General features: G+C 50.9%; 1 protein-coding gene and 1 long non-coding RNA gene across 3 annotated transcripts; both read right to left on the bottom strand.

Moving 5' to 3' along the window:
- Positions 1 to 7,732: 7,732 nt before the first annotated feature.
- Positions 7,733 to 65,995, bottom strand: EFNA3 (ephrin A3). Of its 2 annotated transcripts, XM_081891863.1 has the most exons (5): positions 65,524 to 65,995; positions 14,614 to 14,903; positions 11,295 to 11,360; positions 9,621 to 9,698; positions 7,733 to 9,135 (listed from the first exon to the last, which is right to left on the bottom strand). In XM_081891863.1, exons 1-5 carry the CDS (start codon positions 65,955 to 65,957, stop codon positions 9,014 to 9,016), a joined length of 990 nt encoding a protein of 329 aa, XP_081747989.1. In that variant the 5' UTR covers positions 65,958 to 65,995; the 3' UTR covers positions 7,733 to 9,013. The 2 variants fall into 2 exon arrangements, with proteins under 2 accessions (XP_081747989.1, XP_081747990.1); XM_081891864.1 differs by lacking the exon at positions 9,621 to 9,698.
- Positions 60,819 to 64,679, bottom strand: LOC309358809. The gene is made up of 2 exons (XR_014163625.1): positions 61,754 to 64,679; positions 60,819 to 61,048 (listed from the first exon to the last, which is right to left on the bottom strand). It is a non-coding gene; the product is annotated as an uncharacterized lncRNA (long non-coding RNA).
- Positions 65,996 to 104,391: the final 38,396 nt, after the last annotated feature.

The raw sequence follows: 104,391 nt of genomic DNA, 5'->3' as shown, positions 1-104,391 counted from the left end.
TTCTGAGGGACAGTGGAAAAAGTTCGTTGACCCCTGTGCTAGCATACAGTCCCAGTTTTGAAAGCAAACAAATGTTTTCTTTTTCTGGTGCCACCTTCCTGAACCTAGGCATGTCAACGCCCCCGCCCCCACTGGACCCCGTAGCCTCCCCTCCCCTTCCCTCGAGCTGCCAAAAGGCATTCGTGCAACCTCTCTAGAGTTTTCTTCACACAGTGACCTTCTATAAAAGCAAACAGATAACAAGAGTTTATGGTCGGGGTTTTCACTCCCAAGGCTTTTTCCGCACGTCCCGCATGTAAGAAGAAGAAAACACGTAAGGCGGAAGTGGATCACTTTATTCCGGCTAAGTTCCCAGAAATTAAGAGACATAATTTCCCCCTTTGCAGGGCAGAAAGGATTTAACCAGTAGGTCATAATCTAGGGGGTAGGGCCGTGGAGGAGGGTAGCCTTGGAAACCCCCTTCTGTCTCTCCCCCCAACCCCCAGAACTGTTTTAAATCCCTACCCCAGGGATCTGCTGAACCCAGGGCTCACTTGTGTTCTCTGTCCAGGGGCAGGTGAGGGAATAATAGTGCCATGGAGCATGCACAGAATGCTCCCTTGCCAATAAAAACATAGATGTTCTGCAGGGGGAAAAACGATTTCCCCCATGTCTATGGGCAGCCAGTGTGGCTTTCTGCAGTCCCAGCACCTCTTGCTTTTATGCCCCCTCACCTGTCTGTTGCACCAGGTTCAAGGCTTCCGCACTCATAACCAAAGTTTGACATTGCTCGAGTCCTCTCTCCCCATCTTAAGGGCGTCCAATAAAAGAGATCCAAACTGAGTTTCGATTGGTTAGCTGATGAAATATACTGACTCTCCAAAAAGAAATGGGGGGGGGGATTATTTCATTTTAGATTAGACTTTGGTGTGTGGCAGCAGCTGCCATCTTGGGAGAGGCATTCCTCTTTAAAAAGGGCAGAACCAGCTGCAAAATTGGTGGTTCAAGGAACAAGGCCACTGACCTGCTGGAGCCACACGCTGGGGTGACCCACATATATCACATTGAAAGCTACCTTTTGAGTAGGTCCCAGGGACCCAGGGATCCATGACAAATAGCTAAAAGTTGCCATTGGAGCTGCTCAGTGGTCACCAAGTAATGTGCCCATTTTACACATGAGGAATGCTGAGGCTGAGAGATGCACAGCCCCCGTTTTTAACCCGTAAAAGGCAGCAGTCTTTTCTGTCTGTCTATCAGGTCTCCAACTATTTGTCTCCCAGGCCTAGAAGAGCCTCTCTTTGCTCACAGTGCTTCCACGAAGGTGCTTTCTGCAGATGAATTGGGATCTGACTGTGCCTGATCTCTCCTGCTTCCCAGCACTTGTAAACCAAGCAAGATTTAGCACTTTAAAATGCATACAGTTTTAAAGTACTTCTTCCGGTATTGGGAAAGGCAGAATAGGATTGGATCTTGTTGCTGGAGTGAGAAAAATGATTTATGGAGAGGTTTGGATCGATGGAGGGTCAGTTGATGAAAATAATCTGGGCTCCTGTAATTTTTCTCTCCTCCTGTTAACACCTGTGCTTGGCTTCTTTGCATATCACACAGCAAACCCAGCTCTCCAAATGCTAATTTGGAGAAGTGGAGGAAGGGCAATAGGGAGAGGAACCCCAGCCAGCATAGCCAGTAGTCAGGGATGATGGGAGTTGTAGTTCTGCAACATCTGGAGGGCAACAGAGTCCCCACCCATCATGTCCTAACCAATCAGGGATCACATATTAAATGCATGGAAAGCAGGCATGGGGGAGTTGGTAGCCCTTCCAGATGTTCCTGGACGTCCACCTCCCATCAGCCCCAGCCTGCATAGCCAACGGCAGCGGATGATGGGAGTTGTTGCTCAGCAATGGGCAGAGGGCTGCAAGTGTCTCACTCCTGTCCTAGACCAACCATGTCCCAACCAATCAGGGATCACATATTAAACACACCTACAGAGGTGTAAAGCAGGAATGAGGAGCACATGGCTCTCGTGATACTGCTGGGCTCCCACTTCCCACCAGCCCTACTCAGGCAGTGTGGCCAGTGATGATGGGAGTTGTAGTTCATCTGTGACTTGAAGGTCTGGGCAGGTTCCTCCATCCCTGTGCAAAGACCGCAGCAGGCCAGCACACACATACCCTAGAGAACAAGGGAGCAGTGCCAGCTTGGAGGCAGAGCAAGGGTGAGGCGAGACTTTACTCTATCGTAGCTTTGTCAACAGAGTCACCAGGGGAGGAGTGAGATTTCTGCGTACGTGCACCTGCCCAGAGCAAGTACACAAATAGCCAAGGAGTAGTAAGGAGCATGTTTGCGTTGAGCTTGTAGTTGCAAGGGCAAGGATCTCGTGATCAACTTACTTTATAGCTCACAGGGAGTGAGGGCAGTGCCCGGGTGAGTTGGCGGGCACAGGGGTTGTCTCACGCGGGCAGGTGGCTGGGCAAAGGGCACAGCAGCCCAACAAGAGCACTGGCATGAAGCCAGGGCACTTTGCAATTGGGTTCGAGTAGCTCTCAGGCTCGGAACATGGGCAAGAGCACCGCTGAGCATGTGCAGAGGGTTTCTCCCTTCTCTTGGGGAGAACACAGCCTCCCATTTCCCTAGAGACTGAGGGGAGCGCCTGAGTCCCACTGAACAAACCAGCCTGGGCTCACCTTAATGACTCCTCCCGAATCTCTCCACAATCCATTGCCTGTTCCTGGCTGGAGGTGGAAGGACCTGCCCATTTCAGATTTTCTCAGCTTCTCAGATTTTCCCATTTTAAAGTTAGCTCTGTGTATTTCTGCAGAAATTAGGGGGTTAAGAAAAAATCCTTATGAAAACTCATCAGCGTTTTAATGTGAATTCCTCCTGATAAGGTACATATGTGGTCACGGGTTTGAGTCCCACACTGGGTGGAAGATTCCTGCATTGCAAAGTTGGATTAATTACCCTCTTGGTCCCTTCCAACTTGACAAATCTAGGATTCTATTATTTCTATGCGTAGATGCTGTTTTGAATTGGGTACCCATTTTTTTTTGCAAGCGGTCTTCCGTAATATAATTCAGTCCTGATGTATTATTTTCACAAATAGATTCCTTTTATGTACAATTCTCCCTAATACGATGCATTTTTGTGGGGGGGGTGGTGGTGGGTGGGAAATGTGGGTTGGAAACCTGTGTCACAAAATCTGGAGAAGTGTGAATCCCGATGGATGCCCGAATTCCGCTTTGCATATTGTTTTGGGAGGTCTGGATTTGGTAGCATTGCCTTTCATCGAATTAGGTAATTGTAGATGTGGAAGAGACCCCCAAGGGTCATCTAGTCCAACCCCAGGCTGCGGTGCAGGAATCACAGCTTCCATCTTCCCTTAAATGCAGGCCGAACCGATTCACGCCCTGATCCCTTTCCCTGGTGACCATTCTTTTGCCCAGGATGGAGACTCTCTGGGGCAGAGACTGTTTGCATCACCTTACACCTTAATGTTCGCCCCTGCGCAAATGAAAGAACTCTTTGCGGCTGAACCCTAGAGTTAAAAGCAGGCCTTTGAGGCCTCTCACATCCACTCCTGCATGCAGCTGAAAGCAGCCGCACCCACAGACTCAGGCACAGCCAAGTTGGTGGGCACAGACTTTGCCCCATCCCAAGGCTAGGGATTTCCCCCTCTTTTCCAGGTGGGGGATTCTGGGGGAGCCAGGAGAAGATTGGGGGGCGGTCCCTTTCCTCTCTGCAAGAGGCTTTCATTCCCCCCGGCCCCTATCCCCTGCCACCAGGTCTGTGGGAAGGAAGCAGCCTCCTCACCCCGCCCCCTCTGCTGACAAGACCCGTCCAGCCAGTTTGCCAGCTTCTCCCTCCCAGGGCAGGCTCTGACTTGGCAGCGCCCTGTGCATAAACCCTGGCGAGGCAGAAAGAGATCACAATGGCGCAGCTTTGCAGCTTAAGTGCATGTGCGGGAAAGTCCCGGGTTCGAATCTCGGTGCTCCTGCAACCTCAAGGTGGGATAAAGCAATTCGTGTAGCATCCTGCAGTCACAGTGGTCAGCAGGACAAACAAGCAGGACTCGAACCAGAAACTGGCCCTCAAGAGGCATCCTGCCTTCAGCAGTGAAGGGATAACTTAGCAGCCCTGTCCTCCATGAATTTGTCTAATCCTCAGCAATGCTTCTGAATACCAGTTGCAGGAGGAGAAAGGGCTCTTGTGCTCATGTTCTGCTTGCGGGTTTCCCATAGGTATCTGGGTGGCCACTGTGAGAACAGGATGCATGACCAAATGGGCTGTTGGCCTGATCCAGCAAGCTCTGATGTTCATCCATGCTGTTGTGTGTGCAGTCAAACCAGCACCCCACACACAGGTAAAGGTAAAGGGACCCCTGACCATTAGGTCCAGTCGTGGCCGACTCTGGGGTTGCGGGGCTCATCTCGCTTTATTGGCCGAGGGAGCCGGCGTACAGCTTCCAGGTCATGTGGCCAGCAGGACTAAGCCACTTCTGGCGAACCAGAGGAGCGCACGGAAACGCCGTTTATCTTCCCGCCAGAGCGGTACCTATTTATCTACTTGCACTTGGACGTGCTTTCGAACTGCTAGGTTGGCAGGAGCAGGGACTGAGCAACGGCAGCTCACCACCGTAGCGGGGTTTCGAACCGCCGACCTTCTGATTCCACAGCGCCACCCACGCCACCCACACACAGAGGTAGGGATTTAAGGTGCCAGACATTTCCATCACAGCCAGTACTGCTTCTCTTCTACCTTGGCCAAACCCTACGCTGTCCGTCTAGCTGCCTGTTGGGGCCAAAGCTGATGCAGTTAATTTTGTAGTGAGTTAATAAATTGACTCTGGTGCCTGGAAGGGAAACATCAAAAGCAACACAGGCGGTAACACGATTATTTACGTACAGATTGTATTGTAAAGAAGCAGCAGCAGCAGCAGCAGCAATGGTAGTGAATACTGGCTTATGCAGTTTGTGCTCCTGACCTCGGACGAATGTGTGGGTCACAGCAACTTCAATTCCTGTTTCTGATGGAGCTTTCCAACACCCCTGCTTGCAAGGGACCCCAAAGGTGGCAGAAATAGGAAGTCTGTGGGGGGGGGATGGGACAAAAATTGTGTGGGATTGGGAATACACCCCAAATTTTCTATGAGGAATAAGAGTGTTCAGGAAAAAAACATGGGTGCATGTGGATAACGGTTGGAGAGGGGGAACAGAACAAAGTGTCTGGAATCCTGAACAGTGCAACATTTTCTTACAGTTCCACTTCTAAGGTTCTTTATTATACAGTGGTACCTTGGGTGGCCTGTGGGTTAAACCACAGAGCCTAGGGCTTGCCGATCATAAGGTCGGCGGTTCGAATCCCCACGACGGGGTGGGCTCCCATTGCTCGGTCCCTGCTCCTGCCAACCTAGCAGTTCAAAAGCACATCAAAGTGCAAGTAGATAAATAGGTACCGCTCTGGCGGGATGATAAACGGCGTTTCCGTGCGCTGCTCTGGTTCGCCAGAAGCAGCTTAATCATGCTGGCCACATGACCCGGAAGCTGTACGCCGGCTCCCTCGGCCAATAAAGCGAGATGAGCGCCGCAACCCCAGTCGTTCACGACTGGACCTAATGGTCAGGGGTCCCTTTACCTTTACCTGGGTTACAGACACTTCAGGTTTCAGACTCCACTAACCCAGAAATAGTACCTCTGGTTAAGAACTTTGCTTCAGGATGAGAACAGAAATTGTGCGGAGGCGGCACGGAGGCGGGAGGCCCCATTAGCTAAAGTGGTACCTCAGGTTAAGAACAGTTTCAGGTTAAGAACGGACCTCCAGAACGAATTAAGTTCTTAACCCGAGGTACCACTGTATTTGCAAACAACGAGGACAGGTCCCTGCCACAAGGAATTTACAATCTAGAAACTGCTTCAGAACATGGGAGTCAAACAGAATAGCTGGGTGTGTGTGTGAAGATCAGAGACTGCGTTTAGGGGTGATTAGCGTATACCTGCAGATGGTAATAGTTGCCATTGTTTGTGTGGGGGAGGGACTTCACCCCCTAAAGTCTGGGCAAGGATCTTGCAATTAGGTGATTCAATATGGGCACCTGAGGACTTTCTAGGTTCTCCCCGGCTGTCTGGGCAGCCAGAATCCTTCCAGACTGTGACTCATTCAAGGGGAGGCGGGCGGATGAGGTGTCACTCTGCCCTTTGTGTCTAAGCCTCGGAGGAGCACCCTGACCTCTGGCTGAGCCCCAGAAGGAAAGAACCCAGTCCCCTCGTGGGAGCAGCAGTGAGCTGTTGGAAGGACAGAGCGCTGGGGGTCCTCTGCAGCTGCCGCAGGAGGCTTAGAGCAAGGAAGGGGGGACCCCTTTTCTCTTATTCGTCTCCTTTAGGGTGAAAATCACGCAGGGTCTGCAGAAAACTGGGAAAGTGGGCAGAGCTTGTCCAATCTCTGTCCCCCTCTTCTGCAGGTGGCATGAAATCAAAGCATACGGAATTATTCCAAGCAAAAAACATTACAGCCTGATTTGGGGGGCATAATTTCTTGGGGTCAGAAGGGTAGAGCATCCTTACAAAGAAGGCTTTCTGTCGTCTTCTCTCCCGCCCCTCCCTGCCCTGCCTCCCAAACTTGGATGGCTTTAAGAGGATTATACAAATTTGTGGCAAAGGCTAACGATGGCTACTAGACACGGTGGCCAGGCTCCCCGCTCTCAGAGGCGTTGCACACCTCCGAATACCAGCTGCCGAGAATCAAAGGTGGGGCGAGTTGCTGGGGCGCTCAGGACTTGCCCAATGAGAGCCAGTAGGCTTTCTCGTTGGCCATTTCAAGAAACTGCAGTGGATCGATGGGTACTAGCTAAAATAGCTGTGCTTTACATCTGCTACTAGTGATGTATGGAAGTGAGAGCTGGACCATAAAGAAGGCTGATCGCTGAAGAATGGATGCTTTTGAATTCTGGTGCTGGAGGAGACTCTTGAGAGTCCCATGGACTGCAAGAAGATCAAACCTCTCCATTCTTAAGGAAATCAGCCCTGAGTGCTCACTGGAAGGACAGATCCTGAAGCTGAGACTCCAAGACTTTGGCCACCTCATGAGAAGAGAAGACTCCCTAGAAAAGACCCTGATGTTGGGAAAGATGGAGGGCACAAGGAGAAGGGGACGACGGAGGACGAGATGGTTGGACAGTGTTCTCGAAGCTACAAGCATGAGTTTGACCAAACTGCGGGAGGCAGTGGAAGACAGGAGTGCCTGGTGTGCTCTGGTCCAGGGGGTCACGAAGAGTCGGACACGACTAAACGACTAAACAACAACAACCTCTGCTACCGATCATCTCTCTCGCTTGCTGACAATCAAATAGAAGAGAGCCAGTGTGGTGCTCAGGTCCTGCTTTTGGGTTTTCTGGAGGTACCTGGCTGGGCACTGTGAAAACAGGATTTTGGACTAGCCAGGCTGTTCTTACAGGACCAGACAAATTCATGGAGGAGTTATGTTCTGCCTTCTTTGTCAGAGGCCGTGATGGTTCTGAATACTAGTTGCCGGAAGCCACAGGAGGGGAGAGCGCTTTTGTGTTTGAATTCTGCTTGCAGGTTCCCCACAATTGTCTAGTTGGGAGAACAAAATGCTGGATCTAGAGGGGCCACTGTGCCTGATCCAGCTGGGCTTTTCTGTTCAATGGGCCTCCTCTGAGTAGGAGCAGGAGTAACAGCCCTTGCGAAACCACCGCAAGGTGACGGCGCAGGGAAAAGACAACTATCTTTATATGTAATTTTTTTTCTCCACCTTTTATTTCATTTTTTTTAATAGACTAAGAGCAAGTATATGAAAATCACCAGCCAAAGCTCTCGTGGGGTGGGGGAGGAAGGGGGCACCCAAAAAAAAAAAAGGAGAACCCTACCCCCACCTCGCCACCCCCAAAGTTCCTTTGCTTGTTTTTTTTGTCCGTGTAGTTGGTTGGTTGGTTGTTTTTTTGCCCCCGGGAACGAAAAAAAAGTGTCCGTGCATTTTGCATAGGTTCGGTCTTCACAGAAGACAAAGGGAAGAATCGCGCCCCCACCCCACCCAAAAAAACCTAAAAAACAAAACCCCCAAAAGACTCTGGCTTAGACAGGCGGGCCGGTGCCCGCCCCGTGCCCACCCCACTACATGATCAGTTTTTTTTATATAATCTATAGACACGGATAATAGAGCCTCTCTCTCTGTACAGGACACATAAAGAGATATGTACAGGTAAACCCCCCCCCCCTTGTTGAGGGCTAGGAGATCACACCCCCACCCTACACGCACCCTTCAGCTTGAGAGTCACCAGGAAGACAGTGTATTTTGCTGCCGCCACCACCTATCTCTGGGGTGGGCATTCCTGGGGCACGGTGCCCGCACCCCCTAAGCAGGGCGCACAACTCTCCTTTGCAAAAGTTTTCTCAGGCCGTGCAAAACACTCCCCGTGTCCTGACCTGAGCCATTTTTTAAAAGTTCCTGAAGGTGGTTCTGTCTCTCCAGATGCCTTTTTTTCTTTTCTTTTTTGCAGTGGGGGCATTGGAAAAGGCGGGCAGGTTGCCTATTGCTGCGGTCCTCAAAAGAGACAGGAGGAGGGAAATGCCATATTCTGGTTTTTTCCTTCTCCGGGACACCAAAACAAAACCCTGGCCGCCCCTCCGAAAGTCCGCAGGAGAGGGTGGGCCTGCTCTGAAATACCCGCCATTCCCCTCACACACATGAGCAGCCCCAGCGAGCGGCAGACGGGGGGGGAGGGAGAGAAAAATCGGAAGCGGATAATCCCCCCCCAGCTGGTGGGGAGGAGCAGGAGCAGGAAGAAGGAGCAGCACAGCCAGAAAGGTCAGTCGTCCTCCATCTTGGGGCCTTTCCTCCTCTGCATCACCTCAAGCTGCCTCCCTTTGGAATTGTATTTCTTTTGATATATAGAATAAAAAAAGGTCTGGTGTTTTCTCTCTTTTTCTTGTCCTCAGAAACAAACCGGGGAGGGCCGCTGGCACAGGCTGGGTCGGTGAGCTTGAGTCGGGGCCCCTCTCCTGCGGCGACTCGCGGTCGGCTAGGAGGCCAGCAGGGTCATGAGGAAGAGGGCAGCAGCCACCGCCAAGGGTAAGTGTTCCCGCTTCGGACTCGTCCCGCTGATGCTTTTCTCCAGCTTAGGCATCTCGGGGTTAAAATTATCTGCAAGTGGGGAGAAAAAGAGAGAGAAAGAGAGAGAAAAGGGGAAGATTGGACTCTAGCAAGGAGTTGGGCACCCTCTCCCCTCCCCTGGCAAGTGCCTCCTGCTCAAAGCGCCTTCAAGATGGCGGGCAGCAAAGGATTCTGGGTATCAGGGAGGAAGACTGCTGCTACCCCATAGCTCAAGGGTCAGGGACCCTCTTCCTGCAGCAAGTGTCTCCTGCTCAAAGCTCCTTCAAGATGGCAGGCAGCAAAGGATTCTGGGTGTATTGGGAAAGGAGATGGCAGCTATGCCACAACTAGAGGGCTTTATTACCCAGTCCAGGACAGACAGAATTCTGGAGAAGTTCTTGCCCTCTTTCCAGCAAGTGGAGGGGGGCACTGCCAACAGGGAGGGGCTGGTGTTTTGCTGAGTCTCCGGGAGAAAAACAAGCGCCCTCTGCCGCCCCCCACCCCAGCAGAGAGAGAGCACTGTGGGCATCACTCACCCAAGTCCTCGATCTTCACCTCGGGCCCTATAGTGAACTGCGGGAGGGTCGGAACCGCTTTCTCCCCAGAATGCGACGCTGTGGGCAGGAGAGGGTGGGAAGAGGGTTATGCCCAGGGGGGAGAGAGGACGGCGACCAGGCCCCAAACCCCACCGCCCCTATGTTGTGGTTTTCACCCACCCCACCCCCATGAAGCTTGCTGCCCCCCAACCCAGGCACCCTGGAACTCCCAAACAAGCCGGGTGCCCCTTGTATGTGGTTGGGGGTGGTGAGATGTCAATTGAGGCCACTGGGTCACGTGACACACAATGTAGGTTTTTTGGGGGAGAAAATGGAGCATGCACCAGGAGCGCTGTGGGTGTGTCAGAAATGATGAACAGCACCTTATAGGGGGTGGAGTATTATGGGGTGCACGCAGAGCACAAATCTGTCACTGAGTTTCTTTTTGCTAAGCCTTAGTGTGGATTATCATTAGCGGGCTGTTAAGCCTTAGTGTCCTTTTCAAATCGACGCCATCAGAACATAGGCAGCGGCCCTATTGAGAGTCAGACCAGTTGGTCTACCTGGCTCAATACTGTCTACACTGGCTGGCAGCAGCTCTGCAGCATTTCAGATGGGACATTCCCAGCCCTTCTTGGAGATGCTGAGGACTGAGCCTCCCCCCCCCCAAAAAAAAATTATTCATGCTGTTCTGTGTCAGAAACGCTTTGGGTATTTTGATAGATAAGCCAGTGTGTAAATACAGCAACCGTAATACAGCAACCGTATCATTGCATGGAAGTATTGGGTAAATGGCATAGGCTGTGTAGAACGCGATTAATAAATTAACGGCGACGATAAATGTTATGAAATATTCAACGGATTTATGCACTTATTTAAACAGCCGGAGGTCAGTCTCACAGGCGAGGAGGGGCTGTTTGTCACTGGAAAGTAAGGAGAAACAATTGCCGCCGGGGTTTGTCTGCTCTCTCCGAACGCGCCCCGTGCGCCAAATGAGAGAAACGTAAACGTTACGAAATCCCCTTTTCATCTGGGCATGCCGGCGACCTTTCCTTCTGTTGTACCTCCATTTCACCACATGGGGGGTGCATTAGCAAGAGAGAGCACAACAATGAGGACTAGCGGCTTGCTTTTGAAGGGGGGCGGGAGCAGCAGGTAAAATTTCTAAGAAGTATCTACACAGCGCCCTGTTCAAGAGGGCTTGTAGTTCGCTTTGGAAAATAAAAACAGCGCAATGATAATGAAGATTCTCAGCATGCTTTGCTTAGCACCAGGTTCTGTGGTACAATTGCAGAAAGCATGGAAACACAAACAGAGTGAGAAAAAGTCGGCTGCTTGGGACCTCTGCAGGCTTTTGCACCCCAGATAATCCTTGCTCCCTTTGGTCAGGCACAGATATCTAGAGCAGCTCAGAAGAAGAAACATGAGGGGGTTGTATCCACCTCTCAGAGTAGACCCATTAACTTGAATGAGCGTGACCATTGTTCCTAACAGGTCTACACTGAGTCGAACTTGGCTGGATGCAAGGCAGTTGTGTGTTTGCATGGGATGAACGTGCTCAGAGCGCTTGGGACAAGGGATGTGTCTCGCGCACACCGGGGGGTGAGGGGGGTGCCCCGGGGAGGTGGGGGTGCCAGGTGGGGGTTCAAAAGAGAAAAGGAGCCGGGCACTCACGGGAGGCGCAGCAGACAAAGACCTTCATTCGGAGGCAGGCCCGGCGGTGGTTGTGCGCTGGAGTCGCTGGAAAGGAACAGAAAGCAACGTCAGAAGAGGCCGCTGGATCATGCCAAAGGCCCATCCAATCCAGGATCCTGTTCCCCCATTGGCCAGCTGGATGTCCCAATGGAAAGCCTGCAATTTACTGTTCGGTGGTAGACTGCTGTAGGACATGGAGGTTCTGCTCTGAACTGCTGTGACATCAGAAGAGCCCTGCTGGATCAGGCCCAGTGGCCCATCCAGTCCAGTATCATATTTCCCCGGTGGCCAGCCAGTCCGGGGGGGGGCATTTTTTCTACCTGCTTCATACCGGGGGGGGGGGGGAGTTCTATTAGCTAAGTCAAAAGGAACCTCCTTGGGCAAAGGCAGTCTACCTGAGCCATATGCTAAGTTCCTCCCCAGGACCTGAGATCCTCTGAGCTGCAAATGCCCTTTGCATGGGGGCCCTTTTGCAATGAAGGTGCTATGTTTCAGCAGCAGGAGACTGACCCTGCAGGCAGAAATCTCCCTGCCCCTGTCCAGGGCAGACAATACCGAGCTGGACGGGCCAACAGTCCGACTGCTTGGTTTATAAGGTAGCTTCGTCCAGAATCTTGAGGACTAGCACCTCGCTTTTATTTCAAGGGGAAGGGCACACTCAGGGACAGAGCACTTGCTTTGCATCCAGAAGGCGAAATCTCCAGTAGGGCTGGAGAGGCACTGCAAGACAACAACTGGACTTAGATGGAACAATGTTTTGACTCTGTGTCAGCCAGCAGCTCCATGCTGCCCCCACCCCTTGAGGGGGGGGCGCCTTGGCTGTTGCCCAACAGCCTGGATTTCTGGCACTGGTCCCAGAAACGCACCTTCCACCTGCTGACATTCTGCAGATGAGAATCAGGGCAGCCAGCCTTGTTTACTTGATCCGTATCTGTTTGCACCCCGGAAGGATCACGGCCTGAACTAACCAACCCCCACCATTGCCTGTTCCTCAAGGCTCCCCCCACCCCAGCTCCTCAGCCGTCTTCAGGATCCGGCCCCTTGGCAAGGGACCCCCCCGCCTTTCAACGCAAGAAGGAAGCATTAACAAATTGATCAACACGGTCCTCCGTCTCTCCTTCCCTTTAAAGAAGGCGAGGAGCGTAATCTCTAGTAAAAGGTTTAATCTCGCGCTCGGATCTGGTTGTACTCATTATAGACGTGCTCGGCAACATTTTCTGGCTGGATAGGCAGGGGGATTTTTTGAGGGGGGGGGGATGGGAGGAGAAGGGAAAGAGTCCACTGGCAAACTTGGGTCTTCTAGTTGGCCCGCTGGCTACAGCTACAAAAGCCAGTGTGTTGTAGAGGCTGAGAAAATGAGAGGGGGAAACAACCTATTTCATTATTCCATTTGCATTCCACTTTTTCTCTTATTTACACACATAAACTGGGATAGCTCTGCTGGTAGAGCACGAGACTCAATCTCACGGTTGCAGGTTCGAGCCCCACGGTGGGCAAACGATTCCTGCATTGCAGGCGGTTGGTTCCTTGTGGTCCCTCCCACCTCTACAATTCTAATGATTCTTGCCCTTTGCCATTTCATCCTCATTTCCATTTCAACTCTCTGAGGTAGGTTAGAGAGAGAGGGAGTGACTGGCCCCAAGTCGCCCAGTGGGCTTCATAGCCGAGTGGAGATTTGAACCCTGGTCTCCTAGGTCCTAGTCCAGCACTCGAACCGGTACTGTTGGCCTCCCAGCAGCCAGCCCAACCAATCATCAGGGATAATGGGAGTTATAGTCCAAGACTGGACCTGGAGGGCCACAGCGTTCCCATCTCTGTACCAGACACACATCCCAACCAATCAGGGATCACATATTTAATGAACTTAAGAGAGGTGTTAAACAGGGATACAGAACCTTTGGCCCTCCAGATGCGGCTGGTCTCCAATGCCCATCAGCCCCAGCCAATGTGGCCAATGGTCAGGGACGATGGGAACTGTAGCTCAACAATGTTCTTGGGCTCCAGCTCCCATTAGGCAGCTAACAGATCCTTCCCTCCACCCATTCACGCTGGAGTCACCCTGTCCTGTATCATGTGATTCTTCTCAAGGTGTAGATTGGGCCTGAGCAAAGCTGCGCCCAAGTTTAGCCAGGGCTGCCCCCTGGTGGACCCTAGAAATACATGCGACCACTTAGCCCTACCAGGTGACACGAGGAGTAAGAGGTGTGGAGGGCAGAGGAAATGTGTGCGCACACATCTGAAAGGAAGAATTTCCTTTCAAAAATTGGTCAGGTGGAGCAGAATCAGCTGTCTTTAACTATCTGGACCTTTCAGCAGCCTTAATGGGAGATAGAGGCCTCATCTGCCCCAGGCATTTATAGCACTATGATGCCACTTTAGATAGTCATGGCTTCCTTCAAGGATTCCTGGGAACCAAACCTTATTCAAGGTGCTAAGAGTCCTTAGGAGTGTTTTAATTTTAAGGTACAGATGTGGCCAAAGTATTTAAGATTGTTGGATTAGGACTGGGGAGACCCTGGTTTAAATCTCCACTCAGCCACTGAGCTCACTGGGTGACCAGCCACTCTCTCTCAGTCTCAACCCTAACACTCCTTGCCGGGTTGTCGTGAGGATGGGGGAAAAGCAGGGTTGGAAAACTGTGTGCATCCTCAAGCTTCTCAGAGGAATGGTGACATATAAACACAAATCAATCGACTCTACTGTCTACTCAAATCAGGAGCGGGAGATTGGACCCAGAAACCTTCTGCATACAAAGCAGGTGCTCTGCTACCAAAGTAAGATTCTAGTCCTCATTGTTCTGGATAAAAAGTTCACTTAGACAGGGACATAGGAAGCTGCCTTATCCTGAGTCGGACCACTGGTGCATCTAGCTCGGAAGATGAAGGTGATCGAACCCAAATCCTTTACCATTGAGTTTATGGGCCCTTTTCCAAAGACTTCCCTGAGTTCACAAGATGTTTCCCTCTACTGAATAAGCCCGCTGCACCATCAATCTCATCCCTGTCTAGTCTTCCTGAACCTTGGGCCCCAGGCTGATGTTTTGGACCTCAGCTGGCGCTGATGGGACTTGCAATCCAAAACCTCAGCCAGGCCCCAGTGCAAGAAGACTACTTCGGTTCTGACTAGCTGGGAGCTCTCCCAAATCCTTCAAGCCTCAGAAACAGGTCCTTCCGATCACTTGCTAACAGAGACCCTTTTCTCCCTCAATGGATGGTGTCAGGGACGGAACTCAGCCCCACCCCTGCACCCCACCCCTTGCATTTAAGGACTACGGGACGGTTGCATCTCAAAGACTCACAGATGTAGTAATACTCGTGTCCGGCGTGGAACTCGTAGCCCAGCGAGAAGGCGCTGTAGCGCTGGAACTTCTCCGAGAACTTGATGGGGCTGTGGGGAGCGTGGGGCCGGTTGCACTCCCAGCGCTTGAAGCCCTGGCTGATGTTGCACGTCCGGTAGCCCTCGTGGTTCACCATGTAGAGGATGTACTGCTCCATGCGCCCCTCGGGCACAGAGGCATTGTAGTGCGGGCAGTAGATGTCCAGGTAGTCGTTGACGTTCACCTGGACCGTGTAGCCTTCGCGGCGCAAGCTGGGAAGGAGAAGGATAAGGGGGGGGGGGAGAGTCAGGATTGGTCCCAAGCAAACAAACAAACCGCAACTCCCCAGTTTGTGGAAGGAGCATTCACACACATGTGTCATTTTCAGAACTTGCACACAGGCGGAAATATTATTATTAAAATAATAAGAATCCAAAATAGGATATCCAAAATACTCCGAGTCAGTAAAACGCAGCCAATATTATAATTATAGAATTCTAGAGTTTGGAAGGACCACAAAGATCTCGTCCAACTCCCTGCAATGCAGGAATCTTTTGCCCCGACATGGGGCTCAAACCCCAAGCCCTGAGATTAAGAGTCTCATAGCGCTACCTGCTGAGCTGTCTTGAATAGATGTGGCTAATTTAGATTCATTCATTTCGACAGGTCTGTGCTGAGTAGTTGGATACAATCCATGGTTGTTGTTATTATTGGCAATAATAATCTATGAATTATTAATAGTTAATAATGTCACTTTTCCATTGCCTCTCGAATGCCAACAACACAAACAGTGACTAATTATTTATTCAATTTATCTCCTCCTTCCACCCAAAGGAGCCCAGCCCTTGGATAGCTCAGTTGCTACAGTATGAGACTCTTAATCTCAGGGTTGCGGGTTCAAACCCCACATTGGGCGAAAGATTCCTGCATTTGCAGGGGGGTTGGACTAGTGGTCCCTTGTGGTCCCTTCCAACTCTGCAATTCTATGACACAGCAAACGACAAAGCAGCAAATAAACCCAATTTAAAATAAGCACACCTTACAAAATCATGTAAAAATGATTAGGGGTGATGAAGAACATCAGATGTGGTATGCACTTTTTGGGGGGGCCGGGGGGAGGTGGAGAGGAGAGAGAAAACACAAGGCTGCTACATGCAGGTTGTGGCTCCCTCCCGAAAGGTACCTGCTGTCTTAGATAACAAAGCACAGTCACAGCCCAAGTTTAAATTAATATAAAAACTGATCAATGTATTAAAAGTGTTAATACATTTGCACAGAGACTACAGTCTGCCTCAATACCTTTGAATGTAAAAGCAAGGAAATGGGTATAAATGCCAGTACTTGACAACTGCACCCCCAGCCCAAAGGACCCCCCCCCATCAACAGCAAGGAGTTTGGGGTTCTCCTAACGCCCAAGATTGGGATGAAGTTCCAAGAGGCGACCACTAGAGGCCGCAGAACGCAACCTAGCACCTTTTCCACCAGTTCGGGATGAGCTTGCCATTCATTTCAACGAAACACGTCCGCTGGGCCCTCCCAATACAAACAGCACCCCCAGAATCAGAACCGTGTCTGCCCCAAGTCCCTGCAGGAGCAGAGAATACAGTACTGGGGGTGCAGCACTCTAAAATCCCTCACCATGTTTGAGGTTGGAAGGGACGCCAAGCCCCATCTAGTCCAACCCTCTGCACTGCAGGAATCACAGCTAAGGAACCCCCGACACACGGCCACCAAGCTCTGCCTATGAAGGAGCACTCCAATGTTACATAGTCCCACTCAGAGCAGGGCTAGAATTTGTATCCCAGGCCCCTCTGTTTGTCCCTTGAATAATGGGGGTGGAGACGCCCCTTCAGGTATACTGGGCAGAGGCTGTTTAGGGCAGGCACAGGCAAACTCCGGCCCTCCAGATGTTTGGGACTACAATTCCCATCACCTCTAGCTACCAGGACCAGTGGTCAGGGATGATGGGAATTGTACTCCCAAACAACTGGAGAGCCGGTGTTTGCCTATGCCCGGTTTAGGGCTTTAAAGGTCAGCACCAACACTTTGAATTGTGCTCGGAAACGTACTGGGAGCCAATGTAGGTCTCTCAGGACCAGTGTTATGTGGTCTCGGCAGCCACTCCCAGTCACCAGTCTGGCTGCCGCATTCTGGGTTAGTTGTAGTTCCCGGGTCACCTTCAAAGGTAGCTCCACGTAGAGCGCATTGCAGTAGTCCAAGCAGGAGATAACCAGAGCATGCACCACTCTGGCGAGACAGTCGGCGGGCAGGGAGGGTCTCAGCCTGCGTACCAGATGGAGATGGTAGACAGCTGCCCTGGACACAGAACTGACCTCCATGGACAGCTGTGAGTCCAAAATAAACCCTAGACTGCACACTTGGGAGGTAACAACAACAACAACAAGGAACCTTTGAAGGTAAAATTGAAATCTGTTGCTCCACGCGCTTTTCCCTCTGTCTCCGCCTACCACTAGCATGTGGCCCTCAGGAAGGAAAAGGCCTCCTTTGCTTTCAGACCCTCAGGACTAAAGAGTGTGGGGACATCATCTGACGAAACAGCAGAGGCCTGATGGGTGCCTGAACAAGCTTCCTGGTGGCTGGGGTTGTGTGTGTGTGTGTGTGTGCGTGCAGGGTGGAGATTCCGTCTCCCGTACAGCTGGCAAAACCAGAATAAAAAAATAATGCAACGGCAGGAGTTATGTAAATGCGCTCTCATTTGCACGACTGATACAGGCAAAAAAATTCAGTGCTGTCCTGCTGGGGGGGGGGGCGAGGAAAGACCCGGGTTCAAATTGCCACTCAGGTGGGTTTCCCTCCAAGCAACTGCTCTCTCTCATTCGGCCTGTCCTACCTCAGAGGGTTGTTGGAAAGCCGAAAAGGGAGAAGGGTTGGGAGACAGAATCATAGAACCGTAGAGATGGAATGCACCCAGGGGTCACCCAGTCCAAGCCCCTGCAATGCAGGAATGAAGTACGTCACCCTTGCTTCTCATTTGAAACAGTTACAGTGCTAGAATAAAAATAAAACAGTGCATTGTTTTCACACCCACACCATACAACGCAAAGCATCATTTATGCACTTTTAACAGTTACAGCTCTCCTCCCCAATGAATCATGGGAACTGTAGTTTGCACCCTCACAGGGGTCCAGCGCCCTTAACAAACGACGCTTCCTACGATTCCTTGGGGAAAGCCTTGTGTGTTTTAAATGAGTGGTGAGAACATCAGAGTGGCATCAGGGATGCTTTCCGCTGTGAGTTCTGCATTTCAGGGGGTTGGACTGGATGAACCTAGGGGGGAGGTCCTTTCCAACTCTTAAAACTCTTGTAGTTGTTGTTTAGTCGTTTCCGACTCTTTGTGGCCCCCTGGACCAGAGCATGCCAGGCACTTCTGTCTTCCACTGCCTCCCGCAGTTTGGTCAAACTCAAGCTTCGAGAACACTGTCCAACCATCTCATCCTCTGTCGTCCCCTTCTCCTTGTGCCCTCCATCTTTCCCAACATCAGGGTCTTTTCCAGGGAGTCTTCTCTTCTCATGAGGTGGCCAAAGTACTGGAGCCTCAGCTTCAGGATCTGTCCTTCCAGTAAGCACTCAGGGCTGATTTCCTTCAGAATGGAGAGGTTTGATCTTCTTGCAGTCCATGGGACTCTCAAGAGTCTCCTCCAGCACCAGAATTCAAAAGCATCAATTCTTTGGCGATCAGCCTTCTTTATGGTCCAGCTCTCACTTCCATAAAGCTCAAGGATGCTACAAATGCGGCCTTAGTTGGACGCCAACTGAACTGAAAGTCTTCCAAATTTTGCTTGAGGCCAGGGGACTAGCAGTGCTGGGCGGTCATTTTGCAGGATGGCTTTGTATCCGTTTTATAATGGATATATTTTTTAATCAAGCCAGACCCTGCACCTACCATCCAACCCCCTCCCCGTCCCCCACTCGGCCTGCTCCCAGCTCTGCAGGTTGCCCGTGTATAAATGACAGGAGTCAGCCTAACGCCATCGGGCGTCTAGGGCCACGTTGATTGACACCTCGCGAGATCGGTCTGGACAGCAACAGTCATCTCGATGCGCCTGGAACGGACGCGACCTGCAGATGCCGGGCTGGGAAGACTCTGCTGCTCCTTCCTGAGCCACGAGGTCGTCCGTGTCGTCCCCCCACCCCTCTGCCTCCCCCAGACCCTTCCAATCCTCTCGCTCGAACCCGCGCAAGGCACATGTTCTCCTTTTCCAAGCTTGTGTCAAACGGAGGGCGCCGAACATCGATTGGCCACAGACACACATGCTGTGCAGATGCGCTCTGCAAATTATTTATGTATTTCTAATTTGCAAAACGCAACTTATGTTAAGACTCCTGGGCGGTGCTGGAGGTAGCAAGGGACTGAGGATGAGATCCAGTAAGCTGTTGGAATAGGACCTGGGAGAGAGCAGGGTTCGAATCCCCACGCAAAAGGGAAGCTGAGTGACATCTGCTTAGGCTGGAAGTCCAGATTTTGGGGCAGGAGTCAGTAAACTGTGAGTTGCAGCTTTCGTTTAGAAAGAAAGCAAACTTCTCATCTATATAATCGGCATGTTTGTGGCCTCGGGCCAGTCACTGTCTCTTAGCCTAGCCTACCTGTCAAGGTGGTTGTTGGGAGGAGAGAACCATTTATGCCAACTTGGGTTCCTTAGGGTGTGGTAGGGGAAAGCGGTATATAAAATGCAAGAAAAATAAAAATGGAGAGCAATGCAATTTTCTTGGCCCACCAAACATATTGGGGGAAAATTTTCCTGCAATGTAGGGGGTTGAACTAGATGACCCTTGTGGTCCCTTCCAACTCTGTGATTCGATATGTGCAAAGACGCGTGCATATAACAACAACAACATTTATACCCTGCACGTCTGGGTTTCCCCAGCCACTCTGGGAACGGCATCCAGGAAAATGCACACATTGGTGAAAATAAGATATAAAGTTTCCTTGTATTAGAGAAAGCTGCTTGCAAAATTGTATGGGCCCAAACTGCATGCATAAATGTGTTTATCAGGAGAAAGTTACGCAAAAGAAATGAATTGCCAATTGCTGTGGAAATGTGGAGAACTGCATTTAAGATTGGAAAAATTAAGAAAACAAAGCTAAACTGAAATGGACAGATTCATCCATCCAGACAGGGGAGGGACTCTCTTTATTCCTCCACCTGTAAAAATGATGCCAACATATCCACATATAATCAGTCAATATGGACCACAACTCCCATTATCCCTGCCCATTGGCCATGCATGCCGACTGAGGCTCATGGGGGTTGTAGTCTGAAAACGACGTTGTTGTTGTTGTTGTTGATTCAATTTATACACTGCCCTTTATCCAAAAATCTCAGGGCGGCGTACACAGCGTTAGAAACTCCCATTGTTCTAGGCGCATTTTGCAATAGGGAATTTCGTTAGCGTGATCTGTTTCTGAGCTCTGGGCACAGTCCTGTGCCTAAGATTTCCAAAAACTGCAGAGTGGAAGGAAAGGAGGACCTTTTTCTGCCTCCCCACTTCCAGCCACTCTCTGAAGACTGGAGAAGAGACCCTCTTAAGAACATTAGGCAGGCAGGGAAAGGACCAGACCATGTGAAAGTTAATTCATTTTCAGCTTTGTATTTTTGTTATTAAAAAAAGACATTCTGTTGTTGCACCCATCACCTGGGTTTGTGGTGCCATCTAACACTGGGTGTACACCATTAAGAACATTGCTTTTCACTGCATTGTTGAACTACAACTCCCATCATCCCTGCTTTACACCTCTGCAGGTGCATTTAATATGTGTTCCCTGATTGGTTGGGACACGTGTCAAGGACAGGGGTGAGGAACCTGCGAAACGCTGGATGTTGCTGGACTACAGCTGCCATCACCCGTGGACACAGGCCACAATGGCTGCGGCCGATGGGAGCAGGAACCCAATAACATCCTGTCTTTCAGGGTTATCACAGGCCGGTTTCTTGGGGCCACTACGCGAAGAGATCAGTCCTAAGCATGAGGAAAACAACATGTTCAGGACCACCTTTTGTGTTGTGATGGTGCACAAAACCAGACTGAAGAAGGAACCAGGCCAACCACTAAAAATCAGATCCTTCTCTGTGTCCCATCTCTCCCTCAGGAGGTGGGTGGCAATCGATTACGGGGCCTTTGGGGTGGTGACCCCCCAAAAAACCCTCTGCTGCATCCCCTCCAGAAAGAGCCACCGGTCTCCTACTCATTTTCCCCTTTCCAATCCCCATGTGTTATTTAAATGCTGCCGAGTGTTCTGTTTATAGCCCCATGTGTGATTTTAAAGATGGATTTCATTTTTAGATTTTTTTTAAATCCCGTACAGTATCTAAATTTTACCACAAATTCTATAAGTTGTGCAGCCGCCCGAAAGCCTTGCGAAAGTGGGATGTGGGGTGGTGGTTGGTGGATTCATTATTTACATAAAACGCACTGCCGACTCTTGAAGGCAATCCCAGGAATTATTTTTTCAAGGGGGGAAAAACACACCCACACACTTTCTGCCGAAAGGGAGAAAATTCCAGCAGCCAGAAGGAAGATGTGCCAAAGAGAAAGAATGTGTGTGTGTGTGGGGGGGGGGGTTATGAAGAACTTGAAAAGGGATGCTGAGGAGCGGGGAGGGGGAAAAGCCCTTTAAGCAGCTCTCCAATCTGTTGAAAGACAGGGAGGGAACAGTTGCAGTCTAAGATAGCTTCCTTGCAAGGATAATGGCCCTACCCACCCAGAGGGCTAGGCTGCTGATGCGGACAAGCTAACTGCAAGCAGCTCACTCTGTTGCAGGATGAATCCCAAGCTCAGCTGGTAACAGGGAGAAATGTAAAGTATTGCACTTGGGCAAAAAAATGAGAGGCACAAATACAAGATGGGTGACACCTGGCTTGAGAGCAGTACATGTGAAAAGGATCTAGGAGTCTTGGTTGACCACAAACTTGACATGAGCCAACAGTGTGACGCAGCAGCTAAAAAAGCCAATGCAATTCTGGGCTGCATCAATAGGAGTATAGCATCTAGATCAAGGGAAGTAATAGTGCCACTGTCTTCTGCTCTGGTCAGACCTCACCTGGAGTACTGTGTCCAGTTCTGGGCACCACAGTTCAAGAAGGACACTGACAAACTGGAACGTGTCCAGAGGAGGGCAACCAAAATGGTCAAAGGCCTGGAAACAATGCCTTATGAGGCTAAGAGAGCTGGGCATGTTTAGCCTGGAGAAGAGGAGGTTAAGGGGTGATATGATAGCCATGTTCAAATATATAAAAGGATGTCACATAGAGGAGGGAGAAAGGTTGTTTTCTGCTGCTCTAGAGAAGCAGACACGGAGCAATGGTTCCAAACTACAAGAAAGAAGATTCCACCTAAACATTAGGAAGAACTTCCTGACAGTAAGAGCTGTTCGACAGTGGAATTTGCTGCCCAGGAGTGTGGTGGAGTCTCCTTCTTTGGAGGTCTTTAAGCAGAGGCTTGACAACCATATGTCAGGAGTGCTCTGATGGTGTTTCCTGCTTGGCAGGGGGTTGGACTCGATGGCCCTTGTGGTCTCTTCCAACTCTATGATTCTATGATTCTATGAAGAGCATGAGACTCTTAATCTTAGGGCAATGGGTTTGAGCCCCACGTTGGGTAAAATATTCCTGCACTGCAGGGGGTTAGACTAGATGACCCTAGGGGTCCCTCCCAACTCTAGGATTCTGTGAAGCTTAGATCAAGCACTCTAAAATGTGGTTAAGGGCTCTTCCCAGGGAGAAGAAAGGTCATCTCTCCCAGCTCACAAGCCCCACTTAAGGTAGCCCCAGAAAGGCTGGAAGGAGAATCTTAATACAGTGGTACCTTGGGTTAAGAACTTAATTTGTTCTGGAGGTCCGATCTTAGCTTGAAACTGTTCTTAACCTGAGGTAACACTTTAGCTAATGGGGCCTCCCGCTGCCACCGTAGCGCAATTTCTGTTCTTATCCTGAAGCAAAGTTCTTAACTCGAGGTACTATTTCTGGGTTAGCGGAGTCTGTAACCTGAAGCGTCTGCAACCCGAGGTACCACTGTACGTTCGTGTGGAAAGAGGAATTATTATGCTCGAGACAATCCGTCTTCTACACAATTATTAAGCTTAATAGACAATTTTATTTATTAGATTGAGGCTTCCTCCAAAGGAAGGAAGTGTATCCATGCTAACACAATTAAAACATATCAATCCTGATTCAATTAAAATGTCCACAAGGCAGTTTAGAACAACGTTCAAAACTTCTCAGAGCAACCACCTAGGCCGCATTCGTGCCATGCATTTAAAGCGCTGCGATACCACTTTAAACAGCCATTGCTTTCCCCCAAAGAATCCTGGGAACTGTAGTTTGTGCAGAGAGTTGCTAGGAGGCCCCCTTATTCTTCTCACAGAGCTACAACCCCCAGAGTGGTTTAACAATCCATCCTTCCTCCCAGGGGGAAGCTGGGAATTATGGCACTGTTGTGCTATAGGGCCTCCTAACAACTCCATCAGCACCCATAGCAAACTACAGTTCCCAGAATTCTTTGGTAGGGGAAGCCATGGTGGTTTAAAGTGGTATCGTGGTGCTTTTGAAGTAAAATATGAATGTGGCCTCGCTCTCCAGCAAATAATTTCAGGACTGGCAGGGACAGGATGTTCAGTCATCAAAGGCCTTGGCAAACAGGAATGTTTTTACATTTCTCCTCAAAGAAAACAGCGAGGGAGACTGACGCACCTCGCCAGGGCAGGTGTTCGTTCCACAAACGGGGCACGGCAACCGAGGAGGCCCCGTCATGGGTCAACTGGGGCAAATCATTTCAATAGCAAACTCATGTGGAAAAGTGTCAATGTCCCAGGAAGCTAAAGGGGGCCGGGGGGGGGGGGGGAGGTCCCATCATGTTTAGGGGATCCTCAAGATTTGCAGAATCATAGAATTGTAGAGTTGGAAGGGACCGCGAGTGTCATCTAGACCAACCTCCTGCAATGCAGGAATAAGCAGATGTCCCATACGGGGCTCGAACCTGCAACCTCGGCGTGACCAGCACCAGGCTCTAACTCACTGAGCTATCCAGGCTGACTGTGGCGATCACACAGAGTTCCCGGACGTTTAACGGTCTATTGATCGCTGTGCCACCACTGTGATTGCTGCCACCAACCCGTTTCTCTCGGGTACACACGGAGTCCAGATAGTTGTTAACATTAAACCAAATAAACAAGTTTATTTTATAAGCATTAACAAGTTTATGGTTTCAGATAATTTTTCTTGTCAGTTTCTTAATCTTAGTTTCTTTACTGGCCTATACCTTCCTAATAACTTCTAACTGATTATCCCAACTGTCTATCTGACTCCTTTTAACAGATTCTCTCAATCTCTCACATCAAACTATCCCAACCCACAGACTTAACCTCCCTCTCCCTTCTCTAACACCCCACTGACCACACTAACTCTAACTCCTCCCCTTGGGTTCCCACTTGCCAATCACTTCACACTCATTTAACCCTTTCCTTATGATCCAACATGATGTCACCTAAGAGGGCAAACGCCACACTGACCAAGCACAATTTTTATTTTAAAAAATCCAAGGGGAAAATCCTCCCCTAAGGAAGAAAAAAACACATTGAGAACGGACAGCTGTGGGCTGTTGCAAAATTGGCCCATTTGCAAAACTGGGGTAGGGATGGAATGGAGTACCCTGGCGGAAGGGCATGGCTGGCACCCTTAGGAGGCGGGAAACAGACCCACTTAATTGCATGGGTGTGTATTTTAGTGATGCATCTGTTCTTAAAAGGAATCAGGCCTCCCCTTTGCTTGATCTCGTTTATTTTCCAGGGCAGGAGTTGCAACTCCCAGCCTGGTGCGAACCCAGCGGTTTGCTCAATTTGTAAAGCCGAAGTTGACAAGGGGAAGGCACAGGAATGCCGGCTGCGGCCCATCGTCTGTGTGCCCCCTCCCCCCCGAAATAAATAAATAAATCCCGGCAGCTTGTTTTGCCAGAGCTGGCTGGCAAGGGGGCAGCTGAGTCTCCCCAGACGAGCCTCCTCCTGCCAGCGGTCAAATCTCAGGGGGTCGTGTCGGAGAACGCTCAGCTTCACACACCCCTCCCTGTCTGTTTTGCCCCTCCAGGGTGCCAGCTCCTAACAGGGCAAGAGGGATTTCGGCCTTTGGGCAGGCGCCAGGGAGTGCCCAAGGGGGTTGTGCTGTGCCAAAGCTTTCCCATCAGGGGATGCTGCTGTTGCTGCTGCCACCCAGCAAGGGGTGAGTGTGTGAAAAGAGGGGAAAAAAGCTCACACAAGGGCCGCTGACGCTAATTGCATCCCACTGAGCAATTAAGATAACTTTGCTGACGAGCAAGGGCAGGCAGAGCAGAGGTGGCGGTGAAGGGTGGGGTCCCTGGCAAAGAGAGGAGCAGGAAAGTGCTCCTCTACCCTCTTCCTCTCGTTTTCCTCTGTTGAGGTGTGCTGAGAGAGAGAGAGAGAGAGAGAGAGAGAGAGAGAGAGAGAGAGAGAAGGAAACATACACATCTGTACAGACGTCTGGCCTGAATGGCCACGTTAACGCACACACCATATCTTGAAAGCATGTTTTCACCTCCAAAGAATCCCGGGAGCTACAATTCCCAGCGTTCCCTGTGAAGAGGGACTGACTGCTAAACCAACTCTGGAAATGGCAGCCCTGTGAGGTTCTCTACCTCCAATAGCCAAGGCATGAAACCAGAGCAATACTTCCCCCACCCTCCCACCGTTGAGATGGTATTACCCAGGGACATTTGGGACAGAGAAGGATAGAGAAGGCTATTATTTGCATGACAGCGAAAACCAAACCACTGTGTTCAGGGGCAGTCTAAGACTAAGTAACAGTGCAAGAAACTCCGATATATAAGCTGATCACCAAATGGCACCTTAAAACTCGGTTACCATGACCACCACAACAGAATGTTTTTTCTCAGTAAGTTGTATTATTATTGTTATTATTATTTGCATTTCTATACCGCTTTACATTTTAAAGAAAACATCTCAAGGCAGTTTGAAACATCAGATAAAACAATCCGGATTAAAACAAATGCAAACTTCCAGGAAAATATTTCAGATCTAAGGGACATTTTGCTTTCCCCATATTTATTTACCTCCTTAATTTATAGAGCTGCCCAATAGCAGAAGTACTCTAGGAAGGAAGTGTGGTGTAGTGGCTAGAGCGCCAAGCAGGGGGTGTGGCCGGGGGACAAGGGGCTGCCTGCAGCGAGTTCAAATCTCCTCCGGTTTTTATGCATTTGGGGAGGCACAAACTGACTCTGGCCATTGCTTTCTCTGCCTCAAGGAAGCTGCCCAAAGATGGGGGCGACTTGCAGAACGTGCGGGTGCGAGAGAGAGCCTTAGAAAAAGGGGAAAATCTTGTTTTCTGTGTGTGGAGTGCGGAGGAACGTCAGCCAACCCGCCCGTGACGCCCACACCTTCTTCCCCACTTTCTCCACCACTGCTGGCACTAATCCTGTTACCCGTTAATGCTCTAAAAGGGCGCCCCTGGGGAGCTTCCATTACGCTGATCCTGCACCGCAAGGCCCCTCTGATGTGCTCAGGGGAGGCCCCGGCACTGCCTAATCCTGCCTGATTGGGAGCCCGGGCTTTGATAATCCTGACAGGCTGACAGGCCGCACACCAGCACGCATGCACGGCTCCGCCAATTAATTAGCCACGGTCTCCGCGCAGCACTGAACCGGCGGCACGGAGGGACGTAACCCTTTGCGCCACCAACGGGGGGCGGGGAGCGAGAAGCAAGGCGCCAAAACGCCTCTAAAGACCAGGCGCTGGGGACGGATTCCAGGGGGTGGCTGGGCATGAGACACACGCACCCCAATGTGTGTGTAGGTGTGTCTCGTGCCATGGGGGAACTGGCTACGGGCTGGAATGGGGAAGCAGAACCTCCACAACCAGTGGCAGTGTATCTTTGACGGTCAGGGGAAATGCAACGTGGGAAAGGCCTTTGGATGAAAACAGAGGCTGGATTAAAAGAAGCCTGTCTGGCCAACCCAGCAGAGCAATCCTTCTAAGGAGGGCTGAGATTCTAATTCAAAAGCTGCTGAAAAGAGGTGTCTGCCATGGATGCTGAGAATGGAGCTTCCTCGTGCAATGGCAGTCTACCTCCAATGCCAGCTGCCAGGGCTTGGCTGCTGTCTGTGTGCCTGTCTTGTGAAGTTCTCAAGCGCTGGAGGCCTGGGATCCAAAAGAGAACGAGGCTGTTATATACTTCTGGCATGTCTCCTATTCCCCAGTCTCAGATCCCAAATCTGATGCTCTTCTCATGCAATGTAGTTCTGCTCTTGAGAACTGTAGCGGTGGAGACAGTAAGCGGTGAACCTGAAACTCAAGCGATCACATCTCTGCTCTGCTACTGTCTCAGGCCCCCGAGGCCAGACCTCCTTACTAGAAAACCTTGGTATTGATAGCACTCAGAAAGGAGGAAAAGCACTCATTACATGCTCAGGGGGCTCCTCCCCTTTTCTTACTGAAGTAGCCGTGTTTGTCCACTGCCCTGCACCCCAGGAACTGAAACGGATGTAGAAGGCTAATACCAACTGAGCTAACAGCGTCATCGTAAGGATTATCAAAATCAAGAACACAAAGCACAGTGGAAGCTCAAAACGACTGCAAGCTAAGTCTGGTGGGATATTCTGCACTGTTGAACTACAACTCCCAACATCCCTGAGCATTGGCCCTGCTGGCTGGGACTGATGGGATTTAGAGTCACACCTCTGAGTTCATTTAATATGTGATCCCTGATAGGTTGGGATGTGTGTCCAGTATGCAGTGGGAAGCCTTTGGCCCTCCAGGTATTGCTGGACCCCCCATCACCTCTAACCATTGACCATGCTGGCTGGGGGTTGATGGGAGTTGCAGTCCGGCAACATCTGGAGGCCCACAGGCTCCCCGTTGCTGTCCGACAACAATTGTTCCGCATGACGTTCGTACATGGACAGTTCACCACGTCCCCGTTCTGTACCCATGCTAGGAAGCCAAGGGCAGGTTCACACACAAACACCCTTCAGCAACTCCCTGCTGGCCCATTGCTTTGCCACTGTCATCTCCCCCAGATTTCCAGCCCAACGAGCAAAAGCGCCTTGTGTGCACATCTTGAAATCGGAGGCCTTGACAAGAGTGACAGGCAACCTCTCTCTCCACCTTCCTTTGATGCATGAGGAGGAACACTGTGGCTGGAGGTGCTGCCATTGTCGCCTCTCCAACAAGTCCCGTGCCAAGGGGCAGGACAGCAAAGGACCCTCTTCTGCTGTTTAGAGGAACAAGGGTTTGCAGCAGCTGCTCAAAAATGGTCCTCCACAAGCATCAAAAGCAGCATCTTTGGCCAGGGATGTGAGGTCTCTGGGGCCCTTCAGATGTGCTCAGACTCCATCTCCCATCAGCCCCCAGCCAGCATGGCCCATGGTCGGGGATGATGGGAACTGGAGTCCCAACTTCAGCAGCAGCTGGCGAGCTTTCCCTGAGCTGAGGAGCCTAAAAAGTCCCGGGTTCAAATTTTGCCTCTGTCACAACCTCTCTGGCTGAATAAGCCACTGTCCGACACACACACACTCTCACACACACTATTAACATCTGGAGAACTGCAGGTTCCTCAGCCCTGCTCGAAGAAGCAGCATGGCTCAGTGGGTAGAGCATGAGACCCTTAATCTCAGGGCCATGGGTTCGAGCAAAAGATTCCTGCATTGCAGGGGGTAGGACCAGATGCCCCATTCTGTGATTCAGTGCTGCACGGGAGAGAGATGCAATAATGCCTCTCTTTGGAAGAGGTATTCGCTCTCAAGATAGGTGGATACCTCTTAAGGGCTGAGAAGGGAGACCTGCAGCTCTCCGGACAGTGCTGGACCCAAACTTCCAGCAGGGCTAATGGTCAGGGGTGCTGGGAACTGTAGTCCAGCGACATCTGGAGGGCTGCAGGTTTCCCCACACCTGTCCTTGGCACACCTCCCAACCAGTCAGGGATCACATCTTCAGCTGCAGAAGGTGTAAAGCAACCATGTCTTAAGACTGCCAGGGGACTTGTATAGAATTCTTGTAAAAGCACACACAGGCCCCCGATTCAGGAGGCACCTAATGCTTTCGCCAGGGTACAGGAATCCGCAGCAATAATATGCATGTTCAATATGCATCTCCCCCTCTTTCCTGGTCCCCCCAGGAACCTGCAACGCAGCTTCCATGTTAAGATCCGTTTAAATAATACAGAACGGTGCCCACACAGCTCCCTCTTAAAATTTGGCAACGGGAGCTTTTTGCAATCAATGGCCTATTCTGTAGGCGTTTAAAAATCGATGAACGCTTACCCCCCAAAACCCAAGAGGTAGAAGAGGATGAAGGGGAGGCAGAAGAGGGTTTGCAGCTGGAACAAATCCAGCCTCGCAAGTCCATTTGCACAGGCTGGAGATCGGGGTACAAGTGGGGCTGCTTCGAGCGGCAGCTCTCCAACCTTTACAGATCCAGGACCTGCCTTCAGCCCAGATGTGCATAGAATCACAGAACTGTAGAGTCGGAAGGGACACCCAAGGGTCATCTATCCCAACCCCTGGCAATGCAGGAATCTCAACTAGGTCATCCCACCGTCAGTTTCAGCTCCCCACCTGCTCCTAGATTTCCCCAGCATTAACGCAGGCCTGATGGGTTGCAGAAGACCAGGCCTCATGCCATGCACAGCCCACAGCTTTCACCACCCCAGGCTCCCAGCCTAGGAGAAAGGCACTCTGCTAATGTTCAGAGGCACCATCTCTGGTTGCTAGGCCTGAGGTGGGGCAGCACAGACGCAGCTTCCTTGGTCTGCCTGCCCTTTCTCAGGGCTGTGCCAGTTAGGCCCTTTGGAAGTGCGGGCAGCGCCACAAAGCAGGCAACGCATTCTCCCTCCCCAAAACCCCACACACATCAAGGTGCAATGATCCGCCCCAGAGCGAAACGTTCAGCCTTCCATCACCACCGGCTGCCTTTGAAGTGGTGTGAAAACGGCGTCTTGTGAAAAGGGAAGAGGCCAAGGTGGGACGAGGGAGGGGTCAGCCCTCATTGCGCCAGAGGAGCAGAAAGCGGCTGGCAGAAGGCCGCAAATAAAGTCAGGCGATCCCGCCCCGGACTAGCCCCTCGCCGCCACTGCCGCACCCAGCCAAACAAAATTCCTAAGCCAGCACCTCAAAGGGCAGTGCCCGGATTTCTGCAAGAAGCCTTGGCCGGGCTTCCAGACCTGCCTGGGGCGCACGACCAGGAATAATCCCAGGCATTCAAGATCCCTGACAGGTTGGGACCTGCTTGTGTTCGTCAGAGAAGCCTACGAAGGTGCTGTCTGTTGGGTCCGGCGGCTCACCCTGTCAAGGCCAGCGTTGTCTTGTCTGGGCTGGCAGGGACTCCCCAGCTTCTCCAGCAGAGGGCAGGCTTTCCCTTTGCCTCCTACCCAAGTTCCCACATCAGGGGCAGGGACACTCTGGTCCACAGGCCTCACTCTCTTGCCCGCAGATTTTTTTCCACCAGGCCCCGCCCATCGCTGGCCAGTGCCCCGCCCCCTGCTTAGAACCATATGAAGCTGCCTTTTGCCACCAATGGTCATTGAGCCCAGTGCTGTTTGCACTGGCTGGCAGCACCCAGCGAGGCAGGTTAGGCTGAGGGGCTCAGTGAGCTTCATGGCTGAGGGGGGAATTTGCACCTGGGTCTCCTCAAAGACCCGTGTGAGTCATGGGTGGCGCTGTGGTCTAAACCACAGAGCCTAGGGCTTGCCAATCAGAAGGTTGGTTGTTCAAATCCCCACGACGGGGTGAGCTCCCATTCCTCGGTCCCTGCTCCTGCCAACCTAGCAGTTCGAAAGCACGTCAAAGTGCAAGTAGATAAATAGGTACCACTCCGGCAGGAAGGTAAACGCCGTTTCCGTGTGCTGCTCTGGTTCGCCAGAAGCGGCTTAGTCCTGCTGGCCACATGACCCGGAAGCTGTACGCCGGCTCCCTCAGCCAATAAAGCAAGATGAGCGCCGCAACCCCAGAGTCATCCATGACTGGACCGAATGGTCAGGGGTCCCTTTACCTTTTACCTTCTCAAAGTACCAGCCATATGATGCAGAAGGCCCAGCTTGGCTGCAGTCAGTGTGGGGAAAGGACCCAGGCACTACCTCAAAGCTTGAATTTGTTTTATTTTGGATTGCTTTATTTGATCTTTTTAATGTGTTATAAACTGCTTTGAGTCTTTTCCTTTAGCATATAAAGCGGTATAGAAATGAAATCAACAACAGCAGCAGATTTCATGGCGGGTGGGGAATGGCACCAAGACATTCTGTTGCAGCAAACGTAACCTAGGCTACAGGTGCCATTTGGCGATCAGCTTCTATATCTGAGTTTGTAACGCTGCTTGGGCTCCGCACCCTTTGCTGGGAATAAAGTCGCACTGAGCTCCCTTCTGGATAGGCATGCATAGGATTGCACTTTGTAGCTGATCCAAAGCTGAACGTAAGACTGTGTTTGGGGAGTGGGGACAGCGTCCCTCGTGCTCAGTGGAAATTATATAGTGATCTCAGATCACTGCTCTCTATCCTCTCGCCAGAGAAAGCTCCTTTTTGCGCAGGGAAGACGCAGGCCGTAATTCAGCTCAAACATCGCCTCCCTTTTTTGTAAGTGAAGCTGCAGGCAAAATTCAACAGGGACAGCAACCTGTCCCCTCTACCCCAAGTGACGGGAAGCATCCCCTGTTGAACCTCTGCCTGCATCCTTACCCTGGTAAGCAAGCGGGTTCCGACCCAGCCGCAAACTTCTACTTAGATGCAAAACAACAGCCAGAGTCCCAACCCTCGCCTCTCCCCATGGCTCAGGAGAGAGAGAGAGCACAGCTGAGGGTGCAAAGCACCCCCCACAGGGATTGCTTCCTGCAGTGGGACCTATTAGAACTATCAGCAGCCTGGTAAACAGTCTCAGGAATAAACTGAAGGGCTGGAGAGGAGAATAATTTTTTCTCAGGGCTAAAAATCGAAGGCTGAGAAGCGATTTGTCTAAACCAGGGGCAGAGGGGTAACCTGCGGTCCTCTGGATGTTGTTGGGACTCCAAACCCAATCATTCCTAGCCTGCATGGCTGGCGGTCAGGGGTGATGGGAGTTGTAGTCAAGCAAAAAAAACCATCAGCAGGTTCCACATCACACTTCACCCCATTTCCAGAATTTAAAGGAATCCAACTAGTGCCATTGGGTGATTTCCAATGGTTTTAGGTGAAAGCTGCAGTTCGCCTGCACTTCCTGTTGGGGCAACTGCTGAGTAGGGGAACTGAACCCTGGGCTCCAAGGTCCTCAAGTTCACTACTCTACCACACTGAATATCCGGCTGCTGCCACTCATTCTTCCCTTGCAATCTCCCTCTGGGTAGTGGTGGTCATCTGAGGCTCTGGTCCATGTGCCACCTCCAAGGGAGATCCGGAAGGTGGAGAGCACTCCCCCCCCCCAACCCTATTCAATTCTCTCCCCAGGGCATCAACTTTCTCATCACTTCTGGACCACGCAATGGCATTTTTATTTTCCCAACCATTCAGATAGCACAGATCAATTGATGTTATACAGTGGTACCTCTCTGGATGCAAACGGCATCTGTTCCGGAGCCCCGTTTGCATCCTGAAGCAAACGCGACCCGCGTTTGTGCATCTGCGCAGGCGCAGGTCGTGATTCGTCGCTTCTGCGCATGCGAGTGACATCATTTTGAGCGTTTGTGCATGCGACGAAACCCGGAGGTAATGCGCGCCGTTACTTCCAGGTCACCGCGGAGCGCAGCCTGAAAACGCTTAACCCAAAGCTACTTCAACCCAAGGTATGGACTATAGTCTTATGTTTTGGACACGCTAATGCACGCCAGGGGGAAGGGCTCAGGGGCAGGGCGCCCCAAGTTCAATCCTCCAGTATTGCCAGGGAGGGCAGCCTGAAACCCTACAGAGCTGCTGCTACCAGAGAATTGCTCAGGTCCCCTTGCAGGATGATGGAGGAGACGGGACTTTGGCCTAATCCAGCAGGCCTCTTAAGTTATTATGACTCCTCTACACACACACACACACACACACACACACTGCAGTGTGGTTCCTTGCGCTTCCGAAAGGACCTTGAGGATGCTGGAGCCACACCTCGACTTCTCCAAAAGAGAGTGCAGCTGCAAACCGCCAACAGCCACCCCAGCACCCCCCTCGGGCCAAATCCCCGCCCAGGATGACGCTCGGCTCCTGCCCAGGCGAGTACAACGTGCTGCTGTGCCCTGCCACTTGGATGCTGTGCTGAAAAGGACACCCCTTCCTGCCATAACTCACTTGGCTCTCTTCCCCGCATGGAGGGATCTTCTCCCCCCCCCCAAACCTCTCCCAACTTTGCAGCAGAGCTGGGGAAGGGAAGAGCTCTGTGGGTAGGCGAGGGAGAGGCTCAAGGCCTGGGACCTTCTCTGCACCACCCCATGGGATATGGAAAAAGTATTTTAAATAAAAGACAGAGAGAAAAGAGCTGGGGGCTGGCTGCTATGCACCACACATGCCTATCAGTTGTTGGGTGCTATATAGCAGGGTATAGAGGAGGAGCTGATGACAGGCAGAACCTCCATGTTCAGACGCAGTCTACCCCCCAAAAGCCGGTTCTGGGGCCTGCAACTCCTCTCGCCCCTGATTACTGGGTGACACTGCCCAGGTTGAGGGAGGCTGTGGGTAGCAGGAGGGCCGTTTCTTTTGTGCCCTTCCTGGGGCAGATGGTTGGCTCCTTTCGGAAAGAAAATACTAGCGACTTGGGGGGACTCCTGCAAGAGGGCGGCCCTAATAAGGCACAGAAATGCCTCTTAAGCTCAACGCAGTGACGGTCAAGCATCCATGTCCAGAGATAGTCTACCATGGAATAAAGGTAAAGGTAAAGAGACCCCTGACCATTAGGTCCAGTCATGGATGACTCTGGGCTTGCGGCGCTCATCTCGCTTTATTAGCCGAGGTACAGCTTCCGGGTCATGTGGCCAGCATGACTAAGCCACTTCTGGCAAACCAGAGCAGCGCACGGAAACACCGTTTACCTTCCCGCCGGAGTGGTACTAATTTATCTACTTGCACTTTGACGTGCTTTCAAACTGCTAGGTTGGCAGGAGCAGGGACCGAACAACGGGAGCTCACCCCGTCGCGGGGATTCGAACCACCGACCTTCTGATCGGCACGTCCTAGGCTCTGTGGTTTAACCCACAGTGCCACCCGCGTCCCTCTACCCTGGAATACCGGAGGACAAACAGCTGGGGAGGGCACAACATCTGCTTTGTACACAGAAGGTCCAAACCCCAACGGCCCCCCAGGTGGGAGAGAGACTCACTCGGGAACCCTGGAGAGTGGCTGCCAGTCAGAGCAGGCAGTACTGAGCTAGATCGACCGATGGTCTGACTTAGTATATAGCAACCACCTATGTAACTCCTGCGATTTCACGCCCTACCTGTGAGTTTCCTGGGAGAGGTCTGGAGAGCCCCACCTGGACCCAAAATGCTGGAACCAGGACCCCCCCCCCAAACTACTCAGCAGCAGTTTTCTGTTAGCTTCGGCAGCATCTGGAGGTCTCCCTGCCCCTTCTGCCGGCGCGTGGAGGGTTAAGGCACCGCGGCGGAACAGGAGCGACATCGCTTCTGCACGGCTGGGTTTTTAGAACAGGCGCTTTCAGGGCAGAGGCACCTTCCATCATCCTGTCGGAGCCGGGCAGATGGATTTCCCCTGGCAGAACCGCCAGCGACGAGCGCTGCCCGGGCACGGCGTCCGGCAGCCCAGGAACCCGCCAGTGCCCCCCCCCGAGATCGCTGGCAAGTGGCAGAGGACAGAGGGTGGGGGGTGGAAGGAGAGGTGCCAGGGGTAGCCCCATCTGCCAGGCGAAAAGAGGGGCTGGTGGGGCAGTGCAGTGGGGACGGCCTGGTGCCCGCTGCGGTGATGGCAGAGGGTGGCCACGTGGCAACCGAGAAAGGGCAGGGCTCGGGGAAGCAGTTGGTGGGCGGGAGAGAGAGGATTTTGTACCCAAAATGACACATCGAGGAGAACTGGGCTCTTGGAACAGGCCAAGAAACCTCCTTCCTCAATGCATTCCTGCTCAATGCTACAGCGGCCAATGAAAACGCCTCAGGGAGGGTTACCAGCAGGGCATGATGGGAATATCCTTCCCTCGTTATTAGGCCTCAGCATCTGGCAAGTCAGAAGCAGGACGTGGGGACTTGGGCTCTCCGGCAGCTCGTGGTTTAGTGGCAGAGCATCCACTTTGCACACAGAAGGTCACAGGTTTGATCTCAGGTGTAGGACTAGGAAAGGCTGCTGCCTGGACCCTTGGCGAGCCCCTGCCAGTCAGTGTAGGCTGCACTGGGCTAGATGAGCCCATCGTGTGACTCAGTACGAGGGTGTTTTGGGGAAAAGAACATCTGCTTCACATGCAGAAGGTGCCAAATTCAAACCCCGGAGGTATCTCTGTAGAGACCTTCTCTCTCTCTGAAACCAAGGAGAGCTGTTGCCAGTCAGTGGAGATAGTACTGGGCAAGGCAGACCAATGTTGCAAATAGATAAATAAACCCAGTGGCGGTAAGTTCCATAGGCTAAGTGTGCATGAAGAACCACCTCAGAGTTCCATTTGCCCCTTGAGTTTTGGCAGATGGCTCAAAGGCAGGTGAACGCCAAGCAGGCAAGGACAGCGCTGGCGTTTAGGCCCTTGCTTAATATTCTGCTCATCCCAGACCTTCCCCGAGGCGTGATCCAGCTATGCTGCTGTATTAAATCTGACCTACTGATTTTGTGAAGTTGTTTTGTACTGGTTTTATGAATGTAATTCTATGGTTGATTTTATGCTGTTTATCACCGTGATATATATATATATATATATATATATATATATATATATATATATATATATATATATTCTCACCAGGTCTGTGACCGCACAATAAAATTTGCTCTTGGGTCTGTGACTAGAGAATAAAATTTGTTGATGTTGCTAGATTTGTTGTTGTTGTGTGGGGTGGGTAGGTGTGTGTGTGTGCGTGCATACACACACACACACACACACACACACACACACACCCCAAAGGGGCTGTGCCCTTGCTTGCTCCACTCACCGCCCCCCTGCCATTCCACCCCCCGCTAAACCCCTATACAACCTGCCACCCTAACGTCCTGCAAATCTAGGATTGTGAGGTGCTGCTACAAATCCTCCTAAGAGGGCTGCGTGGTGACAGCCTTACATTTCTATGTATATAGGAAGATATACTTAGGTATTCTTAATGTCATTGAAAATTTTGCAGAATAAACAAGCACACCATCTGAAGCCTTTCCGAGTACAGATCCCTCCCACATCCAGCCTTCTACCTCTTTTGAAAAACTTTCAGGCCATTTGTGCCTTTTAAGCTTTGCGGGTGAGGGGACCGGACACAAACAAACACACACACCTCTGTTGGCCTTCTAGCAGCAAGACATCGCAAAGAGCCAGTGCACATGTGGTTATGCCAGAGACTGTATGACACTTGCTCAGAGGAGACCTCCACCCCATGGTGCAGGCGGCCACTCGGGCCTCCGCTCCAGCTTTGCCTTTGTGCACGGAGAGGTGGGGGGGTGGGGAGGAGGGTATTGATCGGCTAAGAGCAACACAGCTCATTGATTTTACACTTTCTTTCCCCGACAGAGTACACAGCAGCAGAGACTTTGCTGTGGGGGGAGGCGGGAGTGGGCAGGAGAGAAGAGGGGAACCTAGTTATTGGAGATGGGTGAAGGGTGGCCCACTTTCATGCCCCCCCAAAAAGCTGGGGGGGCACAGCTTGGCCTGCTGAGCTCAACTAGCCAACAGAAACACTGAACTGGAGATGAGGGACTTCAAGCCTGGAGAATAATTGTGACCCCCCCAGGCATCTCCGTCAGGCCCTTGGGACCCCCCTGTAAGGCCCCCAGAACAATAGGCTGTGCTCTGTACCTTCCTTAATGTTTTTTGCCCTGCTGGAATATGTCCATGAACTCTCATAATGTTTATTGCTTGCCTGGATGGAGGAGAAGACAGGGGGTGGGTGGGAGAGAAACTAGTCTTTTGTATAAAGGTGAAATTTACATTTGCTGCTCCACCCACCCTCTGGCCCTGCCCACCACCTGCATGTGGCCCCTGGAAGGGAATGCGGCCCTCGGGCAGGAAAAAATACCCCTACCCAAGCATTAAAACCTAGGCTACCAAAGGACATTGGGAGAGAGCCCTGCCGGATAAGGCCTCATAAACAACCCCTAGTTCTGCATGTGCAGGGGGTATTCGGGGAGGGGTGGTACTTTAGGGGACCCACACATTGTGCTCCTTCTGGGCTACTTTGTTCACCTTCGGTCCCCACCCTGAGCTCAGCTCTCACCTGTGGCTCTTAGAAGTTGGCAGCATGCGACAGAGGCCACACCTGGGGAACAGCTTTGACTGGCTGGCTAAACCAAGTCATGGGTCTCAAACCCTTGGTGAGTTAGGGACTTTGGTGCTGCTAACACAGCGGTTTGACTTCATGCCCCAGAGGCACACTCCATTGTCCAGCGTCCTGCTCTCCCAGTGGCGCACCAAGATGCCTCAATGGGAAGCCTGCAAGCCGGACCTGAGAGTACCCAGCTACCCTCCCCACTTGCGATTTCCACCCATCAGCCTTCAGAAGAACCTCTGCCAGAGAAGCCTGCCTGCCCCCCCCATCTCATTTATTGGGGAAGAGCCGATTAAAAGCTTCCTTGCCTGCCCTACCAATTTGAACAGGCGACCAAGCGCGCTATTTACTACAAGCCGAAGTCGGATTTATTGCAAATAAATTAATTGATCTGGTTGATTTCTATTTAGCGAGGAAGAAAGCAGAGGCCTGCAGGGCGCAGGGAGAGGGCCTGACTCCTCATTTGTCTGCTCAGGCCTTTGTGTCTCCCGTAGGAACGCAGGAAGGTGCCCTATACAGAGTCAGGCCGCTGGGTCCCTCTAGCTCAGTAGTGTCTACACTGGCTGGCAGCAGCCCTCCAGGGGTTCCGAAAGGGGACGTTTCCAGTCCCTCTGGAGATGTCGGGAGATTGAACCTGGGACATTCTGCGTGCAAAGGTGCTACCTTAATCTTTTGTTGGAAGCCACCTAGAGTGGCTGGGGAAACCCAGCCAGATGGACGGGGTATAAATAAATAATAATAATAATAATAATAATTACTACTACCACTGAGCTACAGCTAGATGACTCAAGTATATGACGCAGGTATGGTGTTAACACAGTAATAGTTAACACCCAGTTCTCCAGATGGACTACAATTCCTACCATTCCCAGCTTGCGTGGTCAATGGTTAGGGATGATGGGAGTTGCAGTCCAGGAGGACACCAACCCTTGGTCTAGCACAAAGGTGATGAACATCTGTGGCCCTCCAGATGTTGTCGGGATCCGATTTCCATCAGCCCCAGCCGGCAGGGCCAATCACCAGGGATGGTGGGAACTGTAGTGTGTCGCCATGTGGGGGGCGCCCTACAGGTTCTCCGTCCCTGGAGAGTGTCAAGATCAGGGGCCGGGGGAGACCCAGGCTCTGCCATACAGCCTTGGGCACTGAGTCATTCCTCCTAGGCCACCTCGCAGGCTTGTTGTGGGAAGCAAACAAATCTTTTTGGAGGAAAGATAGGAGGAAAATGTAAGAGGCAGAATGTTTGAAGAGCCAGATGTTTGCATCAGGAATGACTTCACTTCTCAAGTAAATACACCTCAAGTTTTGTGCTTTGGGGAGAGGGAAACAGAAAGCAACATCAGCCTGGCGAGAGAAGCAAACTAGAAACACTTTCTTATATTTCCTCCCTCTCGCCATCGTCAGCCCGACAACAGCCACGCGGGTAAATCCCCAGTAAATCTAGAGCCTGCCCGCTTTGGCTAACAAGATCAATGGGATTTTTAATTGAGTTTTAATTAAGCGATCAATCTGCAGCTGGCAACTCAATTAAGGGGTCCGTGTGGCACCAGGGAGAGCGCGGCCCACCCCCAGCGGCACTCAGGTTGCCTGCCACAGGTCGGGAACGCCCGTCTGGACACCCCGGCCACCTGCGCTCAGGGACCCCGACACCCCAATACTGCCCCCCCTGGTTAAGCGCTGCAGCCCCATCTCTCCCCCCGCACACATGTCTCCTTTGCAGGAACAGCCATTCGCACTCGGCAAGGCACAAGGAACCCAAGGCCACAATGCAAGCCTTTTGCACAATCGCAAACTTAAAAGCAGCCCTGTTGGATCACGCCAAAGGACCCAACTACTTCAGCAACCTCCCAGCAGCCAAGCTGGTTCTTCCCCAAGTAGGGGAACGGGAAGTTGCTTTTTACAGAGGTCAGACGACTGTGTTAGAAACGCAGATATATAAACTAGGTGCCAAATGGCTTCTTAAGCCAAGATTGCAGTCGCCAAAACGAAACATCTACAGTGGACGCTCGGGTTGCGAATGTGATCCATGCGGGAAGCACGCTCGCAACCCACAGTGTCCGCAACCCACAACTTTACGTCTGCGCACGCACAGATCGCAATTTGGTGCTTCTGCGCATGTGCAAAGTGTGATTTACATGCGCCGAAACCCAGAAGTAACCCATTTTGGTACTTCCGGGTGCGGTGCAGTACGCAACCCGAAATCACACAACCCGAAGCGTCTGTAAACCGAGGTATGACTGTAGTTGCCATTTTGGGGCAAGAAGGCTCTCAAGTCTTACTTTTCAAATGATGGACTGCGATTGATTCTTTGTTAAACATCTGGCTAGTTCAGATGACAACCTGAACATTTATCTTGGCTTGTTCTTAACTCTTTGATTGTGCGGATAAAATTAACTGATCAAACTCTACAGGATGTGGCGCTAGTATGTGAAAGCAGTCCAGATCCCATGATCCCCAGGCATGCACCTCCATCCTGGAGGTGATCTTCACTAGATCACAAGTGATCACAAGCCAGGTGCAAAAAGTGCCCGGGGCCTGGCTAATTTCAAACACTGGTCCACCTTAGTTCAGTATTGTCTACACTGACTGGCAGCTCTCTAGGATTTCAGACCAGGTTCTCTCCCAGCCCTGCCAGGAGATGTCAGGTATGGCGGAAATGTTTCTCAGCCCAAATTCTGGCACTCTTGACAGGCCCTGGGGCTCTGTCCTCGTTCACACAGGCGTAAGCACACCTCCTAACTCCCTTCGTTGACATTTTTTCCACCTTGCTCTGCAGAGACACCCAGTTACCAGCAGCCAGGTTCTGCTTGCTTGACACCCATGAGTCACGAGCTCAGTTTTGGGGAGCTGCCTTGTCCTCGGGGACCTAGTTCCACCTTCACCTGCTGAGAAAAGGAAGAAAGCACCACAAAACTGGGCGCAACAACCGGTCGACACCTTTGCTGATGAAAGGCATTTTGTTTTGAAGGACGGGGAAAACGCTGGGGAACAAACCCTGCCCAAAGTCAACACCCTCCTGTGCTTCTGAAATTCCCCTCCCTCCTCCCATGGAGAGCGGAAAGGAAAAGCATTTTGCACATGCTCAGGAAGCACATGGTTAACTGTAACCTTGTTCATTGCTCCTGCTCAGGCCGCACAGAAAAAGCATTTTGGTTCCAGAAATTCTTTCTGATGGTGCGGATAAAATATAATCGATAGAATTCTACAGGGTGGGGTCTTAGTGTGTGAAAACAGTCCCGATCCAAGGATCCTCAGATGATGGAGATGTCAGGTCTTCACTTGGTCGCAAGTGGTTGAAAGCCACGTGCAAAATGCTCCTGGCGCCTGGCTAATTTCAAACACTGGCAGTGGCTCTCCAGGGTTTCAGACAGGGGACATTCCCAACCAGTGGCGTAGCGTGGGTTGTCAGCACCCGGGGCAAGGCAAGTAATTTGTGCCCCCTAACCCGTGGGTTTTAGTAGGGGCAGAGAGCTGCGAGTGCGAGCGCCCCCCCAGATGTTGCGCCCGGTGCAGCCGGCCCCCCCTGCACCCCCCACGCTACGCCACTGTTCCCAACCATACTTGAAGATGCCAGGGACTGAACGTGGACCCTCTGTTTGCAAGGCAGATGGTTACCAACCCTTCCTTGGCTTCACCTTTCCCACAGATCCAAGCCTGGAGGCTTCCCTTTCTGCCTGCAATCCCCCTCATCCCTGGCCCTGCCTGCCTCCCCCCACCCCATAGATGGGGATTAAGGCCCCGGGCTTTTGACCTCTCTCTGCCCAGCATCAGTGGCAGCTGCGAGGCCGTGGCTCTCACCTGCCCAGAGAGCGAGCAGCCAGCCAGCCGTTCAGGGCGCACAAAGGAGGCTGAGGCAGCGGCCCCCGCAGGAGCTGAGAAGCTGCCGCTTTGAAGGGTTCTCCATCTCAACAGCTTGCGGCCTCCGAACACACGGCTGCTGTGGAGCTCGAGCAGATAAGAGGCGCCTTGAAGTGCAAACGCCGGGTGCTGCTGCAGGCGGACGGGTCTCCAGTCACCCAGCGCGGCAGCAGAAGGGACCACGGGACGGGCGCTTAAACGCTCTGGCACAGGGGCATCTCAAGAGAGAAGACGCTGGGCCGGAGGGGTGGAGGGGCAAGGTGGGAAAAGAGGTGTTTTCTCACTCTCTTTCAAAGCCATCCAAGTTGGCCACTTCTTTCCCTTGTGTGAGCAAATTCCACAGTTTAACTGTGCAAAGAAGCGCTTCCTTTCGTGGGTCCTGATCAAAACATAATAAATCCTGCTAAGTCCCCCATATAGCGATCACACGGACTGAGCACCAATAAAATCCACCCACCACAAAAAGGATTCACCTTCCCCCCCCTTTTTTTACTGGAACACAACACCAGGATGCCATCGCCCCATTCAAGATTCGTATTCTGCTGTGAGTTCTGGGGCTCCCAAAGGTAAAAGTTCCCCAAACATGAGTGGGATAAAGAAACTCAGCAACGTTAATAAGAGAAGAACCTGTTGGATCAGGCCCATCTAGTCCAGCATCCTGTTCTCAGTGTGGCCAGCCAGACACCTCTGGAAAGCCCACAATTCCAGGACCTGAGTGCAACAGCAACTCTCCTTACTGGAGACCTCGGATATTCAGAGGTCTGCTGTCTCCAAAGCTGGAGGGAAATCTGCAGCCATCATGATTAGCAGCCACTGATAGGCACTGAGTGTAGCCCTGGGGTCAGCAAGGTTTACCTCGCCTGGGCCAGTTCACTCCAGAGGAGATCCCTCTGTGGGCCAGATTGTGTGCGCGCATTAGCACATGCGCCCGTGATTTCCAGCACCTGCGTCTGTGCAGACGTGATTTTCAGCACCGCAGAAGTGAGTCCCCATGCTGCGCTGCTTTAGAGCAGTGTGCGGGGAGTCGCCGAGCGGGCAGCTCAGTTCAGGGGCTGCTCGTGGGCCGGTTAAATGGGCCTTAGGTTGCCTGCCCCTGGTCTAGCACATCAAAGGACAAACAGCTTCCGGTGACTCAAGTAAGCTAAGCTATTCACTCAAGAACAGGCCAGTGGGCAGTGTGAGAAACTCACATATATAAGCTGATCCCCAAATGGCACCTTAAACCTGGGTTGCAGTCACCACAACAGAATGTGTAGGTGCCGTCCCTATCCCCCGATGGAATTATTATTTATTATTATTATTATTATTATTATTATTATTATTATTATTATTATTTCCAATTTCTACACTGCTTTATATTTTAAATAGAAAAACTCAAAGCAGTTGACAACACCTTGAAACATCAAATAAAACAATCCAGAATAAAACAAATGCAAGCTTCAAGGAAACTATTTCAGATCCTTCGCTAAAGGACATTTGCCCTTTTCTCCATATTGATTTACCTACTTAATTTTTAGTGCTGCACCACAGCAGAAGTACTCTAGGCGGCCAGGGTGCTGTAGTGGTTAGAGTGTCAGACTAGGACCTGGGAGACCAGGGTTCACATCCCCACTCAGTCAGGAAGCCTGGCCTTCAGCTTCTTGAGTCCTTAGAGAAAAAGGTGGGGCTTAAATGCAATAAAGAGGTCTCTTCTACTCACTGGCTTAAAAAAGCTGCAGGGGACAGCCTGATGGAGATGTCAGTCACCAACCAGGCATGCAGAGATCTCCACGGGGTTGCAATTGGACCCCTGCGCCAGTCGCAAAATGAGCCTGGCACTGGGCTAATTTCTAACACTGCACAGTAGTGGCCCGTCTAGTCCTGCATCCTGTTCTCACAGTTGCCAACCAGATGCCTCATTGTGAACCCCACAAGCAGGATTTGGCCACAAGAACACTCGCCATCCCTGCAGTTTCCCATAACTGGCATTCAGAAGTATTACAGTGGTACCTCAGGTTACATATGCTTCAGGTTACAGACTCCACTAACCCAGAAGTAGTACCTCAGGTTAAGAACTTTACCTCAGGATGAGAACAGAAATCGTGTGGCAGCGGCGGGAGGCCCCATTAGCTAAAGTGGTACCTCAGGTTAAGAACAGTTTCAGGTTAAGAACGGACCTCCAGAACAAATTAAGTACTTAACCCGAGGTACCACTGTACTGTTTTCGACAGAGCCCAGCCATTGTGGCTACCAGCCCCAGGAAGCCTGGTACTCCGTGAATTCTCTTCCCAGATGCGGCCATCCCAGCTGAGCAGGAAAACCTCCCATTACCAGTCCAGCCTGTTGGTAGCCCTGGTTCTAGCGCCGCAGGTTTTACCCAGAATCCTCCTCTTCTTCCCCCCGCCAGCCTTCGCTACCACCAGAAGCTGTTCCCTCTTACTGGACGGGGACCAATTCCTCTCAAAGACGCTTCATCGGCCTGACAAGGTAGATTTGAGTGTTGCTGACATAAACGCAAAGAGGCAAGGCTCTCTCCGTGGACGAGGCTGGCGCGCTCTCTGACCGCAGTGAGCCAATGTCGTTTCGAACGCTCACGGCGGGGCTGAACTCGTTCTTAACTGGAAGGGAAAGGCTCCACCGCTCGACCCATCCCAGAAAAGAATCTCCTAAAAGACTTGCAATTTCCACCCTCCCCACAATTAACTTACTTTGGGAGGCGGGGGCGTTGGGGCTTTGGTATCTGAAGCTCACGGGGTTGTCTCTCAGCCTAGCCTACCTCCTAGGGTTGTTGTGAGGAGGATGCTGGGAGAACCACATGCAACCACCTTAAGCTCCTTGCTTGGGGTTAGGTAAGGTAAAGGTAAAGGGACCCCGGACCGTTAGGTCCAGTCGTGACCGACTCTGGGGTTGTGGCGCTCATCTCGCTTTATTGGCCGAGGGAGCTGGCGTACAGCTTCCGGGTCATGTGGCCAGCATGACTAAGCCGCTTCTGGCGAACCAGAGCAGCGCACGGAAACGCCATTTACCTTCCCGCCAGAGCGGTACCTATTTATCTACTTGCACTTTGACGTGCTTTCGAACTGCTAGGTTGGCAGGAGCTGGGACTGAGCAACGGGAGCTCACCCCGTCGCAGGGATTCGAACCGCCGACCTTCTGACTGGCAAATCCTAGGCTCTGTGGTTTATAATGCCATTAAAAAAAATATGCTAGGATTAATCTCTACTGCAACATCAGGGCTGCGGATCCTTTTTCAGACGGAGGGCTGCATTCTGTTCTGGGGGCCGCATGCTAGGGGTGGGCGGGGCTGGAGGCAAAAGTGGGCGGGGCAAAATGCAAATTAAACCTTTGTACAAGGCGGCTAGTTCTACACTTACAGACCCCTTGCTAGGAAGGGGTGTGGCCTGAGGAGACTCCCAAGGGCCAGACAGAGAAGACCAAAGGTCCGAATGTGATTCTTGAGAATCAGGTTCCCCATACCACCTCCAAGTAGTAGTAGTAGTAGTAGTTTATATTTATTATATTATCGCTTCTTTCAGGACAAAAGAATGCAAAGCGACTTACGGAAAGGGGGTGTGATTTCTGCAGAAATGGAAAATGGGGGATTTTGAAGGACGCAGCTTCTCACCTTGCTTTAGGGGCCAGTGGGAATTTGAACGCAGGGCCTGCTTGCTCTGAGACACTCTGGATGAGGGACCTCGGCCCTCCAGATGTTGTTGGATTCCAACTCCCACCAGCCCCAGCCAGCAAGGCCCATGGTCCAGGATGATGGGAGGTAGAGTCCAGCAACATCTGGAGGGCCACAGGTTGCCAACCCCTGACCTTGACACACATCCCAACCAATCAGGGATCACATATTAAATGGACCCACAGAGTATATAAAGCAGGGATGGGACTCCCATCAGCCCCAGCTAGCATGGCCAATGGGCAGGGAGTTGTAGTTCAACAATGCTGCACATATTATGTTCTTAATGTTGTACACCGCCCTGGGATCTCTGGATAAAGGGTGGTATATAAACTGAATAAACAACAACAATGTTCTTGGACTACAACTCCCATCAGCCACAGCCAATGCCCAGTGATAATGGGAGTTGTAGTCCGCATTTGGCTGTCTGTACTTTGAGCTGTCTGGGGTCAATTCACCTTGGGCCATAAGGAGCTTTCCTATCTGGAAGTACTGTGCCCAGAGCTCAAAAATCACGCTAATGAAATTCCCTGTTGCAAAATGTGCCTAGAACAATGGGAGTTTCTAATACTGTGTACACCGCCCTGAGATTTTTGGATAAAGGGCAGTGACAACAACAACAACAACAACAACAACAACGTCGTTCTCAGACTACAACTCCCATCAGCCTCAGCCAGCATGGCCAATGGGCAGGGATAATGGGAGTTGTGGTCCACATTGACTGACTATATTTGGATTATGTTGATATTATTTTTACAGGTGGAGGAATAAAGAGAGCCCCCACCCCACCCTGGGCAGACGGATGAATCTGTCCATTTCCGTTCCGCTTTGTTTTCTTAATTCTTCCAATCTTAAATGCAGTTCTCCACATTTCCGCAGCAATTTGCAATTTATTTATTTTTTAAACCTTCCCCCCATGATGTTAGGATGGCAGCTGGAGGGCCTCAGGTTACAGGACAGGGTCAAGAGACTGTGGGGACTTTTGTGGGATACAGAAGGGACTTGCTGTCAAAGGAACTGGAGATGAGCCAAACTACAGGTGGCATCGGGGTGTGTGTGGAATCACAGAACCACAGAGCTGGAAGGGACCCTGAGGATCATCTAGTCTAACCCTCCTTCAGTGCAGGAATATGCAGCTGTCCCATACGGGGGTCGAACCTGCAACCTTGCAGTTATCAGCACCACGCTCTCACCAGCTGAGCTATCCAGGCAGACCAGAACTCGGGTCTCCAGCTACTCCTCACAACTTGGTCCAAAAGAAACAACTGCTCTCAAGGCATTATATAGAAGAGCAGACAGACAGACAGCTAGAAATTAAAAAAATACAGAAATCCCAGTTCCCAGAGATTTCTCTCCAAAAAATGCTAAGTTGGTAGTCCTCACTAATCACCCCTGTCAGTAATTGCAACTCAATGGAAAACAGCCTGAAATCTTACACCAAACGCTTGTTATCACTCATTCTGGAACATAGCTATAATGGAGGAAATTGCACAGAATTTGAGATTTCAGCAAGGACTACAACCTCCAGGCACTTTTCATACGATCTGACATCCCTTTATTACATACACAGCTGAACCATCATTTTCAAGGCACCCGTCGTCACAAGCCTGGCAACTCTGGAACTAAACTTGACAATCAAATAACACTAATATTCTTTCTTTCTTTCTTTGAGGACAACTTTTGTTCTTGTTTCTTCTTTTTCCGTGACTGGGTCTTTGTGCCTCAGCCCATGTGGAACAGTACTCATTCCGCATTGAGTATTTTATGGTTCTGTTTTTCATGTTTACGTTTTCCGCCGCTGTTATAACTGTTCTACAGTGGTACCTCGGGTTAAGTACTTAATTCGTTCTGGAGATCCGTTCTTAACCTGAAACTGTTCTTAACCTGAAGCACCACTTTAGCTAATGGGGTCTCCTGCTGCTGCTGCACCGCCGGAGCACGATTTCTGTTCTCATCCTGAAGCAAAGTTCTTAACCTGAAGCACTATTTCTGAGCTAGCGGAGTCTGTAACCTGAAGCGTATGTAACCTGAAGCGTACGTAATCTGACGTACCACTGTATATTCATAATAAAATGAGGGGGGGGACCTGCCCCAGAAGGGCAGGGAGCAGTAATTGATTTAGGTCAGGGCCCCCCAGGAATTGCTAGATATCGGCTCCTGTCATCACTCCTGACAACTGGCCAGGCTGGCTAATGGAGCCTAGCCCAAACACTACTCCTCACTAGCCTAGTCCTCACTACTCAAACCTGGGCCAGAAGCACATAGAGCTGTTATTGATCTAGGCAGTCCCTGAAATTAGCCAGGCTCCAGGTGTGTTTTGTGACTGGCGCAGGTCCAATTGCGACCATGTGGAGATATCTGGATGCCAGCTTGGCAAATGACATCTCCATCAGGCTGGCCCCTCCAGATTTCTTAAGCAGGTAATCAGAACAGCCTGTTTATTGCATTTATGTTGTTGTTGCTTAGTCGTTTAGTCATGTCCGACTCTTCGTGACTGCACGGACCAGAGCACGCCAGGCACTCCTGTCTTCCACTGCTTCCCGCAGTTTGGTCAAACTCATGTTTGTAGCTTCAAGAACACTGTCCAACCATCTCATCCTCTGTCGTCCCCTTCTCCTTGCGCCCTCCATCTTTCCCAACATCAGGGTCTTTTCCAGGGAGTCTTCTCTTCTCATGAGGTGGCCAAAGTATTGGAGTCTCAGCTTCAGGATCTGTCCTTCTAGTGAGCACTCAGGGTTGATTTCCTTCAGTATGGAGAGGTTTGATCTTCTTGCAGTCCATGGGACTCTCAAGAGTCTCCTCCAGCACCAGAATTCAAAAGCATCCATTCTTCGGCGATCAGCCTTCTTCATGGTCCAGCTCTCACTTCCATACATCACTACTGGGAAAACCAGAGCTTTAACTATACGGACCTTTGTTGGCAAGGTGATGTCTCTGCTTTTTAAGATGCTGTCTAGGTTTGTCATTGCTTTTCTCCCAAGAAGCAGGCATCTTTTAATTTCGTAACTGCTGTCATCATCTGCAGTGATCACGGAGCCCAAGAAAGTAAAATCTCTCACTGCCTCCATTTCTTCCCCTTCTATTTGCCAGGAGGTGATGGGCCCAGTAGCCATGATCTTCGATTTTTTGATGTTGAGCTTCAGACCATATTTTTATTTATAGCACACCTTTTTCTCCAAGGTGTACATGGTTCCCCCCTCAGTTAATCTCCACAACAACCCTGTGAGGTAGGTTAAGAGTCTGTGACTGACTCGAAGGTCACCCAGTGAGCTTCGTGATGGAGTGGGCACCCAGCCATTGTCCTGTGGTGACCATAACCTAGGTTCAAGGTGCCATTTGGCGATCAGCTTATATAGCTGAGTTTCTGGATCTAGGTCTAGATGCAGAACCCCAATCCCTCCAATTCCAAGCCTGATGGGAGTCCAATGTGCCTCCCCTGTCCCTGATGTGAGTTAACCGATGAGGCACGTGCCAAACTGACTGCCTGAAATCAATTTGAATCACCCACGAGGGGCTGCAAGAAAGGGCGGCTGTTATTTCAAGCTCCTTTCTCGCCGATCAAACACAGGTAGCCGTGTCAAAACATTAAGGGGCATGGGGGAAAGCAGGAAAGTGTTCACAAGAGCCGAAGAAAACAGTTCCTTTGGTCACAGCCACGACATGCACTCAAAGCACTCTTACACCCCTTTAAGGGCCATGGCACATCCCCCCGGAAGACTGCTGGGAACTGTAGTCTGTTAGGGGTGCTGGGAATTGTAGCTGAGAGTGGAATCCCCCCCCCCAAAAAAAAATATTCAGCCTACAATTCCCAGGATTGGGGAGGGGAGCACTTGGGTTCCGCTTGCTGGGTTCCCACTGGGACATCTATCTGGCCAATGTGAGAACAGGATACAGGGACTGGAAGGGCCACTGGCCTGATCCAGCGGGGCTCTTATGTTCTCAACCCAGGACCTTCTGCACACAATGAGGCACCTACTCTATGCATTGAGCAGCAACCTCTTCCCTTCAACGTTAGACATGAGCAGGGATAGGTATGGAAAGGGGCAATTCCCGGAGCAATTCAGAAAGAAAATACAGTAGGTTGAAAATATCCCTTTATATTGCACCCTGTTCAGTAAAGAACATTAGTCACATCGGAAATATATCGTGGAATCCGATGACAGCCCTAACAAAAGACTTTGATTTATTGTTCCGGGGTATCTTTTTTTAAAAAACCAAACAAACCCAAAGTAATAATAATAATAATCACCAAAACAACTTCCAGGCCTTACTCCTACGTTGTAGCATCAAATTCCCAGCCAGCATGGAGGCAGTCCTATGATACTTAACAACACTGCCTCTAACACATGCCTGGGAGAAGCTTATTTATTGTCCTTCTAAGAAAACTGTACGATTCTTCTCGATCCTGGCTCAAGACTTCAGAGCCTGGCTGGGTCGGCTGCATGAAGAGAGAGAGAAAGAGAAAAAGAGGGCGCAAAAGGAGAATTTGAAAAAAGGAGGAGGAGGAGGAGGAGAGGGGCTTTGCTTAACAGGATTAAGATGACTGTAAAAAAAATACCCTTTAATCTCCACCCTGGGGTTAATCTGGATTAAGGTTCCGTGCATTCCCCCCCCCCCAACTTGCCGATCCGGATGGAGTGCTGCTCTCTTCCCTGCTCGCTGCAACTGGCAGTCGCCTGGCGTGTCAAAACCGCACCTCTCTGATCTCCCGCCAGCCACCACCATCTCCCCCCCAAAAAAAGTAATAATGATGCTGATGAGAGCCCCACCTTGGCTGCCCTCAAGTTGATTCCTCCCTGTTGTTAAAAAAGGCCCGGCTCCTTGAACTGGTATTAAAATCGGGGATTTTCTGCTTCAGATGCGTAATCCCTCTTTAAACAGGTACAAATGGGTGGGATGGTGCTGTTTACACAGCGCTGGAGCTCTCAACCTCTCCACCGTCTGTGTCCGGACGCAGGGAAGGATGCGGCTGCTGACTCGGAGAGAGAAAAGACCTGTAGCTTGGCGGGAGCACCTGCTTTGTATGCAGAAGGGCCCCGGCTCAATCCCTGGCATCTCCAGGTAGGGCTGGGAATGAAGTGATAAATCAGCTCCCAATTAAAACCAGCCCATTCATCAGAAACAGGAGGACCAGAACCTGAACTTTATTCCATGGCGACGCATCTGCCTTGAATGCCGAAAGTTCCAGGTTCAGACCCTGGTGGCATCTCCAGGTAGGGAAACCATGGAGAGCTGCTGCCGGTCGGTTTGTAGGTGACACCGATAGACCAGTTGGACTGACTCTGTATAAGGCAACTTTCTTCCTGCTGTCTGGAAGGGTCATAGATCATCAGTGGAGCTAATTGGATTTAGCAATGCGACGTCAGCAAACATTGGAGGGGAAGGGCTGCAGCTCAGCGGAAAAGAGTGCAGGTGACACCAGGTAAGGCTGGGGGTGCCCCCTGGCCTGAAATCCTGGTGGGTTAGATTCTGGCTCATTATAATCCTGGTTCCCATGTTCCCCTGGCTTCTCACAAGGATGGGGCAGCCCTTCCTCCAAATTTAACTCGGAAGCATTTGGATATACAGTGGTACCTCTGGTTGCAAACAGGATCCGTTCCGGAGCCCCATTCGCAACTTGAAAGGAATGCAACCCGTGTCTGCGCATGCACGGGTCGCAATTCGCCACTTCTGCACATGCGCATGGTGTCATTTTGCGCTTCTGAGCATGCAGTGAAACCTGGAAGTAACCCTTTCCAGTACTTCCGGGTTGCCATGGGATGCAACCTGAAGCAAATGTAACATGAGGTATGACTGTATAAACAGCCTGGCTGTTGGATCAGGCCAGGGCATCATCCTGCTCACACAGTGGCCAACAGTGGGTGCCCCAATGGGAAGCCCGCAAGTAGGACCTGAGTTCAAAAGCAACTCTTCTCACTCGTGATTCACAGGAAACTGGTATTCAGATGCACATCACTGCGAGGGAGAACAAAGCCATAGGGGCCAGCAACTATCAATTTGGCTTTATCCTCCAAGAAGTTGTCTAACTGGGTGCAAAAGCAGTAAGAGGAGCCGATCCGGTGCATGACAATTCCCTGCAAAGCAAGGGTGTGTGTATGTGTTGGAGGGATGATTTTAAGGATAAAACTGATCTGCTTATTTCAAGGGGAGCCAAAATTGTGCCCTCCGAACTCCCATCAATCCCAGCTAGCATGGCCAATGGTCAGGGGTGATGGGAACTGGGGGTTCAACCATATATGGAGAACAGAATGTTGGGTAACCCCTGGTTTATTTCCTTTCCATGTCCATTTCAGAATTGTTCATTCATAAGCCTGTTCTGTGCCGTGCCTGCACAAAACATATGCTATCTTTATTTTTCAATTTTTAAAAATCCACAGAAAGATTAGCATTCGAATCCAGCTTTTGGGTTGGAGTCAATGTTAGTCATACTCAGGAGTAAATACACTGAAACTGATAGGAGTGACTAAGGTCCATTCATTTCAGTGGGTCGGCTCTTAAACATGACTAACCTCAGATAAAACCCGAATCCTTTTTGCATGCATTTCTAAACATGTTTTGAGACGCAAAACAACACTTTCTTAAACGCATTTCTCTCCATATGAACCTACCCGGACCCTGGGATCACCTTCTGAGGCCCTTCTCTGTCTGCCTCCTCCACGAGAGGTCCTGAGGGTGGCAACACGAGAACAGGGCCTTTTCTGCAGTGGCTCCCCATTTGTGGAATGATTTCCGCAGGGAGGTTCGCCCGGTGCCTTCATTACACACTTTTCGGCACCAGGGGAAAACATTCCTCTTCAACCAGGCCTTTGGCTGATTAACATCTGATGCCCTTTTAAAATGTGTTGTGGAAGAAGGGATGATTGGGTTGTCTATGTTTTTGTTTTTATTACGTATCTTATGTTGTATATACTGGGATTTTATGTTGTGAACTGACCTGAGATCTATGGGTACATAACCTCCAACATTTCTCTGATGAAAATAGGGATACCCTATTCCCTAACGACAATAATAATATTTTTTTTATTTATACTGCACCCATCTGACTGGGTTGCCCCAGCCACTCTGGGCGGCTTGCAACATATATAAAAACATAATGAAACATTAAACATTCTCTATACAGGACTGCCTTCAGATGTCTTCTAAAAGTTGTATAGTTACTTATCTCCTTGGCCTGGGGGTCGCATAACTACATACCCTCCAACATTTCTCAGACCAAAATAGGGATGTCCTAAGGAAAAGCGGGACATTCTGGGATCAAATCAGAAAGTGGGGCAGCTTCTGTAAATCCGAGACTGTCCCTGGAAAATAGGGACACTTGGAGGGTCTGTCGTTATGGGGTGGTATACAAATTTAATAAACAAACAATAAACAGGGAATGAGGCAGCCCAGAACAGGGAATCATACAGAGACACAACAGGCAGGAGGGGTGCTTGGGCTCACGAAATCCACAATTTCTTTCCAGACCGCTCAGCATTGGGGCGCACACCGCCTGCGAGTTATTGAAGCAGAAGGCAGGTTGACAGGTTAGGACTTTGCACAGATTCCCATCAACTCACTTTCAATCATTTCTATGGCATGCGCCTTAGCAGAGAGAAAGCCAGGCAACTCGAAAAGATCCAAGCGGCTGGTTTTTGCTCGGCATTCCGCGGCAGAGACGCCACTGCACAAAACAAAGGAACAAGATTGAATTTAAGATCGGTCACGAGCAGTTAGGTTACCGTAGCGGAACAGAGAGCGGAAACGCGGCGTGTTTGGGAAGGGTCAAGGGGGCACAAAACCCCTTCCACACAAACGGAGGGTAGCTGCGGACAAAATTGCGCACCACAATAAAATGTGTTTATCTTTTTAAGACGGCGCCACACTCTCAGAGATTGCTTTTGCTACAACCCAAAGCAATGATTTCCAAAGTGTGCGTTTGGGGCACATTAGCACACTGCAAGCAACACACCAAAAAATTATTTAAAGGCTCCCATGAGCACCAACGGACCCACCCCCCAGAATAAGAGGCAGCTGCCTCTGTAGGATTTTCTTCCTTCCAACTAGACTCCACTTGGGCTGTAAACCGGATGGCAAGCAGAAGGAGACGCCCTCAGGCGAGGTTGCCTGTTGCACCTCTGGAACAAGCCAGCCCAGAACAGAGGCTCTTGCAGAGACAGAGGGTAATTCTTCCCCACCTTTAGCACTGGGTGAAATTAGGCTCCAGTAGAGAATTACAAGCCCTGTAAGGAAGCTGAGCCTGTCGCTTCTAGAATGCTGTCTACGGCACTCCAAAGAGGGTGTTGACGAAGGGGCGTGTGTTTGGAAAAGGAAGACCGGTTGACGGAGAGGATCTGGAAAGCAACTCCTATGAGGAATAGTTGGGAACAGCTAGGATACTGCGGGAAAGGTTCAGACAAGGGCAAGCGAAATGAACCAGTGGATTGAACGACTCTTGTCTGAGGAAAGGCTGATGCATTTGGGGATATATATTTTTTTAAGTTCAGAGAAAAGGGGAGCATTAGACTGTGGGTGTCGGGAGTTGTGTGTTATGAGAGAGTGGGAGAAAAAAAATCCAATCCCGCTTGCAGAATTCTGGACAAGATAGGGCCTCTGGGCTTCACCACCTGCCATGGTCCTGCCGTGACGCGGGTCAGGGTGGGTGGGAAGGCAGAAGAAAGAAGCATCTCTCCATTCAGGAATGCTACCCACGCAGCCGCTGACAGATCAGCACACGCCCAGCCAGCCTGCTCTTCCTCACTCCCCACCCTGCTCTTGTGAAAGGTTCAGGAAGAGTCAGGCGCACCCAGAGAAGAATCACAGGAGATGTTAAATAGGATGGTGAAAGCAGAGCAGTGATGTGCCAACAGAAATGAAGTGTGTGTGTGTGTGTGTGTGTGTGTGTGTGTGTGTGTGTTTGAACAGAGACAGGCAGGGTTGTAATTAAGATCCCTGAAACACTGTGGTGTGAATTTTATGGGGAGAAAATTAGCCACAGACATTTTTCCGGAGAATTTTCTCAGCCACATTAGGCTAATTCCCATAAGGTCATTTCCACCAGAAGGTTTCGCATTGGGAAATTCATCGATGCCCTTGTGATCTAATTTTGCAGATTTATTTTATTTGTATTTAGCAAAGGAAAGCTGAAAACTTTTGAACCTGCCAGCCGCCGTGTAATAGGGCACTGGCAATCAGCATTTGTTACTAATGATGTTATGAAAAAGGGAAAAAATTCCGGAGAAAAAATTAGCACAGGAAATATATATATATATATTTGGCAGTGGAGTGAAATCCCATTTGAGAAAGTTATCTACCAGTCAGAGATTCCCATGGGATATACCCTTGACCACATTTTAATCCATGGTGTATGGATTGAGCCCAGAGCCAAAACATCACAGAAACCAATTAAACCTACACAATTTTTCCAGAGGGTGAACCGTGTTATGAGGCAAACTCTGGCCCATGAAAACCGATGCCATAATAAATTTGCCTGGGTTTAAAGTGTCACAAGACTTCTTGTCAATGGTTTTTACACAAAGTTTCAGTTCTTAAACTCAGGGTGTGTTTGTGTTAAGCCTCATAGCAAATGGGCCAGGAGGAAATTTATCAAAAGACCACTCTCCTTGGCGACTTCTAGCCGCCATTGCTCCACACAACTGACGTCTTACAACAATGTCATGCTTGTAGACCAAAGGTCACAAGTCGAGCTCCAAGCGATCCCATGCTAATAATCTGCACACCCTCTAACACTTTGAAGCCAAAATCTGGGACGCCATCTTCTGGACCCCATCTTCATATTTTTGTATTGCGGGAACACGGCAGCCATTTTGGTTGCTGTGATCTTGCGCCATTACACATCACAGTTTCCCCCAAAAAGAGAGTGCTTTTGGGGGCACCGCGCCCCCAAAAGTATCTTAGGGGGTACTGTGTGCCCCCATTCATGTTTGAGGGGAATCGTGCTGTGAAATTGCACGAGAGCACAGCAACCAAAATGGCCGCTGTGCTCTTGTGATAAAAAAACAGGATGGGGTAAGGGGTAGCAGAAACTTCAAGATTCTGGAAGTTGGCTGTCAGTTGGAGGAGGGCAGGGATGGGGGGACCTGGTTGTCTTCCAGATGTTGCAGGACTCCAATTCCCATCATCCCTGACCATTGGACATTGCAGGGGCTGATGGGAGTTGGAGTCCAACAACATCTGGGTGGCCACAGGTCTCCCCCTCTTACTAAAGGCCCTTCTCTGGCTTTAAGCCTGATTAAATAGGCACAAATTGGACTCAAAGCGCCCACAACCAGCCAGGCAAGGCACAACACAAGCCCAGCAGTAGGCCTCAGAACTGACACATGGGCCTCAGAAACTAAGGCAGGCTGCACACAGTTCCTCTTGACTCTTAGGCTTTTAGCAGAGGGCAGCTGGTGCCTTTTGACCATTAAAAAAACAACAATTTTACTACTAATAATGCTCTGCTGATCTGTTACAGATCCATTGCACTTAAAAAAATATATTCTAGTAGGCTTATATTTTAAGTAGCATTTTGCATTACAAGACAAACACACACATACGTTTTCGCTGCCAGGTTTTATTTCATTAAGCCAGAGTATAAAAATACCGTAGTATCTAGATATTAGGAGCTGTGCCCCTGTTTGCTCCATTCCCCGGCTATGCCTCCCAAATATTAACCCACTACAGAAGTGTTTCCCAAACTTGGGTCTCCAGCTGTTTTGGGACTACAATTCCCATCATCCCTGACCACTGGTCCTGCTAGCTAGGGGAGGGGCAACAGCTTGGCTGCATCCCTTGCTTGGTTCCCTGGCTTCATCCTCAGCAAAAACAGGTGTGAGGCAACCAGTGCCCCCCCCCAGATGTTGCTGAACTACAACTCCCAGCCGCTGCATGGTCAACAGCCAGGGATGGTGGGAGTTGTAGTGTAGCAGCACCCAGAGGACCAAAGGTCCCTCACTGCCCAAGTTGAAAGGATCAGGGGAGATCCTTCGCTGCTTGGGATCCTGCAGAGCAGCATTCAGTCAGAGCTCACCAAATCAGGCTGGAGGAGTCAAAATCACTCAGCCCAGGACAGCTTCCTATTTCCCCTGTTTGATTACGGCACCCTCCTGCACATCAGCCCCCTGCCAATAATTCATGCACTGATGCTTGATATCGCTGATTCCACATGGAGCATTGACACGGTGAAAGCTTTTTAACAGCGCTGGAGAGAAGGCAATCATCTCTGAAAGTGGCCCTAAGAGCGATCTGGGCGGGTGGAAGGGGGAGAGCAAGGAGCAAACCTCTCCTGGGTGTGGAACATCTTAGAAGGCGCAGCAGAAACAGATTTTCCGAAAGCTCCTTCATGGCAACACCTCCCTCCCCCCCAAAAAAACCCCCCCATCCTGGCCTGCAGTAGCCTGACACATCATGTGAGGGTGAACACCTTTTCTACCTCTGCCCCTAATCAGCTCATCTGTCGAATCATCCCAAAATCGGGAGACCACATTCACAAGAAGCACGATGGGTTGGCTGGTTTTTTAAAAAAGAAGCTTTTGCATTATACAGTGGTACCTTGGGTTACAGGCGCTTCAGGTTACAGACTCCGCTAACCCAGAAATAGTACCTCGGGTTAAGAACTTTGCTTCCAGATGAGAACAGAAATCATGCTCCGGCGACACGGAGGCAGCGGGAGGCCCCATTAGCTAAAGTGGTGCTTCAGGTTAAGAACAGTTTCAGGTTAAGAACGGACCTCCGGAACGAATTAAGTACTTAACCCGAGGTACCACTGTACCAGGGATGTGCTGAACCCAGAATGCAAGTGGAGATTTACCCGATGGAAATTATCCTCCATCAGAAACCATTCCCTTCACAGAGAAAGCTAGCTTCTCAGGGAGAAGCAAGGCTACAACCTGTCTCCCTAGTTTTCTACCTGCAGGGAATGTTTGTTTGTTGCCACTGGCACAGAGCAGCATCCAGTCACGTGGACACTCACCGAAGGTCTGGAAGCAGTGCAGACAAGGCACATACTCATCACCTCAAATGAGAACTAGACCTTAAAAAGAAAAGAAAGAAAAAACGGAAAGGGGGTCCCTAGCAACAGGGAAAAGGATCATCTACACAAAATAAATAACCACAATCCCATGGGACCAGCAGTCTGATTAAGACTGGCTTTTTCTGGCATTCTGTGTGTTACATTGCTGGATGCACCGGCACATAGAAAAAGATGCTCTTAGGAGCAAATGTGCTTTAGCATTTAGCGAAGAGAGCTGTACTGGGTTGGACCACTGGCCCGCCAAGCCAAGCATCCCATCTCCCAGGATCCTGAGCAGCGATGCTGTCAGGGAAGGACTTGGGGCAGAAGCCACACACACACCCTCAATGCAGGAGGGATGCTGGCTTAGTTCCTAGAGGACAGGGTTATCCATGGCTATGTTCCTACATCGACTGCCAGAGACAGTGCGCCGCTGAATGCCAAATGCTAGGAATCGCAGCTGGGGAGAGTGGATGCTGCTGTGCTCAGGTTCAGCTGGGGGCTTCCTACTGGTGCATTTGGCTGGGGGCCGTAAGAACAGGAGTCTGGCCTGGATTAATGGCTATGAGATACGAAGACTGTGTCTGCCTTGCCTGGGGCAATATATCAATATATCACCCAGGACCGGTATGAGGAGCAGACCGTGATGTCGGCTTCACTCAGCGGTATATCGTTGGTGAAACGGCCACCGTTCCCGAGTCCCTCTGCTAGCGACTTCCTCCAGCGGAGCGTCGCTAGCAGAGGGACTCAGGAGCGGTGGCGGTTTTACCAGCGATATACAGCTGAGTGAAGCCGACATCACGGTCTGACCTCATAACTGTGCACAGGGAGAAAAAAGCTACATTGGCGAGGCACCAATACAGCTTGCTCCTCCTTCTGGATCTTTTAACTGCTCAGCTGAGGAGAGTGTGGTTGCCACTACTCTCCAAGCAATCAAGGGATCCCCCAGCCCGGCACTGACCCCTGCCACAAGTGGGGGGGGGGAACACTGGGGATGGTGAGAGCTGTGGCAATTTCACCCGGTACCTTGCAGGCTGAGGCCAATGCAGCTTGTGTTTTCAACACCGCGGTATATCGCCAGATGTTTGGCTGGTGATATACAGTCACACCTCATGTTACGTTCTTTCAGGTTATGTCCCGCAGCAACCCGGAAGTACCGGAAAGGGTTACTTCCGGGTTTCGCCGCTCGCGCATGTGCAGAAGCGCAAAATGACGTCACGTACATGCGCAGAAGCCAATCGCAACCCACACGTGCACAGACATGCCGCTGCAGGTTGCGCTCTTTTCATGTTGTGAACGGGCCTCCGGAACGGATCCCGTTCACAACCAGAGGTACCACTGTACTGCGATGCTGAAAAACTGGTATTGCCCGACACTAGTCTGCTGTTGGAGAGAGCACTGTGGTGCTCAAAGTCCTGCTTGTAGGTTTCCCATAAGCATCTGGTTGGCAGTGTTAGAAATTCAGACATATAAACTAATCGCCAAATGGCACCTTAAACCTAGGTCATAGTTGCCACAACAAAATGTCTAGATGCTGGGTTTTTGTGTGTGTGTGTTTTTGGGGGTTTTTTTTGCAATTGGACTTAGTATTCTTATTCATTTCATTTCTATGCAGCTTTACATTTTAGAGAGCAACTCTCAAAGTGGTTTACGACACATTAAAACATCAAATAAAACAATCCAGAAGAAAACAAATTCAGGCTTCAAGGAAAACATTCCAGAGCCTTCTTCTTTTCTAAATGACATTTGGTTTTCCCTAGTCACCAGCCTGGCATCCAGAAATCTCCACGTGGTTGCAGTTGGACCCACGCCAGCGGCAAAATGCGCCTGGCCCCTGGCTAATTTCTAACACTGCAGCAATCGTCTGCTATGGAAAAAGGTTGTTGGACATGATAGGCGCTGATCTAAGCCAAAAGGCCGAGAAGCGACCAGGGCGAAGATCTCAGGGTAGTTCACAACGTAAGAATACAGGATAAGAACTACAAAATATATAGTCAAAACAAAAGAATAACCCTCCCCCCCATCCCACAAACACATTTAAAAGGCCATCGAATCAACCAAAGACCTGGCAAATAAGAACATTTTGCCTGGCACCTGAAGGTATATAAGAGAGGCACCAGACATTCCACAAATGGGGAGCCACCATAGGAAAGGTCCGTTCTAGTGTTGCCACCCTCCAGACCTCTCGTGGAGGAGGCACATGAAGAAGGGCCTCAAAGGATGATCTCTGGGTCTGGGTTGGTTTATATGAGGAGAGGCATTCCTTGTGGTCCTGAGCCATTTTACAGAATCATAGAACTGTGGAGTTGGAAGGGACCATGGAGGTCATCTGGTCCAAACCCCTGCAATGCAGGAATCTTCTGCCTAAGTTTATGAGTCTCATGCTCTACCGACTAAGCTATCCCAGGGATGAGAAACCACATTGCTGGACTCCAGCTCCCATTGTCCCTGGCTACTGGCCATCTTCCTTGAGCACTGGCCAGGCTAGCTGGGCCACAGCCTGCCCAACCTTGCTACAGGGTGTTGAGCGCCGTGATCGTATACACAAGCTCTGTGGGTTTGAGATATGCATCACATCTGAATCCTGCCTTTCCTCCAGGGAGCTCCTCCTCACGGTGTGCACATGGGGTTAGGAGCCCAGCCGCACCAGCACGTCCACACAAGTTCCTAGTCCACAACATCTCCTTTCATAGCTGGTCTGGCTGCCCAACTTTATGTATAAATAATTGCGGGTCTGAAAGGAAGACAACCGGCTTTTGTGTAGCTTCTCTGCATCATTGCCTGGAAGGGATTCCAAGTTGCCACCAGGAAAATGGTCTTGTATGAGCCTGTAGATCAGAGAAGGGGAACATTTGGTTCTCCGTATGTTGCTGAACTGCAACTCCCATCAACACTGGGCAAGGGCAATGTTTGGTAGGGGCTGATGGGAGTTAAAGTCCAGCAACATACAGAGGGCCAAAGAATCCCTCCCCTGCTGTAGTCAGTTCACCACAAGCCCATGAGATAGGCAAGGCTACCTGAAGACGCCACAGATTGAACTTCTTCCCAGGGACCTGTGGGAATTGTAGCTCTATGTGGGAGTGCCTCCTAACAACTCTCAGAGCCCTTAAACTACAGTTCCCACGATTATCTGGGGGACACAGTGCTATCAGAGTGCTTTAAACGGATGGTGAGGATGGGCTCTGAAATGCTCAGCACACAGCACACATTCGCAAGCCGTGTGAATCCACATGCGAGAACACAGCTTGCAACAATCGTTCCACGGTTTGTGTGTTAATTTCCTGCGTAGAAATTCCTTCACAGGAGGAGCCTGTGAATGTGACCTAGCAATATCCCTACCCGCCAAAAAATCCCTCTGCGCCAAAGATGGGGAATCAGTGGCTCTCCAACTCCCATCAGTTATGGATGATGGGAGTTGTAGTCTCAACACTTCTGGTGGAGCACAGATTCCCCACGCTTGGCTCAACAGGGCTGCGAAACACAGATTTGATAGCCCCATAAAGAATATTGAGAGTATTTCCACACACACACACACAATCTTACTCAGATGTCTACCCACTAAAATGTGGCAAAATTTAAGCTGGTATTCTTCTCCCTCCTGTTAAGATAATGCCAGTGTTCCACATACCCCCATACTATTGATGTTTCTAACACTGTTCCCTGCTTGCAGAGGATGAGGACTAGAAACCTTCCATGAATAACATGCCAGCTTGTCTTTTAAAAAGAAAATGGTAAGAAGTTTAAAGGTTTCCTAATTCAAGCTATTCCCCAACCGACCCCAGTTGGCTCTCTGTTTTGAAAGGGGCAGGGAGCGTTTGAACCTCATCTGAAGACTGAGAAATAAGACTGAGAGATGTGTGGCGCTTTTGTATGCAGGACCCTCTAAAGACCACCACCTCCCAACCTTTCCTCCGCCCATCCTGGGCCAATCAGCAGCTCTGCAGCTCATCAGCACACCAGTCACATCTGCCCTTGTCCGGAAAAACACACAGATACACACCAGTGTGACACAGGGACCTGCTTAAAAAGCAAGAGGGGAGTGGACCCCAGAGATTTTTGGGGAGCAGAGGACACCTTTTCTGCAGGGAGTCTGAGGACAACAATAACAACCGCCACCATAATCTCGGAGCAGGCATGAGAGACTTAAAAATAAAAGGGATGGGAGACCAAACTCAGGCAGGTGGCATCAGTTTCATGTCTAATACAATATATGGAGGAGAGGGTCGGGTTGTGTTGATGTCCGATCTGGGAAAATCCCAGGCTGCAGTTCACCCAAGTGCCTAGAAAAATGTAAGAACCATGGCTCTTTTGGAACTCTGCAGCCAATTTTTATTTATTTATTTTAAAAAACCTATCAAACTCCCAGAAATGCAAAGCGTTTCTTCGACCTAAGGGTAATCTACTAAGGCCATGTCGGTTACTGAAAGGTGATGGGACGGGTGATGGAGCAAAAACCTAGCGTTGAAGCCATCTTGGAGCCTCCAAAACCAATGGCAAACCTCCATCTCATTGTGGGTTTACAGGAAATGTGGTCCTGAGGAGAGTGGCACACATAAGTCAAAGCAGGCAGAAATAGACCAGTGGGGCACGTTCTCTCTCTCTCTTTTTCTCTCTCTCTCTCTGTGTGTGTAAGACGCCGCATTGATGAAACGGGTTTGGGGGCGGGGGACAGGGCAGACGTCAAAAAACTCATTCCCTCCCCGATCCTGGATAATAAGAGTAACCTGCTTCAGCAGCAGTTGGAATTAGAGGAAAACTGGATATTCATAAACACAAACAAGCTTTGTATGGAGGAGAAGGAATGCTCCCTAATGTCTCTTCAGGGATGTGGGGGAAAGCAAGCAGCTTCTCAGAGGTGGAAGAAATGGGGCATCGTCTCGTTTCCATCCCAGGAAGGGCTACTGCGCTTGTTCTCAAAGCCTTAGCACCCTAAGGCCACAGGAACAGCTTTCAATGCTGTCAGGTCAAAATGTCTCCAGAGCAACCTCATCCCTATGACAGGTGTCTCGCGGGGGTTTGTTTATGGCTTGTCTAAACACCCAGTGACCGGGGCCCCACAAGGACCAATTCCGCCGATAATTTATCCCCAAAATCCCGGCGCGCAAGGCTATGTACGGCGCGTGCGGCTGCAGTGAAACCAACACTGCCGCACTGCTCCGCCATAAATATCCCCGACGCGCCGGCAACTCGGCTCTGCGGCAGGGACCCCCCGCCCCCCCAACAACACGCCTCGGCTCACCACAAAAGGCGGGGGCCCAGCACCCACAGCGCAGTTGGCGGGGACGTAAAGACCGAAGGGAAAGGGAGCCAAACCGAAGCCTTTCCCCGACACCCCAGCAAGGGCAACCATCGAATGGCTAGGCCCAAAAAAAAGAGTCCGCGTCGCCAAGCGGGGAAAGGTTTGGTTTGGGGTGCCGAGGCCTCGCGGGAAATAAGCCAAGCCAGGTGAGCTAGGCCTGTTGTGACCACTGCCATCACTGCCGCCAAGGCAGCCCCAGTGCATTGTGGGTCAGGCTCTGCAGAGCAGATCTACCTGAGCCCTTGATACGGCTCCTTAGCAACCATCCTCTCTCTTCAACTGCCACCCCCACCCCTGCGCCGCACACACACGTACACATTCACACACAACCACTAAAAGTCAGGCCAGGTTAGAAAGCTTTTTAGCCGGAGGAAGGGGGCTGGGTGTGTGGGGAGGTCCCCCCCAGCAAAGGGCCCCGCGTCCGCTGCTCCGCCATTGTGTGGCGCCCGCCAGCGCCCAATTCAGAGGCGCAATTTATGGGGCCTGGGCTTCCGCCTCAGAAGACATTCTCAAAGGAGACGGTCCTCCCTCGAGGCACACAGAAAGGAGGCGCGGGAGAGGGAACGAACGGAGGGCGTGAGACCCAGACGACCAAGGACGGACGGACGGACAGACACTGGGGAGCAGGAGGGAGAGAAATTTGCAGACAGCCAGGCACACGTGGACTCCAAGCTCGACCCGTCCTTCCCAGCATCGGTTAACGGCCAAGTCCCAGAGAAAATGGAAGCCACGGACGCAAAGCGGCACGGATATGCCACCGGGGAGTAGGAAACAGGCGCTGGCCTGAGTGGGCCTCCAGAGAGTCACCCTGTTCCCAAGCCATGCCAGCACCCATTTTTAGGGCCCTGTGCCTGGCGCCACCCACTTACGCTGCCACCCTGGTCTCCCCACAGCGGCCGTGTCCCTTCCTCCGCTTCACCCCATGGGCAGAGCATTAGAGATGCAACACACAGGCGCTGTTAACTCCCCCATTGATCTGGCTCCCTGTGGCTCTGTTCGGCGGCCATTACAATTTCCAGATTATTACTTAAAGCCCCCATTGATTGGTTTTTTAAAAAAAAAAAGCGAAGGGTGGAATCACGCAGAGAAACGGCGACTCGGCAAGGTGTCCCACCTTGCAAAATAACACTTTTCTGTTCAAGTCTCTAGATCTGGGCCACTCGAGCCGCCGGTCAAGCCAAATGCACTTGGGAATCAACGCCGCTGCTCGTTGGAGGTTCGATCCCGGAGCTACACACGTAAATAAAAGGGGGGCAGGCGTCCTACCCAAGCCGAGAACCACGTCTTCCTCAGCCAAGGATTGCTGCCACACAGCAGGCCCTGCCTGGGCCCTGTAAAGAAATCAGGTGGCTTTGTTGGTTAATCAGCCTCCCGCCACATGAGGGGGGGGGAACATTGCTGTCCACCAGGAATTTGAGTGGACCACACATGAATGAATAAAGAGGGATAGGCCAAATTATATACCGCCCCCCCATCACACTTCAGCATCACTTCAAAATACAAGCGGCAGGCCGGTGGAAGCAGCTCTAACTGACTCATATTAAGCAAACTGGGGGGGGGTGTACAACCCCCCTCTCACTTGCTATCTATCCCCAGCGTGTAAACACGGAGCCCAGCAGTCAATAGAGCTGGCTAAATGACGCTCCTTCTGAAACAAAAGAGAATCAAGAGATGGTGTGTGCGATAAATATCTCTCAGATCCCTCCCACTTGGGAAAACAAAAAAATATGGAGCAGGAATGCCCTTAATGCCTCCAGCTTTCAAACCTTGCGGCTCCCCACTGTTAACCCCCCAGACACACACACACTACACACCTTCTCTCTGTGTGTGTTCCCAAGCACTCACATCCAGGCAACCCATTTCCTTTGTGGTGTCCTGGCAAATTTACAAAGGAAGGGTCAGGCAGGTGACCCCCTTTGGAAAGGGTGAGAAGGTGAGGCTGAAAGGCCTCAGCTGAGCAGGAGGAGCCTCTGTCCTTGCAGGCAGGTGGTCCTAAGTTGGATCCCTGGCATCTCCCTGCCTGAAAGAGCTGCTGCCGGCCAGTGTAGACCGCACTGAGTTAGAAGCAACCGAGTCTCTCTGTGACTCCAGAGAAGGCTATGCTAGGATGAACACCGGCCTTGCCTGCTTCGGATGGTTTAAAAAAAAATAGGGGGGGGGGTGAGAAATGATTAGGCATCAATCAGGCAGCTTCCGTCCCTGCAAACACACACACACTCCAAATCCCTGCATGAATGTTCAAGAGAGACAGATTCTCCCTTGGCACTTTGCCGTTCTCTTTGCAATAAACACCCCACAGCCTTCCCTCTCTCTCGCTAAGCAGCAGCCAGTTAGGAGGAGGAGGAGGAGGAGGAAGGGGAAAAAAACCTCGCCCAGTTCCCAGAGGAGCCCCGGCACTGCCTGGGCACGTGCCACGGGGTGCTCCGGGGATGCAAGGCGAGCAGGGCGCTCGACGTCCCCCCGCATCTGCCGTGCCTACAGATCGGTAGGCGTGTGTCTTCTCTGCCAGTCTGGTGGCTCAGCCCCACAAACAGCCGGGGAACCCGTGCCAGGGCTGGCGAGGGTTTGGCACACGGAGTCACACCTAGGCTCGGATATATAGGTCACGCCACACACACACATGATCAAGGTTGGGCATCCTGTCTGTGGCGAGAGTCCTGGGGGTAGCAGCAGGCATGGGGAGATCTCGATCGGGAGGGTTATATTAAAAAAGGGCAGAGCGTGCCCCCGAAAAATAGTGTGTGCCACCCAAGTTTTGGGTGCTGGTAGTGCCCACGGGGGTGCAAAGGTCACGTTGTCTCTCTCTCTCACACACACACAGGGCTCTGTTGCCCTTCAACCGCGGTCTGATCGAGCCCCCCCAAAAAACCCCTGAACTAAGGAGAAATTGTCCTTTTTAAAAAAACCGACGGTCAAGGAAATAAACAAATAAACTCGCTCGGAAAGCGCAGACGGCCCCGCTCCCCCTCTCTAAACATACCTCACTATGGAGGCCACGGTGCCTGGATTTAGGGGAATTTGGCGGCCGGGGGGGGGGGGTTAAGAAGCGGAGCAGAGCTGAAATTGCAAAAACTAGAGGGGAGAAACAGACGGTGGGGGGACGGAGACGGGCGAGGAGAGACGGGGGTGCCGGTGAGTTGCGGGGTGGAGAGAGAGAGAGAGGAGAGAGACTGGGGTCCCAGTCCAGACAGCCGCCAGACTGGGGGAGGGGGCGATTAGGAAGGAAAGAGGGTGGAGAGAAGGGGGGGGGCAGAGGAAGCTTCATATTCTGCAGGATCTCTCCCGACGCACAGACAAAAAGCAGACAACCCCGCTCCCTCCCCCCCTCGATTAAATCTCTGCTCCCCCATCCCCAGGTTCCGGCGACGCGCGGACCCCGATCCCCACCGCGCACGTGCCCTCGCCCCGTCCACGTGCACGCGCACCCCCTCCTCCCAGACACCCACTCCCCCCCCCCTTACGCAGTGCACGCGCGCCCTCTCCCACCTCACCCGCCGACCCCTCTTTGCCTAACACCCACCTTCGCCTCCCGCGCCGGGGCAAATTCCGGGGGTCCAGGGATATACAGGCGCAAACGGAGCCCGATCTCTTTTCTCCTTGAGCAACCCCCCTTTAAAAAGAAGCAAACCACCGTGTCCCCCCCATCCCTCTCTCTCTCCTGCCACCCCACTCCCACCCCCCACCCCCAGACCACCGGGTCCGGTACTCACTGCGGGTTGGAGCTGTTCCAATGCACCGCGTGCCGGTTGCCGAGGCTGCCGGCGGGGCCGTGGCACAGCAAGCAGAGCAGCGGGAGGAGCAGCAGGAGCGGCGGGGCAGGCGGCGGCGGCAGCAGCAGGAGCGCGGCCATCCCGCCGGCCGGGGCAGCGCAGCGCCAGGCGCGACCGTGCACGAGAGGCGAAGCCGCCGGAACGGAGAGCGAGGGCGAGAAAGAGATCCAAAGGCGATCGGAGCCGCCGCCGCCGCCGTCTTCCTCCTCCTCCTCTTCGCCGCCGGAGCCCCCAGCGCCGCCGAGGCTCCTCCTTCCCTCCTCCTTGCGCGCCTCCGGCCCCGGGACCGCCCCCCTCGCGCGCTCCCTGCACGCCGCGCGCGCCCGATCTTTCCCACGGGCTCCCCACGCTGCGCGCCCGACGCGTCTCTCCATCTATTGGGGGTCCCTTTCCTGGCGCGCCCTTTGCTTTCGATTACAGGCGGGGGAGGCGTGTCCGTGTCCGGCCACTACGTCCCGCCCCTTTTTAAAGACCCCCCTCTCGCAGAACATCTGGAGAACCCCCCTCCCTTTCAAACACACACCTTTCCTTCTCCCCCATATAAAATATTACATTTGTGCCAAGGCTGTTTTGAATTCTGCGCGGAGTCAAAAATCACAGGGACAGGCCCCTGGGCATGGGCAGAGTGCCTTTGCCTCAGCATTTCCCGGGGGCTTTGTCCTTGGAACTCACTTGTGAATGAGAGAGGGGCTGATGTTAAAAACATCAATAATATTTTTAATTCCGTGGAAACAGGGGAAGGAAAGGGCCTCTGAGTGCACCTTATCTGCAAAGGTGCCTTTGAATGGCACAACTTTGCAGCGCTCAGTGTCTGGGGAAATCCAGCGGGGACGCAGCCTCTGAGCATGGGCAGAGGGCCTTGCCATCAGCAGCCACCGGACATCTGGGAAGTGGAAGGAAAGTCAGGTTTATAGGGCAACAATTTCCAGGCTGGAGCGAAAAGCCCCCCCTCGGCCCCTGGCAAACTCTACAGTTTAGGAAATAATTGTTGCCAGGTGGCGAACATCTAGAAGAAAGCTGGAGGTTGTCTTTTATCTCCCCACTCTCCATCCATCCCCCAAACAGAACTAGGAGCAGGCTTCATCCTGAGAGGTGGGGGGACAACCCACCATATTCAGCTGCAGAACTACGTAGTTTCTATGCCGGGGGGAAGGGATAATGAGAAGAGAAAGGTGCCTCTGAGGTGGTGCAGAGCGCTGTTCCCCTTCCTTCCTCGTGGAATGGCAGCCGGCCTCCCTGCGTTCTGAGATCAGGAACCACAGCTTCCAGGGGAAAGGGTGCGGTTTGCTTGGCACCTATCCTGTTAAGCAACCAGCAAAGAATGTCCTGGAATGGACTCCGGAGTATGGAGTTGGCCGGGTCCTCAATGGCAGAGAATCTGCAGGTTTGAAACTCTCCTCCACCACCACCTCCTCCCTGGCTGCTGTGGTCTCATGCGGCAAACTGGGGAGGCCTCCCTGTGATCCCCAAAAAAGCCGATCCAGAAAACCTGGGAGGCAGACAACACCTTCCCGCCCACTGGGGAGAAAATCAACGCCAGCCGGCAGGGCCCAGCCCTTGCCTGAACATGTCTGGGGCTGTGGCCATGGCTGCGGCTCAGGCGCGTCAGGAATGTCGCCCCAGGTCCTGGGCCAAGGTGCGAATGCTGGCCTGGGACTGAGAAAGGAACACTGTGCCAGGGTGACTCCACCCTTCCCTTCTGCTTGGCAAAGCAACAAAGCACAGGCTATTTCCCTGAAGCAGGGGAAATCTGTGGTCTCTGGATGTCTCAGGACTACAATGCCCATCGTCCCTGACCAGCGGCCGTGCTGCCTGGGGGTTGATGGTGTCAGGAGTGTGTGCGGGAGCCAGGCCCTGTGACCAGTAGGGCTTTGCAGGACTGGGGCCTTCCTAAGTTTGTTCTGGAGAGGCAAGGTGCGGCCGCACAGGTGAGGCTGCTTGGTAACTCACTGCACCTGGTGGCAAGAGCCGGGAAGGGATATAAGGTCAGCATGTCCCTTCGACTCTTTGCCACAGCAACACGCTCTCTGCTTCGCTGTGTTTGGCTCCTTGCTTCCTGATTCTCGGACCTCGGCTTCCTGACTCCCTGCTTCTTGACCCTCGGACCCTTGACTTTGTGACTCCCTGCTTCCTGACCCTCAGACCCCTGGCTTCTGGACTCTCGTTCCTGCTCCCACCCCGCCATCTTGCCTCTGGTCCCAACGTCCTCAGTCGGGACTTAAATCCCAGTAGACAGGACCGTGACAGATGGGAGCTACAGTCTAATGATATCTAGAGTAGCTTCTAGGCAGGAGAACAAGGAGGGGGACCCCGTTGCCCTCTAGATGCTGTTAAGACAACAACTGCCATCAGTCTTGACCATTGGTTGTGCTGTTTGAGGGTTGATGAAAGCTGGAGTCCAAGAACGTTGCTGGACTACAACTGCCATCATCCATGACCGTGCTGTCCAGTCGCTGATGGGAACTGTAACCCAACAATATCCGGAGGTCCACCAGAGTAGCTTCCGGGCAGGAAGCCCAGGATGAGGGCCTCTTTCCCCTTTGAATACTGTGAAGTCTATGGCTCCTATCTTCCCTGACCATTGGCTATGCTGGCTGCTGGGAGATGGAATCCAGCAACATGTTCCCTTCTGGGCAGCCTTCCGGGGGCCACATGTCTGTGGTGGGTGGAGCCAGGGGCAAAAGGGGGCGGAGCAACAAAGGCCAATGCTGCCATCATTCAGCAGGCTGGTTTCTACGCATATGCTCAACCCCCCAATTCTCTAACCACTATCCTTAGAAGCAAGAGGCATGCTCAGAAACCAACCAGGCAAAAACACAGGGGGCAGCTTGTGGGCCAAGCCAGGAGTATCCCAGACCCTGAGATTTCAGAGCCCAAACCTGATACCTAGGGGTGGCCCCTGGTGATGTATTGTGGGGGGCTCTGATTATTCTTTCTCTGTGCTTCCTCCCTCCACTGAGTCCTGGAGACGGAGGTTAATTGGGAGAGGGGAAGAAGGAGCGGAGCGGAGCAGGACACCCCACCCCAAGAGTCTATGCAACAATTTGCAACCCATCCTGCCAAGCAGAAGCTTGCCAGCTCCACACATAGCCTTCTTGATAATAAATAATCGTGAAAGGCACTCTCGCCCACCTAGAGATTCAAGCCCTCCCCCTACCACCTGGAGGGGGAGTGAGGCAAACCTGGAGACTTCAGCCCAGGAGTGTGTTGACAGTTCACCATTGTGGACAGTTTCAAGGGCCAAACCAAGTTGCCTGGAGAGTCGCTACCCCAGGTCCAAAAGGTGCCTTCCCTTCCTGGCTTAAATGAGCTTTATTCTCCTTCTATTCTGCCTCTCCTTCCAGGTTGGTGCCCTGCCCGAGAAACGCCAAGGCCATGTCTGCTGAGATGAGTAGCAACCTTTGGAATGAATTTCCTCTCTGTTCGCGGAATTATCACTGCCTGGCACGCCCCTTTAGAAAAACCATCTCATTATCACACTCCTTAGAAAGGGTTGTATGAGGGGGTTTTTCTTTTTCACAGTGCAAGGACTCAAGGGTGCTCCCACCCTTGTATTTGAGTGTCGGGTCACTCAGCAGGAAAGAGGGCAGAGGGCAGGTTCTTAATGTAAAATCTTAGTCCTCCCTGTTCAAAATAGAGAGCTGGTTTAAAGAGGAACACAGGAAGCTGCCTGATGCAGAGTTAGAGCCATTGGTCTGCCTAGCTCAGTACTGGCAACACTGACCGGCAGCAGCTCTCTCGGGTTTGAATTCTCAGCCTGGAAAACGCTGGGATCTGGGACGTTCTGCACACAGAGCAGGTGCTCCACCACTGAGCTGCGGCCCTTCCTCTAAATCAGTGTTTCTCAAACTTGGGTCCCCAGCTGTTGTTGGACTACAATTCCCATCCTTCCTGACCACTGGTCCCGCTAGTTAGAGATGATGGGAGTTGTAGTCCAACAACACCTGGGGACCCTAGTTTGAGAAACACTGCTCTAAATGTATGTGATCTCTGACTGGTTGGGATGCTACTGAACTACAACTTCCGACAGCTGAAAACAGCATGATGATGGGAGCTGTATTTCCGCAACATCTGGGATGGCCAAAGGTTCCCCCACCTGCCTTACACAGTGCTTTACTTCTCCCTCTCCGGATGAGTGACAACCGTGGGATAAGTCGAGGCAGACATTTAGAGGCTCAGAAAGCAGAGAGGTGGAATCTGCAATCCGCCTTCGGCAACCGTCAGCTGTGGAGAGCTGACTTTGTACTTACCTGCCTCCATTGCCCCTGCCACTTATTAGAACATAAAAATCCATTCTTGGTTCTGTGAGTGTGTGTGTGTGTTTTTAATCACATCAGAATATAACTTAGGCAGGGGTATAGTTGTGATGTAATTTTTGACCTGGCAATATTTTGTGAATCATGGGAAGTGCGTGCACTATGCAAAAATCACAATGTGGGGAAAACCGTGAAGCCAGCTAACATTTCTACAGAGCTCCATCCTTATTTCAGACATCGGGACATATCTGTATATCGTGATGTTTAGCTGGTGAAACGTGATGTTGAAAACCAGGTATTGCCCGGCCCTAGAATCCTCCAGCTGTAACCCGCATGCCTAAAAAAGCTGGGAACCCCCTGCCTTGGACCTTGTTCACTATGGAAAGAAATCAACCCTCAGAACAGAAATCGTTGCAGATTCATTCCCCTTCCTCTGCTGTCTCCCGCTGTGAGGTTTTCTAGACTGTAAGTGCCTCAGGACAGAGAACTGTCTCTCACTTCTTCACTTATTTATTTGGTATAGCGCCATGTATATAGATGGTGCAACAAAAGCCACAATAACAATCTGTATTTTTGGAACACTGTTTGTTCGTTCTGCATTTACGATATCTTACAATATCGCCACCTGATTTTGCGTGATGGTTCCTGAGATCAAGCAGCAGGTTTTTGTCTTTCTTTGGATACAACTGGGCACCATTTTGAATTAAGATGGTGGACTGAGCCTTGCACGGATTTTAAGCACTGATTTCAAAATTGCAATAATTCTTTGTTTGTTTGAATTGGGTGTGCTGGCTGATGGTAGTCCCCTGAACATCTGGAGGGCCACGGCTCCCCATCCCTGCTTTATACCTCTCTAAGTGCATTTCATTTTTGAATTATGGTGCTGGAGGAGACTCTTGAGAGTCCCATGGACTGCAAGAAGATCAAATCGATCCATTCTGAAGGAAATCAGCCCTGAGTGCTCCCTGGAAGGACAGATCCTGAAGCTGAGGCTCCAATACTCTGGCCACCTCATGAGAAGAGAAGACTCCCTGGAAAAGACCCTGATGTTGGGAAAGATGGAGGGCACAAGGAGAAGGGGACGACAGAGGACGAGATGGTTGGACAGTGTTCTCAAAGCTACCAGCATGAGTTTAACCAAACTGCGGGAGGCAGTGGAAGACAGGAGTGCCTGGCGTGCTCTGGTCCAGGGGGTCACGAGGAGTCGGACACGACTAAATGACTAAACAACAACAAAGTGCATTTCATATGTGATCCCTGATTGGTTGGGACACGTGTCAAGGACAGGGGTGGGGAACCTGGGGCCCTCCAGATGTTGATGGGCTTCAGCGCCCATAAGAGCATCCCTGCTGGATCAAGCAAAGGCCCATCTACCCCAGCACCCTGTCCTCACTGTGGCCAAGCAGATGTTTGTGGGAAACCTGCATCAACTCCAACTGCTGGCTGTGCTGGCTGATGGGAGCTGGGAGTTCAAGCACATCTTGGAGGGCCACAGGTTCCCCACAGGCCTGAGCAGCAAAATGTGCATGCGTGCTCACCCACCAACGCATGCGTAGGCGTGCACCAGGCATGGTTGGGGAAGGGCTGCTCACCTCTGCCCGCCTGCAGAAAGGTGGGTCGTGTGTTTGTGTCTGTGCATGGATGGCTGGAAGTGAGGGGGGAGGGGGGAGGCTGTTTAGATGCCTGTCAGTAGCCCCAGCTGGGAAGGGTGGGGGGTGGGGAGTTGTGGGAAGGGAGGAGGCTGGCGAAACAAACGCGGAAAGACCAAAAAAAGCTTCAATTAATTATTCATCTGAGGAAGTGAAGTGTAGAAAATACAACATGGAAAAAAACAAGCTCTGAACGACTGGGCTGATGGTTGGAGCGGGCAGGGTGGCTGCAGGGGGGTGGGTAGAGAAAGAGGAGGGGTGGAAGGTACAAGGGGAGGGGGCAAGGAGAGAACAGCAGTCCCAGAGGCTCTGTGTGAGTGAGAGAGTGTGTGTGTGTGTGATGGAGGCAGCTGGCCATTAACCCTTCGGGTGCTGACACCGCAAGCAGGGCTGTCAAAGCCTCCAGGTGCTGCTGGATTCCCACCTCCTGCGACCCGTGACCATTGAGCCATGCTGGCTGCTCAGCCTGATGCATGTTTGGAAGTTCAGCAACAGCTGGGAGGGCTGCAGGGTTCCCCTCCCACCACACCCCTGTCCTAGACACATATCCCAACCAATTAGGGATCCCATATTAAATGCACTTGCAGAGGTGCAAAGGAAGGGTGGAGAGGAGGGCTGGGCGATATCTGGTTTTCAACATCACAATATATCACCAGCTAAACATCATGATATACCAACATATCACAATGTCTGGAATAAGGATGAAACTATGTAGAGGCAAACAGTAGGGCTGGGAGATAACTGGTTTTCAACATCTCAGTATATCACCGGCTAAACATTGTGATATACCATGATGTCTTAAATAAGAACAGAGCTATGTATTGGCTGGCTTCACATATCAAAATTATGAAACCAATATCCTGATCTGGACTTCAAACTGGTTTTGGGCAATATATCACCCAGCCCTAATGGGGAAACCATGTACCTCCAGATATTCTTAGACTCCAACCCCTGTCAGCCCCAGCAAGCATGGCCAATAGTTCCAGGGAGGATGGGAGTTGTAGTTCAGCAACATTGGGAGGGACACAGGTTCCCCACCCCTGTCCTAGGCACGTGCCCCAACCAATCAGGGATCACATACGAAATGAACTTACCCAGCCAGTATAGCCAACAGTCAGGGAAGATGGGTGTTGGAAGTCCAATACCTGGAGGGCCACAAGCTTCCCAACTCATGCTTTACACCTCCATAAGCGCATTGAATCTGTGAACCCTGGGTGGTTGGGACACAGGTAAAGGACAGGGGTAGGGAACACTGTGGCCCTCCAGATGTTGCTGGACTCCAGCTCCCATTATCCCTGGCCAGGCTGGCTCAGAGGAGTCAGGAGTCCAGCAATATTTGAAGTTAAGCTCCAGCTGGAGGCCATGAAACACTCTGCGCATGCTCAGAGGCGCTGCGCTTTTAACCTCACTTTTTCTGCATCTGAAACAGGTATTCCGACCAAGTTTCTATAGCCACATGCCATGGCAAATAAAGCAGAGCGCTTTTAATGCCATTGCTGTTAGGGGAATCTGTAAATCTTATTACTACAATTGTAATTATACGTACAAATGTTCTGATCTTTATGTTGTATTGATATTATGCTGTGTAGTGACATTTGCGTTGTATGTGGTGAAGCACCCTGGGAACTTCTGTCGAAAGGCGGTATATAAATTAAATTAATAATACTAACAGTCTGGGGCTTAGGAACCTTTGAGACAGTTACAGAGGGAAGCCTGAGAAGAGGTTTGTTTCCTCCTTAATCCAGCCCCCCTCCCAAAATGTAGAGATTCAGCTCTTTTGAGTCTCACCTCTGCCACAGACACTGTTGCAGTAGCCAAAATAATTATTTACACAGCCTCCACCCGCCCCCCTCCGGCACGACACAACTCATGATTCTGGCCGACATTGCAAGGTTGTCGTTTGCAAGATTGTTCAAGGATTGCCAATCACTGATCTGCACATGTTGGGGGGGGGGCTGCACCATTTCAGCCGCACCATTTCTACCCACAGAACAACCCAAGTGAGAGATTTACTTAGAATTAGGGTGAGAGATAGCGAATGGCCCAAGCTCACTCCATGAGCTTCGTGGCTGATTCGAACTCGGATCTTCCCAGTCTTTGCCTTGCACTCTAACCACTGCCCCACACTGGAAGGTCAGGAACCGGCTTATATAACAGATCTGAAGTAGGGAGAACAGACACCTGGGACACCATGCAGACACCAGGATTATCAAGGAGCTCCGAACATCACCTAGTAAATTGAATTTGGCAGACAGATAGTCTGGGACACCCCAATTATTACAAAACAGTCTGAAAGCAGGATTATCTGTATATAGCTCCCTCAAAATGCTGGGGCTTGCATTTCAAGGACATTTCAGTTAAGTTGTGGGTGAACATATCAGACGACACAGCGATTCTTCAAACAACTCTTGTTTATTTAGAGGCCAGAACAGAACTGAACTGAACTGAAGGGCTCAGTCAGCCTGCTTATATAGGAGAGCTCCAGTACAACGTTACTGTAGCAACTTCCTAAACTATCCAATCACTGAACATCACTTTCAAGCCTTCATTTGCATAACTATCTACAGTATCCCCCTGCTGGCCAGGGTGAGAACTTCAGTACATAACAATTTCAAAGCACGGATTCACCCCCAAAAAAGAATCCTGGGAACTGTAGTTTGCCCCCTCCCCCCACAGAGCTACATCTCCCAGCGCCTTTAAGAAATTACAGTTCCCAGGATTCGAGGGTGGGTGGGCAGTGGAAGTTATGTGCTTTAAATGTATGGTATGCACACAGCCAAAGGATACCCCAAAAGAGCTAAGGCATGTAAAAGCTTAAAAAGAAAGTGAATACTGTATATTCCAAGACCTCCTGACCCCTAAAAATTTGGAACACACACACACAGCAGTGAATACTACAAAAGCAGAGAAAGCGGAGCATTTGACTGGAAGACAGTGTGGTGAGTGTCACTCTAGGACCTGCGAGTCCTGGGTTCGAAACCCTATTCAGTCATGAAACTCACTGGGTTGAACTTTGTGCCACTCGCTGCTTCCCAGCCTAACCTACCTCACAGGGTTGTTGCAGGGATTAGATGAGGAGGGGGGAGCCACGTATGCCGCCTCGAGCTTCCCGGAGAAATATGTGGGATAGGAACGCCTATCCAGCATCCCGTTCTCAATGTGGCTAAACCAGTTGCCTGTGGGAAACCACCAGGCAGTATCTGAGCACAAGACCATTCTCTTCTCTTGAGGTTCCTAGCAACTGATATTCAGAAAGCATTGCTTCCTCCAGACACGGAGATTGAGCACAGCCACTGTGGCTAGTTGCAGTCAATTGCCCTCTCCTCCACGAATCTGGATTTGTCTAATCCTCTTTTAATCCAGGTTGGTGGTAAAAAGGTAAAGGGACCCCTGACCATTAGGTCCAGTTGTGGCCGACTCTGGGGTTGCGGCGCTCATCTCGCTTTATTGGCCGAGGGAGCCGGCGTACAGCTTCCGGGTCATGTGGCCAGCAGGACTAACCCACTTCTGGCGAACCAGAGCAGCGCACGGAAACGCCGTTTACCTTCCCACTGGAGCGGTACCTATTTATCTACTTGCACTTTGACGTGCTTTCGAACTGCTAGGTTGGCAGGAACAGGGACCGAGCAACAGGAGCTCACCCCATCGCGGGGATTCGAACCGCGTCCTTCTGATCGGCAGGTCCTAGGCTCTGTGGTTTAACCCACAGCGCCACCCACATCCCTCAGGTTGGTGGTAGTTTAACTAAATACTTTCGATAGGTGATTGATAGATAGATGGAGGGATAGACAGACAGACCTCACAGGTCAGGACTCCAGAACAGAGTCTGACACAGATGCGTATATATGGAACAGAATATTGGCATGGGAGAGGCTTCCACCAGTTTCGATTTGGAGTGAGTGAGTCACATGATCCCATAGCAGCCAGGAACATAACCCACGGCAGCCAGGAACTTGCACAACTTTGCAGAAAACAAGCCTCACCAACATATCGTACACACAGATATGCACATGCAACACAACCGCTGGTTTGTGCCCCCTTTGGAAAGCATGCTTGCACCAAGGATACAGAACATTCCCCCCACCTCCCTGGTTTTTATTCAGCGTGCCCGCCAGGGTACACCATTTACCACCGCGGTGGAGCGATGTGACTGACGGGCGCTCCGGCAGCGGCGAGGCTGGCACCCTTCCTCTTGGCACATCACCAGAGACAAGATTGAGGCACGCTGCCTGCAGAACCCCCCCACCCCCCTTTCGATCTCCCGCCCACAGCGCAGCCGTCAGGAACCGTGGCAGGTTGACGGCACAAGCAGTGCCGACAGCGAGAACGGGCAGTGCCAGCGACAACGGTGGATGAGTTCGTTACAGGCAATTGTGGGGGGGGGGGGGAGAGAAGAGAGAGAGAGAAAGAGGGAGAGAGAGAGAGGAATGGGATTCACAGCTGAAGCTCTGTGGCAGGGAGCTGCAAATGTGTTGGCTTTCTGTCTGCCTCTTTGTGCCAGCCACCACCTTCTGCCACTCTGTGCCACCCTTGCGCAGCAGGGGGAATTTCTCTCTCCCTCCCCCCATCCGCCGATGTATGGAAATAACTCCCCCTACACAGTGTTCTCTTGCGGATGAAAACACACATAAAAGGCACACACACCTCCACATGCCGTTATAAACACACCGCCGTTGTGTGGAAGGGGAACACCAGGCCCAACACGGAGCCTGCATCACGAGTGCATTCATGGGCCTTGGATCAGTGACAGTACATTATTATTATTATTATTATTATTATTATTATTATTATTATTGCCTTGCCAACAAAGGTCCGTATAGTAAAAGCTATGGTTTTCCCAGCAGTGATGTATGGAAGTGAGAGCTGGACCATAAAGAAAGCAGATCGCCGAAGAATTGATGCTTTTGAATTATGGTGCTGGAGGAGACTCTTGAGAGCCCCATGGACTGCAAGTAGATCAAACCTCTCCATTCTGAAGGAAATCAGCCCTGAGTGCTCACTGGAAGGACAGATCCTGAAGCTGAGACTCCAATACTTTGGCCACCTCATGAGAAGAGAAGACTCCCTGGAAAAGACCCTGACGTTGGGAAAGATGGATGGCACAAGGAGAAGGGAATGACAGAGGACAAGATGGTTGGATAGTGTCTTCGAAGCTACAAACATGAGTTTGACCAAACTGCGTGAGGCAGCGGAAGGCAGAAGTGCCTGGCGTGCTCTGGTCCAGGGGGTCACGAAGAGTCGGACACGACTAAACGACTAAACAACAACAAAATTATAATTATTATTATTATTATTATTATTATTATTATTATTATTATTACTACCCTGCCCATCTGACAGGGTTGCTCCAGCCACTCTAGGTGGCTTCCAACAAACGTAAAAGCACAATAAAACACCAAACATTAAAAACTTCCTCAAACAGGACTGCCTTCAGATAGTTGTGTGATTATTTATTTCCTTGACACCTGATGGGAGGGCATTCAACCAGACTAGTGTCATTACTGAGAAGGCCCTCTGCCTGGTTGCCTGTAGCTTCACTTCTCACAGTAAGGGAACCACCAGAAGGCCCTCGGAGTTGGACCCACGGTGACTGATGGGGTTGGAAATGCTCCTTTGGGCATCTGCTTTGCGAGCAGAAGGTCTCAGGTTCGATTGCCAGCATCTCCAGGTATGGCTGGGAGAGAACGCTGCCTAGAACCCTGGAGAGCAGCTGCCAGTCAGTGCAGACAATACTAAGCTAGATGGACCAGTGGGCTGAATCGGGATACAGTGGCTTCCTGTGTGCCTATCTCCTGATAAAGCTGAGGTCATTCCCTGCCTGAAAAACCTGGAAAGAGTGCTGCTGCCAGTCAGTGTATGCAATAGAGAGCTAGATGGACCAGTGGTCTGACTCAGAAGAAGGCAGCTTCCTAGGTTGGCTCTTCCTACAGCTCTGTGGAATGAAGCAGCCGGCATTCCTAGGTCCATACGGCACAAGGCACATAAAGGCGACCGATTTTGGGAGACATGTTTAGCCTGGAGAAGAGGAGGTTAAGGGGTGATATGATAGCCATGTTCAAATATATAAAAGGATGTCACATAGAGGAGGGAGAAAGGTTGTTTTCTGCTGCTCCAGAGAAGCGGACACGGAGCAATGGTTCCAAACTACAAGAAAGAAGAATCCACCTAAACATTAGGAAGATCTTCCTGACAGTAAGAGCTGTTCAACAGTGGAATTTGCTGCCAAGGAGTGTGGTGGAGTCTCCTTCTTTGGAGGTCTTTAAGCAGAGGCTTGACAACCATATGTCAGAAGTGCTCTGATGGTGTTTCCTGCTTGGCAGGGGGTTGGACTCGATGGCCCTTGTGGTCTCTTCCAACTCTATGATTCTATGCCAGTTTCTTCCAGGGCGGCCGGGTTCTGGAGGTGCTGGAGACTGAACCTGGGCCCTTCTGCATGCCAAGCAGATGTTCTGCCACTGATCAGCAGCCGTTCCTCATGGGTAGGAAGGTGGCACAAACAGATTCCTGATCCCTACCATCCCCCAAAGCCTCCCCTCGCCAGGTCCCGGGGGAACCACCCATACCCATGCCCATTCCTTTGCTGACCAAGGGGGGAGCAAATGCCATCGCTCGGATTTGGCTGGCTGAGAGCGAGGGGGTGGTTGTTTTTGTCGCTTTTTCAGCTCTGATTCATTTCCCCAAGCCGGTGGCAGGCGGCTCCGTTTCCACGTGCTGGCTCTGGGAGAACGCCAAGCTTACAACAACAACAACAAAATGGGGAGGGGGTGGGGTGGTCCGCCAACGGGTGCCAAGCTGCCGGCACTCGGCAGAGTTCGGCCCTGGGATGCCAGCATCAGGCAGAGAGGGAGAGCGCACCGGGGACTAGGAGACTGACTGCCCAGAGCAGGGGCAGCCAAACGCTTCCCAAAGGGGTTTTGGTGGCACAATGGAACACATCGCCAGAAGGACCAGGTGTCTAGATGTGGTGGAAAGATTGAGGAGGACCTGCGTCCAAATCTTGCCTCAGAGAAAAACTCCTGCAAGCCGGGCTCCTGAGGCCACATTCGCATCACACATTTAAAGCTGTATCATGGCATTGAAAGGGACGCGGGTGGCGCTGTGGGTTAAACCACAGAGCCTAGGACTTGCCGATCAGAAGGTCGGCGGTTCGAATCCCCACAATGGGGTGAGCTCCCGTTGCTCGGTCCCAGCTCCTGCCAACCTAGCAGTTCGAAAGCACGTCAAAGTGCAAGTAGATAAATAGGTACCACTCCGGCGGGAAGTTAAATGGCGTTTCCGTGCGCTGCTCTGGTTCGCCAGAAGAGGCTTAGTCATGCTGCCCACATGACCCGGAAGCTGTACGCCGGCTCCCTCGGCCAATAAAGCGAGATGAGCACCGCAACACCAGAGTCGTCCACGACTGGACCTAATGGTCAGGAGTCCCTTTACCTTTACTATGTCACTTGAAGCAGTCATGGCTTCCCCCAAAGGATTCTGGGAGCTGTTGTTTGTCAAGGGCGTTGAGAGTTGGTCCGTCTGTGAGGGGAATCGGGGTCTCTGCACAACGGCACCCTTAACAAACAACCGTCTCCCAGGATTCTCCGGGGGAAGCCATGACTGGAATCACCACGCTTTAAATGCAGGGTGTGAACGTGGCCTGAATCTCTCCCTCATGTGGCAGGGCCTGGACCCTGGACTTGGGTACCCCATACCTGCCAAGTGGCCCGGAGAAAATGGGACATCCCCTTTCTTCGTGTGAGGCGGAGGCAGCCATTTTGACTCCCGCGATCTCGCACGCTCCTGTCTGGGAAAAGCTGCCATCTTGCACGGCACCAAGAAGCATGCGTTTTTGGGGCGCCATGCGAGATGCGCCCGAAGAAAAGCGCTTTTCGGCGGACGAGACTGTGGCGCGGGCCGCATGACTTACCCCGGGAGCGCATCCCGGAAGACAAGCGTCCCGGTTTTCAATCAGAAAAAGAAGCATGGCACAGTACCCCTACTTCAGGGTTGGGGAACCTCTGGCCGGCATGTTTCCAAGGGGCATAAGGAGGAGGTCTGCGGTGTGTGTGTGTGTTTGCATCTTTGTGTGTGTGAACTGCCTCCTCCTGCCCTGGTTAATATTTAACCGTGGCTTCCTGTGACAGAACAGCTCGCAGTGTAGTGCATAGACAGTGTTCAATAAATCATTGCACAGGGCGGTGGAGGCAGGAGCAAAGGGGGGTGTGGGTGTGTTGGGGGTGCATTGCAGCTAGAGCGGGCGGTGGGCGAGGGGGGGGCGCGTGATAATGGAGATTGCCGAGCAGAGAGCGGGATAAATTATTCATTAAATAAATAAACACGGAGCGAGCTTGCAAGGAGCAGGCGGGAGTGTTGCGGGGAAAGAGGCCTTGGCAAACAGGCCTGGCATGAAACCGTCACCCCCTCCGGGGCCCCCCGGCGATGGAAACCTAGTCCACGTAAAAGGGGGGTGAGGCACACCCAAGGTGCTACGCGTGGCACCCGAGATGTGGAAGTCAAACCGCGGCTCCTCGCGATCCAGCTGTCGCCCCTTAAGCGCTGTGACCGGAGAAACATGTCAAACAAATGTAGGACGAAAACCTGGAGTCTGTTGAACATGCCGTACTTTTAAAGGACGTTTAAAGCACCTCCAAGGACGCTGGGAACTGTAGTTTACCCCCCAACAATATTTCTTAGCACACGTAACAAACCGCAGTTCCCCGGATCCTTGGGGAGGAGGGGGTGTTTTAAATGCACGCCCTACATTTAAAGCACATCTCCCTCCCGAAAGAGGCCTGGGAACTGTGGTTTTGACCCCCACAGAGCTACGATTCTCAGCACCCTTAGACAAACCGCAGTTCCCAGGATTCTTGGAGATGTGTGCTTTAAATGTATGGTATATATGTGCAGCCACACTCTGCTTAATGGTATACGTCTTTGAATTAAAAAGCGCATTTTTAAAAACAAAGCGAAACCTAATTTTCTAAATGTTAATCATTTTGATTCAAATAAAATGTCCCAAACAAAACTGGGTTTTAATTTTCTAAACAGTTCTATTGTTTCCTTTCAACCAAATGCAAATAAAACACTGATAACCACAAAATAAGAGTAACTGAGTAGACCAGGCTGAGCCCCAGCAGCAGCGCCCCAGTCCAAATGCCATTGCACCTCTGGCGATAGTAGTCTCTCCACTGAAATATGTGAGCACCAGAGAGCCCCAAAAGAAAGTTGAATACATGCTTGCAGTTGGCAACTCATGTTCAGGATGTTAAATGTCCACATGTCAGCTTTTGATTTCACCTGCGTCCATACCATATATTTAAAACACATTCCCCACTCTGAATACTCCTGAGAACTGTACTTCCACCTTAGAACGCTACAATTCCCAGCACCCTTAACTACTGTTCCCAGGATTCTTTTCATGGGGTGTGCAATTTAAATGTATGGTGCTTATGCTGACTTTTAAAAACCCATTGGGGTCACATCCACACCTTACATTTAAAGCAGTATCATGCCACTTTAAACCGCCATGGCTTTCCCCGAAAAATCCTGGGAATTGTAGTTTGTTAAGGGTGCAGAAAGTTGTTGGCAGGAGGCCCCTATTCCTAGAGCTGCAATTCCCAGATTTCCCTAGAGGACAGATTGTTAAAACACTTTGAGAACTCTGAGAATCGCTTGGCATCCCTGCAGAACATTGATCAATTGATTGATCAGTCCATTGATCAATTGATTGATCAGTCCATTGATCAATTGACTGATCAGTCCGTTGTTCAATTGATTGCATTTCTATCCAGCTTTTTCTTCAAGGAGCTTAAAGCGCCACACATAATTCTACTCCCTCTCCTCATTTAATCCACAAGGCAACACTGGAAGGTAGGCTGGCCCAAGGTCACGCCCAGTGAGCGTCAAGGCCAAGGCAGAATTTGAACCCTGGTCCCTCCCAGGTCCTAGCCCAACACTCTACCACAGTGGATAGGCCTTGTTCTGTCATGCTGCCAGTCTGAATCCCCACCACGAACTCAGAAATGCTAGGACTGTGTATCTCTGCACTGCAAAACCCACCGCCCAGCTTCAGAAGAGGGTGACTGATGGAGAGCACTGCGTCCCCACCCACCCCAGTTCACCCAGATCCCACGGTTCGGGGGTGGGCGCCTTTCTCCCTTCCCCTGCCCATTGTTCCATTTCCTGTTTCCTTTTTTAGCGCCACGGTGCCTATTAAAATTGAATGAGGCCCTCATGGCTCGTCGGGTTGAGTCAACGTCTCGCCAGTGCTGAGCCCGCTACGCTTCCCCGCCTTCCCAGCGACGTCCGGGGGGCTACGCTGAAGACGGTGGCAATATGGACCACCTGTCCCCAGGGCGTCCATGGGGTTGCCAGCTGGCTATGGTGTTTTGCAAGCCCCAAACGGGGAAAACTTTGTGTGGGCTGGGGGACATGCAAGGGCGTTAAGCCTCCAGGTGTGTTCTAAGAGGCTTCACCTGCAAATCGCCAGGTATTGCATTAACCCCACCCCAGAGCCAACAGATCGCCCTGCGGCTCCACCCTTGGATTGGCTAACTTTAACTCTGGCGTTCTAGCTATTCAGCCAGGTGGACCAAGAGTCAGACACAGGATAAGGCAGCTTGTTCCTTTGACCCATGGCATAACTTGGCATGAAACAGCCTCCCAGATTCCTATTTAAATCAGCCTTTTTATTCAGAACCATGAGGACTAGCATCTTGCTTTTTATTAGGCAGAAGGAGCCGCTGAGAAGAACAGGAAAGAGCACAAGAAGAGCTGCTGCTGGATGTCAAGGCGGGAGTCGGGAGCAAGTCGGCGATAACTCACAAGGTTGTTTGTGAAGTTAGCTCTTTATTCAAAGAAGCAAAACAGCGTAGGCCTAGTGAGCACAGCAACTCTTCCTGGCAGGTCTTGCCCCAGTGAGGCGGTTGTGAGGATGGAAAGTCCCCCCCTTCTACCGCTCTCTAAGGCTCCTCCCCAGGGCCCTTCCCCAGCAGCCTGAGACGCCTTTGTCTTGTCACTCTTTGCTCCACCCTCTTCATGCCTCTTCTGGTTCTGGGAGACCAGGAGGGAAGAGGAGCTGGTCACACAGCAGGAGGGGGAGACTCCCTGGCTTCTTCAGCAGCCTGGCCACCTCCTCCTCTCCAGCCTCCGCTTCTACCTCTGAGTCTGAACCGCTCTCTGCCACTGCATCTTCCTGCTCACTAAACCCCGTTCCCTCTTCATCTTCGGACACTTCTTCCTCCCAGCCTGCTCCCTCTGGCCAATCATCGCCATCCCAGCAACACTCCCCTGGCTCTGACCCTACTTCCCTTGAGAGTTCACTTGCCTGAAAGCCTGGAGAGCTGCTGCCAGTCAATGCAGACAGTACTGAACTAGACAGACCAATGGTCGGACTCAGTATAAGGCAACTTCCTACTCTATACAGCACAGAACACCTCTCAGATTCAGATTCTCCCTCGCTCCTCCATCCTCTTCTGAAATGATTCACACATGGATGGAGGTTAAAGGGGGGTGGAGAGCAATGGGGATATAGAGACTCTATATTATGTGGAGGGAAACAAGAGTATTGGGGAAGGGGGCGGGGGCTTTACTCCTCCCCTTCCAGTCTCCAGACCACTAACTCAAAGGGGATTATGGAAAGCAGGGTAGGCTGGGGGGGCTGAGGATTAAGCCCCCTCCCCACATTGGGGCCACCTTTGGATTTCAATAGCCCTGCAATCCTCAGGATCTGCATTTGAATGGAATCCAGCTACTTCCCATTCTCCTTGCAACTCCAAATCCATGGTCTTGGTGTATGGAGCCAGTGGGCTGGGGGGGGGGGCGGGGAAGGAGGTGGCAGCCTCAGCAGTACATTCAGATAATTTTAGATTCTGGACCAGACTGAATGGTTTTTCTAGTGTGTGGGGGGCGTGAAAACAAGCGTTTTTATACCCCACCTGTCCTCCATGGAACTCAAGGTGGCAGACAGGGTTCTTCTCCCTTTATTTTAATCCACAGAGCAACCCTGTAAGGTAGGCTAAGCCTAGAGGCAGGGACTGGTCCAAGGCCACCGTAACCCTCTGTCTGGCAGGCTACACTTCCACCTGGAAGTGGCAGGCTTCCACTTCCAGCCTACACGTCCACGCTGCAGTGGTTAGAGGGCTGGACTAGAACCTGGGGGCATAGCTGTCAACCTTTCCCTTTTTTTGCAAGGAATCCTATTTGGAATAAGGGAATTTCCCTTTAAAAATGGGAAACGTTGACAGCTATGCCTGGGGGAGACCCGGGTTCAAATGCCTGCTTGGCCATGAAGTCCACCGGGTGTCCAGTCTTACGGCCTACCCTACCTCTCAGGGTTGTTTGGGAGGGCGGAAAGGAGGAAGGGAATCACGGGTGCCAGCCTGAGCTGTGTGGATTAAAAAAAAAAAGAAAGAAAGGTGGGAGATGAATGTCATAATAAAAGTAACGAATGCTGCAGCTAACTTGCGCTTTTTCTGCGGAGGCCGCAAGTCAGGGAAAGAAGGTGATAAGATGCTTCCCTTGCTGCCTGTCTGAGTAGTGCATCCTCCTGGGGGGATTTGGGGGGGGGGGTGCTGTGTGCCTTAACCCGCTCTTTGCCTCTGCCAGGCTGCCGGCAGAAAGAGATCCAAGGAAATGCCAGGCGAGGTGTGAAGAGAGATGGAGAAGGAGCCCCGGTGAAACCACGGATCTGGAGGGAGCGGCTAGACGGCAGGCGGCGGCAGGGAGGCGGCTGGCAAGGCTCTCTGCAGGCTACCTAAGGGAGCCGACCTTTGGCCCTGCCTCGCCTGGCACGTGGGCAGAGATTCTGGCTTGCTAGGGAAAGGAGGAAGAGAGGCGTTTTTCTGCATGTGGGAAGTCAAGCAGGGAGGGAGGCTGGTTATAGCCACCTTTGCTAGCCTCTTCATAGAAAATAAAAGGGCTTCCCAAGCAGCTAGCAGCATGCCACAGATGTTGTTGTTGTTTAGCCGTTTAGTCGTGTCCGACTCTTCGTGACCCCTGGACCAGAGCACACCAGGCACTCGTGTCTTCCACTGCCTCCTGCAGTTTGGTCAAACTCATGCTGGTAGCTTCGAGAACACTGTCCAACCATCTCGTCCTCTGTCGTCCCCTTCTCCATGGGCCCTCCATCTTTCCCAACATCAGGGTCTTTTCCAGGGAGTCTTCTCTTCTCATGAGGTGGCCAAAGTCTTGGAGCCTCAGCTTCACGATCTGTCCTTCCAGTGAGCTCTCAGGGCTGATGTCCTTCAGAATGGAGAGGTTTGATCTTCTTGCAGTCCATGGGACTCTCTTGAGTCTCCTCCAGCACCAGAATTCAAAAGCATCAATTCTTTGGCCATCAGCCTTCTTGATGGTCCAGCTCTCACTTCCATACATCACTACTGGGAAACCCATGCCACAGATAAAAGGCTGTTTTAAAACGGAGGATTTCAAAACACGCCAAACAATAAAAATAGAGTGGATTCCCCGCGAAGGAAGGCTGCAGCGTTTGGGGCTCTTAGAGAAAAGGCCGAGTAGCAGACACCGTGAAAGAAGTTCAGAAAATGATGTGTGGCGTGGAGGGAACGAATAAAGTTGTTTTCCTTCTCACGTAACACAGCAGTACCTCAATTTTCGGACATCTCCATTTCCGGACATTTCAGTTTTCGAACGCCGAAAACCGGGAAGTAAATGCTTCTGTTTTCGAACGCGCCACAGACTTCCGCTGCGTGTATCTGTTGTTTTTCACAATTTTCTCTGTTGAATTGGCAGACCACCCTTTGTGCCTCGGTTTTCGAATATTCCGGAAGTCAAACGGTCTTCCGGAACGGATTATGTTCGAAAACCAGGGTACCATTGTAGTAGAAATCATGGCCACCCAATAAGGCTGAATGTCTGAAGATTCAGGATAGATAGATAAAAGAAAGTGCAGGCAAATCTCCATTTACATAGGAGTTGTGTTTCATTTAAGTGAAATCACGTATGCAGTGGTACCTCGGGTTACAGACACTTTCAGGTTACAGATGCTTCAGGTTACAGACTCCGCTAACCCAGAAATAGCACCTCGGATTAAGAACTTTGCTTCAGGATGAGAACAGAAGTCGTGCAGCGGCAGTGGGAGGCCCCATTAGCTAAAGTGGTACCTCAGGTTAAGAACAGTTTCAGGTTAAGAACGGACCTCCAGAACGAATTAAGTTCTTAACCAGAGGTAAGGTACCACTGTATTTGAAACACTGTTGGAAAAGCCTTCAAAGCACCCCATTCCGCCCCTTTTGGGGTCACTTCCAGGTTCAGTTCAATGTGCAAATGTGCACATATTGAACACGCGTAAATGGCGTGTTGCCTGCATTTTCTTTGTTAAATGAAGGGAAACAAAGAGAAAAGTGGTGCACACAAACACACAGAGCCATCTGACAGAGTTACCTCTTAAACCTTGACCCACACAAAAGCTAGTGGACCCTCCCAGCTCTCACCTGGGCGCTTCCCTTCCTTCTCCCAGCCTCCCACCCTGGGAGACCTTCCCTTCCCTGCCTCTTGCGCAGGGTCCTTCATCATCCACCCATCACCTCATTAATTCTGAGTAGAGGACATCAGAAAAACCGATCAAAACATGAGTATAGGTCGAGTTAACAGAAGAAGACAGAAGCTAGAAATAATAAAAAAACAAAAAGGGAGATGACTGAATTTTTAGGGGTTTTTTTACATGTACGTAAGTGTAGCAACAAATGCATAAATAATCCCCGATCTCCAGCTTTTGCCGATTTTAATACAAGCTGAGACCTGGCTAGGAATGACCCAGGAATGTGGCCCTCCTAGATGCTGCTGGGCTCCATCTATCCTGGTCATTGGCAATTCTGGCTGGAGGGCTGATGGGAGATGGAGCCAAGCCGCAGGTTCCCCCAGTCCCGCCTTCAAAGAGCACAACTCAGCCAAAGCCCCCAGGGAGGTAGGGGTTAACAATGTCCTCTGCCCAGGTCTCATGTCTGAATGAGTCAGTGGGCAAAGCCAAGCAGTGGTTTTGGCCCAGGGGCAAGTTGCACCATTCAGTTGCTCAATGGCTGTCAATTGCTGATCTGGAGAGTCAGATAGCGCAGCAACAAATCAAAGCTCATGGGAAGCTTTCCTGACTGTTAAGGTCCCCCCCCCCACCCCTTCCTGGCAAACCACTCTTTCCCTTCCAATTGCCAAGGAATCCGTAGCCAGTGCATTCCTGTAGGAAACATCACTCTGGGCTAAAAATTAACCGGGGAAATAAATTTACATGGTGCAGGTTTCTTGGCAAGGGCTGGTGAGAACTCGTGGGTGCCGGGAAAGCAGCCCAGCAGGCAGAAATTCAACAGGAGGAACATGGGAAGGAACAGGGGAAACTGACATGTTGACCCATCTAGATCAATGTTGCCAGCACTGGCTGGCAGCAGCTCTCCGTTGTTTCAGACAGGAAAACTTTGCCGTACCTGTAGATGCAGCTCTGTGAAGGGCAAACTACAGATCCCAGGATTCTTTGGGGATGGGAGGGAGAATGTGCTTCAAATGTACGATATGTTCACTACTGTACAGTGTTGTCCCCAACTAAGTTATACTCAAGAGTCAATCCATCGAAATCAGTGGATCAAATAAAATAAAATAGATTTATTCAACTGTTTTTAGTTGGCGGCACAATGGGTCAGTGCACCTGGCTGTTAAGCAGAAGGTGGTGGTTCGAGCCCACCCAGGGATGGCTGCAGGAAGAATTCCTGCACAGAGGGGGTTGGTCTAGATGAGCCCTGGGGTCCCTTCCATCTCTACAATTCTATGGTTCCGTCTAATGTATTTATAGCTCGCCTTTCCCCAAGCTGGGATTCAAGGTGGCTTCCAGCATTTAAAAACACCGTTCTAGAATACAAAAACACAAAAAAACCTCCCAAACAAGTTAAAAAGAATAGTGAAAACACACCAGAACACAATCAGAACCTACAATTAAAAGACGGTTTGCCCTGAAAGCACTGCCGGCACCTTCGTTTCCAAAGGCCTGTCTGAACAGGATGGTTGGCCTGGTGGCGAAAGGATAACCGAAAGCAGAAGGCCAGCCAATTTGATAGCCAATGTCAGTGGTGGAAGCATAGCTCATTTGACCTCTCTTGGTAATTCCACAATTTTGGAGCAGCCATGGAAAAGTCTCTCTCTCTCTTTCTCATCACCAACTTCCATTCTTCTGATGTCAATGGGAACCAGAGAAGGAGCTCACCTGAAGATCTTAGCACCCAGGTAGGTTTGTATAGGGAGATACAATCTTTCAGTTAGCTATATCTATTAATTTCAATGCGTCTGGTTCTGAGCAGGTTGAGTGTTGGGTACAACCCTTAATTACTTTCACTGCAATCTCTTGTCTGAATTGAGCTGCCCTGGATGTGGGCCATAACAAACAATAAATGCACTTTGCCGTGTCCTCGTGAACCTCAGCGTAGAGTGTGCTCTTTATATACATACGCACACACCCTTCCCTGTCAGAAACTGTGAGCGCCCAGAAGAAGGCCAACCTATCAGCAATCCAAGTAATTCCCGACAGGAAATACAAACAGGTGCCTCTGGGTTTGTTTGGTTTCCCTCTTTACTTTTTCCTGTCTTGATTCCCTCCCTGACTGCCGGCAGCTCTGTCTGGGATCGGAGCCCTCGCTGCTAATTAGCCGGTGATTAATTGTGGCGGGGCCAGGATATTGATGGCGCCTGCCATTCCCCAATCGGATTCATGTCGCTTAACGGGCTGACAACAGTGGTCGAAAGGCTGGATTGGAGAGACCTGCTAATGTTTCCTTTCCTAGGCTCGCCAGGTGCCTGTCAATCACACATGCATGCCCACTCAGTGGTGTAGGGGTCCCTTCCTGATGGTCACAGGAAGACTCCGCTCACAGCCATGCCCCTTCTTTTCTAAATATAGAGCATTATTGAGTTTTTGCTTATGTATTACAAAAAAAGAAAACCATTGCACAATCAAAAGGTATTACAGTGGTAAAGGTAAAGGGACCCCTGACCATTAGGTCCAGTCGTGACCGACTCTGGGGTTGTGGCACTCATCTTGCTTTATTGGCCGAGGGAGCCGGCATACAGCTGGTCATGTGGCCAGCATGACTAAACCGCTTCTGGCGAACCAGAGCAGCGCATGGAAACAACGTTTACCTTCCCGCCAGAGTGGTACCTATCTATCTGCTTGTACTTTGATGTGCTTTCGAACTGCTAGGTTGGCAGGAGCAGGGACCGAGCAACGGGAGCTCACCCCGTCGCAGGGATTCGAACCGCCAAACTTCTGATCGGCAAGTCCTAGGCTCTGTGGTTTAACCCACAGCACCACCTGCGTCCCTATTACAGTGGTACCTCGGGTTAAGTACTTAATTCATTCTGGAGGTCTGTTCTTAACCTGAAACTGTTCTTAACCTGAAGCACCACTTTAGCTAATGGGGCCTCCGGAGCACGATTTCTGTTCTCATCCTGAAGCAAAGTTCTTAACTCGAGGTACTATTTCTGAGTTAGCGTAGTCTGTAACCTGAAGCGTATGTAACCTGAGGTACCACTGTACTGCAAACAAATAAACTTCCAAAAATGCCACCCACCAAGAGAGAATCAGGACCCAGACCCCAATCAAGGTGCAATATGAAATATGAAGATTTAATGAAATGTCAAATTAATAAGTTGTCCATAGAAGTATTTGAATATTCAGGCAGTGGCTTTCGGATACTATTTCCCCCCCAACGTTTCTGACCAGCATATACGGAAATGTTAAAGATTAAAGATTTCCCCACGGGCTTCAGGATATCCGCACTGATTTATATATCATTGGGACCACCCTGCCATGCTCTCATGCATTTGTAAATTCAATAAAGGGAAACCAAATGGCCACAAATTGATCTCTTTCCTGTTGCCCCCTCATCACCTGTGGCTTCCGAGAGAGTTTCTCCAGCAAGGCGATGTGCCGAAGTTTATCACACCGATCATTCAGACCTGTCAAATGCACACACTCCGTAGGTGCAGAGTCTCTGTGTGATCGTCACAGGCGCCAACACCCATCGCAGCAAGGCCCCTTCTAAGATTACACAACAATCTCATAATTGTACAATAACGGGGAGGATTTGCAGCGATCGATGCAGATCTCCATGTGTTGCCTCTCAGCCAGATCTACAATTTTCCATGCACATGCAAGAGCAAAGGATTTGAAGTGTTCCAGTATCTTATTTCAGAGCGACTTAAGTTGTGTTTTCCGCGTGGCTCCATTGTCTCATAGCAGAACTTACACACCGTTCCCTTGAAACTGAAGCACCTTGAGTTTTCTGTGTTCTTAAACGCTTGGCTATGGAACATACAGAACATCTCCATTCCTTTCTTCCCACACACCTTTTCCAGAGTGACCTGGAGAGCCCATCCTCAAGGGCTGACTCACCTGCTTGCATTCGGATTGATTCCAATCAGCACAAAGACTGATAAGATTCTTCTTCAGAGGCTAAACGGCCCCCTTCCATGCTGGCTGGGCAGCTGGAGGCAGGGACCCTGCTGCAGAAGTAAAAAGGGGACTCTGACCCCCTGCAGCCCAGAGCTGCTACACCACTGCATGTGGAGAGGGTGCTGATTTGTGTATGCTAATTTTTGGGTATAGATGCATTTAGAAATAGTAGCTGATAGGAACATAGGAAGATGCTTTATACCAGACCCTGCAAGTGTCCCTATTTTCCAGGGACGGTCCCGGATTTACAGAAGCCGTCCCAGTTTCTGATTGGATCCCAGAATGTCACGCTTTTCCTTAGGACGTCCCTATTTTCATCGGAGAAATGTTGCAGGGTATGGAATTATGTGACACTCCGAGCCAAGGAGACAACCTTTAGAAGACATCTGGAGCCAGCCCTGTACAGTGGTACCTCGGGTTATAGACGCTTCAGGTTACAGACTCCGCTAACCCAGAAATACAGTGGTACCTCAGGTTACATAGGCTTCAGGTTACAGACTCCGCTAACCCAGAAATAGTACCTCGGGTTAAGAACTTTGCTTCAGGATGAGAACAGAAATCGTGCTCCGACGGCAGCGGGAGGCCCCTCAGGTTAAGAACAGTTTCAGGTTAAGAACGGAACTCCAGAACGAATTAAGTTCTTAATCCAAGGTACCACTGTATAGGGAAGTTTTTTTAAAAATGTATGTTTTATTATGTTTTTATATACTGTATGTTGGAAGCCACCCAGAGTGGCTGGGGCAACCCAGTCAGATCGCTGGGGTATGAATATGGTGATGATGGAATAGGATGTCCCTATTTTTATCGAAGAAAGGTTGGAGGCTATGTTCTATGGAGTCAGACACTGGTCCATCTGGCTCTGTATTGTCTGCGCTGACTGGCAGAAGCTCTCCATCAGGCTGGGGGGACACTCACAGCCTCTAACTGGAGATGCCTGGGATAGACCGCCGGGGCCTTCTGCATGCAAAGCAGTTGCTCTGCCATTGAAGCACAGCCTGTTCCTTCAACTGAGCTCGTTCGCCCCAAGCACTGGGGAAGTGCAGTGTGGACCAGCCTGGGCTGCATCATGGGAGGAAGACTGTAACGCTAACCTCATCCGCGGACCTGAGCAAGCAATAATGTTCAGCTTGCAGTCCTTGTTCATTTTCTGCACATCCAGCTGTTGTTGAAAGCCACCAGAGCAGCCCAGTCTGGTTTCCTCCCTGCCATTTGGCAACCCCAGTTTCCTCCCTGCCATTTGGCAACCCCAGTGCCATTGGACAATGCAGGCATGCAGGACGATCAGTTCCCAAGTCAGCTGCAACCCAAAGCCAGTGAGCCAGTGTGGTGTAGTGGTTCAGAGCAGTGGACTCGTAATCTGGTGAACTGGGTTCGATTCCCCGCTCCTCCACATGCAGCTGCTGGGTGACTTTGGGCCAGTCACACTTCTCTGAAGTCTCTCAGCCTCACTCACCTCACAGAGTGTTTGTTGTGGGGGAGGAAGGGAAAGGAGATTGTTAGCCGCTTTGAGACTCCTTAGGGTAGTGATAAAGCGGGATATCAAATCCAAACTCTTCTTCTTCTTCAAAGGGCACCACAGGTACGTCTCCTGACATTCAGCCCCCAAGAGCCTAACTTCTCCCTCTGTTACCTCTCTCCCTCCCCAGTGAATTTAAACCAAGGGTGTGGAATCTCAGGTGTCCACATGTGGCCCTCTGGGTCTTTCCATCTGGCCCTCGGCCCTCTCCCCCAGGCCACGCCCCTTGCTGGCCTGGCTTTGCATCTCCACACCACTAGGATGCAGAGCAGACACCTGACCGCTCAGCTTCATCCCTTCCCCCAAACAGAAAGCTGTCTTGGATGCAGTCAGGCCACTTGCCCATCTAGCGGTGTGTTGTCCGCACTGACTGGCAGCAGCTCCCCAGGACTGAAACTGGGGTCTTCCACACGCCACGGGCCAAACGCCAGCCAGGCAGAGGGTCACTCGCTCAATTGGGCCACCTGCTCCTGCATGGCCATGGCCCTCAAAAAACATGGCCACCTTGGCCAGCTCCTTCACCTTGCCTCCTTCTCCTCCTCCCTGCTCTCTTTCAGCTCATTCCATCTAGCAATTTCGGCGGCCATGGGGAGAGCAGGCAAGGCAGGCAGGCAGAGGGGGATGGCTGGTTCGTTCCCTCAGCAGCCGGCGGCGCCAAGGAGAAAATGAGGCAATAAATAATCGGGGGATGGGAACGGATGAGCCCTGGCGCTGCGCTACGGTAATGCTGAAATATGGCTCCGCTGGGTTCAGGGGCGGCGCTTGCAAAGACTCTGTCGCAGAAAACCGAGGCGGGAGCCCGATGCTTCATGCTGGCAAACTGGAATTCTGGGACGGTGCATAGGGTGGGGGGGACGCAACGAGATCAAACCTGGCCCCAAGAGAGAGAGAGAGAGAAATTTAGGGGCCTTGACATCACCCTACAACCCCAGTTTCCTGGGTCGACCAGCAGCCGATGGCCAACGCAGCTAAAACAGAACCTCCAGGTCAGGGGCAGTCTACCACCGAACAGCCATTGCTGGGTGGGGCAAGGGCAAAGAGGCAGAAGAGGCCTGCTGGGCCACAGAGTTGGAGGGGACCCAGCGGGTCATCTAGCCCAACCCCCACAAAGCAGGAATTGCAGCTTTAAAATGCCTGGCAGAGGGCCTCCCAACATCTCTTTCAAAATCTCCAATGAAGTCCACTACCTTCTAAGGGAGTCTGTTCCACTGGGTCTTTGGGGCTGACAAGGTCTCTGTCCTTCAACCCACGACCTTCCCTTCTCCTCCGTGGAGCAAATTTCCCCTGCTTAAAGAAGGTGTCTGTAACTGCTGGGACACCAGAAAAGCCCTTCTGGATCAGGCCCATGACCCATCTAGTCCAGCATCTCGTTTTCACACAGTGGCCAACCAGATGTCCCCTTAGTCACTCATAAGAGCATAAGAATATTCCTGTAATGCTTGGACCAATCCAGACATCCTGTTCCACTGTTAAATTTGCTAAAGAGAAGGAAGGAAGGAAGGAAGGAAGGAAGGAAGGAAGGAAGGAAGGAAGGAAGGAAGGAAGGAAGGAAGGAAGGAAGGAAGGAAAAGGGTGCACTTATGAGGACTTGTGTTCATGATGCTATCAAGGTGCTTAGACATGATCTCACATTCAATACTGTTTGCACCTGAAAAAGTTCCAGGGCAGGCAGACTGCTACCTTTCTAATCTGGGCATGCCCCATAGGTAAAGAGACCCCTGACCATTAGGTCCAGTCGTGACCGACTCTGGGGTTGCGGCGCTCATCTCACTTTATTGGCCGAGGGAGCCAGCATACAGCTTCTGGGTCATGTGGCCAGCATGACTAAGCCGCTTCTGGTGAACCAGAGCAGTGCATGGAAACGCCGTTTACCTTCCCACAAGGGCAGTACCTACTTATCTACTTGCACTTTGTGCTTTCGAACTGCTAGGTGGGCAGGAACAGGGACCAAGCAATGGGAGCTCACCCCATCATGGGGATTCGAACTGCCGACCTTCTAATCGGCAAGCCCTAGGCTCTGTGGTTTAACCCACAGCGCCACCCGCATGCCCTATAACTTCCTGCTAAAACCCTGAATCTTTCTATGCCACAAACATTCCGATTTATTTTTTTCGTCTCGTCGTTGTGGTGCTGGGTTAGGTACGCTTTAAAAGATAATAATGTCAACCGATAAAGCCAACTGATGTCTGGATGGTCTATTATCAACCCACCACTAATGTGGTATGATTGCATCAATGACACAGTGCAGAATTCACCCGCAGAAAAACAGAAAGCCCATCAGTCTGGAGCGGGGACCCTAAAGAACAGCAGAAGAGGCCAGGTGCTGGATCAGGCCAAAGGCCCACCTAGGCCTGCATCCTGTTCCCACAGTGGCCAACCAGGTGCCTTTTGGGAATCAGGACCTGAGTAGAAAAGTACCCTCATACCCCACAACTGCCCCATTTTAAGTGGGACATCCCAGATCATCCTGGCTTCTGTTTGGATCCTGGAATGTCCTGTTTAAGACAGGGGCCTGAGTCAGCAGGGTCATGTCCAGCTGTGCTGATGAGTGGCAGACCGCTGGGACCAGAAGGCGCTCTGGTATGAACCTGTTGACAATTCTAGGGTGGTACTTTGGGGATTGTGACACAGATGGTGCTGTGGGTTAAACCACAGAGCCTAGGACTTGCTGATTGGAAGGTTGGCGGTTCGAATCCCCGCGACGGGGTGAGCTCCCGTTGCTCGGTCCCTGTTCCTGCCAACCTAGCAGTTTGAAAGCACGTCAAAGTGCAAGTAGATAAATAGGTACCACTCCGGTGGGAAGGTAAACGGCGTTTCCGTGCACTGCTCTGGTTCGCTAGAAGCGGCTTAGTCCTGCTGGCCACATGACCCAGAATCTGTACGCCGGCTCCCTCGGCCAATAAAGCGAGATGAACGCCGCAACCCCAGAGTCAGCCATGACTGCACCTAATGGTCAGGGGTCCCTTTACCTTCACTTTGGGGATTGCCAAAGGGCCATGCCAAAGCACATCTGGGAGGCTGCGCATGCCACCACAGAAGGCTGCAGCGGAGGAGGAGATGGGCAAAGGAGGGGGTGGTTGGGCAGCAGTGGCAGGTGCCAGCGGGCACACAATGGGGGCAGCGAATGGTGCAGGGTATGTGTATCCCAATTTGCTCTCCCAAAATGTTGGTGGGTACGCACTTATGTACTCTCCCTTCCTCCGTTTTTCAGCAACTGGTATTCAGAAACAACATCACTGCCTTCGACCAGGGAGGCGAAACATAGCCATAGTGGCTAGCAGCCACTGGTCGCCTTAAAATTCTCCATTAGTTGGTCCAATCCCCTTTTACAGCCATCCATGTGAGCCACTGCCGAGTCCTGCATCTTCCCTCGAAATTATTAGCTGTGAGGATATGAGACTCTCCTTAAAACTTTTTATGTTTATTTATTTTTTTAACTGTATTGGTTCCCCCCCCCCCTGCTTTCTGGTTTGCATTTTGGAGGGAGGGAACGGCAGGACAGACATTTTTAGTAAATAAAGTAAAGAAAAGACAGCTGGTTACTTTGGAGTAAACACAGGGAGTATGGGGCCAGTAGTGTTTCTGGAAGTCTGCATTTTAATGTCAGCATATTGCGGAATGGATGGGGGGGGGATCTGCTCCATAAATGCGTTGCTGACCCGGCCCCTTTGGGGCCTGTGAATCTGTCACTGGGATGTGTCCATCTGCCCCCCCACCAACTCCCCAACAGCCCCCTCTAAATTATTCACACCATCGATCCCGTTTCTTGCTGCTCAAGCGTCTGGCCTTGAGCTTGCCGGACCTGGCTGAGAAATGGTGTGTGTGTTGTTGAAAATCACAAACCAGCCAGAACTTTGCATTGCACCCCAACCAAGCTACACTCTCAGAGTAGGCCCGCTGATATTAACAGATAATTTCAGGCAGGGCTTGGGGAACCCTTGGCCCTCCAGACGTGGCTGAACTACAGCCCCCATCATCCCTGGCTGTTGGCCACGCTTGCTGGGGCTGATGGGAGTTGTAGTTCCGAAACATCTGGAGGGCTACAGATTCCTCCAGATCTCATTTCATAGTAGCTCCAAGGAAGGAACACCTGTTTAGCATGTAGAATGTCCCAGATTTAATCCTCAGCATCTCCAGGTAGGGCTGGGGGTATCCCCTGCCCTGCCTAAAACCCTGGGGAACCACTGCTGGCCAGTGAAGACAACATTGAACTAGATGGATCAATGGCTTGATCCAGTTTGAGACAGCTTCCTATATTCCTATTTATTAAAGTAAAATTCCAGTCCTCATGGGACTAAGTAAATAGGGTAGCTTCCTAAGATCCTATATAGTCATGTCCTTGAATTTCAATGGACAAACCAATGCAGAAAGGTCTAGTGAAACCTGGAGGATCACGGGCTCTTCCGCCCACTTCTGTAAGTGCATTTAATGTGTGATCCCTGATTGGCTGGGACATGTGCCTGGTAGATGGGTGCGGGAACTGGTGGCCATCCAGATGTAGCTGGACTACAACTCCCATCATCACCCCTGACCATTCTGGCAGGTTGAAGAAGGCTGCAGTTACGGGACGAAAACGCCACCCTAGCAGGCCGTTGTTCCCTGGTTGTGCTGCAGCTAATGCAGCACCTGTTGGATTTCTGCCTCCTTAAAGGCACACAGGTGCTAGGGATAGGAGGCCCGCTGCCCAAGTCAGAGACGACTTGAGGAGGCAGGCAGAAGTTGCGCCAGGGAAGGGGTTAACCCCCTGCTATCATTTGATCCAAGTAATTATTTTCCCTAATCCCCTGTGAGGCAGGCTCTGCTTTGAGGGGCTTATTCACAGATTGTCCCGGTGCCAGTGGGTAATTACCCTGCGATTACTCACCCGGTGACATGGCTGTGATTAAAGCCAATTAAACCCAGGGAAGGAGGGGTGGGGAGGAGGGGTGGGGAGGAGAGTGGGTCTCGGGAGACCCCCTTCTTTCCTTCCTTCCTGCTTACAAGGCTTGCGAGGGCTGGGGTGGGGGTCCGTAGAAATAAAAACATTACACCAAAAAATATATGTCTGCTCTTCTTCTTCTTTCTCATTCCTTTTTACAGAAGCAGTTATTTCTTTTTTATCATTCCTGAATCATCCTAACATTTTTCTAACCTAATTATCCAACCTTGGTCCCCTGAAAGAAAAAGCCAATGCGTCTCTTGTTATGGGGTAGTGCATGATTGCGCAAGCACCATGTATTCAAAGCGCATTTAAATCACACCAATATTTTGACTAAGTAGTTGAGCTTCGAATTGGGAAGTTCTGGGTTTGAATCTCAATCTTGGATAAACTGCATTCTCTCTCCCCCCCCCCCCTTTTTCAGATTCAACTCTGCAAAATAGGGAAGGGCTGCAGATCAGAGGGGTCAAGTATAGTGTTGGCTCCAGATATTGAGGGGGGGGGGTGTAGGGGCTACATTTAACCGCACACCTTCCTAATTTGCAATTTCCAAAATAATCCGAGAACCAGAACCTCAGCCCCCCTTTGGATTTCATCCCTCCTAATTCTGCCATGCAGTTGTCTAGCTAGCCAGCCAAATAATGTGTACATAAATGCATGTACTAGGGCAAAGCATGAGTAACATGCATGTATTAGTGAACATAGAAATATGTGTTACATTAGGAGACTTGCTTTTCAAAAACACGTATACTGGCCAAAACTGCATACAGAACTGTGTATATTAGGAGAGATTTGCATGCATATTTTGATGTGTTTTGATGAGTGTTATTTTGAAAAGGCAAACTAGCGTGAAAATGACGACAAACTGAGGCCACATTTACACTGTACATGAGACCACTTAAAGCAGAAATGGCTTCCTCCAAAAATTCTGGTAGCTGCAGTTCGTTGAGGGTGCTGAGCTATAATTCCCAGAGTTCTCTGAGAGGAGGGATTGATTCTTAAACTGCACTCTGGAAACTGCAGCTCTGTGAGAGGAAGAGCATCTCCTAGCAATTCTCGGCACCCTGAACGGTCATGGTTTCCCCTAAGGAATTCTGGGAGTTGTGGTTGGTTAAGGGTGCTGAGCATATTCCCCACCCAGAGCGACAACTTCCACAGTGGTTTAACAAATAAACCTTATTCATGGCGGACTCTGGGAACTGTAACTCCCTTGACGCACTTAACGAACTACAGCTCCCAGAATCCTTTGGCAGAAACTGCAACTGTTCAACGTGGCTTCGCTGTATATGGCGTGAATGTGGCCTGATAGACTCTGCCACCCCCATCCCCAGGGCAAGGTGCCGCTCAAAGTGCTGAGGAGAAGGTCCTGGGTTCAAGCACAGCCCTGCCAGGCTTATCAGTAATTGCCGCAGAGAGGCCCGCAGCGAAACCTTCAGGATGTACACGCTGGGCACATTAAGATGGCAGGGCCCCAACCTACAGGATAGCATCGCTTCATTTCAGCAAACAAAGCCTTTCTGAGCGTGCCGTCCTCAAAGCTCTGGAACTGCCGGCTTGGAAACAGCATGAGTTTTTATCAGAGTAACTGATGAAGCTGGAATGTTTTGCCATACAAATAGGAAGGGAGGGCACCTCTGTTTTGTTAATCACAGCAACATTATTTTAGCAATTAACCAAGTCCTAAAAGGGACCTGGAGAAAGTGGCGCTTGATGCTTTTGTAATGATACGGAATCACAGAATTGTAGAGTTGGAAGAGACCCAAAGGTCATCTAGGCCAACCCCCTGCAATGCAGGAGTCTCAGAGGGTGGGTGGGGTGGTTTTTTTTGGGGGGGGAGGAATTGTGACAGAAGAAAATGATGGGCTATGCTTCCCCCCGTCCTTCTGGGTACAGTGGCGGAGGAAGCCTCTCTGGCACCCGGGGCGGTGCAGCCCGTATGGACTGCGCATGTGTGGCATCCCGTACGGATTGCGCATGTGCATTATCCCGTGCATGCGCAGTCCGTACGGGCTGCAGCTCACACGCAACCGTACAGGCTGCAGCTTGCATGGTGACCATAGAGGCTGCCGTGCGAGCGGCATCCCGTACGAACTGTGCATGTGCGGCGACCATACGGGATGCCGCATATACGCAGTCCGTATGGATGCCACTTGTGTACGGTGACTGTACAGTCACCATGCGAGAGGCAGCCCATATGGATGCCCGCATGGACAGTGCACGAGAGCGGTGGCACCCATACAGACTGTGGGCGCCCTTGACCGCTCTACAGCTGGGGGAGGCAGGGGCCATCTTGTCACCCCTCCCAGTGGCACCCGGGTCGGCCCACCCTCTCCGCCCCCCTTCCTATGTCACTGCCTGGGTAGTTCCCACATAAGCACACTAGAGAGCCAGCAGTAGCCTAGCGGTTAGAGAGTCGGGCTGGGACGTGGGTTCAAATTTCGACGCTCAGAGGTTGTGAAGTTTGCTGGGTGGTGACCTTGAAATTCTCAGCCTTGCATACCTCGCAGGGTTGTTGTCTAGGAACACAGGAAGCAGCCTTATGCTGAGTGTCAGGACCTTGGTCCATCTGGCTCAGTACTGTATACACTGACAGACCCTCCAAGTGTCCCTATTTTCCAGGGACATCCCTAATTTAGAGAAGCCGTCCCAGTTTATTATGTGATCCTGGAATGTCCTGTTTTTCCTTAGGATGTCCCTACTTTCATTGGAGAAATGTTTTATGGTATGACGTTATCCAACCCTCGAGCTGGCTGAAGGCAATCCTGCATAGGGAAGTTTTTTTAGAAAAACGTTTTATGTTTTTATATATGTTGGAAGCTGCCCAGAGTGGCTGGGGCAACCCAATAAGATGAGTGGGGTATAAATGGTAAAATTATCATTATGGAATGGGACGTCCCTATTTTCATCGGAGAAATGTCGGAGGGTATGCACTGACGGGACGGACACGAGTGGTGCTGTGGGTTAAACCACAGAGCCTAGGACTTGCCGATCAGAAGGCCGACGGTTCGAATCCCCGCGACAGAGTGAGCTCCTGTTGCTTGGTCCCTGCTCCTGCCAACCTAGCAGTTCGAAAGCACGTCAAAGTGCAAGTAGATAAATAGGTACCACTCCAGCGGGAAGGTAAACGGTGTTTGCGTGCGCTGCTCTGGTTCGCCAGAAGCGGCTTAGTCATGCTGGCCATGACCCGGAAGCTGTATGCCGGCTCCCTCGGCCACGACTGGACCTAATGGTCAGGGGTCCCTTTACCTTTACTTATGCACTGATGGACAGCAGCTCTCCAGGGTTTCAGGCAGTGATCTCTTCCAGAACCTACTTGGAGACGTCATTGGAGACTGAATCTGGGGCAGATGCTCTATCACTGAGCTATGGGTTTTCCCCATATAAAAACATAATAAAACTGCCTGCAAGGCAGCTCATGAAGTGGAATCTCATCTGAAACACCCTTAAAAAAAAAGTCAGCAAATAGTAACACAACAGCAAAATCCTCCCCCCCCCCTCAAATTCCTCCTCCGTTGCTTCTTCTCACCCTCCAACAATAACCCAGGGCACTTCACTTGAAGAAGAGGGAGCTATTGACCCGCTCCGGTCAATATCACCTGCTGCAGGCGTTGTGGTTGCCAGTGTTTCTTAAGTGTTGGATAGGAGTGGGATTGCTCAGAAGCCAGGGACAGAAGCAGCCTGTGCCCTGCCTTTTGATTCAGAGCTGGTCTCTCGCACACTCCCTCTCTGGCTGCTTGGACTCTTCTGGAGAGAGGCAGAGAGAAAGGAAGTTGCCTTCCTGCTTTCCATTCCCTTTACCCCCAGCTCTGGCCTGTGGTGGCTGCCCTGGGGCGAAGTCCTTTGAAGGCTGCTCGTGGCAGCTTTCTCCTCCAGGCCACATCTGCCCTTCGCTTCCACTCTGCATCCCGTCCGCCGGCGGGCTGGTCAAGGCGCGAGGCTAGCTTCCGTTCGGAAAGGGGAACTGGGAAGCGATGAGAAACTGGGGACTGAGCCTCCAGGAAGACAGCGCTTGCAAGATTGCGTTAAACCCAAATCACCCATTAAAAGAGCATTGTAGCAGCTCAAAGGCATTGGTGGCGTCTGGGGTGGATAGCTGCAAGGCACTCTGTTCGTGCTCACTCGACCGCTTTGGGCCGTGGTACAGGCACTGCTACGGAGGCCATACGATAGTTGTCCCACAGCGATATGAAATCAATCACTTTGGAACTCCCTGCCTGTTGACACCAGGCAAGCGCCTTTGCTAAACTCTCTCCAAAGCCTGCTTAAAACATTTTTTGTTCAGACAAGCCTATCCAGACAAATAGCATGTTGCCAAGTTTCACAGAAGCATAGAATTGTAGAGTTGGAAGGGACCTTGAGGGTCTTCCAATAAACTAATAAATAAATAAATAAATAAATAATAATAATAATAATAACAATAATAATAATAATAATATATTTATACCCCGCCCATCCGGCTGGGTTTCCCCAGCCACTCTGGGCGGCTCCCAATAGAATATTAAAAACACAATAAAAGATCAAACATAAAAAAACCTCTAAATAGGGCTGCTTTCAGATGTCTTCTAAAAGTCAGATAGTTATTTATCTCCTTGACATCTGACGGGAGGGCGTTCCACAGGTCGGTCGCCACTACCGAGAAGGCTCTCTGCCTGGTTCCCTGTAACCTCAATTCTCACAGTGAGGGAACTGCCAGAAGACCCTTGGGTTGAATGATGGGGGTGGAGACGCTCCTTTGGGTACACTGGACCGAGGCTGTTTAGGGCTTTAAAGGTCAGCACCAACACTATGAATAGTCTTTTCTGATTGATAATTTTAATACTTCTCATAAGCCACTTAGAGGTTTAACTACAATCAAGTGGCATACACAGTTAAGCAGTTTTGTTGACTCAATAAATAAAAATAAAATAAAATTGTTTACAGCAGGGGTGGGGGATCTCAGGGGTTGGGACCAGTTGCGGCCTGCAATGACCCTCCTTAGGCCACACTTTCTCACCAGATTCCCCGTTAAAAAAGAGTTAAAAACAGGCATTTCAAAATATTGAAAAGATGGGTCGAAATCAACAGTAGCTAAGAATCATCATCATTATTATCATTATCATTATTTTCAACATCATCTTTCTTTTCATCCCAAGGTCTCAGGGCAGGTTACAACAATTAAAAACACAATGCTAAAAACAGTTTGGAACAGCTTGCAATCACAGAAATAAGGCTGGTCCTAAAAATACTCATCTCAGGTGTCAAAAGCCAGGATGCTGCAGCACAAACGCTGACGGGAGTGAGGCCTTGTCAGCACGTAACATCTGTGCTCAGAGATGTGCCCTGGATTGCCAATTTGCTATCAGGCCAGGTTCAAGGTGCTGCTCTCCGTATACAAAACCCTTTCACAACCTGGACCAGTTTCCCTGCAAAACTGTCTCGGCCCAGATATCCCCACCTGACTGCCTTGATCGACGGAACTGGCGCAGTTATAGATGCCACACAACACCCATTCTTCCTTTGCAAGAGCTTGAGCCTTTGGTGCCCATCGATATCAAGCAGGTGCCTTCACTGTATTATTTTCAGCGCCAACTAAAAACATTTTTGTTTAGACAAACCTACCCAGAAGCTCGGCCAATAAAGCGAGATGAGCGCCGCAACCCCAGAGTTGGTCACGACTAGACCTAATGGTCAGGGGTCCCTTCACCTTTACCCAGAAGCTTAGAAAGCTGGTGAGTGTTTTAATAAGTTCTTAGCCTATTGTTATTTTAAATTTTCAAATGTCTTAAATTATTGTTGCTACTTCTTATTGTTTTATCTTTTACTTTGTAAACCACTTTGAGGGTTTCTTTTACTGTACAATCAAGCAGTGTATACATTTTTGGAAATAAATAAAAAGCCACCATAACTTCCCATGAACTGCAAGAAGATCAAACCTATCCATTCTGAAGGAAATCAGCCCTGAGTGCTCACTGGAAGGACAGATCCTGAAGCTGAGGCTCCAAGACTTTGGCCACCTCATGAGAAGAGAAGACTCCCTGGAAAAGACCCTGATGTTGGGAAAGATGGAGGGCGCAAGGAGAAGGGGACGACACAGGGCGAGATGGTTGGACAGTGTTCTCGAAGCTACCAGCATGAGTTTGACCAAACTGCGGGAGGCAGTGGAAGACAGGAGTGCCTGGCGTGCTCTGGTCCAGGGGGTCACGAAGAGTCGGACACAACTAAACAACTAAACAACAACAACACCATAACTTCTGTCTGTTTGGTTAGGCTTCTCTGAACAAAAGACAATGTTCTAAGAAGGTGCCTCGTCCCCCTAGCTTCTGCTCCTCCTCCAGTGTTGACGTTTCATATTGTAAGATCATCAGGGCAGGGACCCTTCTCCTTCTACCCACATATTTGTGCTATTCTGTAAAAAAACAAACATAGTGCGTATTTCCTGCACTGCCACAATCGCAACAAAGGCAGGCGCATGCCTGAGGTTTTATAGAAATTACAAATCTTCCAGAGGGAGACGGGTTTGTCCTTTCTCCAAAATGCTAGATTAGAAGTTGGGGGTGGAGGAGATCCTGGAGGAAATCAATTGACAGTAAATCCCCAGCAGACGAGAGTTATAAGGACACTGTTCATACTGTATAAACGCAAGGCCTCACCAGCTTCGCCAGCCCCCCGCCCCCAGGATTGATCTGCCCAGACGCCATCAGAAATCTTTCAAGGTGGATCTATGCTCAACACCTGAGAGAAGCAGAGTTGGTTCCATAGTCAATGTTGCTGTGTAATGTATGGCAATTAGCACGGGGCTGTATCTCGGTTCCGATTACACCTATTGAAATCGATCAGCATGACAAACTGAGGTCCATTAATCTCAATGGGTCTACTCTACGTAGAATTTAGCTGGATGCCGCCTACTGTGCCCCAGGAAAGAGGAACCTTCATTTGTTTCTTTTAGCCCGAGGGCCGCATCCTATTCAAGGTAACCTTCCAAGGGCCACATGCTAATGGTGGGTGGAGCCAGAGGTTAAGTGGGTGGAGCAACAAATAGTGAATTTTACCATTGTTACAGAAGGCTAGTTTCTGTAGACATGCCCTCTCTATCCTCCGTTCAACCTAGCAGTTTGAAAGCACGACATAGTGCAAGTAGATAAATAGGTACCGCTCTGGCGGGAAGGTAAACGGCGTTTCCGTGCGCTGCTCTGGTTCACCAGAAGTGGCTTAGTCGTGCTGGCCACATGACCCAGAAGCTGTACGCCGGCTCCTTCAGCCAATAAAGCGAGATGAGCGCCACAACCCCAGAGTTGGTCATGACTGGACCTAATGGTCAGGGGTCCCTGTACCTTAGATTGGTAAAGAAAAAGAGTTTTATATGTGTTGTATATGCATTATAGCACTGTGACACCAGATGGCGCTGCGGAGCTCCATTTTTGCCAAGGCGATTTCTCATACAAAGTTTACAACGCGCTTTCCTGAAACACTTATTTGATGTGTCTGGATCCAGCCCCAGTTAAGCTAGTTAATTTGATTTTGAACACATGCACAATTAATTCTTATCATCTTAGATGTGCTATCATCTTAGCGAGTCGTGCAAAGTGCTATTCTGAATAGGGGGCGTTGGAGGTGAATTTATGGAACCAAGGTGGCGCCCTCCCCCCCAAAAAAGTTTGGGAACCACTGAGCTAAATGACCCTTGTGGTCCCTTCCAACTCTACAATTCTATGACATCATGGACGCATTTCAGCCACGCAAAAACCCTCAAGGAGGGCATGAAGCAGAAACAGTGACGCTTGTGGTCTACAGAGACGGGGTGCAGTGCAAGAGAGCCCCGAGCCCCAGACAGAGAGGCTTAAAGCAAGATACAGATTTGGGTCTGAGCTTCCCCAACCCTGCTCTGTAGATCTGTTACAGTCAATAGCTGTTGGGAGATTGTCAAATAATCGCTTTGCTAAGTTGTGGGTGAACATATCAGACGACCCAGCGATTCTTCAAACAGCTCTTATTTATTCACAGGCCAGAACAGAACTGAACTGAAGGGTTCAGTCAGCCTGCTTATATAGAGCTCCAGTACAACGTTA

The sequence above is a fragment of the Podarcis melisellensis genome (genome assembly GCF_964234715.1).
Source record: "Podarcis melisellensis genome assembly, chromosome: 16".
NCBI lineage: Eukaryota > Metazoa > Chordata > Lepidosauria > Squamata > Lacertidae > Podarcis > Podarcis melisellensis.
The sequence above is the reverse complement of the archived record's forward strand: the minus strand, read 5'-3'. Positions and strand labels throughout refer to the sequence as shown.

Excerpts from the sequence above, each read along its gene's own strand:
- EFNA3 (XM_081891863.1), bottom strand. The coding sequence starts at position 65,957 with ATGGAGAGACGCGTCGGGCGCGCAGCGTGGGGAGCCCGTGGGAAAGAT. Across the intron at positions 14,904-65,523 it reads TGGAACAGCTCCAACCCGCA|CTTGCGCCGCGAAGGCTACA; the intron begins GTGAGTACCGGA and ends TCTCCTTCCCAG. Across the intron at positions 9,699-11,294 it reads CTTTGTCTGCTGCGCCTCCC|CGTCGCATTCTGGGGAGAAA; the intron begins GTGAGTGCCCGG and ends TCCTGCCCACAG.